General features: G+C 36.8%; 3 protein-coding genes and 1 non-coding gene across 5 annotated transcripts; 3 read left to right on the plus strand and 1 right to left on the minus strand.

Annotated features, from left to right (window-relative positions):
- Positions 1-9,816: 9,816 nt before the first annotated feature.
- On the minus strand, positions 9,817-34,215 carry LOC140138354 (probable methyltransferase-like protein 25). Its single transcript, XM_072160259.1, has 10 exons — positions 33,945-34,215; positions 31,732-31,863; positions 30,589-30,746; positions 29,260-29,748; positions 28,124-28,396; positions 17,872-17,975; positions 16,485-16,578; positions 14,945-15,091; positions 13,783-13,866; positions 9,817-10,458 (listed from the first exon to the last, which is right to left on the minus strand). The coding sequence occupies exons 1-9, from the start codon at positions 34,192-34,194 to the stop codon at positions 13,783-13,785; spliced, it is 1,731 nt and encodes a 576-aa protein (XP_072016360.1). The 5' UTR covers positions 34,195-34,215; the 3' UTR covers positions 9,817-10,458.
- Positions 34,216-35,036: 821 nt separating this feature from the next.
- LOC140136872 (protein CIP2A-like) lies at positions 35,037-71,547 on the plus strand. Of its 2 annotated transcripts, XM_072158474.1 has the most exons (22): positions 35,037-35,094; positions 41,450-41,558; positions 42,437-42,596; positions 43,465-43,589; positions 44,442-44,536; positions 44,929-45,025; positions 46,992-47,114; positions 47,969-48,114; positions 50,331-50,406; positions 51,533-51,760; positions 52,607-52,760; positions 54,083-54,227; positions 55,311-55,404; positions 56,903-57,021; positions 57,711-57,876; positions 58,329-58,406; positions 59,580-59,642; positions 61,437-61,547; positions 63,344-63,540; positions 68,285-68,398; positions 69,868-70,072; positions 70,666-71,547. In XM_072158474.1, exons 2-22 carry the CDS (start codon positions 41,457-41,459, stop codon positions 70,804-70,806), a joined length of 2,739 nt encoding a protein of 912 aa, XP_072014575.1. In that variant the 5' UTR covers positions 35,037-35,094; positions 41,450-41,456; the 3' UTR covers positions 70,807-71,547. The 2 variants fall into 2 exon arrangements, with proteins under 2 accessions (XP_072014575.1, XP_072014576.1); XM_072158475.1 differs by lacking the exon at positions 58,329-58,406.
- LOC140138502 (small nucleolar RNA SNORA14) lies at positions 62,549-62,655 on the plus strand. Its single transcript, XR_011857027.1, has one exon. It is a non-coding gene; the product is annotated as a small nucleolar RNA SNORA14 (small nucleolar RNA).
- A 12,860-nt stretch (positions 71,548-84,407) lies between the features above and the next one.
- On the plus strand, positions 84,408-87,457 carry LOC140136873 (uncharacterized). Its single transcript, XM_072158476.1, has one exon. The coding sequence runs from the start codon at positions 86,173-86,175 to the stop codon at positions 87,052-87,054; it is 882 nt and encodes a 293-aa protein (XP_072014577.1). The 5' UTR covers positions 84,408-86,172; the 3' UTR covers positions 87,055-87,457.
- The last annotated feature ends 23,928 nt before the right edge of the window (positions 87,458-111,385 follow it).

Below are 111,385 nucleotides of genomic sequence, written 5' to 3' on the forward strand. Positions count from 1 at the left end.
TAAACATCCTCTCACAATAATGTCATCAGACAGAACATAACCGATGACCTCGTCCCAGTAGCCTTTGCGGACACAATAGGAACTGGAAGGCGCTGCACGAAGTGGGTAAGGGACCGTTCACAAACACTGATGCCTGATGCAAAAAGGGGGGCGCTGAAAATTTTGACCCTCCTAAGGGGGGGCTAAAATGACCACACATTTTCCTGGGAAAATTGAGTTTATATGTTTTTCTATGGGGTTGATCCATAATTTTCATGTCAAAAGGGGGCCCTGAAATTTTTGAGGTCTGTAAAGGTGGGGGGGGCAAAATGTTTTTGCATCAGCCCCCCCAACAAGTGTTTGTGAACAGTCCCTAAAGTCTTTTGAATTTTACCCAGATTGAAGACTGCCCTCCTTTTGTCGAAAAGGCTAACTAGCCTAGTTGATGCGATCTGATTGTGATGATTCACCACGCAGCGAAATTACAGCGCTTTGAATCCTCTGGAAAAAGCGCTATATAAATTCCGAAATTTATTTTAATTTTATTTTTAATAAAGCGTGACACCTTTCAGTTAATGTGAAATTGCTCACTTATTGAAGGAGGCGGACAAATGTGTTATCACCTTTTTGTATAAAATACACGTTTTCGCATCTTAATGTAATTAGTCATTACCAAAATGTATGCAGAATATACATCTGAATGGACTAGTTTCTTAGAAACATACTTAAGGGGGTACTACACCCCTGCCCAATTGTGTGCCTGTTTTTGCATTTTTCTCAAAAATTATAGCCCATTGGGGACAACTAAGATATGTGTATTATAGGGGCAAGGACTACAGCTACTGCAATGGAAATTTTATTTCAGCACAGACAACAGTTGTGGAGTTACAGTCAAAAATGAGGGAAAACCAATATTTGATCAATAAATCAATAACTACTTGCTTTGAGTTGCTGAATTTTCAGTACAGTAGTTATAGTCCTTGCCCCTATAATATACATATCTTACTTGTCACCAATGTGCTATAATTTTTGAGAAAAATGCAAAAATAGGCACAAAATTGGCCAGTGGTGTAGTACCCCCTTAACGCTACTGCATTGCTCCTCCAATATATTGTCCATCTTATTCAAGATTAACTTTGGAGACGGACTTTTCAGGCAAATGCTCTTCAATTTGAAAATAATAACAACTCACATCTACAAATGTAACTCGCCCCCAAATTAAACCACTATCTACAACAACCAACTCGCTGAACAACTCACCCTACAACTCGATGGTCCACAACTCGCCCATGGAGATACAACACACACAACCTGTGCCGGTCGCCTCACAACTCTCCATATAACTCGCCTATACACAACTCGCCACTTTACAACCACTTCGAGATGAATGTCGTTGATGATGAATCGGTCTATTTGAATCGATCGATTTTCGTCATGCACCTGCTAAGGTATATCATCGAAGGGGGAAACGGCGAACTTAACGTTTTTGTATACTGTTCCGTTTGACCGTTTGCTTATGAATGATAAAGATGAACAATAATGAAATCCCATCAGGTCAATGAAAGTCAATTCCTTGTTTCCCGTTACACAATTTTTCATGACTGTGTATGTGACCATATCATTTTTCATTTTTCATTATTTTATACCATTTCATTATTGCATCTGTTACAGGTGTAAACCAATAGCTACCCATGTATACATGTGATAAATCACAGTTTGTAGTTTACAAATGTAGTTTACATCCACATGAAGGTGATTGTACAACTATTATCAAAAGTTTCACAATATTTTTTACGGGATGAGAAAAGAACAGATTAAAAAGTGCGGGACAGAGAATTGAGTAGGTATTCATAATTAATTCATTATTAACCATATGCCATGCTCCTACTGCAAAGAAAATCCCTGAAAAGCAACAGAAAGAGATTTAAGATATATTTAAAACCACAATTATTTATTGGTATGTTAAAGTTTGTTAGAAATCAACATTTTATTCAAAATAATAAAATATTTGGCCAGCAATTGGTTTTGAGCGGAGTAGGGTAACAGGAAACAAGGAATCGACTTTCATTAGCCTCATCCACAGCTGTAATATGTAACATTATGAAGAAGAATTTGCTAGAACCAATGTAATTGCAATATGTCGAAACCACAAACCAAAACTGGGTGCCGATGTACAAGATTAGGCCTACATTTTACCAAGTTGGTAATAGGAATTTGCTTCATTTTGCATATGCATGACTTTTTTGTGAAGACCTTCACGATATGTCTATTTTCAGAAAAAGAGATGCGGTTGTTTATTCGACTTGAAGAGTTTATAGATATGTGCTGGAGAGATATTTTGTTCATGGGTGAAATTTGCTGTAATCAACGAAACTGACGAATGACTCATTTTCAATCCAGAATATCCAACACATTCAAATGGTTAAATATTGACGAAAATATGATATTTTCTTTTGAATTAATACTAGTCCAATATTTTTTTTCCGTATCAACCAAATGGCAATGAAATTCCTGGTTGCCAAAGTTCCTTATATAGACGAATCTCACGAGCCAAGTCATGGGCAGGATTTGGTCGGCCATTACTGGGTCCCCGCTGCACCAAACTGGTGTTTTGACCGCCCAATTGTGCGAATAAAAGCCGCCTAACGCCTAGAGAAGATGCAAGGACGAGGATGGTTAATAGAGATAATTCCGCAGGTAATCCCATCGCATCTATTCATACGTTTGATATGGTGTATGACTTTATTTTCTTTGTACCGCACGTAAAAGGCAATAGACCATTCTATTGTATTTTAAACTTTCATCATTCTTTTGTCTACGTGTGTTTTCGCCGCTGGTGTAAAACGGGTGGTGGAATGCAGTTTCAAATTCCCGCCAAGGCCGAATCATTCACATTTTGGGTGCATTGTAATGTAGGCCGACGGGGACCCAGTTATGGCTGCCAGTGAGGTGTAGGAATGCGTGAAATGAGATTCGTCTATATAGTCAGTTAAACCACATACTAGTACATCCATCCCTGCTATCTGAGTTTTTTCGTATTATACCCAAAAACAGATTTTATATTAAAACCTTAGTGTACAATTTCCTTCAAATTTTAAATTTGTTATTATTATACTCAAAATGCTGAAATAATGCTAGTAATTTGAGCTGAAATAGCAAGGTAAAGTGAAAGAAACCCTGCTGGTTATTGTGGCCGCTTAACACGCAGTTATACTATATGATCGATAGGAGGATATGTCGAACTTTGTCCTGTTGACCTATGGAAGATAGCACTTACATTGTGTTTTATTACAAACACGTTATCTACTGATGATATCATTTACACTGTATTTTATCATGCATGCTATCTACTGAAGATAGCAATAAGATGGTATTTAATTACAAAAATGTATCTACTGAAAATAGCACTTAGATTATTTTGTATTATACACAATAGGATTTATATTGTATTTATCACACATGCTATCTACTGAAGATAGCACTTAGATGTATTTGTTACACACATGCTATCTACTGAAGATAACACTTTTATAGATTATTTTTTACACACATGCTATCTATTGTATTTATCATGCATGTTATCTGCTGAAGATAGCATTTTGATTATTTTTATTACACACATGCTATTTACTGAAAAGAGCATATTATTTTGTATTAATACACACATGTTATCTACCGAATATAGCACTTAGATTGTATTTGATTACATGTGCTATCTACTGAAGATAACGCTTATAGATTATATTATACATTAAAATAAACGACTGATAAAGAAGACTAAACTGATGCTCCGCGATTATATAGGAATCACTCAAACAAGGGGGTTCTATTGTTTAATGATACATGTATATTTTTCGCTGGGTACAAAATAGATCTAAAATCAACCATGCTAACGGTTATTTACCGTCCCAACTTTAATATTTTAAACCTTATGAATTCCCAACTCCTACAGTCAATCATTCTTTGATAATAAACATTCATTCTTGCTTCATTTCATCTGGTATTTCATAGCCAAATTAATGTCAAATAATACTGATCAAATTTTTTTTAAAATTGCTACAACCCTAGCTAAGAATCACTTTCGCACTACTTTTTGATTTTAACATTTGAAGACAAATCAGTCAATAGAAATGGACTGTTTTGTCTTCATTACTTAAGGTTACGGAGGGTGAAAATTCCACTCAACTTGTCTTTTGTTTTTTAATTTTTATTTATGAAGTATATGTATATATTAAACATCTCAGAGATGTAGATTGAAATAATTGTATCAACAAAGTATTTTTAAATTATTTTTGTGTATCAATATTTGCTCTAGATATCCCACAGCACTAATTCTTTTTTAAATACAGTTTTTGTTTTAAGGGGACACTACACTAAATCCTTCCGCATTTGGTGTAACTAATGGAAGAAAGAGAAGGTGTGAGGGCTATCATTTTTTCTTTGGAAGGGGAATCCCAAATATACATGGGGGCCCGTGGGTTAGATTTTAAAAGGTATGCCAACATTTCCTGTCATCCTCCCCTGGCCCTGCTCTCGGCCAGCCTAACTTTGCCAATGTGGAAACTTTAAATGGCCTAGATATTATGATGCAGATTTGAATGTTTCTGTAGTGTTTCCTAAGCCTTACAAAGATGCACTGTAAATGTTTGCCAAAAACTGCTCCCCCCTCCCCATTCTACCCTCCCCAGGACTCATAATTATTATGCACCTAGTTACTTTATTGTATTTTCACATGTATTTCAATGGGACATTTATTTAGTGATGTGCCCCCTTATAGTGATTATTATTCCAGTGCATGAACTGGCAACCCTATCATTTTCATTTGATTGCTAAAATCACTGAAGCATATGCACAGTGGAGCATGAGTATTCAACCAGCACTATACTAGACAAAATCAATAAAATAAGTACTATAACCTTGGCCCTGGCAACACTAACTAGCATTGTAAACAAGTTAGCACATGGTTTGAACATGATAATAGATAGTGTGGAAGTTTTGGCAGAAATTTGTCAATTTCTGCAAGTTTTGTGAAAATCAATTGATACTTCCCATGCAGTAAGGATTATCAGTAGTAATACAGGAGCACTGCACCTGGAATATTATGGGATTGTGAATTGATACTGTGAAATAGCAGAAAATGTGAGTACTTGAAACTAAATGTGTGGATATCTCAGAACTCCATTTTGGACCATTTGGCCTGATATGCTGAGATGAAATAAATTATTTTTAATGTTTCCGTAGCTGATTCATAAAATTTTGATATGCATGTGTTAGCTGATACTTCAAAGAAATAATGTAGGGAATAATTGTGTCAATATATTGGCACACTAAATTAATATTGTTGTTGCAAAAAAGACGACATTTACCCCATCATTTTCATTGACATTCTGTGAACATGTAAGCTTACTGTTTTAAATCAGGAGGACCTATCGAAAGAATAAATAGGTACATTATTTCATTGGTTTGTTTGTAACACATATGCGAAATCGCAATGAAATCGATCGGACCCTCTCCCCATATTTTCCTGGCCTCTTTCCCAAAAAACCTCATGCTCATGAAATTGAACACAAATTGAAACACTTTTGTGTATGAGCTATGACGGTTAAAAGTATTACAATAATAATCATTAGAGTGTCAACTTTAAGATGAAGTATGATTTTTTTTTTTTGCCATGTTTATTTTTTGAAAAACAAAATATTTTAGGTGGCTACGTGCAGCCAATTTGCCTACACAAGAGTTCAAAATCCTGTATAACCTTAAAGTCCCATTTAGTGATCCCAGCGCAACTGTAAAAAAAAATATATATTTTTTATAAATAAATTGCTTAAAGGGGCATTTCGTGATCCACAGCCTCATCCCCCCACTTTTCCCAAAAAAAGTTGAGATTTTTACACCACTGGATACCTCTGGCTACATAATGTTTATGTACCAAATATTTCTTGCAGATTAATTCGTTTAGCAAAAATATCGCCAAATTTGAATTTCGTTCTGGTGCACCAGAACGAAATTACAACACATTGTCCATGGAGCAGTGTAATACACATAATCATGCATAACTCGCAAACGCAAAATCGGAATCAACTGAAATTTTGGAAATAAGCTTTTTCGTGGATATCTACTGAAAAATGTCATAAAAAGAGGATGCTAGGATCACGAAATCCTCCTTTAAGACCTCAGGTATGGGCAAACTTAAAGTACAGGTAATTGGAGAGGGAGGCGATGAGTTACCCCAAATAATAGCGGCAGGTAGTGAGCCGCCGAGTGCGAATATCTATTTATTTTGGAAGGTTCATGTTTGTTTTGAATTTTGGGACGTTTTTTTCCAAAATTTGATATTTTTGCTGAAATTTCAAAAAAAGCGGCATGCCAAAGACAAATCTTTGGCACATACTTTGTTATTGTTAATACAGTTCTTTTCCACATACCTACGTTACCATTCGCTTTGGTGATTTACTAATATTATATTTGGCATTTTCGATGCGTTTTAACCAATACCATGAAATTAACGCTGATATCTGAACATGCTCCTTTTCAACTTTATGTCTGATCGTCGGCTTTTGCAGACAACAAAATGCAGATTGGCTCAGAATATATGTCGTATTCCTCTATGTGGGTCTCTTGACGATATAATTACTTTGAATTCATTGTGACAACATCAACATTTTCTGGAAACAGGGTTCCCGGCTGACTTTGGAACAGCTGTAGTCTTCGCCCGGTCCCCCAACTCAACACAAAAGTTGACAACCAAGAGAGTTACCAAATTGTGCAGAAAAGGGGTTATTTTTTAACCAGTATCAAGGACCGCGAAATTGGCAAAATAGGGGGTATTTAATTTGCACTGTCCGTGAAATTTGACAGTGAAATCAGCAAAATAGGGGTATTTAATTTGCACTGTCCGCGAAATTTGGATAAAAGGTGTACTTGAGAAGATCCAGAAATTTTTTGTCAATATTTAATGTTATTGATAAGGTGGTGTTTGAAATTCTAATAATTGAAAAGGGGTGTTTGAAATTCTGGTCATTAAGGGGTGGGGTATGAACGTTTGGACAATATTTATTGTGGGACATTAGAGCACATCAGACATATCGAATTGCATTCTGAATACGAAGAATGTCCTTCTGATATCAAACAGTTTTGATTTTTTGATATTCGCAATGTAATACACATTTTATGGCAAATGATTAAAAATTGATATTTTTGATATTTAACAGTACTCGAAGTAAACTTTATAAAATCTGATGGTATATACTTAAAGTGTATGTAGGTGGGATGAAAAGCCGACGATCAATTGAAAATGTTGACCTTTCGTATTGAAGATATGGATTTTTTTTCCAAAACACCAAAAAAAAATAAGGTATTTTTGGGAAAAAATCCATATCTTCAATATGAAAGGTCAAAATTTTCAATTGATCGCCGGCTTTTCCTCCAAGCTACATACACTTTAGGAATATATTATTAGATTTATATAATTTACTTCGAGGACTGTTATATATCAAAATGTGAAAAATATCAAATTTTAATAATTTGTCATAAAATTTGTATTATATCGTGAATTTCAAAAATGAAAATTATTTGATATCAGAAAGACATTCTTCGTATTCAGAATGCAATTCGATATGTCTGATGTGCTCTCATGTCCCACAAAAAATACTGTCGAAACGCTCATTCCAGATCCCTTAAAAACCACAAATAAGGGGTTGTTTTTGGCCACATTTTGTCTTCGATTTTGCATGAAAAAGGGGGGTAAATTTGATGAAAATTCATTGCAAAAAGGGCCTTTGAAAGATTTGGTAACTCTCATAGTTGTCAACTTTTGTGTTGAGTTTGGGGGCCGGGAGTCTTCAATATCTCATAAAAAGAGCATGACTATTGCGAGCTGAGACCTAAAGGTATACTAGTCTCAGATTGCGAGTGTGTTTATATTTCCCACATGAAAGCTTGGGTCTATGTCTATATTATACATAATACTGCTTTCTTTTATGGCAAAAGAAATAGTATTCCATTTCTAATGGAAATGTTAATCTATTTTTTTATGGAAATGTTACAACATGGCTTTAATTCATAAGCTCGTGAATATACGTGATTCATGTTTTCAATCGTATTTTACTATTTGTAAAGTAAACTAGTAAACCAAACTTAACTCACTATTGACAGAAGTAAAGGATCTACAACCATCATTCTCATGATGCCTATCGACCATGATAGGCAAAACCATCAATAGTGAGTTAAAATTTTGTTTTGTTTGAAAGAAATCTTTTATAATGCAATATTGCATTAAAATGAGAACCTCTCACTTGTTCTTTCTTTTATACAGTGAACCAAAGACCCAGCAAACATGAAATGTTTTACATTAATGTACACATATTTTCACATCCCTTCATTGAACCAAAACACAAGAAGCTCCCCTAAATCACTAAACGTGGGTGGGTTACAACCCGAGGGTGGGGATGGGGAGTACTTAGTACAAATGGCCATACAGGGACGCAAACATGGGAAGCATTTTATGAGCCTTTTGGTATATCAATGACCCCTTTTTCAAAGCCTATTTTGGTATATGGATGGGTCCTTTTTTTTTTTTTTTTTAAAAACAGCCCAATTTTGCCTCATTGTAGCCAACATTTTTGAAATGTCCCCAAAATTTTGGGGAAGATTTGAAAAAAATCAAGGTAATTTGTGTAAATTTGGCCAAAATTTCTTGAAAAATTGGTATATTGATGGGTCCAGAGATGAAAACAAGCACTGATATAATTTCCTGAAACTGTATTTTCCCTATACTTTGTACAGTACAGGGCAGATCCAAGCAAAATTGTCTAAAATCAGGAAATTTCCTGAAGATTTACATCCCTGGATGGGTCCATTTCTCAGCGGCACACACCCTTACCTAAACCAAACTTAAGTACCCCCCTGGGGTCACAATTCATGCAGTCTTCAAGTTTCTTCACCATAATGTCTCAGAGATTTTGTTGATTGCTATGTCATTAATTGCATATCAGTGGTGTACCATGGCCACTCCTACCCCGGGGGGCTGAAGAAAATTAAATTTTGGCGCCCCTTCCTCAACAGCCCGAAAAGGTTTTTTTTCGGTGGTTTGAAAAAGTGAAGAGCAATGTATAGTACCATTTTTTCACAGTTTTTTATACTTTTTCAAAATTTTCCGCCCTTTTTTCTTCACTAATTCTTTTTGCCACCCCTTCTTCTTCTTACCGCCCTTCTTCTTCCGCCGCCCCTTCGTTTTGGCTGCCCCCTACTCTGACCCCGGGAGCTCACGCACCCAAAGCCCCCCCAAAATATGCGCATGTATATAATGTGTTCTTCAATTATATTACACTAAACACTTGCATTGGGCTATTCCAGTTGAAGTCAATACAGCCCTTTTGGAAGACGTGATCTTTATCTTCCACACAGGGAGACAGGCCTGTACGCAGGGGGGTGCGACGCACCCCCCCCCCCCCAAATTTGGAAAAGTATACAAAAAGTCCCAAAATGTCAAAATTTGCGATCGTAGCGAGAAAAAAAATCATTTTTTTACGCTTTTTTTGACAAAAAAAGGTCAAAATTTTGTCCACTTTTCACAAAATTGCCCCCCCCTGGAAAAAAGTCCACTTTTTCAAAATCAGCACCCCCTAATGAAATCCTGCGTGCGGGCCTGCAGGGAGAATTTCAAATGGGAAACCTAAGTAGTTTGAAATCAACCCCCCCACCCGTGTGGGAGATAAAGGTCATGTATTCCATGGGAAATATGGATTTCAACTGGAATAGCCCAATTCCAGACTCAGTTCAGTTCCATTCAAGTCAGCTTTATTTCACCAAGATATTACAAATATGTGATACAAATGTCCTCTAAAATTGCAAAATATTTAAGACATTTGCACCCAACTCCAAAAAAAACTCAATTTCCTGGTAATACCACAATTTTGAAGAGTTGCTTGAGAATCATATTCGATGCGCAGATCGTCACTGGACATGCTCAACCAGTTCATAGTGTGCAGAACAAAAAACATACATTTGGGTGTATTCCCAACACATTTGGGTGTATTACTAATACATTTGGATGTATTCCTAATACATTTGGGTGTATTCCTGATACATTTTGGTGTATTCCTAATACATTTGGGTGTATTCCCAATACATTTGGGTGTATATTCCCAAAACATTTGGGTGTATTCCTAATACAATTGGGTGTATTCCTAATACATTTGGATGTATTCCTAATACATTTGGGTGTATTCTTAATACATGTTGCACATTTGCCACAAGATAATACCTCTACACCACTAGACTTCTTTTCACTAGACTTAGTCCCAGTCTTTTGATCACAAACAATGTCATTTTGTTTTGTTTGATTTGTAATAGATTTATATGTAGTCCTTCTAGTAGACGTAGGTCTAGCTGGACATTGGTTATGTTGCTTAGAGTCCATCTAGCATAGAAGTCCATAGGGTAAGATTCCTGTCATTCAATGTATTGCAGAACAGATGCCTGTGGGGAGGAAAAAAATAAATTATTTTACATAGTATACAAATATATACTGCCATGAGAGGTTTGTCAGTACAGATACCAAAATTAAACTTTCATTTTTTTTGTGATTTGGACAACTTTAGCTTAGTGCATGATTTGGTCAACCAGCTGAGAGTTGCCAGTTGATAGGCCTTTGATTTACCTGTTTATTAAAATGGATCAGTCTTATTCTGTTCATCTATTGTTATTTTATGTCAAGTGTAATAATACAATAGAACACTATCAAATATGCATAAGGTTAAACTAATTGTAGGCAAGCATACATTGTGAAGAGGGAGTCCTCACTTCCAGACAAGACTTGGTCAAGTGAACACACAAAATATTGTGTGTGTGTGGGGGTGTGTGTGTGTTGCAAAATTGATCGCATCATCAGTATATTTTGTGAGAACAAAATTGATTGTTCTTGTTTTATACCAGTATAAGACCTATCCAAGCCAAAGACAGGCTTTGCAATTGTTTTATTGTACCCAGGCAGAGGGTGGTATAAGTTGGCATAATTATTATCATCACCCTATGGAGTTGTGAAGATAGAGCTGTTGAGTCACACAGGTGTGTGAGTTTGAAATCGATCTGCAACTGAATTGGAAGTCACCAAAACTGACGGATGAATTAAGTTTATAAAACTCTTAATTGTTATTGCTATTGTGTGAAATTATATGCATGCTTGATACTGTATGTTGTTTTCTTAATGTATTATTTTAAAGTTTAAAAACAAACTGGTGGAAATTGATTGTATTTGAAGAACAAAGAACTTGCATGTTTACATGATTGTTAATTGGAGATATACTCATGCACTTATACATGTAATATGAATAGAATGGAATGAGTATCATGTGTAATTATATATTATTTTAATGTCATAAAATAATGAGTCTGATAAAAATGATCCCAAGATTTGCTTTGGTACTTGTATTATCACCACTTGGGTAATTTTATTAAATGTTTCAGTTCTCGACCGATACATCCAACCATGAACCAAACATTGTTACCGCTACCAACCAAATCTCTGTGAATAAATTAACTGTACCATTTAAAGTGACGGTTTGGCCACCTAGCTAAGACAAACCAATCTGTAGAGATTCGGGTCAGCACACCATCAACCAATTCAGGACGGCTAACATAAATGGTTCCAACTAAATATGACGTATAAAAATGTCGGTATTAAATTTTATTACTCAATAATGGACTTGAACTGAAATGAACTGAAATGAAATGAATTGAGAACTCCAATATTCAACTTAACTCAGGTACTCATCAAACGAAGCAGTTGAATTTTGTACATCATTGTCAAAGATATTTAATTATTATGTGAAATCGTTATTCGTGTAGGTTATATATTTAAGATTGAAATACACGAAAAAGTTACTCATCAAAACGAAACATTTGTATTTGGTTGATCATTATCAAATACCTTTAATTTATTTTAAATTGTTATATGTGTGGATATTAAATATGTGATTTTGAATTACACAACATTGATTGAAGATTTGATGTATTGATCACAATACTTCAACTGAAATTTATTTTTGAGTGAATTACTTCAAAAATAGGCCAGTGTATTATTTGATATTTTCGGCTATCATTTTTTTTAAATAATTTGCTTTGTGAATCAGTCAATGTCACCCATTCATATAAGTTGCAATTATTGAATTATCTGAAGAAAATCAATTTGTTTTCAATTAAGCATTTATCAGTTGTTGTAAAATACAATTAGGGTAAAAAGAGCTGATTGATTCCTTACACCTTACCTATTATATTGTTGCATGTGAGTTGGGAGTAAGTAGAAGGAATAATCACCTCTTACCCACTTTAACTTTTGATCATTTGAACAATAATACTTTGTTTAAATTGTTTGATTTTATGATTGGATCTAATCAATTAAGTCAGATTATTGAAAGAAGTTGTATGTATGTAGTTTAAAATGTTATAATGTAAATGAAATTGTGTTAATATAAAAGAACAACAGAAGATATACTTATCTAAGAACATATTAAATGAAATAATCATTTAAAGATTTAAATTACTGTTGTCTTGTGTTCATAATTCTTATTTGTGTGAACAGTACCGCTGTTTTTTAATTACAATCCAACATGTTCATCCTTCGGGTGTGACAAGGTTCTGGTTAAAACTATGGGCCCGAGGTGAGATCAATAGTACTATTTTCCTGAGGCGCGAGCCGAAGGAAAATAGTATTAATTGATCTCAACGAGGGACCATAGTTTTAACCAGAACTTCGAATAAAGGCAGTATATATTTGTTTTATATACTTCATTAATATGTTCTTTGTTCATTGATTGGTTAAAAGGAAATTATTTGGCGTTTTGACTCTCCAGCTTCTATCCTGAGTGAACAGCACGACCAATTTAAGCACAACCTATATTTTACCCTTCAAAAAAAATCGAATAGGCTAAAATCGGGCTAACCAATTACAGCAGCGAAATCACGCTATGGTAGTTTCAGCGTGCGTGAACTGTTCTGTTGCATCAAACGCGCACGCGGAAGGCATGGTCAAAAGTACTATTTACGGCTTGGAGGTACTATTTACGGCTCATCCGGGACATTACACACTTATGGCGGTATGTTGACAAGCTTGCAATGGTGAACCAATGTATAGACATTCATGAACAGTGCTAAAGCATTGCTTTCCATATAAGCCCTCAACCAGGATAGATTGGGACAGCGAAGGATTTTCACCCGCCCTACTCTTTTCTATACTGACTGCAATTGTATGTATTGGTATGATTCTCTATACACATCACTGACAGCTTAACATCCCCTCTGAAGGATGGAGTACTCTCATTTATTTGATTCTTAATGAACCATGGGGAGAGCAGAAGTCTAAATTTAATCTACAGATGCTGCCAATTACAGGGTTGGGCTTGAAGTGTAGCTAACAATTGGGCTTATTACCCTGATCGGAACTGACTGTAACAAGGTCTTTTTATCATGGTTCATCTGCCCTGCCTTTACCAAATATATTGTAAATGTAAAAAGCTAGCTACGGGGTTCCCACACCTTGAAGCCTTTGAAATTCAAGGACTTTCCAAGGACTTTCAAGATCCAAAAGCATGATTTTCAAGGACTTACCACAACACAAAAATCATGATGTGGCTCTTCATGCGGCACATATTAACGAAAGTGACAGCTCCTCTCCACTCCCCACATTTTGTCAAAATTCCAATTTTCAAGGACCTTGTGCAAATTTCCAGGACTTTCAAGGCCTTGAAAAGGTGTTTTCAAATGCAAGGACCGCAGGAACCCTGTAGCTTAGTACTCCTTAAATACCTATTTGGCAGCAATGACAGCATAACATCGAGGTGACGTGATAGGGTTGAATAGACAAACCAAATAGGCTTGCTTCACAGATTCCTGCAAGGAAGATTAAACACAAAAGGAGAACATACAAGTTAAGGTTAGCCAACTATTTTAAACTGTTGTTCACAGCATCTTGCGAATGGTAGTGAGCTTTGGCAAAAATTGCATTGCAGAATTCAAATACCACAGATAGAGTTGTGTAGGTCCTGTGGTTCTTGAGTTATGTTGTAACGAGGACAACAACACTTTTGTAAAACGTACATAACTAATTCACAACAATAAATCAAGCAAGTTTTCAATGTATATGATTTGTAGAATAACATTTTGCAAAACATCAAAGTGTTATTTTTCAATAATATATCGATTTAAATAATGAAAATCAATTTTTTTTTGGCTGCTTCGACCAATAATACCTCCTCTAACCTTAAGGCAATTCTTAATCCTGGAATTATGGAAACTGTTGCACCTCATAACTGCTAAATTGTTGGTTTAATATAAAGTATAAAAAAAGTATATAAACGGCAAACACATGACAAATCCATCTGTGACATCAAATTTTGGTAAAATGCTCAGTTTTGGACAATTTTTTTAGGATAAAAAAATTTTTCATTAAATTTTTTTGTATTAATTTTCGAAAACTAGATACAAATATCTAGAAAACTTTCAAAATTGACCAACTTTACCAAAAAAGATTGACATATGGGTGAAAATCATGCTTTTTTTTATCATTTTCAACCATGTTTTGTGAATGCCAAAAGGACAAAGAAAAACTAGAAAATGTACTGTGGAAATTTGGACTGTATCGTTAGGCAGATCTTTTGGTATTAACCCTGGAATTATGGATACGTTTGGGCCTCGTAACTGCCAAATTGTTGGTCTAAAATATATGAAAGTATACATATTTAGAATGGCAAAGAGTTGATGGATCCATCTGTGAGGTCAAATTTGGGCAAATATGCTCAGTTTGGAGATAATAAAAAATGCCTTTTAACCCATATATTTCGGGCAACATAACAAAAAGTTTGTTAAATCTCATAGGGACTTTTTTTAGGTTAGCCCCTGTTGGAAAGTTCCGAAATCCTTGTTACACCCCTGCAGACAACGAATTATCTAATATAAATTGAAATCTTACCTGCTCTTGTAAGTAAGCTAACTTGTCCAGTACTATTAAAGCCTCTATACTAGGAGCAAGAGCTGCTCGCAATTGGTGAAATGCTTCCAGCTTCTTCATCTCAGGTTTGTAAGTATCATGATACTGCTGAATTACTTCATCTGAAAGCTGTTTGAAGAACAGAAAATCAACAAAAAAAAAGGTTGAAAGAAGTGAAGATGGCAATTTATTTCTGTGCATCAACATTTACTTATACTTGCATGTCAGTAAACTAATGGGCTATTCCATCTAAAATCCATACACCCCCTACGGAAGACATGAACTTAATCTTCCATATAGGGAGTGTGAATTTCAAATGGGGTTACCTGAATGGGTTACTCCACTTGAAATCTACACCCCCATTGTGGGAGATTAGGGTCATGTCTTCATAGGGGGGTGGGGTGTATGGATTTCAACTGGGACAGCCAAGTCTATGACCACACATTGTTTCTGCTGATAAGTTACAGTATTAATCCAATTCAATCTTTAATTAATTGTACAGGTGGGAGAAAGTTCAAGTGATTTGGATGTTTTTCTGCAATTTTTTTTTTCAAATTGCTTATAACTTGATCCATTCATAAGATTAGATGACACATGTCAATCAAAGCAATATTGCAACATGTCCAATCGGTTGCAACTAGTAACTTTTAAAGATACATTTTAATAGTTTGAACCTATTTCAATTGGAATCGAGCCACTGAGAGATAATAGTGGAGAACTATCACCTCCATTATTCCATCAGAAACATATTTTGTCCTTTGCGTATGCCACTATGTGTTGCGACCGACGATGTCATGGAGGAGGGTTTTACAGCAGCAATATCACTGGAATTCTTAGGTTTTGGATGGTATTTATGAGTAATTGGGTTCTCATGTACTCATTGCAAGTGTTCAAAAATTAAGAGCCCTCAAAAGTTAGACCAAATAGGGTTATGCAATTCAAAATGAAAAATGATAACCAGTCATTTTTTGACACATTAATGTTGGCACACTCTGGCATACTAAATGTAAATGGCCACCCCTCTCCTCCAGTTCAATGTTGATGAAAGCAATTTTGACATTGGGTTCTCCAGTCCCCCTAATTGGTTGACGGGGAATGGGGTAGGGAAGGGGAAAGGGGAAGGTTTGTACTTCTCATCAAACATAGTTATACTAATTTCACTGAACTCTCAGAGCAGCAATGAAGAGTTCCAACATATTATCAAGTGTGCCAACTATTTATTTCTTTGATTGTAGCTTCTCTTTTGATTATTACTGAGTGATATTTGTAGACCGCACATAAATTTTGGAAGGCTATTATAACATAACAAAAGGGCAGTTCCTGGTAGATGCACAAATCCATTAGTGTGTGAAATTGGTTATTTGTACAGAAAAGAACACTATAATCTTTTCCTGGCCCATATGTGTGTATAAAAGATATATGTTTGGTCTGACTGCAAAAGGTTAAATTTCACAGAAGTGGTATGTACAGCACATGGTGTATCCTGGGATGCTGTGAAAATCCTCTTTGGTTTCAAACATACCTTATCCTCCTTGTAACCCATTTTCTTCAAAGCTTTCCTTGTATAATCTACAAAATTAGCGCATTTGGAGGCTAATTTACCAGTTCTCTGCTGCCTGTATGTATGACAAAAATAGTGAACAACATGAGTACAGTAAGCAAACAAATTAAGGTACCAGTTATGTTGACCCCTGTATATCCTAAACAAAGACAGATATGTCATAATTGGAACCAGCAGCCAATAGTTTCATCTTTTAGCTTGAATTTAAGACCTCATGCGTTGAAATCGTTCAAGCAATATAGACACAACTTTAAAAAAAAAACCAGGAAGATGCAAATTCAAAGTTGCAGTTTGCTCCATTACATGCCCTATTGATTTGTACACAAAGCGTTCTTCAACCAGAGAACTAGCGCAGTGCTTCCATTGATTAGCACATTAAAACTAGCGTTGTGCTTCCATTGACTAGAACACAAAAGAGCAACTTTCGTTTCTTCCTTAGGTTTTAGGTCGCTGTTTCTTTAATTCTCAACCAATTTCAACAAATAAGGTCTTAAATCAGAGCTACAGAGTACAGGTATTGGCTGTTTGTTTAATTTTGACACATTTGGCTTTGTTTAGAATATACAGGGGTGAACATAACTGGTACCATAATTCTTTTGCTTACTGTAGTTCAAGTACAATATATCTGCTATCTGGTAGACGTGTAAACACAAACAATGAAAGGGTAAAAAAATATATACATAGTACAAGAGAACTGTTTCATTTGTGCTTTGTTAACAAGTATGCGCTTGAAATGGTAACTTCCGGTTTGAAATACAACATGGTAGCGCCAGATATTATTGGTAATTATACAAAATTCGATCTGCAAGTGCATTTTTATGGAAGAATGTGATTTACATGATTTAGTTAAATATATGAATATTCTGCATACCTATCCCCCCAATAATTTGCCAGGGGGGGGTGGTCCATACAATCACCCCCCCCCCCCCAAAGTTGATGCCTGTGTATGGGTTTCTGACCAAATTAACCTCATATTTGGCCATTTTAGCCCCGAAAGTGCAAATATTTGCATGCTTCGCACATGAGTACAGTAAGCAAACAAATTAAGGTACCAGCTATGTTGACCCCTGTATATGATCCTAAACAAAGACAGATATGACATAATTGGAACCAGCAGCCAATAGTTGCTGGTTCCATATATCATCAGTTTAACTTTCAATATGGCATAATTTCCGTGCACTTCGCTGGCATTTGTACCACAAACTTATTCTGTCACCAAAAGGTGCTGGATTCACTATACTTCAAGAATTGTTTCCAACCCCATCCCCTCCAATGTAAAAAGGAAATCTATGCCACTGTCTGCATATGGCCTTGACCTGTTAAAGTTATAATAATAAACAAACCCTACCTAGTTGGTATTGAATAATGTTCTTTTAATACGACTTGTAACACAGCTCTGTAGAACAGTTTCTCTGTTGATAGTTTCTTTTCATGCGCCAATCTCTCAGCAGCCTGCAATGAAGTAAATAACAATAACAATAACAATAACATCTTGTAAGTGAATTGCTACATTGGGCCATTCCATTTAAAATCCACACTACCCCAGTGGAAGATTTTGGAAATATCTTCCACTGAGGGAGTATGAATTTCAAATGGAATGAGCACATTAGGTCTCCATTTGAATTTCATAGACCCTCTGAGAAAGATTCAACCTGAATCTTCCCCTGAGGGAGGGTGAGTTTCAAATGGAGCTGCTAATGTGTTCATTTCATTTGAAATTCATACTCCCCCTGTGGAAGATATTTCCAAAATCTTCCACAGGGGAAGTGTGGATTTTAAATGGAATAGGCCATTGCTACAGGGAGCCACATCCTGTTGAATATACTTTTCCCTTTTCATAGTCCTATGCCCAACTATTTCTTTAAACAGTCTGTCTGGTTGGACACACACTTGGGTCCTGATGGGACCAGGCTCAAGCAAAATATACTTAAGGATGCACACAGGATCACTGAAGTGTTACATGGCCAAAATTGAGTTTTCATCACTAATGTCATCTTCAACCCGTATTTTATCTTGTCATTAATAGATTTTAAAGAAATCTTAAAATTTGAACCATAAGAAAAGCTATTTTAAAGACCCTTTTTCATTAAAAATTAGTCAAAATGCAAAAGCAAATAAATCATTGTTTTCCATAATAAATCGCGTTCTCATGTAACGCGTATTGCGCGCGATAGCAACAGCAAAGACACGCACACATGGTAAACTGGATGGGCGAGGTGATTGCTGCACTGGAGTCGCCAATCGCGATCACTACCGTTTATCGTACGGTATTGATCTCTTCCAAGGTAGGTATAGCTTGCACCATTGCATTGCGAAACTGCGGGCCGACAGATCATCACCGTCCCCGTCCCAGAATCACTAGGCCTACTCGATAAATTTCACCAAAAAAAGTGCTGATATAGTGGTATAAAGTGTTTTTTTTTATATATGAACATAATAGTGAATTTTTGTTTGTTATCTATGCCCGTGGAACAGTGGCATAGATATTGTATTTGTTGTGTTTAGTCTTCGACTTCTTCTTCTCCTCCTTCTCCTTCTTCTCAAGACCAGTTCTTTGCACTCCTCTAGCTCAAGAACTAAAGTAGCCTTGGGGCCCATACTTAGTACAATGATGGCCCATGACCCCTAGAAACATCCTAGGGTACTCCCGACCCCAGAGGTCAAAGGTTATGGGCTACAGTGGGCAATATGTGTAAAATTTCGAACAGCTCTAGCTCTAGAACTATAGCGCCCTCAGGGTTCATACTTGGTATAATGATGGCCCATGACCATTAGAAGTAACTTATTGTAGCCTCGACCCCAGAGGTCAAAGGTCACAGGCTACAGAGGGCAATATGTGTAAATTTTTAAAACCGCTTTAGCTCAAGAACTGTAGCGCCCTCAGGGTTCATGATTGGTACAATGATGGCCCATGACCCTTAGATATTTCCTGCAGTAACATCGACCCCAGAGGTCAAAGGTCATGGGCTACAGTGAGCAATATGTGTAAAATTTCAAACAGCTCTAGCTCAAAACCTACAGCGCCCTCAGGGTTCATATTTGGTACAATGATGACCCATGACCCTTGATGTATTCTGTATTAGCCGCATCTCCAGAGGTCAAAGTCTAAAGACTTTAAAAAGCAAAATAGGTACAACCTATTCAGTATCGAAGTTACGTAATGTTACTATGTCAACGGGATCACGCGCTAGAGTAATGAACCACGATCGAAATGATCACCACGTAAAGTATATGGCACTCGAAGGCATACCAAAGTAGCGTGATCCGGTAACCAAGAGAATTACGTAACCACTTCGATGCTGAATTAACACAGTGTAGCGCAATAGGTAGCGTTTTGTTAGCTACCTGTGTTTGCAATGATAACGGCCCGAATCGTACGTCAAGGTAATTGATCACTTGACAAAAATTCCCTTAAAAGGGAATGTGTAGGCATTTTGATATTGGTGCCTTGGACCACCTCAAAAGGCTGTCATTGTGGGACATGGTGTATGGTTGGTTAATGGGTGTTAGGAGGGTTAAGGGTTGTCACGGTTTGTAAGGGGGTGACCAAGGGGGTGGTCACCAGTTTTTTTAGATTTGGCGCCCAGTTGGGCGCTTTTTTAATTTTAAGTGCTATGAGGATGATACTTATATCAATTAAAGCTTATAAAAAGGGCTTCCACATAATGGTCACCAACTTTTGGATTTGGCGCCCAATTGGGCGCTTTTTTTTAATTTAAGGTGCTATGAGGATAATACTTATATCAATTAAAGTTTATAACAAGGGCTTCCACATGGTGGTCACCAACTTTTGGATTTGGCGCCCAATTGGGCGCTTTTTTATTTTAGGTGCTATGAGGATGATATTTATATCAATTAAAGTTTATAACAAGGGCTTTCACATGATGGTCACTAACTTTTGCATTTGGCGCCCAATTGGGCGGTTTTTTATTTTAGGTGCTATGATAATGATACTTATATCATTTAAAGCTTATACCAAGGGGTATAAGTTTTCGTTTTGTGAATAGGGGAAGAGGGGGGGTTGGGTGTGGTCACGGGCATAGATATTCGTGTTTGGTCAAACACAACTGTGGTTTCTAGTGCCATTCTATGGTTTCTTATCTATGCCCGTGTAAACGGGGCATAGATATTGTATTTGTTGTGTTTAGTCTTCGGCTTCTCCTTCTTATCTATGCCCGTGGAACGGTGGCATAGATATTGTATTTGTTGTGTTTAGTCTTCGGCTTCTCCTCCTTCTCCTTCTCCTCCTCCTTCTCAAGACCAGTCCTTTGCACTCCTCTAGCTCAAGAACTAAAGTAGCCTCGGGGCCCATACTTGGTATAATGATGGCCCATGACCCCTAGAAACATCCTAAGGTACCCTCGACCCCAGAGGTCAAAGGTCATGGGCTACAGGGGGCAATATGTATAAAAATTGAAGCACCTCTAGCTCAAGAACTATAAGCGCCCTCAGGGTTCATACTTAGTATAATGATGGCCCATGACCCCTAGAAGTAACTTATGGTAGCCGCGACCCCAGACGTCAAAGGTCACATGCTACAGGTGGCAATATGTGTAAATTTTAAAACCGCTTTAGCTCAAGAACTATAAGCGCCTCAGGGTTCATGCTTGGTACAATGATAGCCCATGACCCTTAGATATTTCCTGCATTAACATCGACCCCAGAGGTCAAAGGTCATGGGCTACAGGGAGCAATATGTGTAAAATTTCAAACAGCTCTAGCTCAAGAACTACATCGCCCTTTGGGTTCATACTTGGTACAATGATGGCCCATGACCCTAGATGTATTCTGTGGTAGCCGCAACCCCAGAGGTCAAAGTTCAAAGGCTTTAAAAAGCAAACTAGGTACAACCTATTAACACAGTGTAGCGCAATAGGTAGCGTTTTGTTTTGGAGGGTTAAGGGTTGTCACGGTTTGTAGGGGGTGACCAAGGGGTGGTCACCAGTTTTTAGATTTGGCGCCCAATTGGGCGCTTTTTTTATTTAAAGTGCTATGAGGATGATACTTATATCAATTAAAGCTTATAAAAGGGCTTCCACATAATGGTCACCAACTTTTGGATTTGGCGCCCAATTGGGCGCTTTTTTTTAAGGTGTTATGAGGATAATACTTATATCAATTAAAGTTTATAACAAGGGCTTCCACATGGTGGTCACCAACTTTTGATTTGGCGCCCAATTGGGCGCTTTTTATATTTTAGGTGCTATGAGGATGATACTTATATCAATTAAAGTTTATAACAAGGGCTTTCACATGATGGTCACTAACTTTTGCATTTGGCGCCCAATTGGGCGTTTTTTATTTAGGTGCTATGATAATGATACTTATATCATTTAAAGCTTATACCAAGGGGTATAAGTTTTCGTTTTGTGAATAGGGGAAGGGGGGTTGGGTGTGGTCACGGGCATAGATATTCGTGTTTGGTCAAACACAACTGTGGTTTCTAGTCCTTCTTCTCCTTCTCAAGATCAGTCCTTTGCACCCCTCTAGCTCAGGAACTAAAGTAGCCCCTGGGCCCATACTTGGTACAATGATGGCCCATGACCCCTAGATACATCCTAGGGTACCCCCGACCCCAAAGGTCAAAGGTCATGGGCTACAGGGGGCAATATGTGTAAAATTTCAAACAGCTCTAGCTCAACTACTATAGCACCCTCAGGGTTCATACTTGGTACAATGATGGCCTATGACCTTAGAAGTATGCTATGCTAGCCGCAACCCCAGAGGTCAAAGTTCATATGCTTTAAAAAGCAAAATAGGTACGACCGGTTAACACAGTGTATCGCAATAGGTAGCATTTTGGTAGCTACCTGTATTTGCAATGATAACGGCCTGAATCGTGCGTCAAGGAAACTGATCACTTGACAAAAACTCCCTTAAAAGGGAATGTGTAGGCATTTTGATTTTGGTTCCTTGGACCACCTCAATAGGTTGTCATGATGGGACAAGGAGTGTGGTTGGTTAAGGGGTGGGGTATAAGAGAGAAGTGTGGTCAAGTCTGGTGGTGTTTAAGAGAGAGTGAGGGTCTGATGGGGTATAAGAGAGAGTGAAGGCTTAGTAGTGTATTAGAGAGAGTGTGGGCCAGTCTGGTGGTGTTTTAGAGCGATTGATGGTCTAATGGAGTATAAGAGAGAGTGAAGGCTTGGTAGGGTATAAGAGAGAGTGTGGGCCAGTCTGGTGGTGTTTTAGAGAGAGTACGTGTATAGTGGAGTATAAGAGAGAGTTAAGGCTTGGTGGGGTATTAGAGAGAGTATGGGTCAGCCTGGTGGTGTTTTAGAGCGAGTGAGTGTCTGGTGGAGTATAAGAGAGCGTGAGGGTCTGGTGGGGTATTAGAGAGAGTGTGGTCCAGTCTGGTGGTGTTTTAGAGAGATTGATGGTCTAATGGGGTATAAGAGAGAGTGAAGGCTTGGTAGGGTATAAGAGAGAGTGTGGGCCAGTCTGGTGGTGTTTTAGAGAGAGTGTGTATAGTGGAGTATAAGAGAGAGTTGAGGCTTGGTGGGGTATTAGAGAGAGTATGGGTCAGCCTGGTGGTGTTTTAGAGCGAGTGAGTGTCTGGTGGAGTATAAGAGAGTGTGAGGGTCTGGTGGGGTATTAGAGAGAGTGTGGTCCAGTCTGGTGGTGTTTTAGAGAGAGTGATGGTCTGGTGGAGTATAAGAGAGTGAGGGTCTGGTGGGGTATTAGAGAGAGTGTGGTCCAGTCTGGTGGTGTTTTAGAGAGATTGATGGTCTGATGGGATATAAGAGAGAGTGAAGGCTTGGTAGGGTATAAGAGAGTGTGGGCCAGTCTGGTGGTGTTTTTAGAGAGAGTGAGTGTATAGTGGAGTATAAGAGAGAGTGAAGGCTTGGTGGGTATTAGAGAGAGTATGGGTCAGCCTGGTAGTGTTTTAGAGCGAGTGAGTTTCTGGTGGAGTATAAGAGAGAGTGAGGGTCTGGTGGGGTATCAGAGAGAGTGTGGTCCAGTCTGGTGGTGTTTTTGAGAGAGTGAGGGTCTGGTGGCGTATAAATGAGAGTGAAGGCTTGGTAGGGTATTAGAGAGAGTGTGGGCCAGTCTAGTGTTATGAGCATTACATGTATATCAAATGAAAGTTTAAAACAAGGGGTTTCACATGGTGCTCACCAAGGTTTCGTTTGTGAATAGGGGAAGGGGGTCAGGTGTGGTCATCACGGGCATAGATATTCGTGTTTGGTCAAACACAACTGTGGTTTCTAGTTTTTGTTTTGTTTTTCAAGTTTCATTCTGAACTTGAAAAGATGAAATTTATCTGTAAGAAGTAGTTACCCGTAAGAAGCCCTGTACTGATGACGCAATCTCACCCAGATAGATAGAAAACGTAGGCCCTAAATATTTTGCTAGTAGGCTAGACTCAGCCCGTATAGTACATCATTAGGCTTATTATTTTATGTTTAAAAATTTGTTTTCATTCATTCATTCATTCATTCATTCATTCATTCATTCACTCGTTCGTTCGTTCGTTCGTTCATTCATTCATTCACTTCATTTCATTGTTATTATTTGATTTACCATGTTGGTGTAGTTGGACAAGAATATAGGCATATAGCTTATATTTTCTGCAGTCCCAGCCTTGTTTCGGGGGGCTCTGCGGTCGTTCAGTCTCGTCTTAATTTTGAAGACCATAAAAAATAGGCAAGCAGTTTATACTACCGGTAGGCCTATATTAGATACCTAAGGCCCTGAATAATGTTTCAAAGTGTTATTAAAACACGGATTTAAGATTCGTTTTCAAACGTTCTCTGATTGACCATTAACGCAATGTCTAAAACGTTGACATTTCACATGTTTCAATACATCATATCTATAGGCATAGGCCTACAACTCTATGTCAAAAATGTCGATATTTGAAATCGGCATAGCGAAACGCAGCGCTTATGAAAGCATTTTCATGAATGTTTTAATGCTAAATAATAATTTCAAACGAGAAGTATAATCGAAAAGGCCGTGTGTTTTGAACTCGCCACCCTTAGCGTTACATCACAAATATATGAATTTTTACACCAATCAAGTTTCAAATTAGAATAGCTCCACAACTATCAACCCTAAACTAGCAAAAGTATACATTTTTGGAAAGCTGAAGGCAAAGGCAATTTAAATATACACATTTCAACTCATTGTACAGGGTGACCTTGAAGTTATACAGGGTGGAATAAATAAATTCCAAATAAAAAATGGGTCACTTAATGCATTGCTTATTACTAACTTGCAGTTATAAACTGAAAGTAAACAACATTGATTTGGTTAGAGGTTAGGGGGAGCCTACTGACTTTGGAAGAAAAAAAAATCACAGCTGTTTGGTAATCTCGGAATACAGGGTGTCCCAAAATATGTTCAATTTTGTTTACAATTAAACATTTTTTGAACTGAAACATCTTACCCCTAACCCAGACAGAAAAAGTAAGTCCATATTTAGATTCCTCATCAAATTTCCTCTCAGAAAATGTATATTTTGACTATGATAGGGTAAGTAATTAAAAATTTACAGCAACTTTTAGATTTTGAAGACATCCGCATCACTTCTACAGTGTTTATTATGAAAACGGGTAGTTTTGTACGTAAAAGTTTGTATTTTATAGACTAAACCAATCATAAAGTGTTCAAAATGATTAAAAACAATTAGCAGAATTAATAATCTTTCAAAAGATCTATTAACCATGTCTGTAGCCCATATGATGCAAAGATATGATCATTTGATTCAATGCGCACACACAAAATCTTTATTTCCCATAGACTTTGCACATACCGCCACCGCCTCAACCGCCACCGCCTCAACAACCACCTTGGCCATTCTGAACTCAAACAACTGTACCTCCACTATCTTAGCTAATAAACAATTCTCCTTTGGAGGTCTGTTAGGGCACTCATTTAGCTACAAAATGGCACCAAACACACTACAATACCTTTTGTTAAAGCAGAGATATAACAATTTGAACGAGTATCGATTTGGAAAAGCGTAACAAAACCACCATTTTTGGGTGGCGAGTTCAAAACGCGTGGCCAAAACGCAAATTCGTGCTTTTTTCATAACCCATTTTAACTACATTTCCATTAGTAGGCTTATTAGGTCTACCATATGCCATGATTACGATAAAGGCTTTTGGTTTTACAACACTTTTTGCGAATGTTTTGGCCGAATGCCTTTTTATTTGCAATGTTTGTCTGGCTTTCAACTTTCACGTTTAGGCCTATACTGTTTTCTGTATAGGCCCTACTTTAAAAAGTAAACTGCTTTAAAGCATTTTTCGTGAATGTTTTCATGCAGTGTTTTAAAACGCTCTTTATAGCATGATGCCTATATACGGTAGGCCTACTGCATAAACCACAATCTAATTTAAAGCCATAAGTGTTCCGTTTTCTACTTTTGAAATTCGGTTTTGTTAGGCTATGTAAATTTCCGTGTTTTTCAGTTTTCTTGTGACCTCTCCGTGTTTTGCCCGATTGCCCGTTTAACATATACCGGGTATATAGGCCTACTTTTTTGTCCGTTTTACAAGAAGTTTATTCAAGACATATTACAACTTTTACCCCACTTTTTACACGTTTATTTGATTGAATACAACAACAGACACACTTTTTTAAAATTTTTGTTGTTGTATTTTATTCACTTTTTATGCGGTACAATATATTTTACAACTTTATTGTGGCTTTAGGCCTATAATAGGCCTATGACTTTTGTAATGTGTTTGATATTCCGTAAAAGTTAAAAATAAAATATGATAACAACAAACAATTACAATAACAAAAAGCGGAATATTGAGTAATGCACATCAGAATCTTTTAAAATTGTTCTTGGGATTCCTGTGATGTAGGTAGGCCTAGCTATATAACGGGCGTTAAATTTAAAGCCTAGGCCCCTATCTTTGGCGCAGGACGGGCCGCGGTGGTGCCTCTCAAGAAAAAGCAGCGAGTAGTAACAACATCATGTTTATGGTTCAGAAAAGGACAATGAACATAAAAATGCAATATTTGTCACCACAAAAAAAAAAAGAAAGAAAGGAAAATCACAAAAAACGATAAAATAAAAAAAAAGCAAGCATTTTTAAAGCAAAATTATGAAAATTAGCACAAAACAGAAATCGCAATTATCATGATTGATTATGTCTCAATTTATTCTTCATTTCATAACACTTCCTGCTTATCTGCTAAAATAATTGCTTGTCAGTTATTCTATATGCTACTTTTAATGTTCTGATGTCCGCAAATTTTAATACAGAGCATGATCTTTTTTTTTACGTTACAGGACAAAATTGTGCTTAAATAATCATGGTTTCGTTTGCGGCAACACGACCATGCACTGTGCAACGTATTCGCGTAACCTGTCTGTCTGTCCATGGCAGTCGCTCCTCAAACGCCGACGCGACCTTGCGGACGCTCTGCTGCACCATGGAAACAAGACTAAAGTAAATAAAATGGCTACTCCATGTGGATAAACATCTGCCGAATGTGCACGGATAATTTTGTCATATTGTATATTTTACCTTCTAAATCACAACAAAAATGCCAATCTGCTGCAGTTGGGCGCCTTTCTCATTTTCTAACTTGACCAAACGTCACAAGTCACCGGATTATATATTTATGGAATAATCTTCAAAAATGGACCTAAAATTCGCTGTATTTTTCTAAATCGCGATTTTCGGCAAGTTCACTTTTGACCACTTTTAACCATTTTTGGTCCGCGGTAGCGTCTAAATGAAGCATCACTGAGGTAAGTTTTTAAGTCAAACGTTTAGATATGGCCAAAATCTAGATAGTGTTTTTTCATTTTTTTAAATTAGGGCCTAGAACTTTTTTTATCACCCATGATTCAAAAATTTGAACACGGGTCACACGTTTTTACTGATTTTTTGCCTATATTTTAAAAACTAAGCAAAATTTCGAAAAAATAAAAAAACACTTTCTAGATTTATTAGTCTAAATTAATAAAATTCATGTTTTACAGTTTTTGATTTTCAAATAATTTTTTTATGGCGGACCAAACATTTTTGGTCAAAAAAGCCGTTTTTTGGTATTTTCTCGAAAATTGTACTTTTTGACCCAAAACTGATATTTTAAATGGATTTATGAGCTCATTTCCTTTCAAAAAATGTATACTTTTATATACTTTACATAAATAGTTTTCGAGTTATGAGGTGAATAATAATGGATAATTAGTGATCCTGTGTGCCTCCTTAAGCCAAGCTTACAAGCTTATATAAAGCCACAGTTTTCAGGGGCGATCACTTCAAAGAGTCTTAAAAACTAAAATCAGGATGTAAACTCCAGTAATATTTTTAATATTCAAGCATAATCTCACAACACTTACCGTAAAACCTCGATAGTTAGCATATGTGCTTACTATCGAGCGCTTTTAAAAACATGCAAATATGAAGAGCCCCATCCACAAAAGTGTAAAGGGTTTTGAGCAAATTATCGATACACATAGTTATATACAAACAAGTAAACCTGCAAATTTGTATCTCAACCCCATAGCTCAGTTGGTAAAGTGCCGGACTATGGTATAATTTCATATTTTCAAAAGCGCTCGATAGTAGGCCCATATGCTAACTATCAAGTTTTTACAGTATAACAAAGCATTTTGATATACTTACCATACAAGCTATCATTTTGGCAACACCACCAATCCTCGTCTTCTGCAATCTCAAACAAGAACTCATAGGAAACCCATAGTGCACGTCAGGCTTCATTCCCTCATATGATGTTGTCGTTTGGTCTACTTGCTTGAGTTCATCAAACTCTTCAGTCAGCAGATGATAGCAGCATGGTACATTACACACGACACGGACCCTTGGGTTAGACAAGAATAAACGCAGCATGGACGAGCTGAGATCACCGCATGTGTGGAGGCCAGATAGAAGCATTTCCTGTGAGGTAGGATTTGTTTCCATAATGACAACATAAATTACAATTGGGTAAGTTGATTATTGACTTAACCCCCTGAGCACTACTTGCCGATCTAACAATGCCTCTGATTGGTCAATTATGTGATATCTTCACTGTAATCACCAATCAGAATGGAGCTTAGCAAAAAATTCACCCCAATTTTTTTGCGTGGTGTAATTATTCTAACAATGTTGCTGATTGGTCCAATTGATAATGAAAACTTCTTTTTGACCAATAGGCAGGTAGTTCTCATGGAGTTAACATTGTAAAATGAGACCAGCATTGCCGTATGGGTATACCAAAAGTATAGTATACATGTAGCTGTTAAAGAAATGTATCATGCATGGTTTTAAACTACTACATGTATAAACAGAACCAAATTTAACAAAGTTGATGCAGAAGTTTTTGAATGATCTGCATAATAAGATTGACAAACTTTATATCTATATATAACCAGCGTTGGATTTAAAATTTGCACAACGATCTGTAATGCAAAGTAGGTGATATTCTTATGATATTAGCATATGTTTTTATTGTAAAAATTGCTACAAGCTGAAATTTGTGCAGCAAGTTGTCCAAAATGGAGAACATTTTGCTCTGCTACCAGTGGCGGCGCCAGTAATTTTTTTCAGGGGGGGGGGGGGGTTCTTGGGGCAAGTGAATTTCTGGGAGGGGTGCAAAAGCAACCAATTTTGGGCAAAATTGCTGCAAAAAGTGGCAATTTTTGTAATTTTGGATTTTAACTGGGGGCGGGCAACTGGCAGGGGCAAGAAAAATGTCTGCCTCACCAGGTAAATTCAATGCTGTATATAACTTCATATCACCTAATTCTTCCTACACTTACCCTTTGTGCATTTGAATCACAAAGTAATTCAGATACATCTGTGTAAGTATCTACAAAAGCAGTGACTGGTTTATATATAGGTGCTCCATCACTTCTTGCAGAAAGATCATTCTGTCTACCAGTTTTTTCATCTTTATCTTCCAATTTTAGAGATGAAATCCTATTTACAATAGTACACTGACATGTTCCTTTGGGTTCATCCGAGTCTCTTATTCCTGTATCCTGATTGCATTCACAATCTTTGAGTTGAGAGTTACCTTTAAATTCTTTCACTGATGATCCATATTCGTTATCTAATGATGATGCCTTCTCAGAACATCCATCAGGCACTTTACGATTTTGACCTGGCAACTGTTTCCTCATTTTTCGACCTCTGACCTTTGCACCATGACTATTGGTATCAGATGAATCAATACCCAGGACATTCAAGGAATGTTTTTGTGTCAAGTGTTGCCCTAGGTAACCTTTACCACTTCCTATGTCAACAACCTGTTCAAGAAAACAAACCATTAAAGAAATAAATGAAATAATGTTCAACTAGTCTAGTATAAGGCAAACATTCCCCTTCATTGTATTTATGACAGGGAATTTGTTACGTTATATCAGAGTCTTGGACATTTAGAATGAGTGACCAATTGGCACCCTTGAGCAATCAAAGTATTAGAAGGTAAAAGTTTATACATGGGTCAAAATTGCTCAAATTTTGTTTTTTGTTAACTTTAAACCAATTCCATATTAGTCCTCTGGTCATAAGAATTCAGAAAATATATATACAAATGTAGTTTGATCTCTCTGTGACTTAAATCAGTCCTCATATTCAAGGATATGGTATGAGTTGTGATTTGTATAACATAAAACATTGAATAACATTCAGGACTAGGACTCCGCCATTGAGGACTTGGGCTCAGACTGGGTCCTGGACACCAGGGGCTCGGATGAGGGGGACTCAACTACAGCACTGATCTGTTAGCAGTGAAAATATCAAAGGTCAACATTTGGGTTCCATATTACAACCTCTGTAAAAAGACACCACCTTCAGTGGCGTAGGTACTAGCCAGGGGTGTGGTGCAGAGTGCCCCCACACACACACACAGAAAATTTTCAGGGACAAAATGGGGACGGCAGAGAGCAAATTGTCCTTAAAATGACCAAATATGGAACAAAAAATTGACAAATGGGGATGAAAATCTGGCTTTGCCCCCTAAATGGGGACAAAAATCTAGCTTTACCCTAAAATGGAGACAAAAATTTGGCTTTTCCCCCTCCTCTCACACCAAAATCCTGGCTACACCACTGACAACCTTCCACAGAAACACATAATATCTTTACCTGTTGAATATTGGCTCCTTTTGCTATTGCTGCTATGACATCAGACATTACATCTACTTCATGTGATTTCTTCTCAGACATAAAACTGTTCATTTTTTTCATTACTCTAGGCTCTGTCTCATGCATATTGCTTTGTGATGAGCTCTTGGAATTTTCATCTGTGGAAAAAAAATGGGAAACACTTGATTCTTTATTTATAATGAATTTGAGGCATACGTATCCCATGCTGTAAATAATGCCATGCATGCGATAAGAGTATAAAGTCAGCTTTCCTCCCAAATTGGCTTCTTTTGTACCATGCTTTACAGAGAAAATGAACCAGAGAACAGTCATATAATATGCACTCAAAAATACATCTTTTCACAACAAGCTGGTGCTTAACTGGCTCCAAAGCAGGGGCGTAGGTTTTGTGGTGCCCAAGGCAATCAATACATTGTAGAATGGTATATCTTTGAGTTTTCTCCTCGATCTGTCAGAACAGTGTGAATTTCAGCCTCTCATTAAAAAAATGACTGTTTTTGTTGATGAAATGTGTGTGAAGCTCATGCAACTTATGTATAAAATTTGTTGTTATCTCAACCCCCATCTACAAATGTACACACCTAGCTGTCATATTTGTTGTGGGCTTATTGTGTGTGCAAAACAATGGAATTTGTTACAATAACCAGTGCTCTAATAATATTTACACCAATTGAGGCATAATCAATGTAAATTTTAGTCTGAAATTTTGTTGATCCCTGTATCAAAAACACTCACCTCGCACACAAAAAAAAAGTAAAACTCAATTGTTTTTGATTACCCCGTATATTCCACCCCACCAAAGTATTTATGGTAACACTCCCTGAAGGTCCTGTAATGAGATAGAGGGGACAATCTTTTTCTTTCTCTTTAGGGGCCCCTAGTGTTTGCTTTATAAAGGCCCATTAAATTATATTATACAGTTTGAAAATGCAGGGTACATGTATATTGTTATTTTCTACATTGATCACATTAATTACCGTACTGAAAAATTACCAAAATTAAGGGGTGGGACCGTGGCACTATACTTTAATTTAAAAAATATTATTATTTTTCTTTTTTGACCTGGACCCTATAGCTATATAATGCTGGGATCATTCATTTTGTTATTCCTCACTCACTTACGTTTAAACCCACAAATATCCTCTAGAGCAGTAAGTACTTGCATATTTTCTAGCCTATTATGGTAGACATCTTGCATGAAATCTCTCAAGTTGGATAGTTGGCCAGCTGATTCACTTGGTTGGTTCTCATCATCTGTATGAAATGTAGATAAAAAAAAAAGATAATACTCTTAGGACATGTTTGGTTGTGTATTCTTTCAGATGGGAACAAAGTACAGTATAGAATACAGAGTTATGTAGTACTGCTGAATGCAGTTGTGCATAACTACCGCGGGTGGGGGGGGTCAAGAACATGCTAAAAAAATACCAAACAACCATGCATTTTGAACTCACCTCTTTTGCATCTCACACCTTTTTTAAAGAATTTTTAAAGATTGAATTCAATTTATAAAGTTTAACTTTTCACCCTACCATATAAAAAAATTCCAAAAAGGAATGGGGCGAACAACTGAGAAATTGTCAGGAGCATATGGATTGGGATTTGAGATTTTATAACTATCCAGATTTTATGACAAAAGAAAACTGAAGCAGGCATCATTTATTACTGGATTGAAATAATTGAGGGCAAGAAAGCCATACGGTACATCATACATGTATGTAGTGTCATTCTAATGACTTCAGAAAGGTGATTTTTATACCAGGAACTGGAAACCTCTGGCTACATAATGTTATACCAGAAATTTCTTGCAGATTAATTCGTTTAGCAAAAATATCATCAAATTTGAATTTTGTTCTGGTATACCAGAACGAAATTACAACAGTGGCCTATGGAACAGTGTAATACACATAGTCATGCATAACTCGCAAGGGCCAGAGCCAAAATTCCCATTTGTGGCGGGACGGAATTTTGATAGACCTTTTAACTTGTAGCTCTGTGACTGTTAATTTTATGGATTCTTCATGTTCTTAATATAAACAAGTAAGTTACAGACTACATTCACACGCAAGAAAAATAGTCCAAAGAATCAACATGTTGCCACGGTAACACAAATTCATCGATGTGGCGGGACGGAATGATAAACTTCACGTATTTGTGAACACAGTACATTTGTTGAATTTCTATCAAAAGTACTGGGATAAAACATTTGTTTCTAACATTGGTATTTACTTCAACTATCCTTGTTTTGTTATGGAAGGAATTATAAAATTCACCCCCCTCTTTATAGTACCCTCATTAATTTTTAAAAATCATGTCAATGTGGCGGGACGGAATGTAGCGGGACGGAATTTTGTCCACCATGTCAAAATCAAGAAAAAAAGCAATTAATTCACTTCAAAACTGACAAAATTGTCTTTTCTTCCACTTCCAATGAAAATTTGTTGCAAAATATTAACTGAGAAAGAAAATTTTCATCCCTTCCTGAACTTAAAAAAATCACCTCAAAATGTGGCGGGACGGAATTTTACACATTTTTTAATTTCTTTCTTTATTTTTGCAAACTCCACTGAAATTGTTTTTAGTGCTGAAATTGTCTATACAGAAGACCTTTATAATACCATAAACAAAAAACCCTATCTTTTTTAAATATGTAGTAACATCAAATTTAGCAATTCCGTCCCGCCACACCAAGAGGGCGCTACATGTGTATTTTATTGCTTGCAGTCCGAAATTGATGGGCAAATTTTCCTTTTTTTTTGCCAATTCATAATCTTGGGTTAGTAGTCTATTAAACCAGAGGAGAAATTCACTCCTGTGACAATTTCTGAATTTTAGGTTGAGTGATGACCATTTTTGGCTCTGGCCCGCAAACGCAAAATCGGTATCAACTGAAATTTTGGCAATAAGCTTTTTTCGTGGATATCTACTGAAAGCTACTGAAAAATAACATAAAAAGAGGATACTAGGATCACGAAATCCTACTTTAAATTAGGTAATTACATACGTACAAATGTAACTGAAACAATGGAATACTCAAAACAGGAGTCATTTTCATTTTCCTCATAATATTATGAAAATATGAAAGTATATCTTCCAGCCCTGCCACCCCACCAAAGTATTTCTGAACACTCCCTTTAGATAAATATCAATGCCTAGTCCGAGGTGCTCTGACGATAACACTCCGATCGCCAGGCAATCTACGCTAAGTAGGCCAGTGGGACAACGAAACCGCTACGTGAACGAGCTAATCAATGCCAAGCATATTGTAAATTGATATCATATAGCAATAGCAAGCATATGACATGTAGAATGATATATTTAAAGTCAAATCTTACCCTGGCGAATTGCACTTAATGATACGGGTAATAAGCACAAATCGTTGTACGATAAGCTTAGTAATTCTGCTTGAATTGGAAATGGAACATATTTCCAGACATTTTCAGTAATAAATCCCACCAAATTAACAGATAAAATTGCATCATAAAAATGCAAGAATTTCGCTAGACGTAGTATTTTGAGTTCAGTGTCTGTCAGTTGAGTTTCTGTTATGTCTGTAGCAGTTTGACTAGCATGACTACTAGCCATTTCAAATCATGAAATTTAAAATAATTTAAATTTGTAAATCAAATTCCAAATGAATACAACATGATTGGATTTGGAATTTCAATCAAATACTACTAGCATGACTAGTTAGTAGTAGGTGTACTGTGTGTCTGTACACATGTGTACTTGTTTCAATCCTTCATGATGAATGCAGTTCATCTGCTCATGTTGCTGACATTGCAATGTAAGTCAAGTACAGTGAAGCAGTGTGAGTGTTGGTGAGTTTCAGTCGGAGTTCCGAGTAACAGTATTCTTCAAAGCCAAAGGTGAATCCTTTTGCAGCTTTAAAAGCTATACTAGGATGCGGATCTACCGTTTTGCTGGAGCCCATGCACAGATACAGATATTCAACAAGCAGAATCCGAGATCATGATGACGGAATTGGCCGGCATTACTCAAGTTGTAAAGCTAACGTTCTGTCCCTAAACAGTAAAGTTGTATAATGAAAAGTTGCATGGGCGCTGACATGTTGGAAATGTCATATCTTTATTGTATGTGGATGAGGTTGTATTGTATTGTATTTAATTTTGTGCTCTATCGTATTGTATTATATCGTATTGTATTGTAATTGAACTAATAGCTAGGTTAATAGCTATTTTAATAAAAATGCAGAAAATAGCAGTTTAATAGGAAATATAAAATGATCCAAATAAATCGAGAAGTTCTTTAACAGATATAAATAAGTCATTTTAAAATCAAAATAATATACAGTTCAGTTGCTGCTTAATTAACGTGACGATTTACCATTCACTTGTGTACAAAAATGTTGTAAAAGTAATCATGATGTGAACGTTAATTAATATTGCACAATATAAACAACTGATTGAACTGAAGAAGAACAACTTTTGAAATCGGCGGTGTGTTTGAACACAACAACAACAGGTTTGCAATTATTTTGCTTTGTTTGCCAAGTACTGTTTTGTAGTTATTATACTAAAATGCAGAAAACCTTAGACGAGCGCGTATTGTAAGGATACATCGCGTATTTACTGCGTTGCACGCACTTGTCTCTGATTGGCTGCTGAGGCGATCTGTTGTTGCCGAGTGGAAATTTATGAATGAACTGTGCGCCGTACGCGTTGTTAGCGCCGAATTTGCAACATCACGGTAGTCGCGCTCGTAAAAGGGCGATCCTGACTTTTAGACCACCCTCGCTATATAGGGCTCAAATATTACTATTTCATCAAGGTTTAATATTCTAACAAGCTTAAACTAAAAGTTTCATCTAAGTAGTCAAGCTTTAAACTATTAGTATTAAGCAAAAATATCCAACAAGCTAAAAACGATTTTTACCCGTTTTTTAACAAGCTAAAACCAATTTTTGAAAAGAAGCTTAAAATGTCAATTTTTTCATCATAAAAATCATCTAAAAATATATATAAAAATACAGTGACCTACCTAATATTACTAATCTATGTTTCCGATGGTATTCAAGAAGCTAAAATATTGTGAAAGAGGGCAGGGCTTTGAGTAATGAGGGAAATTACGGGGTAAAATACATCACGTTTTTCGAGAGATTCGCCATCTTGAATAAATGCAGAATTGCGTCACACAGTAAATACGATGTCAAACGCGCTTGAAAATGTATGATACGCTAGCGTAAATTACCGTCAAAACGAGCGTACATCAAGCGCTTGTGCTACGCTGAAAACTTCGAGCTGGCATCACGGTTTTGTTACCAGCTCTTTTCGTCAAAAATAGCTATAAAAGCGTGAATTTTGGAACAAAATAAAGCTTGTTCGATGGAATAAAAGGTATGTTTGTACAGTAGAAAACATGTTTAACCTTGTTGTGAAAGTTTAATATGATAAATTTGCAATTTGTTCCTTATATAGCTCGGGTGGTCTAAAAGTCAGGATCGCCCGTAAAAGGTTTTCTGCATTTTAGTATAAACCGGATTCCCTGAACATCAATTTGAAGATCAGATGTGCAGGGGGTGGCCAAGTGAAGTAGTCTAACTAAGCCTAGGGCTAGGCGCTACTGTCACACTCACAGTGAGTGTCCCACTGCCAGTCAGTATGCTAGGTGAACATGGTGAATTCAAATTTGCCATCAAACTGCATCATTTTACATATCAAATTAAAGCCATTGAGTAAAGAAAGCCAAAACTGAAAACATTTTTGTCATAGCACTTTCCGTAACAAAGTTATCTCTTCCAGTGGCGTAACTTTGGGCCAGGGTGCCCGGGGGTGAAAGTAGATCGAGTGCCCCTGACTAAGGGTGTGCATAGTCCGATGTGTAGGACAGGCGTGTGGCGCCCAGGGCTAAGGATACATAATGGCGCCTCCCCAATTCTTGAAACAAGAGCGCGCAGAGCTGCAGAGCGCGCAAAAATTTAGCGTAAATATGGCCAATCACGCATTAATTTTGGTCACAATTAAGTAGAATATCGTCTTAAACTAATCTTTCAAATAATCTTGTGCTGAAATGCGCGAAGCGCGTAAAAGTTGACTTTCATCGCTGGAGAGGCTGCAGAATCAATGCTGAATTGGTTAATTTGGCGCCTCCCTAAGGGTGGCGCCCAGGGCACGTGCCCTTCTCTGTCCCCCGTCGCTCACGCCACTGGTGTAGGACATATTTTCTTAGTTACCAGACTATGCTCAGCTCAGAATATGATCACTATCTCACATGGTGCAAGAAAAGATTTAATCGCGAAAGTCCAGTCACCGTGCCGCGCTGCCCGAATTTCTTTTTCGGTGGGGCGGTTAGCGGACTTTCGCAGAAAATCATTATTGAGAGATCAGAGTCTTAAGTATATAGTTGCTAACTAAGAAAAAACAGGTTCTACTCGTTGGACTATGTGTGCATGATGCAGAGCTAATCAATTTTGTATTGAAAACCATAGACCTTCCGAATAACTTACAGTGTCTCAGATCAAATTTATGTCATGTTTCAATGAACTTCATGTTAATAATAAAATGTTTTCATCCTCTCCAATGTCTTTACTTTGAAGATTCGTCACTAGCTGTAGTGACGTAGGTAGGGGTTGTGGCGCACAGAGAAAAGAATACACAATACCAGTGGTGTGGGCGCGCAAAAATGTGCATTCAAACTTGCTATAATCAAGTTGAGGTTTGGTCTTTCAAATGACAATCTATAGTAATATCTGCCAAGCCTTGCCATGAAAATTTTGTGTTGAAGTGGGCACCCAAATGAAGAGTATAATTTTATGCATGGTGGGTTAAGGTTTCCACTTCTTTCCTATAACAAAGTATTATCGTGTTGAAAGGGTATCCAGGTCTGATGGGTGCCCCTTAGCCCGGGTGCCCGGGGGTTCGCCCCCCCAGAGCCCATAGGAGTTACGCCACTGATCTCTTCTTGTCAAAGATTGACTTTCATCAAAAAGATTCAGCTAGCTAGCAAAATTCCCCAAAAGGCATTTACTAGGGGTGTTTCTAGATCTTAATCTCATAGCAATAGCAGCTTTTTTTAATGGAACTGCTATCAAAATCCCTCTAAAATTCCATGTGCGACTTGATTATCACCATAAAAAATCATATATTTGGGTCAAGTGAAGTATAGAAAACATATTTATGTAGGTTTCCTTCACCAGCCTATTCTCGAAAAAAATTCAAATTTCTATGTAAATATATGCATTGTGTTTGGGCCCCGGTCACGGCGAATTTCGCTGACTAGCAAATGTGTTAACCAAGGTTTGCCTGGGATACCTACAGTCAGTGCAGTGAGTGGCCAATGGCAGTGTAGACTCAGTCATAGTGCCATGACTGCAGTGAATGAGTGATCAGTTACTGTGTGAGTCAGTGGACAGTTTTAAGCTTTTCATGTTTTGCATTGATGTTTACATGATGTTGTAATTTAACATGATATTATAATTATAAGCTTAAAAGGGGAGAGCATGGCCTAGCGGTTAAGGCATAGGACTGTGAACCCAAGGGTCAAGGGTTCGAATCCCAGGTCCGGCTCTTTGTGTCCTTGAGCAAGACACTTCACTCTTCTTGCTTAGTGCTTCGGAGGGCACTTTAAGCTGTCGGTCCCGTGTACATGCATATTTTCTCACATTAATGTAGTGTGCACGTTAAAGAACGTCACAGGCTATTCGAAAAGAGCAGGGGATCATCCGGTCATGTTGACTGTACTTCAAAATACACTCATCTACTCTAGGTTCCAGAGTAAAAATAAGTACAGCTTGTCTGTACGCAGTGCGACAATACTCATACATATGAGGGAGGCACTTATAAGGAAGAAGAAGAAGAAGGGCATTTTGTGATCCACAGCATCACCCCTCACTTTTCTCAAAAAAAGTTTAAAGATTTTTATAGTTTTTATGAGAGGCCAGACTGGCCAGACCAGACCACTGAAAACCTCTGACTTTGCCTTTGCTTACCAAGAATTTGCCTACCGATAGCTTCACATTCTAGGCTAGTGACCATTGCATTTAAAATCGAGTTCTAGCTGAAGCATGACACCGTGTAACATATATGTGTAAAGCAAGTTCAGAAGTAAACACAGCCAATCACGACAGGCGCACTAGGCGATTGCATCAAACATGTTGCAAAAACTTCAACAAAATTTTAGACTGTCCAAAATTGTCGAAATTTGCTCAAAAGATACAGTTAGTTGACTCATCAAAATAACTTTTATAAACCAAATTTCAACATTTAAGGGGTTGTGCAATAATTATTAGCCCCCGGCTCGCCAAAAATCGCTTGCCCCCCCCTCGGCCCGCCAAAAAATCGCTTGCCCCCCCTTTGAACATGCCAAATTTTTGGGATCCCAATATGCAAACCTTAAATGGCCTCGATGTTTGTTGCGAGCGTATCTAAGCGTTTCTGTACTGTTTTCCTAAGCCTTTTTAGAGCGTTTTAATTAAAAAGGCACCCCATGAATGCGTGCCAAAAATCGCTTGCCCCCGCCCCTTTCGACGCGCCAAAAATTTCTTGCCCCCCCAATTATTTTACCCTCCTTGCAGGGTTCATAATTATTGCACAGCCCCTAACAGAATATACCTCTGTTGCAAAAAATTGCACCACTGACTGTCTGATTGAAAAACAATATTTCTAAGCAATTAACGCACTGTAGCATCGAATTTGTAACTCTGGCTACAACATAGTACTCCGGTACCGTACATACAAAAAATGAATTTCTTGCAGATTAATTTGTCTGAGCAAAAATATCATTGAATTTCATAACTGGTTAGGGCTGTAAATTCCGATTTTATTCGGAATTCGGATTTTTTAGGAATTCTGACGAAAATTTTTAATTTTTTTTAAAATTTTTTCGGTTAAATTGGAGTGTCCCTGGACCTACACGGGGACCTACATTGTAGAGCTAAATGCTAGGATCATCCATGGTTGACTTATTTAAAAAACCTGTTTGTGTTTTTAATATGAAAAGTGATCATTTGTATTCATGATTTCAAAATGCATTGAATTTGCATCTATTTTGAAATCATTAAATAGAGTATGACATGAATACAAATTATCACTTTTCACATTAAAAACACAAACAATTTTTTTTAATAAGTCAACCATGAATGATCCTAGCATTTAGCTCTAGGTCCAGGGACACTACAAAACCGGAAAAAATGTACTTAGTTTCCGTGGCTTGCTTTTCTGAAAAGCTGCCGCAGACGGCAAAGCCCTGGTAATTTTTTTCAGTAAAGCTTTATTTTGAAAAGCTCTATCTCATGATGATGCAGTTCTTATCCCTGTGTCAAATACTTCAGGCCACAAGTTTTGAACTCTCCACCAAAAATGGTGGTTTTGTTATGCTTTTCCAAATCGAGACTCGTTCAAATTGTTATATCTCTGCTTAAACAAAAGACCTTGTATTGAAGTGTGTTTGGTGTCATGTTGTACATGTAGCTAAATGTGTGCCCTAACAGACCTCCAAAGGAGAATTGTTTATCAGCTAAGATAGTGGAGTTAAAGTTGTTTGAGTTAAGAATGACCGAGGTGGGGGATGAGGCGGTGGCGGATGAGGCGGTGGCGGTATGTGCAAAGTCTATGGGAAATAAAGATTTTATGTGTGCGCGTTGAATCAACTGATCATATCTTTGCATCCATATGGGCTACAGACATGGTTAAGAGCTCTTTTGAAAGATTATTTATTCTGCTAATTGTTTTTAATCATTTTGAACTCTTTACGATTGGTTTAGTCTACATGTATGAAATGCAAACTTTTATGTACAAAACTACCCGTTTTCATATTAAACACTGTAGTAAGCAATGCGGATGTCTTCAAAATCTAAAAGTTGCCCTAAATTTTAATTACTTATCCTATCATAGTCAAAGTTTACATTTTCTGAGAGGAAATTTGATGAGGAATCTAAATATGGACTTACTTTTTTTGTATGGGTTAGGGGTAAAATGTTTCAGTTCAAAATATGTTGAATTGTAAAAAAATAGGACATATTTTGGGACACCCTGTATTCCGAGATTACCAAACAGCTGTGATTTTTTTTCTTCCAAAGTCAGTAGGCTCCCCCTAACCTCTAACCAAATCAATGTTGTTTACTTTCAGTTTATAACAGCAAGTTAGTAATAAGCAATGCATTAAGTGACCCATTTTTTATTTGTTTTTTTTTATTCCACCCTGTATAACTTCAAGGTCACCCTGTACAATGAGTTGAAATGTGTATATTTAAATTGCTTTTGCCTTCAGCTTTCCAAAAATGTATACTTTTGCTAGTTTAGGGTTGATAGTTGTGGAGTTATTCTAATTTGAAACTTGATTGGTGTAAAAATTCATAATATTTGTGATGTAACGCTAAGGGTGGCAAGTTCAAAACACATGGCCTTCAGGCATATTAAACACCAGAGTCTGACATCCTTCAAATTTGTTTTTATTTGGTCTTTAGGGTGATTTTGACTTCCAAAGCTGAAATGTCAAGTTTGAGCTCAATCCGACTTGCCGTTCTCCCGCTATATATGGCCCGCACACTTTTAGCAAATTTCTGCGAAAATTGGCACAGTGGCTGATTTTTTTTAATGACCATAACTCTGTAAGCATATGATCAAATGAGCTGAAATTGGTGTACCGGTAATCATAAAGCTTAAATTTCACAAAGAATCCAAATCTGTCATTATTTAAATTGCATGAACTGCACCCTTTACTTTGACCTTGTATTTTCTCTGATCAGAAATGGGAAGCATTCTCTTTTCATAACGCAGAAAAACATACATTGTACAACTGTAGTCTAAAATATGTGCAGGAAGAAATATGTAAATTGTTCTTTGACTGCATACTTATTTTATGTTAATATTTTTGTTTTTAGATTAACCATGGATGGGACATCAGTGATCAAATCTGTTGTGAAGGCAGCCAACCAGTATGGTAGTAATGCATCACAAGACAACTTAATGTTTCTGCTCAGTCAATTAGATGTAAGTCATTTGAAAAATTTTATTCACTAACTGCCACTTTGTGTACAGCTTTTTCATTTGAAATACAGCATTTGGCCTAATAAGCACCTGGGTTGCTATAAGTCGGTCATATTTTTATTTTATTTTGGATCAAGTACAAATGGTGGCATATTTAATATTTTATGTCGATATTATAGAGCCATAGAATATCTTATTTTGTACTTTCATTTGATTATTCACATGTAGGTACTAGGTATCACTTAAAGAAGAACCCCTGTCAGAGCAGTTCTTCTGAGGTTAACAAAACCTGTCTGGTTATCAGATTAATCAGTGACAAGGTTATCTCTGATTTTGACAGGTGCTAATTGATATTTTAATGTTATTGCATCAATTAGCAGTAGCACATGTTAAATTCAGAGATAACTTTGTCACTGATTAATGTGATAACCAGGCAGGTTTTGTTCACCCCATTAGAACTGTTCTGGCGAGGCTTCCTCTTTAAAGAAGTGTGTTTTAGATACTTTTGTAACAGCCATGTTCAGGCTGAAGAGACAGAAAAGTAAAAATGTGATGCAATCAAGCAAAATTTGTCTAATGTCAGGCAAATAACAATTTTAGTTTGCTATTTGGTAGCATGCCATTTTTAATGCTACACTTTGCAGACAACACCGTTAAAATTGGTCAATTAGTTATAAAGATATGAGCAGTTGAAGAATTCCCAAAACAATATGATAGAAATCATTTCCTTCATTTGGCTATATCGCAAAACCAATGTTTCCGACATCCTACTCATGTTGCTTGATCACATCACAAATTGTTTGTTTCCAAAGAGGAGCAAGTATATATGGTATCACAAAAGATATTTTGTTTGACAAATTGAATGTTTTTCAATCTCATAGACACTAATAGGCATCACATCCCAAGGAAAATCCCTCAAGTTCTTTTGTCCAAAGGAAATGCTTGTCACAGAGTGCCTCTCCTATCTATTGGAGTTTCTCAATGAACCTAGCACACCACCAGAGTTAACATCAAAAACTATGGTCCTTCTTTTCAACTTGGGTAAGTTTACAATACTTTCAAACTTGTTTGCAAGTTTTTGCACCAACATACAAATTTTGCAAATGTATGGCATTTGTTAACATAAATGTCAGAATGTATAATATTACAGTATTACAGCAGGATTTGACAAGATGTACATGTTAAGGCTCTCATTTTCGGGAAATTCGGCTCCCGGGTACCCGAACTTTTTTTCGAGCGGGTACCCGAAAAAAAAAAAAAAAATTCAATGCATTTTGATATCATTAATAGAGTATGACATGAAAACTATGTATCAATTTTCAGATTAAAAACACAAAACAATGTGCAAAATTCAATTTTTTTTTTTTTTTTTTTTTTTTAGGTCAACCATGATCCTAGCATTTAGGTCTAGGTCCAGAGACACTACAAAACCGGAAAAAACTTGAAAAAAAAATTAAAAAATTTTTTTTTTTTTTTTTTTTTTTTTAAATTTCGGTACCCGGGCAGGGGAATTTCCTGCCCGGTAATAGGATTATCGGGCAGGACTCGAATTCCCGGGACTCACTCAGAGCCTTAGTACATGTAGGAGTCTCTTCTAGTGACCCTTGAATTGTAGTCTGGTTACAAATCATTCTTGCAGCAGTGTATAATATGTGACCTGCTACCACAAAATGAGTGTAAAGTCACAAGTTGGTAGTTTCAAAACATCCTGACATCTGCGTTGGTGTTCTTTAGTTTGAATTGTTTCACACGCACCTGCTCATGCCAATTAGTATGTCCTTTGTTAATAGGGGCACAATGGGCCATTCACAAAAGACATACTAGCTAGTAATTTATAGAAAATAAAGCACTTTTAACCGGTCCTTTCTGGTCTATTGGCTAAAAACACTTCTGTATTTTTGTTTTTAAGGTGCTGACAGTGAAATTTCCCATGCATTACAAGTAACCTACAACCTTCCTGCAACTCTGGCAGCCTGTCTACAATTTTACAGTAAGGAACAGAGTCCTAAACAGCCGGAATACTTGATGCTACAGGTAAGCTTCTAAAAGAATCAGACTAGAATCCATTCCCTCTCATCTGATTGAAATCACCACTAAACATGAAAGAACCTCTGCTGTATGACAGGGAGAAGGCTTGGGCGATTGTTAAAAACAATTATTTCATTTATTTTTGATGTATTGAACATCGCATGATTGTGCTACATGTAATAAAGGTTGAGCATCATTTGTTGCATAGAATCCCACTATTAAACATTGTTGTGCATTTTAAGTGAAGAAAGATGTGTTTAACAGCAGTTTTTTAAATCACTTGTTATTCTGGTTGTAGTTTCAGCTAATCATCTACAACCCAGGAAATTAATAGTTGGCACACCTGCACTACAATGGAAATGCGTGCCCTATTAAAATTGTGGAGGCGAGGGAACATGCATGCAATATATGTAAAGTACAGACTCCCCCCTATATCTCACCCTTCCCCACTCCCCATCATTCAATGTTGGAGGGTCTCACGGACCTGTTGACAACATGGCTTGGTCCAACATTGAATTGGGGGAGCGGGGGCAGAGATATACCAAAAGACAGGCAAACTGTGCCAACCTTTTTTTCCTGGATTGTAGATAAAGATGCAACAAGTTTAAAAACCACCTATATATATGTATAGCTGGGCTAGTTGGCTATTCCTAAAGCTTGCATGCTTTGAGCGCAAAATCAAACCTGGCGAATGATGCTGTCAACAGGGCTTGAAAAAATGTTAATTTCCCGGGAAGCAAAATTCCCCACTTTTTCAAGCCAAGGCTGTCAAATTGGGAAACAGAAAACCTCTGATAATCCCTTAAATTAGAGTGTTGATCATTAACGTAAATGTTGTTGTTATTTACTTCATTCAAGTGTTTACAGTTACTACAAAAGATTACCTATAACTACAGGATCAGCTATCCCAACAACTATGGCGAAGACTTGATACGATTTCTCATCCAACAGATGTAAGTAGACCTCGGATCAATTGGCGCATATCGTATAATTTTCTTGCAATTTGTATAAAATGTAAAATTTAGGGTCAGGAAACATATTTTAACTCTGAATTATGCAAGGAAAATGGCTTGGCTCTAAAATCACATTGATTCACAGTTCATGATTGGTTAATTTTTAAATAATTTTTTCAAACAACAAAATGCTTTATGGAATACTGTTCTGGGTTAAGTAAATCAAAAGCATTGCTTGGTAAAAGTCGGACATTAAGTGGGCACAATTATGAGCAATGGCCATAAATTGTCTTTAGATTTTCACAAAGTCAAGTAAATGTTCATCAGCAATGTGTAAGATAGAAGTAACATAACTACATTATTGTATGTATTATGTATTTGTAAAATTTCAGACTAGGCCTTGAATCTGAATTACAGCTGCCATCTTTGGGTCTTCTCGCAAATCTATGCAGAAACAATATCTCTATGCAAGCACACATTAAAGCCTTGGTGAGTAGAAACAATATCGCTATGGAAGCACACATTAAAGTCTTGGTGAGTAGAAACAATATCTCTATACAAGCACACATTAAAGCCTTGGTGAGTAGAAACAATATCTCTATGCAAGCACACATTAAAGCCTTGATGATTAGAAACAATATATCTATGCAAGCACACATTAAAGCCTTGGTGAGTACAAACAGTATATCTTTACAAGCACACATTAAAGCCTTGGTGAGTACAAACAGTATATCTTTGCAAGCACACATTAAAGCCTTGATGAGTACAAACATTACTTCTTTGTAAGCACACATTAAAGCCTTGGTGAGTAGAAACAATATCTCTATGCAAGCACACATTAAAAGCCTTGTAGAAACAATATCTCTGTGCAAGCACACATTAAAGCCTTGGTGAGTACAAACAATATCACATTAAAGCCTTGGTGAGTAGAAACAATATCTCTATGCAAGCACACATTAAAGCCTTGGTGAGTAGAAACAATATCTCTATGCAAGCACACATTAAAGTTTTGGTGAGTAGAAACAATATCTCTATGCAAGCACACATTAAAGCCTTGGTGAGTAGAAACAATATCGCTATGGAAGCACACATTAAAGTCTTGGTGAGTAGAAACAATATCTCTATGCAAGCACACATTAAAGCCTTGGTGAGTAGAAACAATATCTCTATGCAAGCACACATTAAAGCCTTGGTGAGTAGAAACAATATCTCTATGCAAGCACACATTAAAGCCTTGGTGAGTAGAAACAATATCTCTATGCAAGCACACATTAAAGCCTTGGTGAGTAGAAACAATATTGCTATGGAAGCACACATTCAAGCCTTGGTGAGTAGAAACAATATCTCTATGCAAGCACACATTAAAGCCTTGGTGAGTAGAAACAATATCTCTATGCAAGCACACATTAAAGCCTTGGTGAGTAGAAACAATATCTCTATGCAAGCACACATTAAAGCCTTGGTGAGTAGAAACAATATTGCTATGGAAGCACACATTCAAGCCTTGGTGAGTAGAAACAATATCTCTATGCAAGCACACATTAAAGCCTTGGTGAGTAGAAACAATATCTCTATGCAAGCACACATTAAAGCCTTGGTGAGTAGAAACAATATCTCTATGCAAGCACACATTAAAGTCTTGGTGAGTAGAAACAATATCTCTATGCAAGCACACATTAAAGTCTTGGTGAGTAGAAACAATGTCTCTATGCAAGCACACATTAAAGCCTTGGTGAGTAGAAACAATATCTCTATGCAAGCACACATTAAAGCCTTGGTGAGTAGAAACAATATCTCTATGCAAGCACACATTAAAGCCTTGGTGAGTAGAAACAATATCTCTATGCAAGCACACATTAAAGTCTTGGTGAGTAGAAACAATATCTCTATGCAAGCACACATTAAAACCTTGGTGAGAAGAAAAATGTCAAAATGGCCCCAGATGTCAAAACAAAGAGTTGGCCATTTTTCATTCAATAAAATCAGCTTAAGGGCTTCGAGTTGGTACACTGATAGTGCTTTTTGCATTATATATTGGCTTGGGTATTATGAGTCATGTCTGTTAAATTTGTGGGCCCAAAGTTTTGCAACTTTGGCAGTTTTTACTGAACAAATGACTACACTTTCAGCATAAGAAAATAATAGGAATAACATAGGCCTATACAAAAATGTTACTGTATTTTTAGTACAACAAAAAGGTCATATTCATGGTAAATATTAGCCTGCCAAAATTGAACGCATAGTAATTCTCCCAAAGATCATTATGCTACACAAGATAGCTGCTAACCAGATGACTTATGTGTCCACAAATCTGCGAAATTCTGTAGCTTTATCAGACCAATACTGATCAAAACATTCCAAATCCAAGTTACATCCCTTACTGTGAAAATGACCTTACATGTACATACAATTAATTATCGGTTCAAGTTCTCCATTTTCTCATTATTTTCAATAGGACAACATCAAAGCGATCTACAAGAAGTTAATCCAATGCCTCTCACATAGTAGCCAGACAGTGGTCGTCTTTTCATTGTCTCTTTTATCAAGTCTCTGCCTTTATGAAGAAATAGGAGAAAAGGTAAATATTTGGGAAATTTTTAAAATAAAGTCATGTTTTTTATATGATTGTTTAAGGTTAGCAACTATTTTAAACTGTTGCGATTTGGTAGTTCAGAGCATCTTGCGAATGGCAGTGAGCTTTGGCAAAAATTGATTTGATTATTTCATAGCGAGTGTGTAGAAGAAATCAAATGTCACAGATATACCTTTGTAGGTCCTGTGGTTCTTGAGTTATGTTGTAAAGAACGCTGAAACAACAACACTTTTGTAAAACGTACATAACTCATTAACAACAATAAATCAAGCAAGTTTTCAAAGTATATGATTTATAGAACTTTTGCAAAACATCGAAGTGTTATTTTTCAATAATATATTATTTAGATAATAAAAATTGATTTTGTTTTTTGGTTGCTTCAACCAACAATACATTGTGTACCCTTAAAGGAGTATTTTGTGATTTTAGCATCCTCTATTCATGACATTTTCAGTAGATATCCACGATAAAATCTTTTTTCCCAAATTTTGATTTTGCGTTTGCGAGTTATGTATGATTACACTGTTCCATAGGTCACTGTTTCTGTTAAGAGATCAGATAGCGACGTTTGCACAGTAGTTTTTGTTGAAATTCGCAATATAATGCAAATTTTATGGCAAATTATTAAAAATTTATATTTTGTAGCCAATGTGGGGGATGAGGCTGTGAATCACAAAATGCCCCTTTCATATTCAACAGAAACTTAAGGGTTTGGTCATCATTTAAATGTTCTCTCAATTAAAGCATGCTTGTGGATTTTGCTCTCCAAATGACTTTTAAAAGAACACTTATTGATTTATTTTTTTCAGTAATTAATGTACCATTTATTTCATTTGTAGCTATTTAATGCCAAAAACATCAATCAGACCTTCCAGTTGATATTTAACATCCTTGTGAAGAGTGACGGCATCATCACAAGGCGTTATGCTGTGGATCTTGTCATTGATGTTATCAAAAGTCCACACATTAAACAGTCACTTATAATGTAAGTTACTTTGATATTATTACACACATCATCTATTGATTGATTGATTGATTGATTGATTGATTGATTGATTGATCTATTGATTGATTGATTGATTTGGATAACAACATGAAAAAATTACATGGTAAGGGTAAAGATACAGAGATAATCTTATGTAACCCTTACTATTAAAAAATATCCTTGTCATTTGATTGGTTGAATGGGCTATTCCATTTAAATTCCACACTACCCCTGTGGAAGATTTTGGAAATATCTTCCACAGGGGGGAGTATGAATTCAAACGGAATTAATATATTAGCAGCTCCGTTTGAAATTGAAACTCACTCTCTCTCAGGGGAAGATTCAGGTGGAATCTTTCTCAGAGGGTGTATGAAATTCAAATGGAGCTGCCTAATGTGCTCATTCCATAATGAAATTCATAGACCCCCTGTGGCAGATATTTCCAAAATCTTCCACAGGGGTAGTGTGGATTTTAAACGGAATAGCCCAATTCATGTCACATTCAAGAAGACAACTGTGGAGTCTGGAAGCCTTGTCACCTTCTGTTTAGATGCTTTACTCTGTTATATGGTGACCTGATGTACTTTATAGTTTGTGTCATGATATTTAAATATTTATGAATATTAATGAGCTTATTTGCATATTTTGTCTACATTTTTATGAATCCACTCTGCAGCTTAAACACAATAACTGATCAAAATCGAACTTGGTAATGAGATAGTATATGGTGGCCTGATGCGCTGTATACTGTTGTGTCATGTTATTTGCATATTCCTGAATATTAATTAGTAGGTTTTTAAGCGGGTTACAAGCGTCGGACAAGTTTAGAACTGTCAAGCTTTACGTCAGGAGTACTCTGACTTCTTCAGGACAAACGTACCTAAGAATGAGACATTACAGTATATGCAGCCCCTTGTCTCTGATGACTCTGAAAAGAGCCGTTTGCTGAAGAGCTGCTTCCTTGTCAACAAAACTAAGCAGATCTAGCCTATCTGCTGATTTGTAAGTTTTGGTGGCTCTGAAAGGGGCAGTTCAATGAACTGCCCTTTCTACAGAGCCACTAAAGATCTACGCCTATCTGCTAATATAAGATTTTGTGGCTCTGAAAGAGCAGTTTGCTGAACTGCTCTTGTCTAGCCACAGAAACAAGCAAATCTCAGCCTATAGCTGAATTTGCTTTTTGGCTCTGAAAAGGGGCAGTTTGCAAACTGCCCTTGTCAGAGCCACAAAGATCTACGCCTATCTAGCAGATTTTGTAGATTTGGTTCTCTGAGAAAGGGCAGTTCACTGAACGACTGCCCCTTGTCAGAGCACCAAAACAAGCAACCTCAGCCTATCTGCTAAAGGCTAGGTTTGCTAGTTCTGAGGAAGAGCAGTTTCAGCAAACAGCTCCCCTTGTCAGAGTCATCAGTAGACAAGGGGCTGTCTACATGTCTCATTCTTAGGTACTTTGTCCTGAAGAAGTCAGAGCTACTCCTGACGTAAAGCTTGACAGTTCTAAACTTGTCCGACGACGAACACACTTACCTACTAATTGTTATGAATTCCCGTCGTAAAAGCCTATCCCACAATTCCTGAATATTAATGAGCTTATTTGCATATTGTATATTATTTGTATTTACAAACTTCTGTTATTTACACACCTTTATGTGTGGGCCACCTTAATTACGAACCATGTAATTCTATATTTTTGTGTGTGTCTGACTCTGATGCCTTCCCTAATATGCTATCTGATGCATCTGATCATGTTAGTTTGTCTGAAGGCAAGACCTTATGACAGTGTGTGTGGGTGGGGGTGACTGTGTCGGTCAACAATATGTGAGACTTTTGGTTGAATATTTGTCTCATATGGACAGTTAGTATCCTATTGGAAGCAAACAAGTGTCATAGCTACAGAAGATATGATTAGGTGACGAAAAAAGAAAACCCTGTTCTACTGGCCCGACCGACCCAGATTTTGAACAAATTCGGGAAAAATGTTTTCCTGTACAAATGAATGCCCACCCAAATTTCGGAAATTTCAGGAACAATTTTTTTAAAATATATTTTCTCAAATTGCAAATTATTTACAGATTTTGGTGATTTTTTGGGTCATTTCAAAAAAAAAATAAAATAAAAAAAGGCCGGCCGACCGACCCTACTTGAAAGGTCTGTCCGCCCGTAGAACAGGGTTTCTTTTTTTCGTCGCCTTACCGTGATATTTTCTTCTATTGCAGATATGAACATTTTCCAGTGTGTTTACAACAGATACTTAAGCTTCTTACTACACTTGAGGCAGATGCTGTGTCTAAGGTAATGCGGAAATTAATTTCATTATCAAAATAAAACAAACAAATTCTCTTGATTGATAAATGTTCCTTTTCAGATCCAATAAAATGATACTCACACAGAAATATTTCAATTGCGATCATGAATCTTGCTCACTCTGGACTGGTGTTTCTAGATGTTTTTAGAACTGGCAACACTCTTGTCTGGTTTTGATGATGTCACCAAACTTTCTTGTTGCCGAGTATTTATGACCTGGTCATAAATTTTGTCCAGTCTGTAAGCCCCCTCATCCTTGTTCATTGTGTCTTCCCCTACTTCTGATCCAGATTGCTTCAGTACCAGATTGAACAAGATTCCTAATAGGAATATTTCTATAGTTTAGTGGTTTAAACCTTTGATCACAACACAAAAGTTTGCGTACCTGGAATTTTCAGTCGACACTTCGACTTTCATCAACAGACTGGCAACCCAAATTAGAGGTCAGCGACCTTTCAGACACCTTCTGTGTGACTAAGTATCATTTTATTGGATCTGAAAAAGAACCTTTATCAATCAAATTAACTATGAACGATCTTGTTGAATCTGTTTCACGAAACAAGTTCTCTATTGCCAATTATTGTAGAGATAAAAATACATGTATACTGGAAAGTTGGGACATTTTGTAGTTGAAAAAACAAAAATATTTCAGTAAACATAATGATCAAAGTACAGAACAGTTTTAAGTGAAAAAAATAAATAATGTATAATATAAAACATTAATCCCACCTGAAAATGTTCAGGTGTTCTCTGGTAAGAGCAAGTATTTTCCTTCAATCGAAACTGAAACCTTTCATTATTTCCCTTATCAGATAAAATCTTGAAATAGGGTATTTCGTTTAAAATCCACACTACCACTGTGGAAGATTTAGGAAATATCTTCCACAGGGGGAGTATGAATTTCAAATGGAATGAACTCATTAGGCCACTCCATTTGAATTTCATATACCCTGAGGGAGGGTGAGTTTCAAATGGAGCTGCTAATGTGCTTATTCCAAATGTTTTAATTCCATTTGAAATTCATACTCCCTGTGTGGGAGATATTTCCTACATCTTCCACAGTGGTAGTGTGGATTTTAAATGGAATATACCAATACCTGTATTTGCCTTGCAGATATTTGAATTGCTGCTAGCATTTTCATCGGTAAATGAATTGCGGCCAGCAATATGTCGTAGCTTAATGATGACTCCCAATCTGGAAGCTTTGGACTCATCGGTTGAACCCGCTAGATTGGCGTCCACAGAACCGTACTTTGCTGCCATTAACTGGGCCATGCAGGATGTGCAATTACACGAACACGCTCCACTCAAGGCGTTGGAGTTTCTTACAGATGTTTATGAGGTGGGTAAATTGGTTAATATCTCTGTGACTTGGGCTTCAAATAGGCCTACCGATGGAAAACAAAAGTGACATGATCAAGGAGAATGAGTCACATGTTGGCAATTTTCAATTGGAAGTTTTTACATCGTTTTCTGGCAGTTTTCGAATGCTACATTTTGATGCAAACCCCAACAAATTTGGACATCTGGTTACCGAGTTATGAGCAATTTATCAATGGCTGAAAACAATATAAAAGAAAAGATATGGAACACTGTTTTTGCCAATGTCTCAGAAACAATATTAGTCACATTCGGTTGGTCAGTATGACAACATTTGCGATGGATCGCTTCATGGCATTGGCTGTTTGTGCCTGGATTCGGCTGTTCCATCTAGCGCTCTCTGCCATGAAGGGGACACTTACCGGTTCACTCATTGGGGCAAATCATCACAAAACATGCCATAATATAAATCTCTCTTGGTGGAACAATTCAAAGGCAACTTCAGTGGCGGTGCCACAGAGGGCATGGGGGCAAATACCCCCAGTCAGACCTCTTGCCCCCCCCCCAGTTTCCCCCCAGTAAAAACCAAAAATTACGAAAAATACCACTTTTTGCGGCAATTTTGCACAGAATTTGTTGATTTTGACCCCATGAGAACTACCTGCCGATTGGCCAAAATTGGACCAATCAGCAACATTGTTACAATAATTTCACCACGCAAGAAAATTGGGGCGAATTATTTGCAAAGCTCCATTCTGATTGGTGAATCATGTAATTGACCAATCAGAGGCAATGTTAGATCGCCAGGTAGTGCTCAGGGGGTTAATTGGATAAATGTGAATATTGATTTCCCCTTGTCTCTTTGCAGGAGCTTCTTGATTCCAGTATGACCCATGTATCACCGCATCTTGACATCATCATTCCCATAGCAACAGGGCAGCTGTTGTGTCCAGTAGAGACGGATGGTGTTGTACTGAGAGCTAGATGTAGAAAACTCAGCAAAGTTTTACAACTGTGTTTGGATATCCTTTGTTTGAACAGAAACACTGATACCAACTTTAACCCGCTCTGACATTGTATTTTACATTTCTTGGGAGTAACATACTGCAGCTTTGGCACACAATTAGGCTTCTTGGAGATCATTTGCTGCTACTTGATTAAACAAATGTGCTGCTACTTGCGTAAAATTGGGCTACTTTACAAGTGTCAGGCCGCTGCAGTAATTTGACATAATTTTCCTTTCAATTGAGCCGAATCTTGAAGGTTTTAATTCTCTGAAGCTCCAAATTGCAATAACAGTGGGTTTTGTGTCCATTTATTGAACATTCAGTAACTTCCCAATAAGCACCAGAAGTTTTTAAGTCGAAGTGCTTTTCCGCCCCAAATCGGTGATTTACGTTCTAAATTCGGGGAAAACCGCCAAAATATCTGGTATTGTGCTTTTTTTAAATGTTAACAATTGGGTTACTTGAGAGTCATTCACCGTGGCCTGATGAGTTAATTCGCCACACCTTGGCACTGAAAAGTTTTGGCAACACTGACTGAACAGCAGAATCAATCACAGTGTTGGATGACTTCAATACAGGTACTAACATGCAAAGTTCAGTATAGATCTCATAGTGCCCCAACAGGCAAAATCCCTGTGCTTTGTATATACACTGAGAATTCTTGCATATTCATAAGGGCCGATTGTTCTATCACCCGTGCCTGCACCAATGTCCAACAAATCACACATGGTGTTGCGTGCATTGGCGTTTACACAATATTAAGATGGCACTTATGCCGTAATGGGCACAGCGTGAGCATATCATTGTCATCTCTCGCACTTCGTGGAATGATTGGCCCTCATTAACAGGTAATGCTGAACTTTAATAGTTGGTGCACTGTCTGTTCATTATAAGTCTATGATTTGTTTAGACCTTGTTTGTTGCCCTCTTGTTTTACTCTTGATGCAACTCTTGTGATGAACGGAAACGGAGCTCCAGTAAATCAAAGAACCGCTTTTTATTTCTCGGGAGTTTGTAATATTGAAATTAAAATAGTGCTCCAGAAGGCATTTCAAAATTGTAAAATACTATAAATTTCTGTACATCTGGTGGCCGTGGGGGTGCTGTAATGGGGCAGGATGAGGAAGTACTGACTCTACCGTCTCCAACACCCCCACCCCCTCCCACCAACCTGCCCAACAGACCCTGGCTTGTTTTCTGATTTTTAAGGATGCAGCCAATTTATATTTCTTTTTGAAGAAACTTAATGAACAATGATGTTGCTAGTATTACATGGGTTGTTTGCTTGAAACCATCAATCATATTTTCTGCGTAGTTGCCTTAACTATCATATTTACTTCTATGCGGGGAAGAAGGAGTGAGGTCAGAGATTGTACGCTTACTGGATACGTCTGTGTGTTTATCAATCTTAGAACATCAACTGAATCATAATAGGATAGGACTTAATCTCTACAAACCAAACAATGATGACGCAGACTGGAGGTAATAGAATCATGCTTGCATTTATCGGTCGTACGAAGGAAAAGACCTTATGGCATCATGAGTCGTGTACGTGTCGGTGCAAGTGTAAGACGTGTGAAACGGGGATACATTTGCATTGCATCCCGATAAACTGGGGATACACCTGTAAATGGGGATATCCCTCTAGAGGGCACTAAAGGCATTAGACATATGGGGGATGAGATACCCCTATTGCATAGTACAGAATCAGACGATACACACACATCTGATTCCATACTATTTAACTCTCTCTGTCAGGTGGCGCTTTGTAGTGCTGCTGTGGTCATCACAAGGGTACGCCATCTCACTTGATCTGATGCACCTTGTACACACATGATTTTTTCCAGCAAAGTGGGGACATATCCACACATGCATAGCAACCTAGCATAGTTGTGGATGGATAGTCCCAGTTGGATGGCTACACACAGACGTCTCTGATTCACACATCTTACAAGTAGGGGTATGTGTGGTGTCAATGATTATGTAAGGCTTTTGGCTCAAATTTGGTCAACTATCAAAGGTCATTTCAGGTAAACTTGGAAAATAGACAGAAAATGAAAAAAACCCAAAATGCTCATATCTTAGGACAACCTATCTGGGACCGCGCCGTCCCTATTTTTTGTTCACTATCCTGCCATCTCAGAAAGGTGTGATTTGATAGTAAACCATGATTGGCTGGTGAATGCCACTCTGCAGGAAATAATCTCTGGCGAATTATACTCAATATTAACAAGTAAATACTGGATTATTTTGGAAATATCCACAGAATTAGAGAAGGAGAATCCACACTGTTAAAGGATGTCTCTGGCAATCACTTGCTTTATATGATAGAAAATTAATTGTCAAACATGGATCACATGGTTTTATTTGAAACAAACTCATATTGACCATAAAAGCGAATTAATACAGCCGTCTCTCAACATATGATATTCAAAATTCCCGGGCGCCGAAATTGTCCAGTGCAATGACATCCCAGTAATACAATGAAGGCTGACAACAATTGAGCACAAGTAGTAACCATAACTGTTGGTATCATGGTGAAATTGACTTGATTTATTGTTACAGTGAGCCAGGTGCTGAAGTAGTTCTTCTGATGATGGACCTGTTTCTGAAACTAGAAGCTTACTCATTACAACAGCCACTACAGCAGTTACTACAGGTGAGCAATTAAAAAACATTACATTACTCATTCCTGACAAAATACCTACATAGTACCAATTCTTCTACTGCACAGGACCCACCAGCAGTGATACTGCACTGCTGGTACTACACTGATGCTCCCCTGGTACTGCACAGTATCAGCCACTTGGCGATCCCAATAGTCAACTTGTAAAATAGGCGGGACATTGAAAATGGCCTCACATGGATAATTCAAATCCAATTGCAACCAAACTTGTGTCATTTTTACAATATGGATACTTCTATGTAATGGTAGAGTTCAGGGTCACATACCGAGGACAAAGGTAATGTGAAGTCAACTTATTGGGTAAATTCCCTCGTTGTGGATCTGAATGTATTTAAAGAGGAAAAGCCCCACCAGAGCAGTTCTTTTGGGGTGAACCAAATCTGCCTGGTTGTCAAATTTGTCAGTGACAATGTTATCTCTGAATTTGACATGTGGCCATGTGTTTTGAGTTGGTAGATTTTTCGGTACCCAAAATTTCTAATTTTTTTCCTCTTTGAAAATGCACGCTTTTTGATACAAATATAATTGTTTGTTAACTAAACCCATAAATACAAGAAAAGTATACATTTCCTGACAGGAAATTAAACAGGGAATCCAAAAATGATATTAGTTTTCCAGTGGAAAGATTGGTTAGGGAGGTAGTGGACTTTGAATAGCAAAATTTTCCATAAAAAATGTTCGATCTTCAGTGAGATATATTTTTTACATATTATACCCTATGCTGAAAAGGACATCATATTTGAGTTCCTTGGCTCAAGAGCTTAAAAAAATGTATACTTTTATTTTGATACTTGCTATAGGTTTCGCTGTGTGCAAACATATTTGAAACGCACATCTGAGGCATTCCGAATAGGGATTTACACACAAACAGTGCAAATTAAGGCATTTTCTGTAATCAAGTGATTTGCACTAGAAATTCACTAAATTTAAAGACAGAGTTACCTTTTTTAGTTTCTAAATGATTGTTCTTAAGTCTTTACAACATAAAACCAATTAAAAGAAGCAAATATATCAATATACCCCCATTTTTTTGACATTTTTAGTTAAATTTACATATCAATCCTCCATATCAATCCTCGGCTCCACCCTGTCATGTTTTCACTAAAATCAAAATAACTTTAGAATGGTTTATGCTACATAAATTGTTATGGTATCAATACAAAGGTCTCATCAAATGCTTTAAATTGATAGGTCATTTGTCTAGGTAGGTGACACCCTTGACTTAAAAATACTAAGAATTAGCACAAAAAATCTCGCACAAAAGTACTGCTCCACCCTATTGGTGTACCCAATATAAAACGCATGGCCATGTGCTAATTGATGCAATAACATTAAAACATCAATTAGCACCTGTCAAATTCAGAGATAACCTTTTCACTGATTAATTTGATAACCAGGAAGGTTTGGTTCACCCCAGAAGAACAGCTTTGGCAGGACTTCTTCTTTAACCATTGTTTGTATTTTATTGCAGGATCAGCGATTGATGCCATTCTTCGCTCATTCTCTGACTTGTAAAAACAGGAGTCGGGTGCAAACAGCCTTGCGAGTAATCACACATGCTTCTTCCTTGCAACAATTTCCAACCATTATGTGAGTAAATAAAAATAGTGTAAATGCATGAGTTATTGTATATATAAGTAGACCTGTATTGAGGAGTCTGCAATGAGACAAATCCTCCACATGTGAAGCTTTCTTTCATTTAATACTTTCACAAGACATATATAGGCCTACTTGTTTATTAATTAGTTTGTCTTGTTTACCATTGACAAGTTGCATGTTGTATGGAAAACAATAAGGTTAGCCCCAAAACACAGGCACATCACTCATTTGGTGTATTTCTGTGTGTGGGGGTGTGTTTGGTGGTGGCGGTGTGTACTTATTTGTCAGCGAACACAGATGTTAATATGTGACCATCCACCACGAAGAGGTAGTAAAGTCGGCTCTAGATCATTGTCTGTTTATTGCAGATTTTGAAAGAATGCACTTTCAGCTTTAAAATGACACTTTAGCTGATATATGTGCTATTAGCATAAAAAGCATTTGAGAGTGCATCCTCTAATTGTTGTTATGAAAATACCTTCTATGAATAAACCATAGCAAGATGAATACTATTATATTCATTATTTATATCATGGTGCTCTTTGGGTGCACAGTTAATGCTGTGGATGCCACGAAGACTTGTAGTGTTTTATGAAATAAGTATGAGTGACCTGCTTATGCTTAACTCTGATTAGCCTGTTAACTACCAATATTGTTATGTCCATTATTTACTTCTTCAGACTTGGAGAATGCATCGCAAGCTGTAATAACCACAAGGCAGAGGAAATCGAAACACTAAAGCGACCCTTGAACTCGCCTGACCATACGTTTTCATTGTCACGGAATAATAAGCTGAATGACAGTAGCATCCAAGGGTTGATTGACAAAATGAAAACGGGAATGGATGTAAGTAATGCCCACAATTCATCAGTGGTACAATATTAATACTCTGCGTGGTAGCCATGTGCTTCAACATAAAAAGTTTTGAGATATTTTCTCAAAATATCAAGAGCTGTATCAAGAACTGGTGAACCAATACTAGGCTTGTTTGTACTAATTTTAAAGCATTTTCCATGCTGATTCCTAGTATGGTCATAAAAATTTACAATTCAGAAATTTTAGCAGAAATCCACTTTTCATTTTTCTGACAGATTTCAATTCAATTTTTGGTTTTTAACATCAATTATAACATCAAAAATCAAAATAGTGTCTGTAGTTCTGATAGCATTACGTGTCGCAATAAAATGACTGAGAAATGAGATTAACGATGCTTGAAAGTTCATGAAACGCAGGCCATAACATCAACGCAATATTCTTTGATTCCTCATCTGTACTGATTCTGTAATATGTTTGTTTAGAACTGTGCCCATCAGAATGATGTTAAATGGCGCCATGGTCCCTGTGGGGATATATCGTCGGCAGAGTGCTACACTATCGTAAGTGACATTTTCGGCCAATTTGAGATGTTGACGAATTATGGAAGGCCATATAAAAGCACAATTATAAACCAGGTTTTAAGTTTCAAAATTGCTTAATTATTTTTTAATTAATAAAATAAAATATCGTAAGTGCATTTGCAATTTTATTAATGTGTGCAACACTATCGTATGTGCCACGTACAATAGTCTTGCACGCTAATTTTGTTTTTCCATCTGCTGCAAGACCATCGTATGTGCCACATACGCTACTTTCTTGGATCTAAACAACAAAATCACGGAATGCTGCGCCATCGTAAGTGCACAACAGTCTCTAACACATCACTGACTGTGACGCTTTCGGCTGCAGGCGTTGTCACTAAGCTGGCTAAGTTCATAGCTCCCATGACTGGTAATAGAGATGACAAATCCAGTATTTTTATTCTTAGATTCAGTAATAAATCTTGAGAGATAAGATTAGGGCAAAATGTCTTTCTATTTTAAATATTATGTGCTGACAAATCATAGGTTAAAACCAAAGGTTTCACTATCCCCCCCTCCCCTCCCCGGGAAAATATTGCACATAAGGGAAAAATGAAACCATTGAAATAAACCTTGGGATCTCACATATTAAACACATATCTTGTGGGCTGTATTTTTCTCAATATATGAGCTCAAGAACCGCTAGCTCAGGCACGGCTCTCAGTGGCGTCCGTGGCCGCTCCTACCCCGGGAGGCCGCCCCCATTCTGAAAATTTGACCCCCATGTAACCTTGATTGACCCCTCCCCGGAATGCCCGGAAGTTTCAGGAGGTGAGCCCAAGCTAAATTGATTCAGAATCAATCAAAGATCACAAAATAACTTTCAAATCTTTGTTCTTTGAGTTGGTCACAAACTCTACAGGCTGGTCTTCTACTATAATGCTACCAGTCTCCCATACTGCTTGTTACAAGACCTAATAGTACTTAGATGGCACCGACAAATACAACATAATCAGAAACATATAATTGGCAGCAATATGCACTTTTTTCCAATCATAAATTGACAATGATTTATTTGGCTATTTATTTATCGGGTAGTAGTTGCCAAAAATATAAAAAGATAAATATTTTCATTTATTTACTTTCAGTTTCCTTTGAAAGTTTTAAAATTTTCTTGGTTAACAATTTATTTCTTGTTATTACTTTGTACAGCTTCGTGATGTAAGAGCTTCGGAAATAATGGATGTATATGAGCATAAGTTAACATCACTAGCCGTAAGTGTCATTATTTATTATTTGAACTGTTACCTTTGCCCAGCCAGATTAGACCACATCAGGCATAATACTACTGCTACAATGTTGTTATTATTAACTTTTCTTTAAAAAAACAACCTTTTGAAAAAAAACTGAAACATCTGATCTGTAATTGATTGTCTTTTTTCCGTCCTTGTTTGATTGCCTTGTCCTGTCCACTATTTTATTTAAGGACCTCATTGGAATAATCCAAATCGGCATTAAAATGTGCAATGCATTGTGTGACAGTTTTGGCAGTTTTAGGACACTTTGACCTCTAACATATCGGGAAAGTTTTTGTATGTTCAAAATATTATTTAAAATGTTTTACTAGAATAAAAATAAAATAAAACATGGTTATTTTATGAATTAATTATTTAAAATATTTTTAATGATAACATTATTACAAATAAATGAGTGAATAATAATAAGCGATTTCCTCGATAAGAGTTCACAGTGACCCAAAACTGCTCAGCGAAAACCGGGCTTATTTATTGAATAGTGGTTTATGTAATTAACCTTGTTTTTTTGTGATTCTAACATCCTCTGTTTATATCAACGAAAAAAGTATAATACCAGAATTGATTTTGATTTTGCATTTCATCACCCTGCTACGATAATTGCCTAACTCATATTTTGTAATTGTGAGAAAAAGTGCAAAGTATGGTTCAAGCATGCTTCAGTTATGTAATCACCCTAATCATTTTGGATTATTTCTTTTAATTTGTCTCATTATTTGTTCTTGTGCAAAGATTGGTGAATAATTATGTTTAAATGCATCCATGAACCATAGTTTGTACTTTTCTTCAAAATTACAAAAAATGAGTTAGGCAATTATCGTAGTAGCAGGTTGACAATTTGTGAGTTATGTATGATTATGTGAGTTAGGCAAAGTAAAAAATAAAACATGTTTCTCGTCCAGGTTTTGGAAAAATAGGAGGAAGAGGGGCTTTTTATTTTTTATTTTTTATTGAAAAAATGCCCTAAATTGCCCTATTTAGACGCTTTTTATCCTTTTTATAGCGTAAAGATTAGAAGCTGAAAAACATGAAGAGGCTCTTTTTATTTTGTTGTTTGGAGATGTCAACCCCTCATCACAAAATACTTCACAAATGTTTCTAATACTATTGTATAGGCTTATAAGAAGAAGTTGCAACTTCTCTAGTATCTTTACAAAAAGTTACAGAAAGATTGCAAAATAAAAATAAAAATGCAAAATCTTCAAAAAAGGAAGCAGGAGGGGACGAGAAACATGTTTTTTTATTTACTTGGCCTTATGTATGATTATGTATAATACATTGCTCCACACTCTATAGGTCACTGTTTTCCCAGTAGAATTCCATATAATTCCCATTTTGTCACATTCCCTGGGCTATGGTCCACCTTTCCAAATGATGTCTCCAGTAAAATTGTATTTATTTATTTTTCATTTTTCGTGCAAATTGCGTAGATGTATGTACCTTTATCAGTAATTGTTGTGTGGTGTTTTTTGTTTTTGGGTTTGTTTTTTTCATTTTCTTATATTTTCTTTTTTGTTAACTGGGTTGTCCAAGACCCATTTTTAAGTGATTTAGTTTACTATTAGGGAATCCAACAGGAACCCATTGACTATGTTTGCCTTTTTTCCTGCTTTTTGTATGTTTGCTTGCCTGAATGATCAATAAATCAAACCAGCATGTCATATAAGATACATTAATACACGTCAAGTGGACACAATGCTGCCTTTTTGTCTTCAATAAAATTCAGAAACCAATCATATTCTGATTTTGTTCACAGACGAAAGAGAGTCATTTGCAAGATCTACTTGAAGCCAAAGCATTGGCCCTTGCTCAAGCAGACAGATTAATAGCTCAATACAGGTGTAGGAGAGCACAGTCTGAAGCAGAGGTAAGTTGTCTAACAGTACTATGTACCATGTCAACATCATCAGTAGGCTGCGGAGCAGGCGACAACAAGCTTTCTCCAACTATTGCGATCTTGGGCAAGCGAAACAATTTTGTTTGGCTGCAGCATCTCTTCAGTATCTCCCAGGAGGTGCTGGACATACTGTAAGTACAGTGTGGGCGGCCGTCCCGGTTTCCCCTTCCCATGTGGTGGAATATAAAGGGCATGTTCTTTCACAGGCTCTTTGCCTTCAAGATGCAGTATATGGCCAAGAAATTTGAGTTGATGAATCTTAACTCTGGCAACCAGTGGAGTGGTGTTGGTCAGATTTTAGATGGTTTCATTTGGAATCCAATCCACTTGCTTGATGTTTAACATGACTCTGTAGCAAGATGTACAGGTAATAAATATCCAATCAAATGAAAGAATATTATACACCCAATCATTAGTGTAAATCCGTCTTCAACTCTTGAAATGTGGGCGGGGGACATTCGGCCTGAATTGTCAAAGTGGCTGAAAAGAACAAAAAATGGGTAATTTTGCCACTAAAGGGTGGGGGAGGGGACTCAGCCTCCTACCCCCCCTGGATTGACACCCATGCACCAAGTGGCTGAAAAGAACAAAAAAATGGGTAATTTTGCCACTAAAGGGTGGGGGAGGGGACTCATCCTCCTACCCCCTGGATTGACACCCATGCACCCAATTATGCAAACCAAAAAACTGTAGGAATTTTGGTTACTAATCACAACAAAAAGGGGTGTTCCCACTGCTGTCCCATTTATTGAACTTGTCAATCAAAATTGGGCTATTCCATTTAAAATCCACACTACCCCTGTGGAAGATTTTGGAAATATCCACCACAGGGGGAGTATGAATTTCAAATGGCCTTAACACATTAGCAGCTCCATTTTGAAGCTTACCCTCCCCCTATGGAAGATTCAGGTTGAATCTTCCACAGAGGGTGTATGAAATTCAAATGGAGCTGCCTAATGTGCTTATTCCATTGAAATTCATACTCCCCTGTGGTGGATATTTCAAAATCTTCCACAGAAAGTGTGAATTTTAAATGGAATAGCCCAATCTGGAATTTAATGATCTGTATGCTACCCATAGGCTTCAACATAAGTCCAAATTTTGAGATATTTTCTCAAAATATCAAGAGCTATCTAAAGAACCACTGAACCAATAATTAGTCTTGTTTGTACTCATTTTAATGCATTTTTCATGATGTGACATGATCAAGGGAAATGAGTCGGATGTCGATAATATTAGTTTTTGAGATAATGGCAAAGAAAATGTTAAAATTCTTTTGTTTTATGTTGTTTTCAGCTTTTGATAAATTGAAGTAACTTGGTAAAGAAAAGTCGTATCTACATGGGGTTTTCAGTCTCTGAAAGCTCTAAATATCCTCTTTAGAAACATGTGTAAAACTCATTTTCGACCAGAGTCAACATGTGACTCATTCCTCTTGATCATGTCACATATGTTCATGAATATTTACAATTCTGAAATTTTTGAATTAAAAAAAACAACTTTTCATCTGTGTGGAGAGAGTTAGTAATAATAGAAGAACAAAATGCAAAAATCAATAGCAATATTATACACAAGCAAAAACTCAAGCATGAGCATTTTCAGGCTTTTGTCTGAATTCAGGCACTTTTGTTGTCCAAATTGACACATTTTTATTTTTTCAGCCTGTTTTGGACCTTTTAAGGCAGTTTTCAAGACAGCCATTCTCAATTTCTCATGCCTGAAAACTTTTTTAAAAGCACTGTACACCTCGTTTTTTAATTTGGTAGGCTCGCAAGTTACGATGCGTTCTGAAGGAATCAGAAAAGAGGAGTGAAGAATACCGTGAACAGCTCCAGCAGGTGATGTCGGACAGGGAGCATCTGAGCAGCAAGCTTCAGAAAGCATCTAGCGAAAACCAAAGGTTAATAACTATTGCTGAGGCACATGATAAACTGGTTGTAACACATGCGGATACATCAAAAAGGTAAGAAAAGGTTAATGGATAGCTTAAAACAGTTTTAACTTTTGTAATATCCATTAGGTTTCACTGCCTGAACAGAATTGATCATGTCTCATCACCTTTTTCAATGAAATCGACGGTAAAAACTCTTGTAGTGAGGGATCAACATTTAAACACAAATTGCCTCAGGCAAAACTCACTTCCTGGGAACTAAATACCACACAAGGTCATTTTTATGTAACTCGTTGACCAATGTGTGTCATATACTGCCTCTAGCTATAATGACATCCTGGTGATGTGGTCAATTCATTGACAGATACTAACCTCATGAAGGAATTCAATTTTTGATCAATTCTCTTCAGGTAGTGAAACATAATGCCATTTTTCAGCTCCTCACCCCTCAAAAATAATGAAAAAACACCCAAAGGAACAAGAACCACAAAATAGCAGAAATAACCTGCAGTTAATGCACTTTTCAACACAGATGGCCATGTGTCAAGTGGGGTTCATTTGTGTTTCATCAATAAATTTCAAAGATCATAATTTTGGATTGAAATACTTAAAATGTACCGACTAGACCCTATCATAACAACGGTATGTATACAAATCTTTCCAAAAATGATATCTAAGTGGTTCAGTAGGTGCTGATAGGTTTAATTTCCAAATATGCTTGAAAAGTTGTCAAAAAGTAGCAACTCTGTGAATTTTGTTCATTTTGATTGATTCCAAAGAAAAATGAAGATCCACATTGTCCCCCCAAGACCTAAATTTTTAGGTCTTTGGGGGAAAAATGTATATCTTTTAATACGAAAAGTCCAAATTTCAAAAAAGTCCAAATTATCGTTGGCTTTTCATTATATCATGAATTTTTAAAAAAAAATCAAAATTATTTGATATCATCAGGACATTCTTCGTATTCAGAATGCAATTTGATATATCTGATGTGCTCTCAGTAGAGTCCGAATTCACGTAATCGGAGGTACAAAAATGGTCAAAAGATAAGAGCATATATTGATCGCGATATTGAACACTTTATTGTGACATTAATATCATTCGTAATCATTGTTTATACATTTTAAGCTTTATTCATAAAATATGGATTTACAAATTTGACAGATTTTACAACACGGATTACAACACGGAAACTGGATTTTAGAAAACGGTAAACTTCGGACTCTAGCTCTCAAGCCCCACAAAAAATACTGTGCAAAGGTTGGTGACTGACCCCTTAAGAAACAAATAATTTACTAATGCCTTTTCAAGAAAAAAGTAAATTTACGAGTGCCCTTTAAATATATGAATGCCGCTTGAAAGGTGTGTCACCAGATGAACAGCCCCATCTCCCTTTTTTGCATTAAAAGTGAGATTTTGGTATCAGAAGAAAGCTCATACTTTTCTTATTTTCCCAGTCAAACTTAACGCTTGAGATATGTTATACAGGCATTGTTATACAAGTTCTTACTTCTTGTATCAAAACCGCGGGAGCAATGTTACTCAAAATTTGGATTGTTCTAATTAATATACATGTAGCAAATAGAATATGAACAAATCTGACAAAGATTGAAAATTATGAATGCCCCTTTAAGAAAAAAATATAAATGCTCCTTTAAGAAAAAAATATGAATGCCCCTTTAAGACCAAATGTTGAGTGAAAAGAGTAAGTAAGGCAGGAAGGAAGTTGAGTGAGAGAGACAATGTTGCCAACGCCGCACCTTAGGCATACAATTGGGCTACTTGACGATCACTTACTGCTACTCAAAGAAGCATGCGGCTACTTGCCTAAAATTGGGCTACTTTTGCAAGTGGCAAGCCACAGCAGTATTTTGATGTGTATTTTCCTTTCAATATAGCTGATTTATTAAGGTTTTTGTCGTTCAATTGTTGGGATTTGTGAGCATTTATTGATTGGTCAGTAACTTTTTGTAAATCCGTCCAAATATTCGGTATTGGGCACTTTTTTGTAAGCTTATAAAATGGGCTACTTGAGAGTCATTTGCCGCGGCCTGGCGAGCCAATTCGCCACACCTTGGCACTGAAAAGTTTTGGCAAACCTGGATAGCGAGACAGAGACAGCCTGCCAGATAGACATTCACATGTGTAGGCTGGATGCACCAGGCAATAATGAAACACTTAGCTTGCTTTTAATATATTAAAAAAAAAAAACTACAATGTTTTATAAGATACAAATACAGTCCAACCTCTCTTATCTGACCATGATGTGACCAAGAAGATTAAAGCTTGCTTTTCATGATTTTGATTATGTATTCTTTCACATATCTTTCCATGTGACTGAAGTTTTATCATCATATATGTACAGGAAAAAATTTTTGGCTGACTGGAGGGCATGCAAACGAAATTTCTTTTTTGGCCTTACTGTCATGTTTTCATATACAACAGTGATATCACCGCTACTTCGATCGATCAAGTCAATTCGGTATAATTATTTTTTACTCTCCCTTTAACTTGGAAATTTCCCCATGTGAATCACAGATGTAAATAATTTTAAGTATGCCGCTAAGTAATAGGGATTTGCTACAGGGACCCTGCGTAAAGTTGTGTCTAGTAATAATAATAATAATAATGGAAACTTATAATGCGCAAGTATCCGACAGAGCCGCTCACTGCGAAACAACAGGAAAATGAACACGAAGGGAACATGGTGAACAGAGCATAATACAGAAAATATACAAAATACCATATTAAGAAAAACATTCTACATCAGCAAAAGTGATGGGTTTTTTAATGAAGATTTAAAAGAGTCCAAAGTAGTACAGTAGTATTGGGTGTTCATAAGTTTATGAACGGTTACTTGAGTTACGAAGGGTTAAAAGTTTAATTAAATGGACCCTGGATAATTAGCTATAACAAACTTAACTGTCCACCAGTAAGGTTAGTATAATATACATGAGAGTATTCCTTTAAAAAGGGTGTGCAGTATATACACGTAGAATTCACCAATAAAACCCGGGAATAAAACAAGCAGTTATGTAAACCTAGGTGATGCCTAATTGATTCCCCTTGTGAACAGGAACATTGCAATCAGGAAGGATGTGCAAGCCGATACAGGGACATATGATCTGGCAACCAGACTACTAAACTTGTATGGATGTATGAAACAGGAAACAGCTGGCACTGTTCCTGGTTCATCAATTACACTCATCAATCTAATTAAGGCAAAAAAAACCAAGTTACTGCATTTTTAGCTCATTTGTTTCAAGGTTGTTTAGATTGGTGTGGTTAAGTTATACTGCATTTTTTTCAAATAATTCTGCTTTCTTGCGTCATTTTGCTCTGCTTAATTAAAAAATTGCACAGATAGCATTTTCATTTGCACAGATGAATTTGAAGCAAAAAGGTTCATTAACTATCTAAATGTACTAAATATATTGCCTAAGTGTTTTATTTGCTGCCAACTTCGAGAAAAGTGAAAAGTATGTGAAATTACAGACTCCAGGTATGTGATTTCACAGAAGGGTCTCAGAATTTAGAGGAATCTGAATTCAAAGCACCCCCAAACTGATATTTGAAATCGGGAAAAAAGTTTTTACTGTACTTTGCCATCCAGAAAAGATATTTAAACAGTTTCTTTACACTTCTAAACTGTTTTAAAAACATAAATGAAGTCATACAGTAGTGAAAGATCCCTGTTTAGTCTTATTTATAAAGTCAATTTTGGCTATGACCTTTAAATAAATCTGACCGACTGACCCTATCTTCCACAAGGTGGACAACCAAACAACTTTTTTTTTTTCTTGGCCTAATTGATGTTGTTGTGGTAGAAAGGTCACGTGATACTGAAAATCTTTCCAAAGTCGTGTTATCAGAGCTCCTGAAGCAATGTTAGCAATACTTGTACTTAATATTTCAATACATTTTCATAAATAACATCAGATAATATAAGATAATAAATACCTCACAAATAGACAGTCTGCACAAAAAAATGGAAAGAAGAAGAAAAGAAGAAAGAAAAAGAAAAGATAATGATTTTTTTCCAGTGGGTATTGGGAGGGGGAAGAGTAAGTCTCTAGGTGGGGGGGGCGGAATTAAGCAAAAACACTCCTAAAATTGCAGGTACTATCAGAATGCATGTAATGGTTAAATAATGGTTAGATAATTACCATAAACATTGTCAAAAAGTTGCACCAACTGCCAATTTTCCAACTTTTGATGGGGCACATCCCCCTTAAACACCCCCTACATCGCTGATGCGACTAATTAAACCTTTCATAGGCGTAGATCCTGGGGGTGGGGGATGGTCCATACATTCATTCCCCCCAATGTTGACGTCTGTGTGTGGGTTTCTGGCCAAATTAACCTCATATTTGGCCATTTTATCCCCAAAAGTACCAATTTTTGCACGCTACGCGCAAAATTATTCCACTTTTGCACAACATTTCATCAGTTTAGCTTCAATATTACAAAAAAATGTGTGCGCATTTGTAACATACACTTATTTTGTTGCCAATAGGTGCTGGATTCATTATACTTCAAGAATTTTTTCCAACCCCATCCCCCCAATGTCAAAAAGAAATCTACGCCACTGAAACCTTTTATACATTCACATTGTCCCCCACCCACCCGCCAAAAAAAACCTAAATTACCCTGGTGCCGCCCCTGCACAGTACAGTGACAATTTGATGAAGTCCTACAGATGTGGTGAGGAAATATAAAAAAGTAAGTCTTTTTGTTGAGATAACTGTTTTGAAAATAAATTCATTTTATCTTGAAAATTAATTGTTTTTACATGTATTATTTTATTTATTTCCAGATTAACTTGTGTTGAGAGTACTCTGGCTACCCAAACTGCTGAATATCAGTCGTTGAAGGAAAACCACAACCTGCTTACCAAGCATACCGATGAGCTACAGACCAAATATAACGTGTAAGTACCACGTGCACTAGTCCCCATTCCAGAAAAATACAGCACTAATTTTTTGGAATTAAAGAAAATATTATCCTGTTTTGCCAAATGAAACATAGCTAATCCTAATCCTTTAGATAGTTGTAACTGGCAATGAAAGTTAAATTTTAATATTTGGACAATTTGAGGAAAAATGGGCCAAAAACACAAATTGCATGTTTTCTTACAATTGTAGTCACAAAATTCTAAGACTTGGTGCAAGTCTAAGCATTTAAAATCTGAATTATACTAGGATAAGACTGAGCTCAAAAGTTTAATATTTTATGTTATTTTTGATAATTGCGTATGGAAAATATTAGAAAATGTGTTTTCCAAAAGTTAAAATGCATAACTTAAAATTAGTCTTAGTACAAATCTTTGGCTTGATTGTCATAGTATACGGAAAAAAAAACCAAACTTTTTTTTGCCCTTATTTAAAAAAATTGACCAAATATTAAAATTTAACTTTCATTGCCAACTAATTTAAGGATTAGGATTTAGCTGCATTTCATTTGGCACAACATTGTAATATTTTTTAATCAAAAAAAATAGTGCTGTATTTTTCTGGAATGGGGAGAAGTAATGTAATTCATTACTGCTTTGTTTTCTTGCCAAAGATTTTGAAGATATTTAGGAAATTGGATGTTTTTTCTCAATTTATCCCAATTTACCCGTAATTTAATTAGCGAATCCATGAGGTAACGCTGCACGCGCAACCAAATGGCTCTGAGCTAATAATCCTGAAATTCCTAATATAATAATTTCTAATATGATATGAATGTTAGCTTGAATTCACTGAAAATCCCATGTTTTTACCACATTTTGTTGGAAAGTAATTTCAAAGTTTATTTTTCACAAAAACAAAGGGAGAGCATTTGAATTGAGTTGGCTCATGTTGCTTGATTACACCTTATAAGTACAAGTTTGGTATGAAATTGGAAACTTTATAATCCTGGGAGATATGTCCATATGCTTGCGACGCAACTTTGTACACGCAACGATTCGAATCTGCCATTGCAAAATCCAACATGGCTTTACTCTCAACTCGAGAGGGGACAAATTAAAACAAAACCATCAAATAATTGCACTGCAGCTGGACTAACGTGGCACATTTCCTGCAGGTTTATGCATAGGGGTATATGGAATCCAAGCATCCCAGTCTAACCCCTTGAAGTGACACAGACAAGGACAAACATGTTCCTCATGCATATTCCTTGTACAAGTAAGAAGGTCTGGAAAAATTATGTTTATTTCCCAGCAAGAGAGATAAATTTCCCTCCAACTTAGCAGGATTTCCCACCATTTCTTATATATTTCTTTATCCAGAAAAGCAAAATTTCCCTCCAATAACAAAATTTTTGCGGCAAGGAGATTGCCAAGTTGCCCATTTTTCCAGGCCTTTAAGTAACCCCAGTCCTGAGGTTGAACTTATTTGTTTGTCTTTTCCACAGCACTGTTGAGACATTAGAAAAACAACAAGAGGAATTGACAACTCGACTCAAGGAAACTGAGGGTCAGTTAGCTAATGTCTCAACTCAACTGAAACAAAAAATAGAACAGTTAGAGAAGGAGAAAGAAGAACTCGATACAGCACTTGATGGACTGAGGTCGCAGCTAGAGAAATCTGAAAAGACAATTAAAGAACTGGGGCAAAAGGTACGTACTAGCACTTTTAGGTGAGAAAAAGAGTTTTGTGATATTTGCTTTTGAGACCAAGCAAATGTGTTATTGAGTTAGCTTGAAATAAAATTAGAACAAAGAACTTGCTCCTGGTCCTCTGTCATAAACTGGGGTACCTTTGTGTTACATAGTAAAAAAAGTGAAATGTTTCAAACATTTTACAGGTATTTTAAGTATTAGTCTTTGAAATGACCTTATTTACTTGGTTTAGAGGTCTGGGAGTTCATTTAGACATTTACTAGATTCAAATTTTTAATGGGGGTTTTAGATCAAATTTACAATATGGATCCCTCCCCTAATCCGCCTCCCCCTAATCCACAACCACCCTTGGCACATTTCATTTCAAACATCACAAAAAAATAATTGAAAATGATTTTAAAACAGTATATGACATGAGTAATATAGAATAAATTTAAGACCTAATTGAATCTTCTAAGTGAAGGAATACTCAAGAGACAGTGTTCTGAAACCCATGCTGCACATCCAAATGAATCAAAAGTGGGATTGCTGTGAGTAAGGTTTGATCATTCTCGATGTTAACTAAATTATTTTACATATGTTCCATACAGACAAGTACACTGGAATCAGACTGTCGGAAGCTGAAGAAAGAAGTTCGAGAAAAAGACAACCAAGTGAAACTACAGAGAGCCGAGCTGGACAAGCATTCACAACTTACACAGATGATACACAGCCTTACAGGGGGCAAATAAGCAGCATTTGCAACATCACATAATTCTGCTATGTGCAAATCTGAATAAAGACCATTTTAAGTATTGTATTTTTTTTTGAGATATTTACCAAGTGTATTCCTAAAGCCTGTTTAAATTTTGCTCATAACTCTAGTTCATCTAAAGTATGTTGCCAACTTATGGACCTAGGATACACATGGGCAGTGATCAGGGTCTTAGATAGGATTTGACAAGTGTCTGTCATTTTCACCTAAACTGCCTGTCCAAAATTTGACATTGAAAACATAAACCAGACCTCTGCCCCTTCTGGGGTTCAGTCAGTCCAAATAGCTATTGCTACAGCCTTGATTTGTTTGTCTGATCTTGTTTTGGTTCACAGAACCTATTCAAGCATTATTTTAGGAATTTAGCATAATTATGTTACAGGCATTAATTTTGCCTGTCCTAAGGAGCAAACTGCCTGTCCGAAATGACTGGTGGATGGGTGGCTAGCTAACACCCTGGCAGTGATCTTGAATTAAATTGTGTATGAAATATTCCACAATATTCCATTCCATTGTTCACTTTGAGGTGGAGACCTTAGCAACAAGGCACTCCGTACCCACAAGATGACGGCATTGACGTCACAATGACAACCTCTATTGATAGCTTGAACTATCTCTGTAGCAAAGCATATAATATTTTTTAAGATTCATATTCATGTCAAAATACCAACAACTGGAATTAAATTCTATAAAATAAAAAAAACAAGCTGCTCTCCGAGAGGAATATAATTTTGTTCAGCCTTATCTAAATTTGGGAGATATTGCTGAGTGGTTTAGCTTATAAAGCATGCAATGTAGACTGTAGAAACTACTGAAAATTGGGCAAATGATACTCAAAGGCAGAAATAAAAACAGACTGTTTCACAACTGATGTCACTTGCCATCAAACTCCCCACAGCCCATGATTGCTGATCCCACAAAGTTTTTGCAACATCACTTTCCTGAACCTTTAGCCTTATTAAGGGGTACTACACCATTGCATTTTTTCGCATGTTTTTTGCATTTTGTGAAGAAATGAGAAAAAATTGGACAAAGTGGTATGCAAAATGAAGGGCAAATCTGCTTGTTCTATTGGTGGCATCAGTATCAACGTAGCTTACATACTTTTAAAGGTTTCTTGTTTCTTCACAAAATGCAAAAAAACCTGCAAGAAATGCAATGGGTGTAGTACCCCCTTAACATCACATTTCAATACAAAACTAAAATAATGCATGCCTGCCTCAAGTGTCTTTTATCCATACATTTACATGTATAACCTATTTTTAAATGCCTCTGAATATCTGTATAGGGTTTAATAGTTGCATTGCCCAAGTAATGTTGCTATTTTGATAGTGTACAGTGAATGTCATTCTAAAAGTGTATCATCCTTGTAAATTAAATGTAAATATTGTTCAAATGGTATACTACAAGATTCCTATTGGGGCTGCCTGCATGGATAGCATTAGTACTATGTAGGTACTTTGTGTGCACCAGTCCGGTACCTTGGTGACGGTGTACCTGTGTAGGCAGCCGCAATAAGAATCTTGTAGTGTAGTTTAACTTATGCTAATTTATGTACAGGTCTGTAACATGAACTTAATGCAATTATTTTCAAATATTTGCCATTTATTTAATGAGATATAGATTTTTAAAAACTTTTATGCATTGAAGGAGAATTGGAATTGTGTAATGCAGATACAGTTATACGGAACAACTTGCATCTGCATATATTATATCGTACTAATGATGTCGCTCGGAATTGTAACTTGTACAGTAATCCCATATACTTTATACATGTATATTTTCTATGTTCCTACTGGATTGCGCACAAAACTCGTATTTTTCCACCAAGTAAGGTTTTTTGAAAATAAATTACATTTGTTTAAACCATATTCGGAGCCTTCCTTTAGCAGATGAAGTATCAACAATCTTTATTCACATGTTAATTGTTCACCACATCTCATCTTTACACTTTTTTTTTCAGTTATTTAAAAAAAAAGACAAAAATTGGCCTGTAGCGGGCGTTATTAATGGAAAGCTGTAAATAGACCAATTGTCATCACAGATCCAGTTACCAAATGTTCGATGCTTTGCATAAAACCAATATTGAAAAATATTGAAAAATATTAAATAAAACGGTGCATATTTGGCTCAAAATGGTACTACAAACCTGCCTGTAATCCATGATAATATTGATGATGGAATTTAGTCACCCTTAAGGGGTGGGGTATGAACTTTTGGACAGTATTTATTGTGGGACATTAGAGCACATCAGACATATCGAATTGCATTCTGAATACGGAGAATGTCCTTCTGATATCAAATAATTTTGATTTTTGAAATTATAATGTAATACACATTTTATGGCAAATCATTAAAATTGATATTTTTGATATTTAACAGTACTTGAAGTAAACTTTATAAATCTGATGATTTATTCTTAAAGTGTATGTAGGTGGGATGAAAAGCCGACGATCAATTTAAAATTTTGACCTTTCGTATTGAAGATATGGATTTTTTTCCCAAAACACACACAAAAAAAAGGTATTTTTGGGGAAAAAATCCATATCTTCAATATAAAAGGTCAAAATTTTCAATTGATCGTTGGCTTTTCCTCCCAGCTACATACACTTTAAGAATATATCATTAGATTTATAAAATTTATTTCAAGGACTGTTACATATCAAAAATTTGAAAAATATCAAATTTTAATAATTTGTCATAAAATTTGTATTATATTGTGAATTTCAAAAATGAAAATTATTTGATATCAGAAAGACATGCTTCAGTATTCAGAATGCAATTGACACGCCTGAGGTGCTCTCATGTCCCACAAAAAATACTGTCGAAACGCCATAAACGCTCATTCTAGATCCCTTAATGTATTGTATTATTTAAATTGTAATATATGAGGTTATGAGGGGTGGTCAGAAACTTACTGCAATAGGTGTTTATTTCCTTGCATAATAGTACAGGGATGTAAATTGGAATTCCGTAAATTTGGCAAAAAAGAATTAGATGATGATAATTTGTCATAAAAAGAGCCAGAAAAACTTTTTAGGAGGGGGTGATACCTTGCAGCGTATTCACCGGACAAACCCCCCTAAATGTTCAATACTGCAGACAAGCTCTAGCTGTCCAAGGACCCGATGGATTTTCAGTAAATGGATATGTTGGCCATTTACATCCCTGAAGTTACATGGTAAATTACATGAAATTCAATGTGAAACCTAAAACACCCGTTGCAGGAACGTTTTTACCTCGCCTCACATTTTAAAAATTATTGTAGATATGTAAATATAATAAGTTGACTGGTATGAAAATATATTTTGTCATCATCTGATACCAATATGGAAATGACACAAGTCAGTACCATACTGATAATTTGCTTCATTTTTGTGTTTGTGTATCAGTTAAACCTGTCTTGAAGTCATTAATGTTTGTGATGCCATCAAGCCATCAAAATGTGCCTCTTGTCAAAACAAACCAAGATCCCATTTACACTACAAAAAAGATGCAATGCAATTATGTCAACCTCAAATTCAATTGCAAATAGAATGATCATCTATATAATAATACGCTATTCTCTGTTATCTGTTTGTCTGTAGATCTGTGTGTTTGTCTATGACTACTAATGTGAGGCCGTCATAAGTCGTACGGGGCTAAACTTGGTGGGTACAGACAACATTTAGAGCCAAAAAGGTCATTTTCGGGTCTTCTGAGGTCACCCACGGGTCATCTAAGGTCAAATTAGTAAAAACTGTTGTATGGGCATGAAACTTGGTGGGTACAGACAACATTTAAAACCAAAATTGTGGAAGGTCATTTTGGCGTCATCCAAGGTCACCCACTGGTCATCTGAGGTCAAATTAATAAAAACTGTCATATGGGAATGGAACTTAGTGGGTACAGTCAACATTTAGAGCCAAATTCTTGGAAGGTCATTTTGGGGTCACTAGGGGTCATCTGAGGTCAAATTAGTAAAAACTGTCATATGGGCATGAAACTTGGTGGGTATAGTCACCATCAACCAGCTAATCACGCCCAGCCGAGAACCGCCAAATATGGGTAACCGCCTAGTATATTATATTACATTATGAATGGGTATTTATGCAGGGCTGTCAACTTTTTGGAATTGCTTGGCGTGAGACAGAGGCGTACCGGGATTTGCCGACTCCAATGTTAATTTTGTACCATGATTATTTGAGCCACTGCGCTCGAGACGGTGAAAAGCGGGGGGGGGGGTGTAGGAGTAACAAATTATTTGTGACGATGCGTGAGATTTTACTCATTTTGCGTGAGATTTACTACCTAGGCGTGAGATTATACTACCTTGGCGTGAGAGTTGACAGCCCTGATTTATGCCTACACCATCAATATTATTAATGTCGTCTGCAGAGGAATGTTAAACTGACTATTGAAAGTCATTACATATGTCTGTTAAATAAACATTAAATTGTTTAATTCAAACATCAGCAGACATGCATGTAAAATATAATTTGAGGGGCCGTTTATTCTTGAAAAAGATGCATTTTGATAAACACTATGAAATTTTTACACTGAAAATCACACTGAAAATGACGGGGTATTTCAGTTGATTTTTCGGTGGTATATCAAGTTGCTGTTGTCTGCTATAATGAGCAATGATCCAGAGCACAAATTTCCATAACAATAGAACAGACCAGTACATTTCAGTGTAATTAAATAAATTTCAGTGGGATTAATGACTGGCCAATGATTTTCAGAGGTGTTTGAGTCCATTTTTCAGTGTGGTTAGACAATGGTGTTTTGCATACAGAATAACAAAAGAACAAAAGCAGATAGCAAGCTTCTAAAGTTTGATGAAAGGTGTGAAAGTACCAAAACAAACTTTCTTTGGTCACGACCCCCACACACCTCCCCCATACCAAAAGATCATTATTTTCATCGGTTTTAATCGAAGAAATTGTAAGAAACCGATTTATGTTCTTTATTTGTCTGCTACCTTCAGTAGATAGGGGTTTGACAAAAGGTGTGAATTCAAGAAATTGGAGGAAACTGATTTAGGTTTTTTATTTGTCTGCTATCTTCAGTAGATAGCATAGGGTTTCCCAAAAGGTTTGACAAAAAGGTGTGAATTCAAGAAATTGTAGGAAACCGATTTATGTTTTTGTCTGCTATCTTCAGTAGATAGCAAGGGGTTTGACAAAAGGTGTGAATTCAAGAAATTGGAGGAAACTGATTTATGTTTCTTATTTGTCTGCTATCTTCAGTAGATAGCAAAGGGTTCCCAAAAGGTTTGACAAAAAGGTGTGAATTCAAGAAATTGTAGGAAACCGATTTATGTTTTTGTCTGCTATAGCTGGCGAAAGTTACGTAATAATCGGATTAACTACCATAGCAATAGGTGAAAACAATTTTTGAATATACCGCGCTGCACTGATACGTTCACGCTGGTACCTCTGCATTGAACCATATCATGCTGATCACTTGCACCTGTAAGATTAGTATCTTTGAAAAGACCAGTATTGTATTCAATCTATGATTGCAGACATACACAGGTGATGAGTGTAACCTGCTTGTAGTGCAGCGATATGTTCAAAATTGTTTTCACCTATTGCTATGGTAATTAATCCGATTAATTACGTAACTTCGCCAGCGTATCTTCAGTAGATAGCAAGGGGTTTGACAAAAGGTGTGAATTCAAGAAATTGGAGGAAACTGATTTATGTTTCTTATTTGTCTGCTATCTTCAGTAGATAGCAAAGGGTTTTCCAAAAGGTTTGACAAAAAGGTGTGAATTCAAGAAATTGTAGGAAACCGATTTATGTTTTTGTCTGCTATCTTCAGTAGATAGCAAAGGGTTTCCCAAAAGGTTTGATAAAAGGTGTGAATTCAAGAAATTGGAGGAAACTGATTTATGTTTTTTATTTGTCTACTGTCTTCAGTAGATAGCAAAAGGTTTCCCAAAAGGTTTGACAAAAAGGTGTGAACTCAAGAAATTGTAGGAAACCGATTTATGTTTTTGTCTGCTATCTTCAGTAGATAGCAAGGGGTTTCCCAAAAGGTTTGATAAAAGGTGTGAATTCAAGAAATTGTAGGAAACCGATTTATGTTTTTTATTTGTCTGCTACCTTTAGTAGATAGCAAGGGGTTTGACAAAAAGGTGTGAATTCAAGAAATTGGATGAGACTGACTTTTGTTTTTTATTTGTCTGCTATCTTCAGTAGATAGCAAAGGGTTTCCCAAAAGGTTTGACAAAAAGGTGTGAATTCAAGAAATTGGATGAGACTGACTTTTGTTTTTAATTTGTCTGCTATCTTCAGTAGATAGCAAAGGGTTTCCCAAAAGGTTTGACAAAAAGGTGTGAATTCAAGAAATTGGATGAGACTGACTTTTGTTTTTTATTTGTCTGCTACCTTCAGTAGATTGCAAAGGGTTTTCCAAAAGGTGTAAAAATACCATAATAAACCTCAATGCAAGTTCTCTCAAATGGCAAGTTCTGTATTTAGGTCACCTTCGAAAAATCGAAAATGGACCTTTTCCTTTTTATAGGAACTTAATTCATTTCCAAATTTGAAAATAGGTACTAAGTATCCAGTGTAATATTTTTCCTACACCAGAAAATATTTCAACATGGAATAAATGCAATTTTATTCCCCAAGAGAATATCGGAAAAAGCATTTTGTAAGGCAGCCTACCTTTACCCCCCCCCCTTTTGAATTTAAAAGGTATTCAAATACCAAGAAGATTCCCTGGATCTGATATTTACATATTTTTTCATAAAAAGACAAACTGTTTAAGTGGTTTGGGGGAAAAACTCAATATGAAAGGTCAACATTTTCAAATGATGGACGACATTTCCTCCCAGCTACATACACTAAAAGTACTGACATACCATTAGATTGATAAAGTTTACTTTGAGGACTGTTAAATATCAAAAATAAAATATTATTTTTCAATTTGGATTATATCGTGAATTTAAAAAAATCAAAATTATTTGATATTAGAAGGACATTCCTCGTATTCAGAATGCAATTCGATATGTCTGATGTCCCTCACATATTAAAAAAAATTAGCAAGCAATTTGAAAAGTTAAAACGTTTTATACAAGCTTGACAAATCCTCGTCCATCTTTTAAATTTGTGATTTGGTCACGGAATCACTACTTTTAACCCTAAACTGATCCCCAATTAATCAAGGTAGAGACAGTAAGGCATATTCACCATAAGAACAACGACTTCAGCTGTGTAACCATAAGCAGTCACATTTTATCATTTAGGACCCTCACAGGGAAAGGTATATGACTATAAAGGCAGCGAAATATGGCATGATTTATTGCAGGTATGGTAATAATACTCATAGCAAGTATCTTGTATCATAGACATGAAACCAGCAATGTTGAATTATTGATGAAATAATGATCCTATCATGAAATCTAGTTGATATAAAACCAGGGCTGTCGGTTTTGGCGTTAAGGGACTCGTCATTTGAATTGGGGGGGCTAAAAGTTGAGGTTCGAGCAAAATTTGTTTCGCGGTGAAATTGTTTTGTTTTTTGTAGGTATAGTTAGATGTCCAAAATAACAATCCACAATCAAGATATCGATAATAATAGCAAAAGAGTTCTTTGTCATGCAAGATTCGCCAAAATGCCCCCCCCCCCCTAAAAAAAAAATATGGAGAAAGCAATCACTCCGCGTGATTTTTTTAATGGGCACACATTTGAAAAAAAATACGAATGGCCTATTCGTAGTTTTTGATCATTTTTGATGTAGGCCTACTTATCCTAAATTTAAAATTGATATAAATGGTTTGTTTTTTGATAGATTACATTTTTTCCGTTGGTTAAAATTACGTCAGTCATTCATTACACAACAATTTTTACTCTGAGACATCTTTGATTTCTTTAAATAATACTAATAATTTTTATTATGATATGATAAAGTGAATCCTTCTGACCCACTACACTGTCCGCAAAAAGAGTAAGTAACCTTAAACATTAGCGTTGAAGTAGAACTGAGCAAGACACCAATCAATTATTATGAACTTGATAGAACTCCCTTCTATCTGGACCAAATCATAGTGGAGTTAAATCTCTTTACAACGAAAGCGTTTTCTGTAAAATTCACATGAAGACACCCCCCGGGGACACCCCTCTCTTTATCATTGATATAAATTTGGTACGTAACCAGTATCAAAATTTTTGAATAACACCAAGTGTTACATTTATATTGAGACACCCTGTACATGTACTTCAGCAGTATTTTCATAACACTTGCTCGACTGTTAAAATAATAAACCTTTCACTAGTTAACTTTTGTCTCTCTTCATGTGTGGGGGTTGTACCGGCGGATTTACACATTCCAAAAAGATCTGAAATTGTCAAAAGGTCTTTTGAAAATAACATTTCAGCGACCATAATAGTGTTATTTGAATGGGCAAAATAAACATTTCTATGATAGTACACTTGTACTTGTGTCAGCAGTGCATACAGAGCTGCTTTGGCATGTTGGTATGGTATTGGTTGCAGTATTAAGGAATCGGATATCAACGTTTGTACAGTATTTTTTGTGGGACATGAGAGCACATCAGACACATCGAATTGCATTCTGAATACAAGGAATGTCCTTCTGATATCAAATAATTTTGACTTTTTGAAATGACGATATAATATAAATTTTACAGTTTTATGGCAAATTATTAGAAATTGATATTTTTGTAATTGTTCATATTTAACAGTCTTCAAAATAAAATTGATAAATCTGATGATATGTACTTAAGTTAAATATGAAAAATATACTTTAAAAAGTATATGTAGCTGGGAGGAAAAGCCGACCATCATTTAAAAATGATGATGATGGAGGTAGAACTTTTTGAATGACCCTCGTATATTTTAACACTGAATTTTTTGCCAATGACGTCAACTTTTATTCAAAAATTTCTTGTTTCTAATGGCTTCAATTACGCGCTGCCAACGCTCTGCAGGGTCTATTGTTCTATTGTTTCCGATTAGAGCGCTGACATATTGGAAAATGTTGCCAATCAATATTCATGAGAGGGTACAAATTCAACGTCCAGTTTGCGAAATTGGGTGAGTTGTGTTTGATAGGTGTGAAATACATCTGACTGGGCGTTTTAATTACGTAACGAATAAAGACATTGACATCGTCGAATGGCTGCCCAGTGCTGTTATGTGTTTAGTTATTATATGTGATGTGTCATGTCAAAAGGAGACACTTTTGGGCAGGATCGTAAATGGAGAAATAGCCAAAAATCTGCCCGGGGTGATTTTTTCACAATTTGGGTTTGTTGCGAATTTGTGATGTTATTAATGTTAAAAATATTGTCTGATAGTTTCAGACCGAAATATAACTGCCATCTTGTATTTTTTGAGATATTTTTCAAGGTAATTCCTACTCTCAACATTGTCAATAATATTTTTAAAGGCTGATATCTCAATTTCCAATCTTATAATAGCATAACTTACGAACTCAATATCTTCGCTTATAGGAATGTCCGATTTCGTTGGGGAAAACGGCGTTGTGGAGCAAAATATCTCTATATTTAAGATATGTACATGTATAAACCTCAAAATTGATAACCTGCCCAAAAGTGTCTCCTTTTGACATGACACGTCACATATAGGCCTAATAATTATTATTAAATGTATTCATCATTCCTTTCTTTTCCCTTCTCTGTACTTATTCTTTCCTAGGCCTACACTTTATCACTCCCTCGCTCTCATTGCCCCCCTCACCCTCCCTCTCTCATTCCCATCATTTTCCTTATATTTCTATTTATCTACTTGTCTTTATTATATCTTTTTATTTCTCCCTTCCTCCAGCCATCTCTCATTCTCCATATCCCCTCCTCCCCTCTTCCTCCCTCCTCCCCTCCCAAGACTTCTCACAGAGGTGAATCTGCCCCTCCACAACCCCCTCCCCTCTTTGGGTACGCCACTATTTCCATACCAATCTCCTTCTTAAAATAAAATTAAATGGAAATTTCTTAAAAACAACCTTTATAGGCATATACTTATACGTATAGCGATTACCATTATGGACTGGACATGGCAGCCTTCATACATTCTAATGTGTAATCGATCACCAAGAGCATTCAATTTATTTAAATGAAAGGCCTATCGTCAGGTGGGTGGTAAAGATGATTGCATCGACAGCTAAAGCCTCCTTATAGTCTTCAGCATGGAGCTATTAAGAATGGAGAGGCAATAGATTATGTAACGCATTGTACACTTGTGCCGATTTGAAATCTGACAAGCTATTCATCGAAAGGTACCTTTTGTTTGGGACAAAGGGCTTCCACCATTAAATCGGTAAGCTGACCCGACAGTGTATTAACGCTTTACCTAGCAGACTACTGTCAATAAGTGATCAAACGAAAGTCGCGTGAAAGCGCTTACTATAACGAAAAGTACCTTTTGTTGTCATACCACTCAAGGGTGTAATTGAGTAGCCGTAAGCTCAAAAGGCACACATTAGCCGCTGATGCAGTTCGTTGTGACCCCACTGACTGTAGGTGCTTCATTTAAATAAATTGAATGCGCTTGCTGAATGATTCAGATCAAGGCTGCCATGTCTGCATGTCTATTACTGTATAATGTATAATGGTAATAGCTACGTATACATGTAACATATAATAAGTATACCGGTATGACATTTTATTTTATTTTAAGAAGGAGAATGTCATTAACAGTGGCGTACTGAAGGGGGGGTAGCTCTTTTGTGAGAGGTCTTGGGAGGGGATGAGGGAGGAAGAGGTGGAGGAGGGGACATGAAGAATGAGAGGGGGGCTGGAGGAAGAGAGAAAGAGGGACAAAAAGTATGAGGGGATGGAGAAGGGAAGGGAGATAAGAAGAGGGAGTGATACTTTAGCAAGGAAAGAATAAGTACAGAGAAAGGAAAAGAAAGGAAAGACAAATAAATGTAGGCCTTATAATAATTATTATAGAAACTAAACACAGCCCCCCACACACACATAGGCCTAACACTAACAGCACTATAGGCAGCCATTCGATGATGTCAATGCCTTTATGCGTTACGTATTTAAAACGCCCAGTCAGATGTATTTTACACCTGCCAAGCACAAGTCACCCAATTTCGAAAATTGGGACGTTGAATGTACACTCTCATGAATATTGATTGGCAACATTTTCCAATATGTCAGCGCTCAAATCGGGCACAATAGAACAATAGACCATTCAGTGCGCTGGTCTTCAGACCCACACAAGCACACATTTGGGATACATGAGTACAATGGTACCACTTTACACATGACTGCCCTTACACATGACTGTAGTGTGGTCACTTATTGATACTCGCCTGTTGTGTAGAGCGTTAATATGATGCCGGATCAGTGACCAATTTAATGGCGGAACCCTTTATTCGAAACAATGGTACCACTTTTATGAATAGCCTGTCGCAGCTTCTAATCGGCATCAAACGAACAAAAGATTATATAATCTATTGCGACTCTATTTCTATTTAAAAGCTCTTTGCGCGCTGCGTCATAATAGTACTTAAAAGGGCACTCGAATATACGAGGGTCATTCAAAAAGTTCTACCTCCATCATAACATCTCTGTTATCTTTTGTGTCAGGATATTGAAATTACCCATGATTATACTCTAATTTTGGCTACAAAATAAAAATTGTCTTGATGAAAATGTGATTTTTTTTGTGTGTGGTTGTTTAGATATGTTGGTTAAAGTGAATACAGATTCAGTACGTCGGAATCGGTTTAAAGCTGAAGCCAAAAGTTCAGTAAGCATGTAGCTGTGGATAATCTCCATAAAAATGTTTTTTAAAGATGCGATTGTCCAACTTCTTACTTAGGATAAATATTTTGTGCATATTTGAGCTCCATGACTTGCCGGGCCTACAACATAACTCAAGAGCCACAGGACCTACAAAAATATATGTGTAATATTTGAATTCTTCTACACACTCGCTATATATGAAATGAGCAATGCGATTTTTGCCAAATCTGACTACCATTCGCAAGATGCTGTGAACTACCAAATCGCATTATCGCAACACTTCAAAATAGTGTCAAACCTTAATTTTAACTTACGAATTCAACCAACAAGCGGGCGGTAGCGGTAAACGCATGCACATTCCGGTATCACTTTAATGAAATCCCAAGTGTACCATGAACTTGAGGAAGTTGTTTTGAAATGGATCAGTTTACAGATATCATTCAAAACATGTATCATTTTCATATTTATCATAACACCACATCTGCTGATTTGAGATTCCAGAATCTGTGCACTGACGGAGAATGCCCAGATGTTTTCTTTTTCTGCATATTAAAGGTCTATTAGGTTATTGATCATCAGGCATGTCGGGAGTAGCCCTACCACAGGGCCTTTTTTTTACACACAAGGGACTACTACTCCGAGACACCATGCTAGAACTGCTAAAAACCCAGTAACAGCTCACAACCCACACCGCTGTCCCCGAGAGGCCCTACGACTTTTTTCTCGGGGACAGCGGTTAGTGGGTTAAGCAGTTCTCGGGGTATAGCGTATCTCGGAGTATAGTGTGTAAAGAAGGGAAAAAAGGCCCTGTGGTAGGGCTAGTCAGGAGGATCGTAAAAAGCATCTCAAGCCAGTTTTTAGCACCATTGTTTAGGCCTTTCACAATTGATTTTGAGTTTACTGTTTACTGCATTGGTCTCCACTGAAAACCTACCCATCAATATACCAAAGTATTGCTAGAATACTTTGAATACTAGTATACCAAAATCGCTGAGTTACCCCCAAACCGTGGCATATCCCCGTATACCTTCAACCAGGGAGAGACCTACTACCCTGCTATTGACCCGGGTCCCAGGTCAATAGTAGGGTCACATTTAGGGTTTTCGTGACCGCGAGAGCAGAGGAAGGATTGAGGCACAGGGATTGAGGGTTGATATGAGAGATAATTATAGAATAAAATGAAGGCTCTTATCATCTTATGTCCCTACCAAAAGTGTGGGGTAACGGGGTGGTGTGTGTGTGTGTGTGGCGTTTAAAGTGGAATCCTGAAATGGAAATCGTTGACGCACTCTTTTAAAATTCGTTCTCAATATTAAATCGTCAATAATTGTTTTTAGATAATAAATAAAAAAATGAAGATTAAATAAAAAGAAATTAAATTATGCCCGGGATTTAAAGGAGTATTTCGTGATCCTAGCATCCTCTTTTTATGACATTTTTCAGTACATATCCACGAAAAAAGCATATTCCCAAAATGTCAGTTGATTCCGATATTGCGTTTGCGAGTTATGCATGATTATGTGTATTACACTGCTCCATAGACAATACGTTGTAATTTCGTTCTTCAAATTTCACGATATCTTTGCTAAACGAATTAATCTGCAAGAAATATTTTGTACATAAACATTATGTAGCCAGAGGTTTCCAGTGATATAAAAATCTCAACTTTTTTGAGAAAAGTGGGGGATGAGGCTGTGGATCACGAAATGCCCTTTTAATACTAGTATGCCAAACAAATTTCCTTGAAATCGACATTTCCTTTTTAAAGGGAATTCTTATTATTGCTAATTCAGTAGTGCATACGTCAGGTTTTGTAATCTGTGGTTGATTTCCTCACCTTGTACATTATAATCCGCTGAGTAAGCCGGAGGAAACACCGCGTACCATTTATGTGTGCTCAAAATAATCCTGTACACATACAATGTACATTGTATTCATGGTATTGTACTTCGTAATAGAAAAAGTTCAGTATACGACCAAAGGCACTGAGCTAAGGATAGTCGGAGGCTACAATCAATAGCGTGGCCGTGGTATGCAGCTAGCTGACCGACCTACATGTACCTATGGAAATTTGACTTTCATTTCATATTTTGATGTGAATTTCAACGGACTGGTATCATTAACTTTTTCATGAATTAAATAGTCGCAACTCGACGGAATATATACCAAAATACTCTGGTGTGTGCATGTCTGGCAACTTTATTACAACTGGATGTCCAGGATTGATGTAATATACTACACGTACAATGTGTAGTATGTATGCTATTGCTATTTACTAATGTACACATGTAGGCCTATTGCAGCCGAACACGCGGAAGTGGATTTGAACTATTGGAAATACACATACATGACATCATACATGTCAGTTTGCCCATTGGATATAAAACTATTTTGACATTTCTATAATAACATAGCCCGGGAACATAGCCAGGAGTGTAGTTCTCCTCCCGTGTGAATAAACACGAATTCAGTTCATACACCACAATAGTCTGTGTGTGGAACTAAAAACAGAAATTGTGGTCGAAAACAACATTTGGTTGTATTAACCACATTTCTACATTTGGTATCAATCTGTATTCTGGTGGAGTTGACCGAGTTCTTATATCATCTGTGAGAAGTACGTACGTGACAGTACAGATTCTGGATGACTGTGAACACAGAATTAATGTGAAACAGCTACGGATTTCATCATACTATGTCAATATAGAAACTAGTTGAATGTTTCCTGCATTCAGCACTCCAAATAGCATCGTGCATCGGTGATTAAACGATTACTCAGAGGAAAAACTTTCAATTCACCATTATTTTTGTTGCTACTGACATTGCCCTAAAGGTTTTCTGCGTGCGTGGGTTTTAACTATGCCAGTACTTTGTAGTTTAGTGCGCTTTTTATAGAAAAGAACAAGTTTAGCAGCCTGCTAACTTGAGAACGGACATGAAAATTATAATTGAGTCGTCTGCAGTGATCAAAATTTATGACACGATATGATATGAACTTCCTGGATTCTGTGGAAAATCGTGTTTTGAGTGTCAAATTGTGTATAAAACAGTTATATTTTTGAGGTGTATATAAAAACCAGAAGAAGGGTATTCAGGGGACAGTTTCGAGGTCAACTTGTCGCGCCTTTAGAAGTACTTCAACCTGAGATTCTCCAGTATTTACTGCACATTTATATCAACGTGAAAATAAACTGTTGATATTTTTCATTGATCGCTATTTATCGTGGGAAGCAATTGTATGTGAGAACAACTTCTGTGCTTTATATTTATAATCCGACTTGTGAATTGAACCCGTACTTGAAATTTCGTCATAAAACCATTGAACCGAGATATTAATGAGTGATTTTGGTTCATGATCAGACGGCTTTGTCCTTTATGGTGCCATACTATTCATTTGGAGCTATTATTTTACGTGCATGTGTAGTCGTGTTCGCCATTCGATTTTTTCTGCTTCTAAAATATCGCCAGCGGGAATGTTTTAGTTGAATTTTAAGTATTACGAGTAGGCGCTGAGGTCATATCGGGTCAAACGCTGTTGGTGAAATTGTATCGGCACGAACGGTATGCACAAAATATCATAAACAGAAGTATCAGCTATCGTCATCATCATGATGAATATCAACGAAAGCATTCAGCCACCACAAGCCATCATGACTAGCACTGTGACAGATCATGATGTCAGACAAATTGAAAGTTTCTTTCTCAGTTTAAAAACACGTGTATTTGTATGTCCAGGTCTTGCCAACTTATATTTTGCAACATTACAAGATATGGCCAACCTCGGGGGCTGGGAGCTAGCAACAACTGGTTTTCCTACTTTGGTCATGGAGTTGAACCCTAATAATGTGAATAATACACAGGAATATATACTTCACTTGTGTCTGGCCGAGAAAGGCACCGGATTTGTACTGTGGAAAGACGTGGTAAACACTGAAAGCAATTACAAAGCTCCGGGGAAAAATTTCCATACTATGACCACCTCAAAGGATCGCAAGAAATTGGCTGGATTTAGTTTTGACGACGCATCGTCTGCTAGGCAATTGCAATCTACCGTGGAAGCCTGGATTAAGGAGGTCACCCCCGTGGATACAGGGAAGAAGAAGAAGAAAAAAGACAAAAATGGATCAAAATCAAAAAAGGGTGTCAAGAAAGAGACTATATCGCAGCCATGTTGTTTTGAACATATTACGCAATTGGACCATGAAAGTTTCATGCAAAGAGCGTCAGGAAATAGTGTTACTAACTCAATGACCGCTCCTCCTGAGACGCCTCCTCCACCGCCACCAAATGGATCACAAACTATAAACGCTAATATTTCAAGTATCCCGCCAGCGCCAATTGTGGCACCCCCGTGTGTACCAAATGTGCCTCCATCCACAGATGTAGAAAGCGTTACCAAGGCAACTATGGCGTATGCAGAAAGCACTTCTACAGAAGATTCAGGACTGGATGAACCAGCTGCCTTGCCAGCAGAATCTGAAGTGAACTGAGCGATGTCGTAATTTTAATACGAATCTGATCAATAGTGTGTATATAATAAGCCGCAATATTTTAATTTTTATATATTTCTGTAAACTGCTTTCAAACCGTAAGTCTGTCAGGAGTGTACCGAGGCCACCGAGCAAATTGTTACCAAAATGACTTTAAAGGGGGATTTCGTGATCACAGCATCCTCTTTTTAAATATGACATTCTTGAAATCCACGAAAAAAACGTATTCCCAAAATTTCAGTTGATTCCGATTTTGCGTAGGCCTACACTTGCGAGTTTATGCATGATACGCAGCTCCATAAGCCAGTGTTGTAATTTCGTCGTGGTATACCAGGACGAAATTCTAATTTGAAGATATTTTTGCTAAACGAATTAATCCGCAAGAAATTTTTGGTACATTAACAATAACATGTAGCCATGTTTCCAGTGGTATAAAAATCGCAACTTTTTTTATAAAAAAAGGGGGGATGAGGCTGTTGATCACGAAATGCCCTTTAAATTTTAAATGCTAAAATGGGTAAAGATGCACATTACCACAACTTTTGGTCAATTTTGTTACCACAGTAACCATACTCCCTTTGTTTCGGTGTCAATAACCGGTATTTTTGATCAATAAGTGAGCTCTCATTATAATTACCAAGATATAATGCATTTGATATTATACTGCGATTAATTATAATCCTTTTTATGACATTTTATTGGATTCTTTACATGTGATGAACATCTGTATAATTTCAAGTTCAATGCGTTCATCATGATTAAAGGTCCATTCAGTGATCACATCGAAAGTGTAACAAGAAATGTCTTTAAAAAGACAACACCATGGATGAAATTCGTGTTTCATAATTTTACATTGACAAGTACTTGGAATGCTAGTAATTTTTTGTGTGTAGCACATGCACAACTGACCGGGTTGGAAATGTTGTTACCACGAATACCAACCAATGACATACTATAAGCTAAATTGAAAAATGTGTGTTAAATAGGTCTACATTTAATTTATACTGCAACATTTGGCTTTGGCAAAACGACGAAGTTGAAGCCCGATGCAAATTTCTCTACTTTGTAGAGAAATTACATCTGGCTTAACCACTAACATGCTATATAATTAATATGTTACACAAACAAATGTTCCAACATCTGAATTTTGATGATCCCGATGAACAAATCACTGAATAGGTCTTTAATAACATTATTATTTATTTATCCAAAATCGACTATAATATTTTTTAGTCTAGCGAAGTTCGTATCGTGCCGCACTCTGTGGCTGTGCACAAAATATTGTTGTGACAATTATCGTTATTATTATAACTATAATTATCGACAATTATTGTTGTGGAGTTGTGTGACCAAAGATTATCTTTGGTGTGATACCCGGCCAGAATGACGAGAAACATGGTTGGATATGTTTAGGTTTTGCCTTTTTCGTGATATTTTCCTGGGGATATTTTCTCGTATGTATCATACATTATGAAGTGACTGAGGTAGTAACTCGGTGTATAAAGTACATGTATGATGTATAGGCCTACATTTATCATTCAGTAAACATGAATAGGCCTATAGACAAATATATAATTTCGTTTTGTTTAGTTTACAAAATACTTGACAACCTCGTTAAAACAATAGAAGGATCAATTGTGTGATATGATTGCCATACAAATGTTAATACATGTATACATGTAGGCCTAATTATACCGTATTGTCAGAAATATAAGCTGCGGTGGTCGCGTTTAAGTCTGTGTCAAACACGCTCGGAAGGGCCGCGGGGGGGGGGACGATTTGTTTATTATGTAGGTCTATTTATAATTCATGTCTACTGAATGATAAGTTCGTACATGTAACCTCCTGTTGTTCATGCACGAGACCGCAGGTCAAGGGTGATGATGATCGCTGATCGTGGTGATAATACTGATGATACATGTAGTATACATTTGTACGATCAAGAAGATGATTGGATTTAGACTTATTCCAAATAAATTTATTATATCAATATATTTTACAACATTTGAAGGTTTATTTAAACACCATGTTGAGAATCCGTGATTTAAAGGTTTTAAATATGATTCTTGGATTTTCATGAATTTTGGTGTACAAAATAGTCAACATTGAAAGCCAAAATTTTGGTCATCAATCGAAACGTCATGTTACATTTGTAATCAAAATTACCGAGAACTCAAAAAAAATAATACCAATTAATTGTATAATGTACAATGTATGAAGTATTGCCTTCCCGTGTTATGATTTTGTCATAGACATAATACATTAAACCTTGTGAATGAAAGGTATATGCCTAGTAATAATAGCGTTATGATTCGTCCATATTCTTTTTCAACTTTCCTGGTATATCAAATTACGAAAATGGCATGGAAAATCGAATGTACGTCGTTTTGATATTGCTTTTGTAAGACACAAAAAATACATTAGCCTACAAAGCAGAGCAGATCAAGCCATATTAAAACCATAAATGTACAATCTTATTTTTGGCCATTGGTAGTGAAATTGAAAAGATTTAGAATATAAAGAGTAGGCCTACGTGTTTTCCCAAAACGTAAAATGCATAACCTGACGTAGAGTCTTTGTACAAGTCTTGGGCTTGATTGTCTCAGCATACTGACGCCCTATAAACATGCATGTTTTTGGCCCTTATTTCCAAAAAATGACCAAATATTAAAATTTGACTTTCATTGTCAGTTAATTAACCCTAAAGCTCCCGGATTGCTCAAATCGATCACCGGTGATCGATGGAGCAGTTATGAGACTTTCTGACCCTGTTTTGAACTCTTAATAGTATTTTCCAGCCCTCTGAACTAAATATCATATTAGATATAAGTCTGCTATAAACCATAAAATGTAACTGAGTCAATTTGGGTGTATGGAGAGGTCTACTAACCTGGTCACTGGGGAATACCTGTTGGCTCAAACTCCATATCTTTATATAGGATAGCCAGGGACCTAGTGACTTGACTCACAAATCTGTGCTTGACTTTACTGGTTTTAAGGTCATCAGATTGGTTTAGAATGACTTCTAGATTACAATATAAATACCAGTGTACTCTTTAGACAACAAATAAGTATTCGGAAGAAGGACTTTGCCTCTGTAGGGCCAGGGAGATGAGTCGAAGTTGATATCCTGTGATAGAAATATTGGATTTTCATACAAAATGGGCAACATTGTGTTATTTTTAACTTTTCCAGTATAGATGTATGTCTTTTTGTGATAGTAAGCATTCATAAGAATTAAATTATCAATAACAATCACTATTATGCCTTTTTTACCAACTTTTTCTGGGTCTAGAAGGGCATTTATTGAATGTAAACAGCCGTGACCTTGGTTGACCTCAGACCGGAAGTAGTTGGTAAAGGAGGTTCTCCAGTGCATAAATAGCTGTATTTCTTTAAATATTGGTCTAAATATGTGTTTGATGCATCATAATACCTTGAGTGTTACATTATTTAAACAAATAAGGTCATTTGTGGTCAATAAATGCCCAAAACTAATAAAATTGGCATATTTTTACCTATTTTTGCTCATTATTGGACTAATTAATTAATTTTACCTAATTAAATGTCACAATCTTATATTTGTTTGCATGATATAATCAGTACATAACAAAAGAGCATAGATATGTGAAAAGGAACACCACCTTTGGTAGTTTTGGCATTGTTTTGGCATATTTTGAGATTTTATGTGCACCCCCTAAAAATTAAAATTTGAAAATTAATTAAATTCTGCCTAACGAAATGTTTTGAAATTATTTTCACGGCATCAAATTACTGATAAGTAATCTAGGAAAATAAATTCTAATAAAATAACCTAAATTATATCTTATATTTAGCTTTTTAATACCTTAATTGTTATACATTCTTATTTTCTTTTATATTTTAATGTAAACTCATTAAATATTCATGAGCCTAATTTGCATATCGAGAACAAAATACCAATTTTCTTTTTTTCATTTTACTTTATGTTCTATATACTTTCCATTGATATAGTACTTGGTATCCTTATACAAAAACATAATCCTCTAATAAATGAATGGAATCAGCAGGTCTAAAATCAGTAAAATACCCCCCAAAATGTCCGGGAGCTTTAGGGTAAAAAAACTACATTGTAAAGGGTTAGGGTTATGTATGCTATGTTTCATTTGGCAACTGAACAAAACACTATTTTATAGACACAATGTCCGCGATTTCTAAACCTGTTTAAATGCTAAACATGGTTTAATAGGAATTTGATACCTTGTGTTTAGATTAAACAAACGATGTTTTGAAAGTTGACATTGCTTTTTAAGTTTTAAACGTGTTTACAAATCGAGGACAGAAAAGTGTTGAATCTCTATAGACACCTTTTGGGACCCCCCCCCTTTTTTTAATCAACCACGAATGATTCTAGCAAGTGCATGGCTCTGCAGGGACACTCCAAATGCGCTTTATTATTTTTGGTTTTTATCAAAGTCGAAAGGCGCACTTGGAACCCAAATCGTGAAAAGCGCAATTTTGTCAGGCCTTTACACAAGGCCTACGTATTGATGGTATTTTTTATCTCGGAGAAACAGAAAAAAACAAAACATATAAAAGGGAAATAAAAATACACACTACGATGAGACCTGATATTAATGATTCCTGCCTCAACTTAATACATATTTTATCAATATGATGTACATGTATCAGATGTGAAGCTATTATAAAAATAACAATATGTCTGTATAGCCTACAGATGCTAGCGTAGGCCTACTCACATAAAGGAAAGGCAATCCTTAATATGTATTATGTAATATTTATATAATATATTTTTTATCATACTACTTTGTGTGAAATTGAGGTCACTAATGAAATTGAACTCAATTATTCTATTTCCTTTAAGAAATACATTAGGCGTGTTTCTATTGGGACCGTTTACCGGTAAAAAGACGGTAAAGGGATTATTTCTGCTCAATAGAAACTGACCTTCCCCGCTATTTACCGGTAAACAGGGGCGAGTTTTTACCGGTAACGTTTTCCTTCTTGAGGAAGGAAAACAGCGGGGACGCTTACCGGTAAACGTCAATAGAAACTCACTCCGTTCCGATTGAATGCGCATACAGGGAAGAAAACGGAAGTTGAGTCGCGAAATTGACCTCTGCATCATGAGCTAGCTTTATACCATTCCGTTCGCAAAAATTCTTAGGCCTAAATCACATACAAATATTTGACTCACTTGCTATAAATAAAGTAAATGGAAGAAATATTCACAATGCATTATCCCTGCATTATACATATTATGCTAAATATTTAACATGAGTTATGATTTATGACCCTAGTAAAAGCCATGAAATAAAACAACAACAACATCAGCGGATGAATCCAGCTGTGCATGCGAGAAAAAAAATAGAAATCAACTCGGATCCGCGGCGGCTTCAGAAAATTAGAAAGATTTCATGAATTTAATATTATGTTGTCGATGTTAAATTACTATTCGCTAAAAAGAATTAACTTAAATTAAACTGTGAAAGATGAAATTCCAAGACCTATTTTTTTTGCGCGCAACAATACTGAGTACTCACGTCGATATCACTGAGGGGGATTTCCCAATGGCGTAATTTGATGTACGAGAACGAATGAAAACGCTAATAAAAAAACATTATTCTTCAGTCTTCTTTTCTCATGTTCATGATGTTTGCTACCTCATTTTAGCCAAACAATTAAGAAAATACTACAATATTAAAATCCACAATGCTTTGCGATTGACCCGGGGATTGACCCCAGTGCACGACCTTTCGCCGGCAAACTTTAAAGGTGTGTCAATTGACGCTGTTCATAACAACGTGCAATGGAAACTGACCGTTATCCGCCTTTCGCCGCTATTTGACGGCGAACAGTTTTACCGGTAAAATGCAGGGGACTCAATAGAAACACGCTAATTGTAATTGTGCGTAACCAGGACAGAACACTATGTAACAAGTGCAACATTTGACCCCGACATTTTACATGTACACAGCCCGATTGATTTGGAGATATGTTAATTATGATAGTCAGTTGAAAAATTATCTAGTTATTTGCCATTGTTTTAATATTGTAATAATTTACCATGAACTCTGAAGTGGACCCATAACTTGTGTGTTTGTTTCAAAGAAATACAATGATTATCAAAATAAACCAACAAAAATTGACTTTTGTCTGTATATCATTTTTGTGTTTGTGCCGATCTAGTATTAATGTACTTTAGTCATCTTAGTTTGTAACTTTTATTACTCGATAACAATAAAACCCACCAACATATCATGGACTTTAAAATGAAAGCTTCATCATTTGGCTAATGGAGTTCCGCGCACGAACATTAGTCGGTAAATATTGCAAGAAAACTAAAACCGATCAAACTTGTATTTTTTATTTTAGACATCGTTGGTTTAGGGCTGTAAGGGACTGTTCACAAACACTTGTAAGGGGGGCCTGATGCAAAAAAATTTCATCGCGAAAATTTTTCGGGGCCCCCTTTACAAACCTCAAAAATTTCAGGGGCCCCCCTTTTTGACACGAAAATTATGGGTCAACCCCATAGAAAAGCATATAAATTTAATTTTTCCAGGAAAATTTGTGGTCATTTTTTTCAGGCCCCCCCCCCTTAGGAGGGTCAAAATTTTCAGGGCCCCCTTTTTGCATCAGCCCCCCCTAACAAGTGTTTGTGAACGGTCCCTAAAGAGGGCGGACCGTGGTTTGGATTTCAGAGGGAGGGTGTATGTAAGAGAGACAGCCAATATTAGAAAAGGATTAACTCAGATCGCGCGCCAAATAAACTTTATAGCAGTATTTTTCCCAGTCTTGAAATAAAATTAGGCAGAGCTCGAACTCGAAACCTCCCGGTAGGGAAGCACGATATAAAACCGGTAAATCAATGAACTATTTGCTGTGAAACGTGTGATGTGGATTTTGAAATTACATAACTGGGAAACGACAACACCGAACTGAATGAAACAACAAAACCTATTGAAAAGCTAAACATTTCAGCGTGGTAATTTATTAATAAACAATTCGATCATGCAAAAACGTGATATAGGATCCGTTTTTGGTTGCACCATTTTCAGGCTGTATTTCTGTGGCAGCCATTCAGTGTTGTCATTTTCGTCACGTTCGACACTGACATTGTAAAAACAAATGGTAAATTGAGATCGCTATTGTTTACTCTCACGGATATGCATTCCATTATGGTGATAGGTAAGTAAAACAAACCAGATAAAATGCCAACACCAAGTTAATAACTCTGACCCAACTCGAGTATCTTAGTCAGGGAAAATGGCCACATGGTCGTGAAGTTGCGTACATTGTATTATAAATTTTTGTGCATGGTTGTCAACTGCCAAGGCGACCCAGCATACAATAATTATACTATTGTACATAGGGCCTAGGGAGCTGATGCAAAATAAGGGGGCCGGTAAGGGGGGGCTTAAAGTTTTGACCCTCCTGGGGAGGGGGCTGAAAAAAAAATGACCACAGATTTTGCCGGGAAAATTGAGTTTAGGCCTATATGCTTTTCTATGGGGGTGACTCATAATTTTCATGTTAAAATGGGGTGGGCTGGCTGGAATTTTTGAGATCTGATAACGGGGGAGGGACCGAATTTTTTTTTCACGATGAAATTGTTTGCATCAAGCCCCCCTAACAAGTGTTTGTGAACGGTGCCCTACTTCTTTCAATCTTCTGTTGTTTCTATTAGGCCTACATGAACACAATGTAGGCCTACGTGTATATTTTTGAAAACGGAAACTTATTGTAAAAAATGCTCCAAGTGGTCATGGCAAACAGAAATACCAAAAATGGTGTGTGAAAACAAAATTTATTGCGTATAAATTTGTGTTGATGTTGCATTATAAGTAAAATAGATTATTAAAGTAAGGAATAATACTATTTCTGAATTTAAAACGTTTCGCTCAGGGGTGAGACTTACCCCCCCCCACCCCCAATTTTCAAAAGTATACAATAAGTCCCAAATGTTTAAGAACATGTTTAAAAAAAATCGGATTCTTAAAGATTTTTTGGTCAAAAAGGTCCAAATTTGTGGAAGAGAGTCCACTTTTCACAAAATTGCCCCCCCCCCTAGCAAAAGTCCACTTTTTCAAAATAAACACCCCCCCAAAAAAAAAAAAAAATCCTAGCTACGGGCCTGGTTTCGCTGGTTCTCTCCACAAGGAGACCAACCCTGGCATTTGGTTAGACATAGTACCATGCATGAAACATGAATTCCACTCAAATGTAGCATTGGTGTAAATGTAATGGATTCTGATGCTACGAATCTCATAAACATAATCACCTTTTGGCTTTGAGCACAGACCCTAGATATTTCTCGGGTATGTGTTTTTAAAACCATGTTCACAAAATACAGATGGTTTGGGTTTCAGTATGTGTAGGCGTGCCTCGTATCAAGTGTCTATTTATACTTTTCAAAAAATAATAATTCTCGAAATTGTGCTTATTATTTTTGCCCCAAAACAGATGTTTGTCCGTCAAACTCGATCCACTTTTAATGGGCCAAAAAACGACTGATTTTACGTCTACAATATATTAGACTTCTCCGTTTTGCATACTCTTAGACTGGCTATTTCATTTAAGCATAAAACGCTGTTTTGTATAAATTTATGTGCAATTGATAGATTTTCACATCTGATATTTTCAGTCACCATACTCCCTCTGTTTGTTAGCTTCCCAGGATTTTTTACTCGGGCTTTCGCGATCAATAAACTGGTAGATTCCAAAATCAGAATTGTTTAGTATTGAAGTGAGCCACTTATAATTATGCAAGATATGTTGCATTCAATAACTTTTATTGTCACTATTAATCATCTAATTATATAAACTATTTATGACCATTTTACTATTGAACACTTTTTACTATTGAACATGTTTAATAAACATCAGTATAATTTTGAGTTCAACAGAATGCGTTCATCATGATTTAATAAGAATTTTTAAATCAAAATTCGACTATGGCATAGTCTAACAATATATTAAACATATATGTTAAACTAAATTCTCAAAAACGGAAATTCGATCGGGCCCGTAGATCAGGTACTTTTTTCATCGCCTTTTCCAAAAATTAGAAAGCATATTAACCTGAGATTAAGTCTTACTACACGCCTAATTTGAACTATTAATAGTACAGCCAAAATAAAAATTCCCTTTAAAAGGGTAAGCCAGTCTCACTGTAGAAAAGATCTTGTAAAGGCATTTTTAGGATCACGCTTTACATGACAGTCCACCAAACCATCAGTGATGAGAACATGCGCACTGATACAGCAAAAAAACTCCTATTTCCTGTCAACTCTTTAATTCATTACTCCAAATTGTTCTGTTCTGAAAAGCATGTTTTTATCCCTTATGTATTTTCAAAAATTGGTCAATTATGATGTTATCAAAACGTGTCATTTCCTGATGCCACAGCTTGTGTTAACGTTACAGTACGATTTGGTTCATTTGCTTTTTAAATAATAATAGTTCCTATTAAAACACAAGGCTGTATGTCCCTTATAATCCCGGGTCGGGATGGTCATTACATTTTAAATGCTTTTGTGTATATAATAAAACCAACAATTATCATGATTTAATACAACAAAGACAATTTGGCCTATTTAATAAATTATAATTATGGGGCATAATTCTATTGTTAGGAAACAATGATATGGCAAACAATTAAATCTATAGTGATTCATCCCGATCCTGTTGTCTCGTTATTATTCTGCATTGAATATTCACTGTGACCATGAGCGTGTTTAGAGTGCGCCAGCTTATTATCCGGTATATTAGCGTATAACTACTGCGAAATTGCAGTCATGTATAGGCCTATAACCTTTCCGTATAAACAGTCTAATAAACATTAAGAATTGTTGGATAAAAAATATTATCATGTTTTGACAAATGAAACAATGTTGAATCCTAACCATTTTGTTAGTTCTAACTAACAACAAAAGTCCAATTTTAATATTTGGCCAATTTTTGGAAATAAGGGCCAAAACACGCGTTTTAGTGTGTTTTTGGTATGCTGTGACAATCAAGCCCTAACACTTGTACTAAGACTAATTTCGGGTTATGCATGTTTGGAAAACATATTTTATAAATGTCTGTTACAACAAATTATCAAAATTAACATAAAAAACTAAATTAATGAGCAAACTCATATCCTTAATTTTGAATGCTTTAAGGCTTATGCCAAAGTTTTGACTTTTGTGACTTCAATTGTAAGAAATATGCAAAATTGCATGTTTTGGGCCGATTTCCCCTCAAATTACTTTTATTACAGGATTAAGATTTATTTGGCAAAACATGAAATTACTAGTAATATCTTGTTAATCCAACTAATTAAGTCCTGTATTTTTCTGGAATAAGGAGAAGTCTTATGCAACACATGGAAAGGACTTTGATAAGGGAGAAGCTGGCAACGGAAAGGCCAGTGTGTTCATTTCCGACAATGTAACATGTACAAGGTCTACTCCGATAAGGTTTGACGGAAAGTTTGTGCTGCATGCTTACACACCCTACGCCATACATAAATTCGCAAAGCCCCTTTTCCCTAAAATGAAATTTTCAAACAGGAAACTAGTTTGGCAGAGGATGGACTCGAACCCATGTCGCTATCGAACCATACATTAATAGTAGAATAATACAGTGCCACCCCCCCCCCCGGCTGGGGGGAGGGGGGCACTCAAACTTTGGAGGTGACGCGTATGCTGTTATAAGACCCCCTTTTTCAGCATCGCTGCCACCCAAAGACCACTTATTTTTTAGGAACACATGCTCTGTCACCCGAACACCCCTTTTTCATTTGATCTGTCACCCAAAGACCCTTACAAGTTCAATTTGAACAACATTCATTTAGGCCTATCACTGATTTTGTTACTTATTTTGAAAGGCTTCAAAGAAATTTGAAGCCATTTAGCACTAGAAATTTGATTTTCGAGGTTTCTGTGGCGCTGTTTCGGTTCTCACCCAAAGATTCCATTTTAAAAAAAGGTCATGTTCTCACCCAATGACCCCATATTTTTTACATTTTGCTCTCACCGAATGCCAAAAATCATGCTCTCACCCATTTTTTACATTTTGCTGAAAAAAGCGGGCTTGTAAAATTTCTGTCTAGCTTCTGGCGTGTAGCTTTCAAAGTGGAGTTACACGCCCGACTGACTAGTGCCAAAAAAGTTAAGATCCAGCCCTGCATGTAGGCCTATTTGGGCTTCAACCCCGGGGCTTCAACTTTGTCAATAGTGCTGTTTTCTTCGTTTTTTGCCAAATTTTTCATTTCAAAAATACCTGATAACAATTTGAATGACCTATCTTTCACTTTTAGGCAATTTATTAACAATTTAAATTTTTTTGCACTTGCATCACTGAATGGGCCTTTAATCAATACAGTAGGCCTACAGAGCTGGCGTAAAAAAAGTGAAAAGTATTGTCACGTTGGGTGGGGGTGTATTCAAATAGGCCTACCTACTTTTTGCTCTTTTTGCTACCCATCAGTAGGCCATCATACCAATTTTCACTTGAACAAAAACCCGGCACCCGAAAATTCACCCGAAGTTGCCCTAATTGGGTTTTTGCCAAAATGCGCCCACCCATTGATATACCAAAATCGCTGAAAAGGTACCCCAAACCGTGGCACATCCCCGTATGCCTTCAATCAGGGAGAGACCCCCCCCGGCGTTGGGTAGAAACCCGGGGTAGAAAACGCCGCGTAAATATGTTGATCATATTGATACGTGCTTTTCAAGTTATTTGGTGGTCTGTAATATCATTCATAACCCGACTCAGCGCAGACGATGGCGCACTTAATAAAATATTCCTGGTCAGACAGAACAGGGCTCGGTGTTTCTGCTGCACGCGACACTAAGAAGGAACTTACACTTCATAAAAATCCTTTCAAACAAGTGATGTGCCGGGAAAATATGGTGTGGTTGAAGGTGTACGGGGATGTGCCACAGTTTTGGGGTACTTTTCAACGATTTTGGTATACACGGTCAATACATATATTTTCAAAGGTTAATGCAACCTCAGACATATACTGCGCCAATAAAGTATCCCGGGGGGCACTTCAATTTGAAATGGATATAGGTGTAGGGCTGGCGCTTTCGCACTAAGGGGCATTCGGTGAGAGCAACATGTAAAAAATATGGGGTCATTGGGTGAGAGCATGATTTTGGCATTCGGTGAAAGCAAAATGTAAAAATATGGGGTTATTGTGTGAGAACATGACCTTTTTTAAATGGAATCTTTGGGTAAGACCAAAACAGCGCCACAAAAACCTCGAAAATCGAATTTCTAGTTCTAAATGGCTTCAAATTTCTTTATTTTTTCAAAATAAGTAACAAAATCAGTGATAAATGAAAGTTGCTGTTCAAATTGAACTTATAAGGGTCTTTGGGTGACAGATCAAATGGAAAAATAGGGGGTCTTCGGGTGACAGAGCGCGGAGCGAGCATGTGTTCGTAAAAAAATATGGGGTCTTTGGGTGACAGTGATGCTGAAAAAGGGGTCTTAACAGCCCTACATACGCGTCACCTCCAAAGTTGGAGTCCCCCCCCCCCGGGAAAGTATCCTTACACTTGGAAAAATAATCACAATTTCAAAACTGAAAAATATTGGGGTAAATTTGTTTTTTTAATAGATGTACTATCTGGCCTGCACATTATGACACCACATCGAATCCAATGTGACCTCAAGAAGTAAAGTTACAAGCAATTGAATAGACGAAGGTCCAGTTTTAAAAGTGACAACTGGCCTATACACATGATAAAAGGCGCAAAAAGATTCCCAACAAGCAAAACAAAGAGACAACACAGTTTCTTCAATGAAGCGTTATTTAAAGCAGTTTTATTTAAGTTTTACTTCTCTGTACTTTTCATAACTTTCATTTTATTTGTCAGTTCTTTTGTTTCAGTTTTCTTTTGTTCCTTTTGTTTAAAATTAAAGCCTAATGCATAAATTAGCCATTCACCACTCTCAAACCAGATGTCTAGTCTGGGGAGTTTTGAATAATATGCAAGTTTGTAATTTTTAAAACTGGACCTTCGTCTAATCAAATACTTGTAACTTTGCTTCTTGAAGTCACATTTGATTCAATGAGGTGTCATAATGTGCAGCATTATAGAGTGCATCTATTAAAAAAACAAATTTGGAAATTGTGATTATTTATTCAAGTGTAAGGATACTTTATTGGCGCAGTATATTAGACTTGGTCAATCTTTGTGCATTGCATAATGTTAATTGAAATAAGATGAATGTGACGGAATAGTCTATAAATAGATTTGGGTTTTTGTTACTATAAAAACAAATGCAGAGTGCCCCCCAACAAAAAAATGAAAGAAAAAGTGCCCCTCTGACAAAAAATGAAAGAGAAAATCAGGAGGGCAAAGGAAAAGAAAAGGGCAAGGAGCCCCTTTTCTAGCAAAATTCAGGGCCAAAATAGTGTAAAATACAAAATTTTTCCGCGCTACGCGCGCACATTGTAACAATAAAGCCCTTTTTTAGCCGGATAATGGGCGAAAATAGTTACGTGCGCACATCATCCCAATAAGGCCCTTTTCGGGAAGCTCGAAGACATACAGTCTCTATGTATTGTATATGTATTTTATTTTGCCCCCCCCCACCAGAAAGCTGGCTACGCCTCTGATCACACCAAACAACCGTGCGCCTTGACTTCTGTAACTCGTCCTTGACTAGCATCACCACTAACCAAAGAATATAAATTTGCGCGGCCCGTTTAATCATGAAGAAAAAGGGATGAGCATATCATATCACCCTCGTCATATGAGCTTCACTCGTTCTTTGAAGATACGTTACCAACTTACCTGTCTGCTACGCTCTGCACGTACAAACCAGCACCGTCCGACGATCTTACACTGAAAGATTATTGAAATCTCCCTGTGTTAATCTTAAATCGGCCGATGAACGCCCCTTTCATTTTGCTGCTCCGGCTGTTTGGAATTCGCTTTTGAAGATTATGCGCCTACTAAGAACCCTCCATTATAATATTATTATTAAGTATGGAATATTTCTTCACGAAGTGCCAATACTAATCTGAAAGGGGTCTGCATAAACCGTACGGGTTAAATATTTGTTGGGGTGACACTGTGTCAGGAGATGGTGTCAAATAATTTTTGATAGAAAATGTACTTTCCATAATATGGTGCTCATAATGTAGTGAATTAGGCTAAAATGGCGGATTTTAAAAGGAGACTGAATTTGAGTCGGGGGGGGGGGGATTCCTGAACAATGTTCTGATATTATCAAATGTATTGAAGTTTGAGGTGATGTACTGAACCTAAATACCAATAAGTGTTGATCAGAACTGAAATGCACTTGCAATGTACAAGTTTTGAATGTGGGAGGAGCTTTTGAAAAAATGGCTCTGGTACCTACTTTGAATGGGCCATGTGGCCCATTCCATGTCAACTCCAGGGATGTGCACCGCAGCACCTCTTTTTTTTTTTTTTTCTGTGTGGTGGTAGATATTGATGAGAAAGTAAAATCCCGAAAATTTGAGCTTCATACTCCATTTCGTTTTCCCGTGGCATCAATTTGAAATTTAGAGGGTCAGCGTAAAAATGTGTCGCAACGCGAAAGACGATGTTTGGAGGTCCATGAATGTATAAAGGGAACCATTTACAACTGTGAAAAGTATGTATCCTGGGGTACTTATTTGTGTAAAATTCACATCTGGCATCAGAAAACTTGTAACTCCTTTACTTTAAAAGATATAGGGCCCTCAAAATGCAACTTCGTCCATCTGGGACCAACTTTGGGGGGTCAAAGCTCCAAAAGTAAAAATAATTTTACTGTCCATTTTTTTGCTAGTCAGAGCCCTTTGGTAGGACATTACTCTTAACCAATATTGAGCCTATTAGAATATTTTTAGCTGAGATATTATCCATGCAAAACCCCAATTGTACATTTTTTGTACATTTTGACCCCCCTGAAAACCAATGTCAGGCATTTTGATCCACCATCAACTTCAGGTATGTTGAAAATATGTCCTTGGACAACATTTCTGAGAGATATTGGCTTTGGGACTCGATGGCTTCAACACATCAGTAAGGTTTGCATTCTCCATGTAAATGGTTCCCTTTATACAACAGGGATTATTCTCGACATGGACTTAAAAAAATCCACTTTTTTTCTTAAATTAAAAAAAGGGGAGAAAATGGAGAAAAAATACATCTGCAAATTGCAACAGATTTTGATGATTTAGGCTACTAGGTCTAGAGTTCTGGCTATAAGACATAAGGTTCGGGTTTGAAATTATGATTTAGGGTTAGGGTTTAGATTTAGGGTTATGTCATAGAGTTAGAGTGTAGGGTTATGATTTAGGTTAGGGTTTAGATTTAGGGCTCAATGCTCTAGAGTTAGGATTACACCCCCCTGTATAAAACATTGTTCCATGCATCTCACAGGTACATGTATGCATGGCTGCATATTGCCTGGCTATATAATAGGGCTATATAAACAATGACATGTATCTGTGTGTTGACACTGCACAAAAAGGTGTGAAGTGGCTAGAGTTCATGTTGGCTATTACATAACAAAGCTAATACTGATATAATGGGAAAGTCAATGACTTTGAAATTTTGTAGCAAATTTGCACTCATTTTTAAATAATTGTCACTCTGACTGTGTGTGGTTTTTGTGGTAAATCCACAGGCCTTTTGCCAATGACTGGTACGTCAATGTTTTCCGAGTCGTAACATTATGCGGCATGTTGAACCGTAAAATTGTGCGTATTTTCTACAGAATGACGAAGCACCTTTAAACGAGTCGTAACATTACGCGGCATGTTGAACCGTAAAATTGTGCATATTTTCTACAGAATGACGCAGCACCTTTAAACGAGTCGTAACATTATGCGGCATGTTGAACCGTAAAATTGTGCGTATTTTCTACAGAATGACGAAGCACCTTTAAACGAGTCGTAACATTACGCGGCATGTTGAACCGTAAAATTGTGCATATTTTCTACAGAATGACGCAGCACCTTTAAACGAGTCGTAACATTACGCGGCATGTTAGACCGTAAAATTGCGCGTATTTTCTACAGAATGACGCAGCACCTTTAAAAGAGTCGTAACATTACGCGGCGTGTTGAACCGTAAAATTGTGCGTATTTTCTACAGAATGACGCAGCACCTTTGAACGAGTCGCAACATTACGCGGCATGTTGAGCCGTAAAATTGTGCGTGTTTTCTACAGAATGACGCAGCACCTTTTTTGAGTCGCAAACATTACGCGCGGCATGTTGAACCCTTAAATTGTGCGTATTTAGCAGATATGCTCATTATGCACTCGATTTCACATTGCTATGGCAAGCTATTATTCATCTAAATAGCATTTATAAGGGGGGGTCAGAAACCTATAAGCTTACCAAATATTTGTGTTCAGCCCTGTCATACCCCTACACGATCCTAGTTTATAATACTCACATGCCTATAGCAGACTTCCAAATGTCCGTAAATCCATCATGAACATGGAATTTAACAGGCTTTTATAATGGTTATCCTATCTGATATCACATCCATGTTCATACACTTTGTCATGGAGCTGAATTCGGCAGCCGCGACCTCCACAACCGTATCAAAATAAATTTTAATTTTCCAACTGAAAAATATTATGTCAGTCTGATTGCAAATAATTATAATCATGCATTATATTTGAAAGCAAAACAAAATCACCAAAATGCAGATTGTGCTTCAATTCAATGAGTTTAAATTCTGCACTATACGAGTTGCACAAGTTTGCATTTCCGGTGTGGAAGCTTGCCCATTTCACCCCCCCTTCACTTGCTTTTAATACGCTACGCACACCATTAAATTCTTTAGAGTACGGTAATTGCAAAGATTTGTGCCAAGTCTACATATTTTACAATAAGCAATGAACTTTTTAGACTGCGACAAGCCTGTTTTAGGCTGATTACATGTCTGTCCTTTAAAAATATAAACTTTTTTTTCATTTTTATATGATCAAAATAAATTGCAATTTTTAGGTAATTTTTTTTGTTTTGATTTCAAATCTGGACATTTTTGAGTCCGTGTTGAAAATAAATTCTGTTATACATTTATGGACCTCCAAACATTGTCTTTCGCGTTGCGACACATTTTTTACGCTGACCCCCCTAAATTTCAAATTGATGCCACGGGAAAACGAAATGAAGTATGAAGCTCAAATTTTCGGAATTTTACTTTCTCATCAATATCTACCACCACACCGTACAGAAAAAGAAAAAAAATTGAAGAGGTGCTGCGGTGCACATCCCTGGAGTTGGACAACCAGGAATCCGCGCAGTTGTGTTTGTACCATAAGTTTAGAACATAAAAAACCCTCCAGTATGGACATTCAACTCCCGGGGGGGGGCACTCACATTTTTTTTGGGTAGGGGTGTGCCACCGCCAGTTTCGAACTCGAGGTCTAGGGAACTGATCGCCCGTCAAATAGGGAGGGTCTAGGGAACTGATTGGCCGGTCAAAAAAGGGGGGTCTTGGGAACTGATCAGCCGCCAATGGGGGTCTCGAGAACTGATCCAGGGTAATTTTCAATTTTTTTGTTGCATTTTTTGCAACAGATTTTCGAAAAAATCGATTTCGATTCTTGTCAAAATTGTGCATCGAATTAAGTATATCGGGCTGAAAAATAAATCACACTTGAATCCAGATTAGGGACCGATCGTTATTTACGGCAGGGTGGGGGATGGGCGTTTTGGAAAAAAATATCAACAAAAATTTACGCGTTCCCCCCTCGCGTCCGCTCAAAATTTCCGCGTTCCCCTTGTTTTCCCAATTTCTCCATTTAAAACTTCACAATCCCCCTCGACCTGGTTCAACTAAAATTTCAGGTTCCCCCCTCTCAAGACTAAAAAAACGAATTTGTGTTCCCCCTAAATTTTCCCATTACCCCCTGCCATAAATAATGATCGCTCCCTTAGTAGGGAGCCTACAGGGATCTATTCTATACGATGATTTTTATTTTTGGGTGGATCATCTAGAAAGGATAAAATTCAAATTGAGAAAATATTCTAGGTATGACTTGTACTTACCAGAACACGATCATGTCAGAAATTAATATTGTTCTGGGTCTGATTATTCGGACTAACTTGTACTATAACATCCAGATCATAAGAAAATGACAAATAGCCTAAATTCCCTGTACTGGCCTACTTTCTCACCTACTGAATAATTATAGCAGCAGTACTACAAGCAAACCTGAGATTGCCGCAAAGAAAAACATTATAATTAATAGTTTTATGTGAATGGATCGAGCCATAAATGTCAAGTGTGCAGAATTCGGCAGTCTTTCCACCAGGCTGATAGATCGAAAATCACTTCTAAATTACCTATTCGGGCCAGCCAATGAAGTGTACATATTTGAGGTACTATAGTCATAATATTTCTAGTTTTATTCCCAATGATGGTCTCAATTCATCAAAATGTTCATGTCACCATCAGCCGAAAAGTCCGATGATTTTCAATGGCCACACACACAGCACATGAGCTCGCTCAAGTTTCGAGTTATGTTTACATTTTGAAAACAATCACAAAACTGGCCCAGTGTTGCCTAAAAAGGAGCCCAAAATTCACCTTATTCCTTACAATGTGTTAAGAAAATGATGGAAAATCCCCATTGAAGGAAGCTTTTGGGCTTGCAAAAGTAGCTTTTGGGCCGAGATTTTGGGCTTGTTAATGAGAGCGGAGATGATGAATTCTGTGAGTCTAGCGAATGGCTAGGAAAAAAATTGAGTCATCAGAGCGGCAATCAATGAATTCAGGGGGTCTAGGGAACGGCCAGCGGCTCTGAAAAAGGGGGTCGTCGCCGCGGCACATACCCGTATAGCTGGCAAATGTGAGTGCCCCCCCCGGGATTCAACTTTCTGAGTACGTACCACTTTGAAGAGCCATATTTTAAGCTCCTCCCATTTGCCAAATAATTGGTACATTGCAAGTGCATTTCAGCTCTGACGAATGCCAATTGTTGACGAAGTTTAGGAAATATTACCTCAAACCCCAATAAAATTGATAATAACAGAATAATGTTGCATAAAGTCCACAATTGTGTCCCTCACAAAGTTCAAATTCAGACTCCTTAAATCAGCCATTTTAGGTAAATGCACTAAATTATGAGCACCATAATGTAAACTCATGGAAAGGACATTTTCTGTCATATTTTTTTTGTCAATTATTTTACACCATCTCCCGACACACCTCAATTAATATTTAGCCCGTGCGGTTTATGCAGACTCCTCCCACACTACACTAGTACTGGCACTTCGTGAAGAAACATTCCATACTTTAAAATGTCAAGCCTGTGTGAACGAAGGTGATTTTGACTGCACGAAGGTGCTTAAGGTTACACAAAGAGACGTATAAAAAACGTATAAAAGACGTATAAAGTTGTTCTCTAAAACAGAGTTTTCTCAGTAATCAAATATCGCAGCGAGTGAAATGTTGGTGCATTGGATGTAGCTTAACATTTTTGTGTGTGTTATATACAAATTATTAGAATAAATTTGAAAATCCTTCGTTTAAAGCATTTTTACCCACCATGTTCACAAGATCAAAAACACGTTCCATGAGGTTTTTTTCAAATGTGCGCTCCGTATAAATCCACACCGAGCGATTGTTTTCTTCTTTTTCGTATTGTATTACAAAACGATCAAAGAAATAATGTTGCCATGGGGAAGAACCAAATACAGTACCGATTAAATTTTAAAAGCCCGTTTTGGGGGAAAATTTTGGAGAATTTGCTTGAGAAAAAGCTGGTTTGTGAAATTATCGATATCTTGATTACGAGACGTTAATTTAGACATCTGAATACCTACATTATTTCTCAACATTCTGCCAATTGCTATTCCATTGGATTTTCACTCCAAATTGAAGCTAGTTTTGCAAAAAACGAGGTTTTCCTCCATCAGTTCGTTCAAAATTTCAGCGCCGACATGCGTGTTTATTCTAAGAGCCATAATGCGGACGCGATTGTAATCATCATGTAATTGCATCCAATTATAGTTATATCATCCGCTTTAAGAACAGTCAATTTCGTAAGCTGATCTATGGCTCAGTGGATAGAGCGTTGGACTGGGAATCTAATATGAACTATTTTTGTGGGTTCGAGTCTCCGTGTGGCTGAATTTTCTTTTTTTTTTTTTTTTCTCATTTTTACTTCCTTTCTTTCCTCTTTTCTTTCTTTTTTCATTTTTTTTTTTTTTCATTTCTTTCTTTCTTTCTTTCTTTCTTTTTCGTTCATTTTCTTTCTCTCTCTTTTTCTCTATTTCTTTATTCTTTATTGCTCCTTTCTTTTTTAGTTTTATTTGATTGATTCGCTGAGTGCAGTGAATCGTGATTGATTGTTTTTCACTTTATATAATTCAGAAATTTGTAGGCCTGCTAAGTCTGTCTTGTTGATTTTCATCCCAAATTCGATTTACAAATAATTGCTTTTTGATATTGTTGTTGTTGCTTACCCGGTTGCCTACCCTTTCATTGTATAAATCAGGTGGAATAGCAGCATTGATTTCATCAAAGATATCAAGGCTATAAATTCAAAATCAACACATTTTCCAGGGCGTAGCTTGACGAAGTGCCCCAAATCAATTTTAAAATTTATAAAATCCTTGAGAAAATTGCCGAAAACGGCTTGTGCCACCCCCCCCCCCCCGGCATCCGAGCTCCGGGCACGAGCTAAGCCAAGTTTCATAGCCTTTTCATGTCTTGACCGTGGATCGATATTCTATTGTATATAAGTAGGCCTACGTCCCGGTACGCTTGTTCATTTTCTGCATGGCTGTTTCTGTTATGAACTTACGCCCCTCTGAAATCAAGCGCATGAAAAACTCTCGGCTAACCTTAACCACCTTAAAAGCTGATATCTGGTTTACGAAATAACACATCAGTTAATGTTAGTGGAAACAGAGCGGATATGGAAGCAGGTCCTGAAGATATTGTGTGAATGGTGAAAGTAACATAATTTTGAGTATCATCGTTGCCCAATAATAGCTCATTCATTCACTAACTTCATCATTGAGTATCATCGTTGCTATGGACTAATTTGCAAACTGGACAGTAATGGAACTTTGAGCGCAAAAGAACATTGCAATCGGATCGGATATAAAACATTGTTGATGAATGTAAAAAAAAATTGATGAATGTATGCATGTTTATATGCCAGAATATTGTCCAATCATATTATACCTTTCATTAAAGATTCACATTTTGTTAACTTAATCAAGCAGTGTGTTTTGTTGTGCATTCTGGAGTAAATTTGGGTGAAAGGTGTTTTGGCCTTGAGTCATAACGATAATAACACTGTAAATTCATAGATCACGGTTCACTTCATCATTAAAAACAGATCTGTTCCCGAAAACATGTTTACATTTGTTTATATACACATGTAGCATGTGTAGTAACAAAAACCCTCATTCTAATAATAGCTCATTCATCCACTTTCCACATTTATTGGAACATAAAAAGCAAGGACGCAGCTTGTCATGACATCCACGCCTGCTAATGAGCTATACTGGGCAAGTTAACTATATATATATTTTTTATTTTTTTTATTTTATAATATTATGTGCCACTCTTGGTCAAGCTTTATTTTTCTAAATATAACATCCGTCGAAAGCATTTCACTATATAGTCATAAGGCAAATTATATCGAATTACATAATACATATGCTTTAAAATTACGATAAGCCTGCAATTGCAATTTACAAGTCTAAATCATACTGGTTTTAAAAGTGCGCTGAATCGAATATTATTCATGCATGTTTACCTGGATTTTTCCTAATTTGAAGTACTGTATCTTTTTTCTGGCAGGCTTCCTTAGTGTATATTGGAGATAGCTCTAATCTTAGGCTCTAACAGGTTTAGCACATGTGACCTATGAACTGCTGGTTTTTTAAAAAGTATTCTTAAGTGAGAACAATAATTTTTCTACTTTTGCTAAGATTTACACATAGTTACTAGTTAGACCACATTCTAGAAGACCACATTCTAGAAGATATCTAAAGCTTTCGATGCCTTCCACATCTGACGAGCCTTTTTATTCAATCCAAACGAGAAGAATACGTGCACACCTTGAAGAGACGAAATCACGATAGCAATCCACCAGATGACCTCCACATCAGCAGCGCTGGCTATAAACATCATAATCCAACACAGACCCAGAACAGAGGAAACCTAGGCAATAAAATAATGAAAATGATGATAAGTGAAAATAATGATAAAGTGTAGGCCTATAGCTTATATGACAAAAGGTTTCTATTCAAAGGGGTTGTTTATACCCATTGGCCTAGTGGTTAGAGCGTCCGCCTCACAATCGGAGGTCGCGGGCTCGAATCCCGGCCGGGCCATACCAAAGGCTTTAACAATGGTACCTACTGCCTTCTTGCCAGGCGTTCGGCATTGAAAGAATGGAGTAGGGAAAGTTAAACACATGGTTACCAGTGGACTAACCCCTGCTGTAGCTTTTCTGCTTGCAGACATGTGGCCTAGGGTTATGAAACGGAGATAGGCGCCGCCCAATGGGCCGAAAGGCTTGGGAAGGATTTAACTTTAACTTTATTGGCACCATCCCTGTGAATTTAAAGCTTCCCGTGTACCCCCTCTCACGCGATCCTGGCGATTGGTCGGCCCTGGCGCTGGCCAAGGTTAGATCTTGATCGTCACCACCACAAAAGCCAAAAAACTGCAACAACCCTTTACAGACAGACGTTAGCTTACCTTGGCAAACAGAATACATTCTTTCCATCCATTTTCATTGCGAGATTGTTGCTGCAGTGTGTTTGATCGAAGTCTTGCCTTTCGTAGCTTAATAAGCGTCACAGTGACCAGGATGGTGTTAATAATAAGACAAAGGGCTACGGGCATTCCAAATGCAAGCAGAGTTACAAGTCCAGAGCGAAGCCAACATGAGTTTGCGTCATATACAGGGATCAAACTTGAATGAAGACACTCGCATAAATGCAGGGACACGGTTGTGAGGACAATTGGCACAGGTAACCCCCAACCCGTAAGTTGTAGCAAGAAGTTAATCTTAAAACTGTCATTAAATCTCTGCGTCACTTGCCATGCAAATCTATAGAAGAGAATGCCCGCCAAAATAGATGTCCACGTGAACATAGCCAGCCAATAGTAATGAGATATAATGGAAAATATGATACATGGTGCGTCTGAAAGTGGGACCATGTTGGACAAAATTGTAAACAACTGAGCGGAAAAGAGCGAAATTGAAAGTGAGATGATTCCGTTGCCATAGATATTGCGAAGCTTTTTAAATTTAATGTACGTAGTAAGTGTTCCAAGCGATCCAGTGAGGGAGAAAGAGGATGTTACGATACTGACAATATCACTGGGGTTAAGAAAACCAGAATCCGGTGTTTCTTCTTTGTTATTTTCGAATAACGAATTAATGCAAACCTGCGCCTTACCGTCAAATAATAGTACGAAGTCATTGTTCTCAATTTCCAGACCTTTGTAGATCAGAATCGTGCCATTTACGTTGGTAGTATACTCGTTGGCGTTTAAAGTAACGAATGGGCATTCAAGAATCGGGTTATCAACTTTACGACCACACACTAGTACTGAACGTTGACCGGATACATCGCGGGGCTCCAAAATACGCTTTTCATAGTATATCATATATTTCGTGGTTATATAGATATTATCGGTAACGTACAATACCATATTCTTCTGGAGGAAAGACGGAACATGCAGAAATTCAAATGGGTTCCCAGAGTACCAGTTTTCCTTGCACACGGTATGCATTAATTCGTCCTGTGATCTTTGTTCGCATGATATGAAGGCGTCAACGTTTGTTACACCACAGAGATACTGATTATGTCTGTCCAACTGTGCTTTATTTTCGATCATGTGAAATAGTTCAAACCCGTACTCCGGACCAAATTCAAATCCTGTCCACTCATTAGAATTATCTTTCATCATATTATGACTGTAATCATGTTCATCTACTTTTTTAATGAATGGTTTGCCCAGTGTTTCCTTCAAACATTGAGTTAATTCAGACTGCGATGATGCACTTCCAAAGAAAAACATACTTTTTTTCTGAGTACAATTCCAATTGTTAATAACATGTAAATGTGACTGGTTATTTATAACACAATGACCAGAAAGTGAAATGGAATATCCAGGTCTACATGTAATTTTATGGCATAATCTTGTCACGGGATCAAGAATTTCTCCAGATGAACATTGAATTTCAGTTGGTGCATTTGCATCTGCTCTGCGGAACTCCCACATATTTCGATACACGGATCTTTCTATATCATGTATATTGTAACAATATTCCTCTGATAAAAGAGGCGTTAGAGGTATGTAAC

This window comes from Amphiura filiformis, chromosome 17 (assembly GCF_039555335.1).
Source record: "Amphiura filiformis chromosome 17, Afil_fr2py, whole genome shotgun sequence".
In the NCBI taxonomy this organism is placed as follows: Eukaryota; Metazoa; Echinodermata; class Ophiuroidea; order Amphilepidida; family Amphiuridae; genus Amphiura; species Amphiura filiformis.

Excerpts from the sequence above, each read along its gene's own strand:
- LOC140138354 (XM_072160259.1), bottom strand. The coding sequence starts at position 34,194 with ATGGCTAGTAGTCATGCTAGTCAAACTGCTACAGACATAACAGAAACT. Across the intron at positions 16,579-17,871 it reads CATTATTCAATACCAACTAG|GCAGCAGAGAACTGGTAAAT; the intron begins GTAGGGTTTGTT and ends TCATACATACAG. Across the intron at positions 13,867-14,944 it reads TAGCTTACTTACAAGAGCAG|GAATCTGTGAAGCAAGCCTA; the intron begins GTAAGATTTCAA and ends TCTTCCTTGCAG.
- LOC140136873 (XM_072158476.1), top strand. The coding sequence starts at position 86,173 with ATGATGAATATCAACGAAAGCATTCAGCCACCACAAGCCATCATGACT.
- LOC140136872 (XM_072158474.1), top strand. The coding sequence starts at position 41,457 with ATGGATGGGACATCAGTGATCAAATCTGTTGTGAAGGCAGCCAACCAG. Across the intron at positions 51,761-52,606 it reads TTCTTACAGATGTTTATGAG|GAGCTTCTTGATTCCAGTAT; the intron begins GTGGGTAAATTG and ends GTCTCTTTGCAG. Across the intron at positions 57,877-58,328 it reads AAATGAAAACGGGAATGGAT|AACTGTGCCCATCAGAATGA; the intron begins GTAAGTAATGCC and ends ATGTTTGTTTAG.